Source organism: Nilaparvata lugens, chromosome 1 (genome assembly GCF_014356525.2).
Source record: "Nilaparvata lugens isolate BPH chromosome 1, ASM1435652v1, whole genome shotgun sequence".
NCBI classification, from domain to species: domain Eukaryota; kingdom Metazoa; phylum Arthropoda; class Insecta; order Hemiptera; family Delphacidae; genus Nilaparvata; species Nilaparvata lugens.
The window spans coordinates 66,488,413-66,632,591 of record NC_052504.1 but is presented as its reverse complement, the minus strand read 5'-3'; the positions used below and the strand labels follow the sequence as shown (position 1 = coordinate 66,632,591).

General features: G+C 33.6%; 5 protein-coding genes across 13 annotated transcripts in view; 2 read left to right on the top strand and 3 right to left on the bottom strand.

Annotated features, from left to right (window-relative positions):
- The window catches only part of LOC111046897, a 21,056-nt gene extending 10,869 nt beyond the window's left edge, over window positions 1-10,187 (bottom strand). The window contains exons 1-3 of one of the 3 annotated variants that reach the window (XM_022332543.2): window positions 9,357-9,899; window positions 6,957-8,137; window positions 5,200-5,614 (exon numbers count right to left, since the gene is read on the bottom strand). In XM_022332543.2, coding sequence (XP_022188235.2) covers window positions 5,280-5,614; window positions 6,957-7,785 — 1,164 coding nt within the window. In that variant the 5' untranslated portion in view covers window positions 7,786-8,137; window positions 9,357-9,899 and the 3' untranslated portion in view covers window positions 5,200-5,279. Of the gene's footprint in view, window positions 1-5,199; window positions 5,615-6,956; window positions 8,138-9,356 lie in introns of those variants that run through there. The other 2 variants (XM_022332544.2, XM_039440306.1) reach the window with 2 other exon arrangements.
- Window positions 10,188-13,341: 3,154 nt separating this feature from the next.
- Window positions 13,342-76,042, bottom strand: LOC111058744 (condensin complex subunit 1). Its single transcript, XM_039436722.1, has 33 exons — window positions 75,898-76,042; window positions 74,823-74,980; window positions 73,866-74,003; window positions 73,005-73,198; window positions 72,035-72,192; window positions 71,106-71,256; window positions 70,440-70,694; window positions 68,314-68,475; window positions 67,950-68,120; window positions 64,886-65,051; window positions 64,079-64,250; window positions 56,833-57,073; window positions 56,031-56,303; window positions 55,317-55,433; window positions 54,847-54,935; window positions 54,165-54,317; window positions 53,219-53,339; window positions 52,783-52,915; window positions 50,567-50,699; window positions 49,952-50,045; window positions 43,267-43,403; window positions 42,443-42,602; window positions 36,698-37,522; window positions 30,402-30,552; window positions 29,695-29,833; window positions 28,605-28,869; window positions 28,124-28,247; window positions 19,023-19,088; window positions 16,352-16,426; window positions 15,841-15,912; window positions 14,891-14,962; window positions 13,939-14,010; window positions 13,342-13,440 (listed from the first exon to the last, which is right to left on the bottom strand). Exons 2-33 carry the CDS (start codon window positions 74,932-74,934, stop codon window positions 13,382-13,384), a joined length of 5,250 nt encoding a protein of 1,749 aa, XP_039292656.1. The 5' UTR covers window positions 74,935-74,980; window positions 75,898-76,042; the 3' UTR covers window positions 13,342-13,381.
- On the top strand, window positions 20,021-25,456 carry LOC111043599. Of its 2 annotated transcripts, XM_039440289.1 has the most exons (5): window positions 20,021-20,502; window positions 21,346-21,414; window positions 22,241-23,059; window positions 23,522-24,122; window positions 25,062-25,456. In XM_039440289.1, the coding sequence occupies exons 3-4, from the start codon at window positions 22,538-22,540 to the stop codon at window positions 24,083-24,085; spliced, it is 1,086 nt and encodes a 361-aa protein (XP_039296223.1). In that variant the 5' UTR covers window positions 20,021-20,502; window positions 21,346-21,414; window positions 22,241-22,537; the 3' UTR covers window positions 24,086-24,122; window positions 25,062-25,456. The 2 variants fall into 2 exon arrangements, with proteins under 2 accessions (XP_039296223.1, XP_039296216.1); XM_039440282.1 differs by lacking the exons at window positions 20,021-20,502; window positions 21,346-21,414 and having other exon boundaries at window positions 21,998-23,059.
- A 5,998-nt stretch (window positions 76,043-82,040) lies between the features above and the next one.
- LOC111058748 (UDP-glucosyltransferase 2) lies at window positions 82,041-91,802 on the top strand. 3 transcript variants are annotated; one of them, XM_022346318.2, is made up of 7 exons: window positions 82,041-82,196; window positions 83,896-84,094; window positions 85,000-85,190; window positions 85,568-86,030; window positions 87,064-87,295; window positions 89,352-89,571; window positions 91,483-91,802. In XM_022346318.2, the coding sequence occupies exons 2-7, from the start codon at window positions 83,915-83,917 to the stop codon at window positions 91,760-91,762; spliced, it is 1,566 nt and encodes a 521-aa protein (XP_022202010.1). In that variant the 5' UTR covers window positions 82,041-82,196; window positions 83,896-83,914; the 3' UTR covers window positions 91,763-91,802. The 3 variants fall into 3 exon arrangements, with proteins under 3 accessions (XP_022202010.1, XP_022202011.1, XP_039296204.1); XM_022346319.2 differs by having other exon boundaries at window positions 82,056-82,305; window positions 91,483-91,799; XM_039440270.1 differs by lacking the exon at window positions 83,896-84,094 and having other exon boundaries at window positions 82,056-82,196; window positions 91,483-91,799.
- A 238-nt stretch (window positions 91,803-92,040) lies between these two features.
- On the bottom strand, window positions 92,041-142,580 carry LOC111058745. Of its 4 annotated transcripts, XM_039440227.1 has the most exons (19): window positions 142,300-142,580; window positions 141,296-141,548; window positions 136,729-136,825; window positions 134,492-134,724; window positions 131,536-131,943; window positions 129,780-129,926; window positions 127,737-127,860; window positions 122,779-122,954; window positions 122,025-122,240; window positions 119,842-119,981; window positions 116,913-117,309; window positions 116,455-116,604; window positions 115,468-115,596; window positions 112,477-113,409; window positions 110,593-110,710; window positions 108,012-108,110; window positions 107,298-107,417; window positions 106,618-106,734; window positions 92,041-93,224 (listed from the first exon to the last, which is right to left on the bottom strand). In XM_039440227.1, exons 2-19 carry the CDS (start codon window positions 141,446-141,448, stop codon window positions 92,977-92,979), a joined length of 4,005 nt encoding a protein of 1,334 aa, XP_039296161.1. In that variant the 5' UTR covers window positions 141,449-141,548; window positions 142,300-142,580; the 3' UTR covers window positions 92,041-92,976. The 4 variants fall into 4 exon arrangements, with proteins under 4 accessions (XP_039296161.1, XP_022202002.2, XP_039296179.1 ...); XM_022346310.2 differs by lacking the exon at window positions 116,455-116,604; XM_022346312.2 differs by lacking the exons at window positions 115,468-115,596; window positions 116,455-116,604 and having other exon boundaries at window positions 92,552-93,224.
- Window positions 142,581-144,179: the final 1,599 nt, after the last annotated feature.

Sequence of the window (144,179 nt, the reverse complement as noted above, 5' to 3'; positions counted from 1 at the left end):
ATAACAGAAATAGATTTAGCTTTGAAAAAAGCTCGAAACAAGAAAGCACCAGGTGTTGATAGAATACCGGCTGAGTTTTTTAAAGAAGCGCCAATAGAATTCCGACAGCTACTGTGCATGTTTTATAACCGTATATTTCGTTTTCTTGATGTACCAGAGTCATTCACAAAGTCTATAATATTTCCATTGTATAAGAAAAATGATCCCAATAATCCTGAGAACTACAGAGCGATTTCATTTACTAATGCAATTTACAAAATATTTGTAAGTGTCTTGTTGACAAGATTGGAGAAGTGGATTTATGGTCGAGAAGTCATAAGTGAGAATCAAGCAGGTTTTCGGAAAGGTTACTCCGCAATTGATAACATTTATATTCTTTTCAACGTAATTAAACATTCTCTATCCAAGCGTAAAAGATTATACTGTTTCTTCGTCGATTATAAAGCTGCGTTCGATTCAGTAGAGAGACAAGCACTCTTTTATAGACTGGCTGAGATAGGAGTTTCAAATAAATTTGTTAATTTAATAAGAGCACTATATGGGCCGAATGCAAAATCATCAATATGGTGCAAGGAGGGGCGTCAAACTGAAGACATAAGTATTGAAAGCGGATTAAGGCAGGGCTGTCTGATGTCTCCACTTTTGTTCTCCGCATTTATTTATGATATTTGCGATATTTTGGGAGGGGGAATCAAGGTAGGAGATATGAAATTGAACGCTCTTCTTTATGCAGATGATCTTGTAATCATTTCCGATAATGTTACTGAAATGCAGAGAATGATCGATAGACTACATACTTATTGTAATCGCTGGAATCTTGTTATTAATATGGAGAGATCAAAGATGATGGTTTTTAGAAATGGAGGAAAGCTATGTAAAAGGGAGAAGTGGAAGTATGGGGGTGAACCTGTAGAAATTGAGAAGGAGTATAAGTATTTAGGTTTAGTTTTTACATCAACTCTGTCATTAACGGCTCATTTCAGGCAAAAATTAAGTACAGCAAAATTTGGAATTCAGAGTTTGTGGAATAAACTGATAGCAAATGACGATGTGACTGTCTCAACAAAATGGCAAGTTTTCAATGCAGTTAGTAGATCAACGGTTACTTATGCAGCACAGGTGTGGGGTTATCAGGAAAGAAACGATCTAGAAATATTCCACACATTTTTTTATTAAGCGTCTTTACTGGTTACCTAGAAATACTCCTAATTATATATTGTATTTGGAGACTGATGTAAAAGAAATGTATCTCCAAACTTTAAGAATGAACAGAGATTATGTTTTGAAAACAATAGCGTTATCAGATAACAGGTTTCCCAAAAAAATTACCATTACGATGGCTCAAAATAAGTTTGGATGGTGCGAGGAGTGGAGAAGGCTGTTCGGATTGAATGATATTAATTGGGTGGACCCAGTGACTCAGTCTGATGAATGGAAATTGAAAAGCTCAGATGTAATTAATAAGATTGAAGAAAAGTGGATAAGAGATTTATGGAATAGAGCTGAAAATGCACATTATCACTCAATCTATGCTGAGCTCAGACTGGAAAATAATCAAATGAATAAAAGCTACATGAATGATAAGAATAAGAGACGGTTCATTAGTAATATATTCAAAGCAAGAGGCTCCTTATTGCCATTAAATTTCAGACCGGGTAGAGAGGGGGCTAATATAATATGTTCTTTGTGCAATAGTGGGGAAAGGGAAGATATTTATCATTTTATAGGCCGCTGTAAGGTATTGGGAGAGCAAAGGAAAAATTGGTTACAACACAAATTACTAGGAGACGAAGTAGTGCGGAGATATCTTAACGGGGAGGACTGGGTGCGGTTGGAGGGGTATTTAAGATCAGCGGGAACATATAGAAATTTCCTTATTAATGAATTCAATTTTTGAAATGTGAAATAGTTAGTATTCTTAACCTAGGCTTCTCTGTAATATATTGTTTTTGTTATTGTTGTTTACCTGAATCTTATCTTGTTTTGTAAATGAGAATAAACTTTGTTTTTCAATTATAGTTCGTCTATGTTGAGGAAGGCCTATAACTATTCTTGTATAGAGTACCGGAGTCAATTACTGAAATTTATCAAACGTTTTATCTTGATTAGTTAAGGAAAACTATTATCTTTATCTACCAACTCTGGCTGACGGCTTCGGCCATGCCTAATGAATTTTTGTCAACCATAGAATGAATAATACTGCATGTTACTTCATTGGATAAAATGTAAAGTGTCTATTATTCGATGTAATTGTGTATTGAGAACAATAAAATTCTTTTCTATTCTATTCTATTCTTCTATTCTATTCTGATCTATTCTTTTGGTGCCCTAATCAAAATCAATTTCAATCAACATTAATCGACATAAAGAAAAGCTTCTGCCAACCTTGTGTAATGAATGACAAGATGCGAGTGGAGGTGAAAAATCGATATGTTAACAAAAATAATAGAAGATGATGAATCATCTTTCAATTAATCTTATACGGTAGGGTACTTTGTGGTTAAATACTTAAATGTGAAACACTTTCATGACTTCCTACCTTTTATGCATGCTTACTCTTCCTTAATTTGTATGATTGCATGGCTTTCATCTTTAGAATCTACTGAATTTTCATATTGGACTGTCTAAATAATGTAGATTCAACTAGTAAGAATGGAAGATAAGCTACTTTACAGAGAAAATCATAGAAAGTTTCAACTCAACAAGCCCAATGTATAATTTTTTATGCCTCAGCCATCATATATATTTGGCTCAACTGAAGGTATATTATCAACCTGGCTTGGAGAATATTAACTGTAGAAAACAGCAAACACTGCACGTTATGATTTTTCAGGAAATCGCCACTGTTAACACTATTGTAATCTATGATTTATCTCAGTTTTTGACATTCATAACTTATGATAAATTTTAGCATAAAATTATGATCATACACACATATTTCAAATATGTATTATATTATGTAATAGTATGAATATTTTATCGGTTGCAAACAATATTTTTGTCTGTCATAGAATGCATGATTTAGCACATATGGTAACAACAAAATGATTTTAGAGAATTAAAATGTGAAAAATTAGTTTCATCGCATGTCAAAACAATAGACAAAATTGATTGTTTCGAGCGCCATAGTGTGAATAAGATGCAACTTAGAAAGCAGTAGGCCTACTACTGTATTTTACTGTTTACTATGGTGAAGAGAGTCAGCCACGCCGTACCGCGTCGACTGTTTCCCCTTCCACAGCGTCAAATCGAATCGCAAATAAATAACAATATACATCAATGGTTTCGCAATGAATGTGGCTACATTAATTATTTGTCTAATTTTCTTTAGATTATTTGCTTCGAAGTTAATCGGAGAAAACAAAAATCAAATCTAAAACCCCCTAAATTTTTACATATATATTATTTTATCAAGGAAACTGTTCGATTTATTGAGGAAATGAATTTTTTAGTCCATAATGTAACGAATCGAATGACATATGATAGATTTTTTTCCGATTAATGGTTACAGAGATAATTGATTTCCAGTTTGCTGTTTACTATTGCTAAGAGTCAATATTTTTAAGTCGAAAATATTTTTTCATGAATCGTTTACAGCAGGTGAAAGAAGAAGTTATATTGTACATTTCAAGATCAAGTAATTATTTTTATAATGAGGGGTTACCGAGATACATATAGCTTTGAATATAGAAATTGGCTATTTTTTGTGTATTGGAATATGGGCTTAAGTACACTCAACAATAAATTTTCCACTTTTCGACCGAATTTGACTCATGATGCATGATTTTGGACCGCCTTGACGTGCCGAGAAGAATGAAGTGTAGTACGATGAAATCTGAGCATTGTGTCAGATGTTATAAGTGTTTGAAATTTTGATACTTGAGGTGTCCTTAAGCGCGCCTCTCCACTAGGAAATACTGAAATGAAGTGCATCTAACGGGTGATTCTCATAGAACATAATCTCATGAACGTATATCATTGTGCGAATTATCAATGAGAAGACTATGTAGTTGGTGGTGATGGTTGAAGCTGAAAATTAGGTGTTTTTCACAATACAAGGAGCATTGTTGTCAGGTGTACCTGGAAATCTATATTAGATAGAGCGCTCTATGTGATCTCAGATTGTAGAGCACAAAAATACGCTCAGAGGGATTTTAAATTATTTATTTAAATGGTAACAATCAGAAGATATTGTTGATCGAAAACTAAAATTCATCAAAATTGATTTTTTCTTCAAATTTCACTCATTTTTGAAAAATCATAACTCAGTACACATTGGAGATAGAGAGTTCCGAATGATCTCATTTTATTCAGAATTTCATAATCTAGAAAAAAGGCGAGAGCAAATTTTTCTGTCCGATTACGAGATTTGGCAGAAATAGCTGAAAACTGGAAAATGAGCCGAAAATACGAGGTTCTTGGGCCACTCTGTATCTAGCACAAGGAAATTTTGCATGAAGAAATTGGTTCTGGACTTCTCTTATGTACCCAAATAATATATTAAAAAATCAGAACTACAATATAAATTGCAAGCACACCCCCTTTTTTATGTCTATATTGACTGGACTAAATAGTTTTATGCAATAAAACAAATTATAATTAGTCCCTAAGATAATCTATCTAGTTTTTTTAATTTTTCAACCCCATTATCAATATCATAAATATTTTTATTGAATAGGCCTATGTCAATATATCCTGAAAAAAATTGATCTTAGTTCTGAATACGCAAACAATGGAGTTGAAATTATGTTTATGTATGGAATAGCCTAATTAAATAGAAGTTGACCTCTGAGCAGTCATTACTTGATCGTCTTGGCAAAAATTAATATTGCTTCCCGGATTTCCTCGCTTGAAAATCATCATTCTATATTATGCTCTCTGAATAAAAAAATCAATATTTGTTAGATCGAAGATGTTTCGAGTAGAGTAGAGATTTTCTAGATCAACATACCCTAATTCCATATTTTTTCAATACTTTGGCTACATCTTTGCAGGCAATACGATCAATTAAAAGCAAAGATATTTTCTAATTTTTATAATGATTGATCCTACTTGATTTACAAAAATATAGTTAAAACTCATTCGACATGATTTGAGTATGGCATGATCTGAATTCTGTCATAAATAAAGTTAGTAGCCTACATTGAAAAATCAATAAGAAATCAACAATCAAGTGCTAAGAAATAACTTTGAACCTACTAGGTATTTGAAAAATTTAATAAATGTAAATATATTAATCTAGTTGATCATTGAAACATTTTTATGTATTCTCTTCTGCCTCAAGTTTCGGTATGATGGTGCTGTGGCGGAATAGGAAATACCACCTCTGGCCCTTCGAAATCAAAGAGCTTGTCTGCGATGGATCCTGAAAATTTAGAGAGACACACTGGATATTCAACCTCACAGTCGCTTAATGTTGAAACACATTGACGTTTCAGTATTGGCATCTTCGTGTAATAGTTTCTTTTTCCAAAAATGTCTGCCATTTTATTCGCATCCCAATCAAATTTGGAATGTTTTTCAGATTTTCCATTATAAAATTTAGTTTCTTCAATACAGTTTTCAAATTTATCTTCCAGTCTCACAAATCTGGGATCTGACACATGTTTCTTGCCTGTAATGATTGCATCTCATAATTTATCTTGGATAGTATTAAGGTAACAAATTGCTCACTCAAATAAAGGCTTATTAGATGGTTAAATTAGTACCCTAAGTAGGCTCATATGCTAAACATGCTATAAGATGGGCTACATTACATAACTTTATATTGGACGTTTGACTATAGGATAAGTGGTATAAAAATTTGTGACTTCAGAAACCTTTTAGAATTTTAAAATCCTCAATTAAATGAATGTTGTAGTAAATTTTTTATGTAAAGTTCTTTTCACTCTTCTATGCTAGTTGTCTAGCATAGCATTCTGCAAACTACAATATTTGAAGAAATATTACCTAATAAATTTGATGACTTATGAAAGAAACAATCTGTGGTCATATATTCCTCTATCAAAAGCACTTACAGTAGCTTAGCCCACTGTAATTTTATGGAAATGAGCATGATGTCACATGATAAATAAGTGAAACTAATATTCTAAGAAATAAACGGAGTGTCTGATAAGTCACTCCCTATTTTTATACAGCTGTCATTTCTTTATTTATGAACCAATTTTGTTAGAACTACATTTGTTAGATAGAGCACTCCTTGAGGTTATGTTTAACACCAATTTTCATTTGTTTCAGTTTTAAAATGGCTCCTCTCTTGACTGTGGAAGAAAGAGCCAAAAACGCAGCTTGTTATGAGGTCTGGGGGATCTGTGGTGCAACTACAAAGGTGGTGGAGGGCTGAACGAGGGATCCATGCAACACTGGATGCAAAAAAACTAAGATCGTTCTTAAGAATTGTTGCAACAGAGTAATGTGAAAGACCACTTTCACGAAATCCTTGACGCATTGATTTCTTAGGGCTCCTCATGAACATTTCATGAACTCTGTCAACATTCTCTGCTGTCCTTGACGTTTGATGGTCTTCCTGATCGTCTTGCATCTGCGACACTCACTGTTGTTAGTGATTTTAAATGGCAATTTTTAACATTGTTTGCATCCAGTGTTGCATGGATTCCTCGTTCAGCCCTCCACCACCTTTGTACTCGCACCACAGATCCCCAGACCTCATAACGAGCTGCTATTTTGGCTCTTTCTTCCATAGTTAAGAGAGGGGGCATGTTAAGCTGGAACAAATGAAAATTGTTGTTAAACATAGCCTCAAGGAGTGCTTCATCTAACAAATGTAGTTCTTACAAAATTGATTCATAAATAAAGAAATTATAGCTGTATAAAAATAGGGAGTCACTTATCAGACACCTGTATAACTTCGAATATTTCCAAATTAAAGTCAGAGTATGCACGTATACAGTAACTTATATTGGCAGGAAACTAACAAAGCTATAATTTTATTTTACCTTTACTGGATGACAGGTTGTTGTCCATAACACCACTATCATCCGAACCAATTTCGATCAGCCAATTGGACCAATGCAAGTCGCTAGCCATTTCTCGAACGATCATCATTTTTACGTTAGAATCTGGTAGGAGATGAATGACTATCCTTGGTTGGCGATTAGGACTTTCAAAATGGAACAATACATGTTTTGAAGAGTCCCTCAGATATAATCCAAATCTCTTCTCAATGTCTTCATCTGATATTTCATTTATCCTAACCAGCTCAGTTTCAGTTCCAATTGCAGTGGTATCATCTTGCTTGGGAGTCTGCATTGCTGGTTGATTACCCATTGAGTTTCTCGCCCTTTTTCGCCTTTCACATTCACTGACAATTTCTTCCATCCATTTGGCAAATTTTATTGAAGTTGTTTTGGCAGTATTTGCTGCATCTTCACTGATAAGGCCAGAAGCGTCCAATTTAGAAAGTAGCTGCTTCTCAAATAAATTTGAAATAATTTCACCTTTTTCTGACAATTCTGAGTTGACTTCTTTGGATTGTATTATATCCGATATTTGTTTCAAACTATCTTGTCTCAGATTAGTTTTGTTTGCGCTTGATTGAACACCTCTAGAAGCCAAGTTTTCACTTCCATAAGTGTAGAAAGTGATATAATCATCAATGTCCATTTCGCGAGTTGTTATAACCGGGGGTTCAGCATATGAAGGGGAAGGTGGAGGTGCAGGAGGGGTGACATCATGAAAAGAGCCGTCTTTTTTCGAGACATTAATACTGATTCCCATAGAAGCCATCGTTCTGAAAAACTCACTTAAGGAATTATTGTTATCCATATCTCTGAGGTAACTTTCTTTGTTAAGTATGGCTTCCTGATTATGGATTCCAAATTGTAATTGGATAATTGGTTTCAATTTTTGTTTGACTGGCTCATTTTTCAAATTAATGTGATATCTGATGAATTTATTTTATTCGGTGAATTCGATTGTTTCTTCTTAATTTTTCTATCTTTATGTAAAAGATTTTATTTTATTGTTATTAAAACATTTTTAATTTAATTAGGCTTTTACAGTTGATTCATACATTTAAGTACGATGTATCTTTCTCTGACAAACCTTCAAAAGCTTCTGTAATTACAAATGATGATACAACTCTCTGTTGAACGCTTAACTTCTCCAGTAAGAAACACTGAAATATTTAGAAGAATGTCTGTTAGGCTAGCTTATTCCGATCAATTCAAATACATTATAATTGAAACTTCTAATCGTATTCACTTAATTTTTTATGAGGATTCATTTGTTATTACCAGAAATACCATTATGTTTGTATCAATGTTTTTGATTTATTATTTATGTGGTGTATGGCAAAAATCTGCAGTCAACTGAACGAGGTGTACCTGTCATACAATGATGATACACCTATAAATTAATTCTAGACTCAAATCAAATGCTTGCTGACTGCTGCTGCTACTGTCAATAAATAGGCTTAACTAAACATCAGAAACACGAAGTTTTGGATTTAACATTACATTGAAATGCGTTAACGATTCTTCCGCAGGTTTACCTACGTAAACCTTGTTACTTCCTCTAAATGATCAAATTTGGGCATTTTCCCAACATCGGGAGAGTTAAACCGCGTCCGCGCACTAGTTCTAAGACATTACTAAAACATTCAATCGGCAGTAGGATTAAGATTTATATATTTTCATCATATTTATCCTAGTTTTTGTGATATTTGGGTTACAAATTAGAAATGTTTAGAACGTTGAAAAGCTGTTTCGTTTTTTAAAATAACCTTAGTCAAATAAAAAACGTTTCATAAAAAGGAAAAATCACAAAACCCAAAGTCTTCTAATTTACTTTTCTTAAAATCAAGCCAGTTTTAATTTAACTCAGGGTACGTAGGTATTAAATTTTGGGTAAAATATTTTTGTCTGTGTAAACAAATCATTTTCCTACAAAGTTTTAAAATTATTTACAAACTTTTTCCATTGATTTTCCTAGCAGAATTAACTGAAAATACATTGATAGCACCAATTAAATTACATTCTCATAGTCTTGAGCAACGTTTACATCAGAGTTGTTAAAAAATCTTGCTCACAAATAGTTCATGCAATAAAGACCGTTAAAACCTTAATAAAATTGCCTGTAAAATAATTAAAATTTAAAAAATATGCTGTTTTGTACTGGATGATAAAATAGTCAAATTTTTTCTAAAACAATTAAAATTTTTTATTAAAATACTTTTCCTGTATAGGATATTTTACAAACAAGATATTTCTCATGATCCAAAACAAGATTAGGTTAAAAAATACAAAATAACGCTAGAATCCCTAAATTAATTATAAACAAACATGAAAATAGATACAAATGTGACATAGGAAAACAACAATCATCATTGTACTTACTCGGTGAAATATTTCTTTCAATTACAAGTTGAACTTGATTGAAATACTTTTAATTTTGAAAATGTGAAGTAAAGTAGAATGTTTTGCAATTTACATTTTGATGTCACTAAACGTCTTTTTTCTTCTTTAAAATTAAGTTTTAGAACTCTGGATGAATTACAGATGTGAACTGACAAGCTGTTGAAGGAACTGCGCATGCTTGACTTTCAAACTGATTTGAGCTACATTGCATAAGTGTGGCCGGTTGCAGACGAACCACTGTCGCGTGTGGGATATGGGAGCTACTATTTCCCTTCTGTGGTAACACAAACGCAGCGCATATGCATTGGCCCTGATACTTCCACATGGCGTTGCGCGCTGTGGTAGCGATTATTTTCCTTGCAACTGTGGTATCACTGGTTTAAGCACGACGCTTCCCCTAGCTTCTATACCAAAATCATACTAATGAGCGTTTTCTCAAATGTAGTTTGAAAGACTCTCTGCGTTGTATTGTTCTGTGGTATGTCGGTCCCACATGCCATAGTAGTACATCTGCAACCGGCCTTAATAATCAAGGCCTCCCATATAGATCAGTCATTGTATAATTCTGATACGGTTCTGATACTTGATGATAAAATGTCACGAGTGGATTAGGGTGACGTTAAAACTTTATCATCTAATGATTTCGTATATGAAAAGGTGCTCTCGTATCTACTGAGCTATTCATTCCAGAAGAATATCTAGAACTATTCGATATCTATCTATATAATAAGAGAGAGTAGGGTTATGTTTGTTCGCATCAAAACATGTCAACTTGTGGATTACATACCGGAAAAACGGGAATGATTTGGATCTCCAAATCTTGCACATAGATTCTAAAAATATCAATCTCGTGCACCTGGAAGCCCAAATTTCAATTTTCCTTCTAGATTTTTCAGAATTGATGTTCAAATTTCATCCATGCTACCGTACATGAAGTTCCCTACGGTACGTCATAGGCTACATTGTTGTAGCCCAGAAGTGTGTTTTTTATGAGGAGGTTATAATGCTGTTACAAGACAATCATTTTCGAACGTAGCCGTGTATCGTAACGGTAAAACACTAGCTATCGGAGCAATGGTTTTTCGGTTCGAATCCCGATTCATCCCAATTTTTTTGTTCTTAATTTTTCCCCTCGAAACGTATTATTATCAATTATTTTTTGAAGAAATCTGTTTTCATTACAATTGAACTTGGATTTTATCAAATAATTATTTTTTTATGTAAAATGTTGCCACCAGTACAAATGAAATGGACATAGTCTTCATGCTGTATCATTGAATTTCATAAGAAAAACATGAGCAGATCACAATAAAATAAGTAATAATTTATATTCTTCAGTTATAATGTACTATCAGACACAAATACCCAGTGAAACGAGGTATTTTAGGTACTTTGTTTAGAATTGGGAGAACAAAAGGCTGCCTGATTCAAATTGAGGAGGATCTAATCGATACTAAAATTTATTGATGTATTGAAAAAATCAATATGATTCTGTGAGGTTTTCAAGTATTATGTCTTCTTCAGTTATCTATACTATAATAAAGGAAAGAACTGGCTTTTACACGTAAGGAATAGGGAATTATGTTTGACGCATCATCACGTCTGAACTACTCAACCGATTAATTTGAAATTTTGCATATAGATTCTTAATTAACCGAGGATGAATATATGCCTATTTTCATTACTTCAGGTTTTCAATTTGTCATGCTTCCAGTTGTACAGAAGCAGCTGAACATTTCTTATAAAAGGGACATTAGATGATAGGTATGATTGGGGATCCTATTCGAATAAAAATAACTGATTTTCTGTCGCATCAAAATTTTGTTCCGCCATTTTGAATTCAACTTCATTTTTTTAAATTGGAAGGTAGTCATATGACAAAGTTGGAAGACAGAAAACTAACGTTGGTCATATGATACATGATTTCGATACAGAATTTCAAGAGAAAATGAATGGTGAAAACCGCACCGATTTCTCAAACCGTTCAAAAGTTATTCTTATTCAAAGATACTGATGATAAATCATCCATCTATCCACCATCTTTACTATAATAATGGAAAGAGCTGGCTCATACACGTACGGGAAATAATGTAGGAAAATTATGTTTGACGCATCATCACGTCTGAACTACTGGACTGATTGATTTGAAATTTTGCATTAAGATTTTTTATTAACCGAGGATAGTTATAGACCTATTTTCAAATTTCGAATTTTTTATTACGTCAAGTTTTCAGTTTGCAAAGTTTTAAAATAGACCCATGCGAAGCACGGGTTACCTGCTAGTTATCTATATAAGAGAGAGTTGAGAGAGAGGGTTGTGTTTGTTCGCATCAAAACATATCAACTTGTTGATTGCATACCGGAAAAACGGGAATGATTTAGTTCCCCAACCTTAAAAGTAGATTCTAAAAAAATCAATTTTGTGCACCTCGAAGCCGTATGAGAGAGAGGGTTGAGTTTGTTCGCATCAAAACATATCAACTTGTGGATTGCATACCGGAAAAACGGGAATGATTTAGATTTCCAAATTTTGCACATAGATTCTAAAAATATCAATTTTGTGCACCTCGAAGCCCAAATTTCAATTTTTCTCATAGAATTTTCAGAATTAATGTTCAAATTTAATTCATGAATTTCGTACATGAAGTTCCATACGGCATAGGCTACATTGTTGTAGGCCAGAAGTGTGTTTTTTATGAGGAAGTTATAATGTCGTTACAAGACAATCATTTTCGAACGTAGCCCATGTAGCGTAATGGTAGAGAACTCGCTTTCGGAGCAAGAGTTTTTTTTGTTCTCAATTTTTTCACTCTAAATATATTATTATAAATTATTTTTCGATGGAATTTTAAAAAAAATCAATATTAAAGAAAACTAACGTTGGTCATATGATACATGATTTCGATACAGAATTTCAAGAGAAAATGAATGGTGAAAACCGCACCGATTTCTCAAACCGTTCAAAAGTTATTCTTATTCAAAGATACTGATAAATGGATAAATCATCCATCTACCCATCATAGGTATGATTGGGGATCCTATTCGAATAAAAATAACTGATTTTCTGTCGCATCAAAATTTTGTTCCGCCATTTTGAATTTAACTTCATTTCTTTAAATTGGAAGGCAGTCACATAACACCTTCAGGTAGGCGGTTTTCAGGTAGTAAAACATGATTTCGATACAGAATTTTAAGAGAAAATGAATGGTGAAAACCGCACCAATTTCTCAAACCGTTCAAAAGTTTTTCTCATTCAAAGATACTGATAAATCATCCATCTATCCATCATCTATACTATAACAATGGAAAGAGCTGGCTCATACACGTAATTATGTAGGAAAATCATGCTTGGCGCATCATCACGTCTGAACTACTGGACTGATTGATTTGAAATTTTGCATAAAGATTCTTTATTAATCGAGGATGGTTTTAGGACTATTTTCAAATTTCGATTATTTTATTACGTCAAGTTTTCAGTTGTAAAGTTTTAAAATAGACCCTTGCGGAGCACGGGTTACCTGCTAGTCAAAATATAGGCATGACAACGTCTGCCAGATTGAAATATTATTTATATAAGAAAGTGAGGCAAAGAAAATTGTCAAGAATATTTGAAAATGGTACCAATAAATTTATTGTAAATAGATCACATTTAAAAAACACAAAATTATTATTAAATATAAAAATATTTTAATTTACAGTTGATTCTCTCTAAAACATGGATTTAAATATGAAAGATTGAAAATGTACATAATACGACTCTACGGAAATGTTAACATAGACGCTAGTTTATTGCAGGATTTTATTATCTTCATCAGGATTAAACAAGTATTTTGTTTATGGAATGATGTAATGGACATTTAACGAGAAGTGCCACATTAAGATGTTGAGCCTCAAAAATATGACACGATTAAAAAATAAAAAAGCGAATTAGTTGTGCTGATTAACAACTTAATAATTTCATGAAAGTTGAAACAAGGTTCATAATAATAAAAAGAATAAATTTACTATAAGGCAATTTTCTTTCTGCAATTTCTTGTGGACACTGGAGCTACAAAAACATCATCTGAAAAAGAAACAAGAAAATATAATTGAGTTAAACTCAATAAAGATATCAAGAAATAAATGTTACACTCTATGAATGATCACACAGATTTGTTTAGAAATGTAATACTCTATCTCAATGCTTCTTGATTTGAAATGAGTAAATTCTCAAGTTCTCATTCTATTGTGGTATTTCATGATTTAGCTAAGTTGATAGCTAAACTGGTAGCTAAGTTGATATTTTACTACTGCGACCTCAAGTTCATAAATGAATATCATTAATTTGCTTCAATTCTCTAAATTTATAACTTCAAATTATTAGATTGTCTGAGAATTGATTTACAAAAGTTCACCATATTAAATGAAGGATGTACATAATTTTCTGTTTTAATGGATTTCAAGAGAACGAAAAATGACAGTGCTGATAATCAAAGTAGAATGAGTAGAACAGAATATTTAGATGTGTTAATTAGATTTAATTGTTCAATTTTTATGAGTGAATATATTTGCAATTGAATACCTGCACTTTCGTCATCACTGTCAGGTATAACGGTTTTTCTTGCAGTCCTTTTTGTCCTGGTTTTCGGTTCACCTATAAAATTCATCATTGCACAATTAAATACATTTGAATGATCTTCATCTTCCTCTAGAATAAATCTAATCAATATTCAGCACTCAAGAGTTATATTTCAATAAATTGACAGCGAGTTTGAAGTATAATAGATTAATGAATAGTCACTAAACCTCTCTCATTATTCATCCAAATATTCAAGGAATATCTCTTGAACGATTAGTCCTGAAAGTTTAGTTTCTAACCAAATAAATAACATTTTTCGTTGAGTTGAATGGTCAAAGGTAAGTAGATTCCTTGGGTTATTTTAAAATTCCCATAATACCATGATATTAATAAAAACATAATTAATTCAATATCTCTCTTATAGAAGAAATTTACTGTATAGTACTACTGTACATTATGCAGATCAAATTGCATTGTAATTTATAATTCATGAATTTTAATCATAAAAATACTTCACAGCCTTGATCACCCTTTGCTTGAAATAAGTTGTTTTATGACGAAAAGATGAATTTTGCAGCTTAAAGTGTATCAAAATATGGGGAATACTCAGTAATACAACCTTAGAACTTGTGGTGAACCTTCTCCACCAACAAATCCCACATGATAGAATAATAATCACTTGTTCTCCATAATATAAGATTGTTTCCTTCACTTTGACATAAATGTAGAATGGTAGTGAGTTATACAATATATCAGCTACTCATTTACATCATTTTCAGCTTGTGAGTTTGGTTGAAGTGGGCAACTTTCATTGCCCACACCTCAACTTTGCCCATATATTAACAAAATTATGGCATTCATCTATTCTACCAATCCCAAATGCTGAGAAAAAAATTGAAAAAGGCATAATTTAATAAATGCTTATGCATTTTATTCAATTTGAAAATATAATTACCTTCATTTTCATCATCACTGTCAAGAGACGATATTTTCTTAGCAGTCCTTTTTGTCCTGGTTTTCGGTTCACCTATAAAATTCATCATTGCACAATTAAATACATTTGAATGATCTTAATCTTCCTCTAGAATAAATCTAATCAATATTCAGCACTCAAGAGTTATATTTCAATAAATTGACAGCGAGTTTGAAGTATAATAGATTAATGAATAGTCACTAAACCTCTCTCATTATTCATCCAAATATTCAAGGAATATCTCTTGAACGATTAGTCCTGAAAGTTTAGTTTCTAACCAAATAAATAACATTTTTCGTTGAGTTGAATGGTCAAAGGTAAGTAGATTCCTTGGGCTATTTTAAAATTCCCATAATACCATGATATTAATAAAAACATAATTAATTCAATATCTCTCTTATAGAAGAAATTTACTGTATAGTACTACTGTACATTATGCAGATCAAATTGCATTGTAATTTATAATTCATGAATTTTAATCATAAAAATACTTCACAGCCTTGATCACCCTTTGCTTGAAATAAGTTGTTTTATGACGAAAAGATGAATTTTGCAGCTTAAAGTGTATCAAAATATGGGGAATACTCAGTAATACAACCTTAGAACTTGTGGTGAACCTTCTCCACCAACAAATCCCACATGATAGAATAATAATCACTTGTTCTCCATAATATAGGATTGTTTCCTTCACTTTGACATATGTAGAATGGTAGTGAGTTATACAATATATCAGCTATTCATTTACATCATTTTCAGCTTGTGAGTTTGGTTGAAGTGGGCAACTTTCATTGCCCACACCTCAACTTTGCCCATATATTAACAAAATTATGGCATTCATCTATTCTACCAATCCCAAATGCTGAGAAAAAAATTGAAAAAGGCATAATTTAATAAATGCTTATGCATTTTATTCAATTTGAAAATATAATTACCTTCATTTTCATCATCACTGTCAAGAGACGATATTTTCTTAGCAGTCCTTTTTGTCTTAGTTTTTGGTTCACCTGTGGAATTTATCATAAATTTATATCTTCTATGATGATACATTTATTTAGCAAGGCTTTAATGAATTGAGAAAAGATTTGAATTTTCTTGACCAATTCACTAAATTATCTAAATACCTATAGAACATATTAACATCAAATTGTTTTTTCAACACAGTAAAATAACTGATGAGACGTGATCAGAATAAAATGAAATAAAAATGAATTCTATCTAATGAAACAACAATGAATGGATTGTATCCTTTATCGTTTACAATTATGGAAAAATCACAATATTGATTCTAATTCAACAAATTTTATCATTCAAAATGAGTCTAATATTAGTGGGTGTCGTGATTCACAAACTTGTAAGAATAAATTTGCAAAGGTAGTAGTAGTATTGTATGAAACTAAGAAATTCTTCAGTGTAAGACATTCATTAATGCTCAATTTACTTTACCTTCACTCTCATCAGAGCTTTCGTACTTGATTGCTTTCTTAGTAGTGGTTCTCTTGGAACGTGTTTTGGGAACACCTATAACAAATAGGAAAACATGAATGAATGATCACAGGAATCAAAATAATAACACTGGAGACATAGAAAGGGAATGAAGTAATCTGCTTTTTTAATGGTAAATTATAATTAAGAATGATACTCCACTAATGAGTTTGAAAATTGCTTCTCGGTGGTTCGGAACCCACCTAAAGCTGTATTCACTAATCTCGCATCATTATCGGTTTCATTACCTCACACAAGCCTGTGCATCACCCTCAGCAAAAAAAAAAAAAAATATATATATATATATATAGAGAGAGATTTAGTAGGACTAGAACACCTTTTCCGACTATGGGCAACAAGCCCCCTGTGGGTTGGGGGAGCTTTTAGTCAAACATCGTATTCAAGAATGTGTTGAAAACCAGAATTCACCCACAGTATCCCTGCTTGTCGTAGGAGGCGACTAAAAGGGACCCCAAGGCAACTCCAGAAGATGCCTTGCATTCAAACTCACGGGATCTGCCCCATCAGGGCAGTTTCGAAGGGGCAAAAAGAAAAACCCAAGAGACCAGAGATGGGTGAAACTCTAGGCACAAATGTAGGTCAAGAGGCTCAGTCCAGGGTGACCAGGTGCCCTAGAGGCAATTTGGCGACCCCTCCTTCAACGGAAGGACCTACAAAAAAGCCAGGAGTGGAATTCACGTAGGTCACGAGTTTGTGGGTGGAAAGGCCAAAACTCACCACTGCTCAAAGGAGGGCGGCCATTCAGGCAAAACGTCTTAGGAGAGGTGAGGCTTTTTGACCCTGCAGAGTTTCGGAGGGGCAAAAAGAAAAACCCATGAGACCAGAGATGGGTGTAACTCTAGGCACAAATGTAGGTCAAGAGGCTGAGTCGAGGGTGGCCGAGCGCCCTAGAGGCAGTTTGGCGTCCCCTCTTTCAGCGGAAGGACCTACAAAAAGGCATAGGTCACGAGTTTGTGGGTGGAGAGACCAAATCTCACCACTGCTCAAAGGGCGACCATTTAGGCAAAACTTTGGGAGTGGTGTGCCTTTTGACCCTGCGAAGTTTCGGAGGGGCAAAAAGGAGAAACCCAAGAGACCAGAGATTGGTGGAATTCCAGGCACAAGAGTGGGTCAAGAGGCTGAGTCAAGGGTGGCCAGGCGCCCTAGAGGCAACTTGGCCACCTTCTTCCTCACCAGAAAGACCAGGAGTGGAACTCACGTAGGTCACAAGGACTAATCAGTCTGAAGAGACTGTCAAGCATATCACACTGGATTGCGACAAGCAACCAGGTGATGAATGGGATGTTAGCATAGGGAAAACCTCCTGGTTCTTGTAAAGGACACAGGTATTGGTTTACCTAACTAGCATACTACTTGGGAACACAATAAGCTTCGGTTGACGTGTGGGGTTCTTTGAACGTTTGGATCCTTGAATCCGTCCCTTCAAAATAATAATAATAATTGGAGACTCATACTATCAAGGAGTAAGGGAGGTCGTGGGCTCATTGACATCAGATGGTCGTTTATGAAGCAGATCAGAAGCATGAAACAATACTTTTTGACTAAGGATGGGGATTTGTACAATGCGGTGAGGAGAGCTGATCTAGGATATACCCCACTTAATCTCTCTGTACAGCTCAATGACGATCCAAAAACAGATAGGCTGCATGAGAATGAGATCCTTCAGCAATGGAGGGCAAAACAGCTGCATGGGATGCATGCTTACATTTTGGGACAGCCTGAGGTGGATGAAGATGCCTCAAATGCGTGGCTCAGACACAGAGATCTGTTTATAGAGACAGAAGGCTCTATGATGGCTATTCAAGACCAAGTAATAGCTACTAAGAACTACAAGAAGCATATATTAAAGCTGCCTATAAATGGTGACTTGTGTAGAAGATGTGGTATGGCTCCCGAAACATTGCAACACATTATGTCAGATAGTGAGTTGATGGCAGCTACAGACTACTTAAGGCGCCACAACTCTGTTGCTGGGATCCTACACCAGGATCTTGCCCAGAAGTTTGGTCTAGTGGATCAAAAACTGCCTTACTATTTATACAAGCCACTTTCTGTACTTGAGAATGATACACACAAGATGTATTGGGATCGCTCAGTGCTGACTGACAGGACAGTTGTGCACAACCGGCCAGACATTATCCTCATGGACAAGACAGCCAGGGAGACTATTTTGATTGATGTTGGCATACCATGTTGCCTTGCCACAACTTGGAACAATATTACAATGAGAAAATATCCAAGTATCTCCCCCTGGCTGCTGAGATCAGGGATGTCTGGAAGCAGGAAAAAGTTACAACTGTCCCTATTATTATATCTACTGTTGGAGTGATCAGGCAGAAGGTTTCAGCGAACATCAGTTGCCTTGGTGTTTCAGAGAGTGCAAAATATGGAATTCAAAAGGACTGTCTCAATGATTAAATCCTTTTTAAATATGACAGAATAGAGATGTACCAAAGTCTTGCCAATGGCCGACTTAGGTTGCAATAAAAAATGCTCACTTTGTAAGTGATGAAATGATTAAATATAATAATAATAATGGGCCACAAACGTTGATATTCACGTAATCAAATAATAAATTAAATGTTGATTAGGGACTGGTAATATTTCTTACCACTATCACTGTTACTGTCGCTGTCTGAGAAGTCCATCTTTTTCTTGCAGCTTCGACCTCTGGCGGCTGGAAAATGTGGAAAAGAGTTATTATAAATCAGTCATTTGAAAAGAGTATTATGGGCTATTCGAAATTCTGATCAAAAGTTTGTGGTTTATTAGAAATAAATAAAGTTTTTGGGTTATTTAGAAATAATAATAGTGGGCCCAACAATAATGCTTTCATAATTTAACAAATTATACAACATAAACACTACTACTTGTATCCAACAATATTAATTATATGAACAATTCTCGACCATGAAGCTACTACTTTTTTTGAAATTCTATCAATTATGTTTTTCAATTATATACTTTTATAATGTTTACTAATCATCTTGAGATTCATCACTGGTAATTCTGAAAATTGTGACCAATAAATTTATGGAAATAAATTTCTTCATTAAGATTCTACTTCACATGCACTAAGCAAGCTGAAAACAAGCATTTTTCCTGTTCTTTGCTCACTAAAATCTCAAGAATGGAAGCATATATTGTCTTGAAAATTTGCATGGTTCATCATTATAGTTTTTCCAAATGTACAATTTTCAATAATTTGTTTTTTCTTTTAGTTTTTCTTATTTTGGGAATTTAGTGTGATGATGTCATCTTTGAAGAGAAGCATCAACCAGCATAATTAAAAATTCCAGCATATCCAGATTAACAACATGAATTCAAATCAGTTGGAGTTTTATTTAAATTCCTTATAGTTTTTGTACAAATTGTGAAGAGAAATAATTGTGTGATATCACAGAATTTGAGCTCAATAACGGCGGTTTCATTTGAAAATTAGTTGAACTGGTCTCTCCCCAGAATGCGCTACAGTTTCATTACCTTCACCGCGGTAACTGCGTAGCCACCACCTGTGGTGATGAACACGCCTTCCACCTACTACGTCGTCCGTAATGAGTTGCCTTTGAAATAGAATGGGAATTGTTTTATTTGTTATAAATAGGATAACCTACAGCAAAGGCCTGTAACTTATCCATGTTCCAATATTCGAGTGCTCTTGGCATGTTTGTTTCTGCTTCTGCTATCATAGACAAAAAATATAGTATATAGTTAAATATAGTACCTATATTAATGCTGATAATCCTGATAAAAGTTTAACGTAAAAGGTAAAATCCTGAAAATATAGTTTCAATATAGTATAAGACTCTGTGATTTCTTTATTACATGGTACTGTCATTTATGCTATGTAAAACAAGCACAGCCTTCCTATATGAAGAAGTTTTATTGTTTCCAAGATTAGATGATAATTAATTTTTCTTCATCTTCGGTTTTTGTTATGAATGTTGCTTATTCTACTGTGATTTGTAAAAAATGTAAGAAACATCACGAAGCAAACGTCGCTATTCAACCAAAGGAAGGAAATTGCTTCTCTGTGCAAAACCGCTCAAACGAAGAGGAACAGCATTGAAACAATATTGGGATTTAAAAAGGTAATCTAATACTTTACAATATTTGCTTCAATTTTCCTTGGTAAAGTAATTAGTTATCTATAGTATGCAATGAAATAGAGTTAAATTGTGCCACCTTTCCATTTCAAACACTGTAGGCCTATAATGTAACCTTCATTATCAAGAGAAAATTTGGTGAACAAAATAGTCAAGAGTTGTATAGGTCATGTTCAACTCGTGGCGGTTGATTCAACAATAATCTTTTGGTTGACATTATTTGATAATTAGTTTACATTCTTAGGCTTGGAAAATTTGGAAATGTGACAGTTACAACATTGAATGGATTCTCTATTTCATACACTGTAATGTGGCCTAATCTGAGTACCAACTTGAAAAAATTCCACGAATACTGTATAGGTCTATCTTAGTCAATGATAATGTACAAAGCCTAGGCTGATGGCTTTAGGTACCTTACTGTAATAAGTCTTGTAATATGTAATTTACTGTAATAAGTTCTAATACTAATTGAACGAGCGTTATAAAGTTCTTACTTCTGACTTACTGAAGGCCAAAGTCGTTGTCCATCTGTTTGTATGTTCTACAATTACTAGAAAGAATTGATCAATCAGCTTCAAATTTTGAACACGTATTCTTGGAACCTTTTTATGGGTCAAAAGGAAATATTTAACTGTCTCCATAATATTTTCACTAACTCTGTATAATTAAATGTTGCGGGTCTCAAAGATTACAATACAACAGTTCTTGAGCGAGTTCTTTAACCCAGGGGGTCACTAGTACTAGAATAAGCCTATTAAAATTAACCATTGTCTATCTGTGAAGTATATATACTAGTAGTTATATTGATCTTTGTTTCTATTATTCCAGGACCAAATTACAGAATGTCCAAGCACAGACTGAAGCCAATGATGATTCCAACAATCGCACAACAATAATGTGAGTGAACTAATTATTAATTAATTATATCCAATATAAATTGATGAAAACATGACAAAATCATTATAATATGTAACATTGATTACAGAATATATTTTTCTTACTAATTTGGAAGCATAAGAACCTTTTTTACATAGAACATTTCTACAGACTGAAAAAAATTAATAATTTTGTATCTATACTATAGCATTCCTAAACCTTATTGCATCCTATACAGTACTAAATTGAATTTTATAAATGATAACAGGGTGGTCTTTATAGACATTGTTCAAAATGTTATTGATACTTGTCGAACATTCCATAAACATCATTATTTACATAATGTACAATGCCTTGTCTACTTTCTAGGCCCACGGAATTTGTCGAGGAAGAGCATACAGAAAGCAATGTCATTTTCAGCACCACTTCACACATCATGCAAGTAGGCTATACTAATAACATTTTCTCAGCGATTTTCTCAGTAACCGCTCTAACAATTTTGATGTTTCTCATATCCCAAATAGACATATATTGTTGGCAGTTGATAGGCTCTATCAACTGCCCCAAGTCACATATCAATAAACCGAACAGGGGCTCCACCCCATCCATGCAAAAGTTGATTTTCAATTCCCAATTATCAGGCTAACAACACAAGAATTTTCTATGCTAACTACTCTGAACATATGAAACTGTAGTGAACTTAACTTTAGATTAATAATCAGAAATTCTAAAAAAATTCTATGCTGAATTGTAAATATAATAAAGGCAAGGAAAGTTATATATGAGTGTACCGTACCAGATTTTTACAAAATCATCTTCAACATACATTTTTTGTTATGTCTTTCAGTGCAGAAGAAAGGAATACACCACAGTCATCTCAAAAAACTATCACCAAATTATCTCCTGTTTACAAAACTTGGATCCGGTTATTGCTTCTACTTCTAAAAGTATTCCATTGCATCGAACAACTTGCATACCTCCTAAACCTTCAGAACCAGTTGCTTCTACTTCTGAAGGCATATCATCACATCCACCAACTAGCACAACTCCTAAAACTTCAGTGCCAGTAGCTTCTACTCGTAATGGAATCGCACTGCCTCAAGCAACTAGCACATCTCCTATTCCTGTGACATCATCTTCATTGATGTTAGAAGGTAGACGAATAGTGGACGTACATTCATTCATTGCTCAAATTCAGAAAATTGATGACCACTTACCATTTCATTGCAGTTTCAAGGATATGACTGTAATAAAAGAATGTAGAAAAGGTTTGAACTCTTGTATCACGCTCAAGTGTAAGATGTGTAATATAGAAAAATCTCTTTGGACAAATGTCTCAAACGAGAAAACTATGGATGTGAATACATCAGCAGTTTCTGGTACAATGAGCACAGGAGGAGGTCATTCCCAGCTGGAAGAGGTTTTGTCATGCTTATACATTCCTTGCATGTCTTACAATACATTTCGCAAGTATCATGACCGAGTAGCTGATGCCTGGAAGGAAACAGCCGAAAGATCAATGGAGATGGCAGCTGAAGAAAAAAAACATGAGGCAATCAAAAGGGGAGACGTTGATGCTGATGGTGTACCTCTATTGATGGTTGTTGCTGATGGCTGTTGGGCAAAGCGCTCCTATCGTACCAACTATAATTCCCTCTCTGGTGTGGTAAGAATAATTTATTATTACTGCTAAACAATAATTATTTTTTATTATTATAAGCTATCTTCAGAGTTGCTTGTCTACACGTTTCATCCAATGAAAGTTCTGGTTTGACGATCAGATATTAAAGTTAAACTTGAAAAATTGTGGTCTTTAGTATAATGTATTGTGGCCATTATCTCGATAATCATTGTACATGAGATTCAACCATTTGCATACCCGGATGAATAAAACGACAAAAAATTTGATAGAACAAAATGGTGAATTACAAGAGAACTAAGGGGAAATCGACATTTTTTCTCTATATCACTAATAAATGATAAATTTATGGTTACTTATGACTTCAGTAAATTATTATTTCTATCAGTGCCAATTATTATCATTTCTAGTTGTGCTGCTTTATAAAATATGCAATTAATTGAGTGAATGAGAATAATATTTTTTCAATCGATTTATTATGTATTACAGGCTGCCATAGTTGGATACCACACCAAGAAAGTTCTTTATGTTGGTGTGAAGAACAAATACTGCACAATTTGTGTAAGGGCTGAACGGTTGGGTAAGCAGGCAAGGGAGCACACATGCTTCAAAAACTGGGGTACTCAGCAAAGTTCTACCAGTATGGAGGCTGCGCTTATTGCAGAGGGATTCTCATCAAGTGAGAAAATGTATGGAGTGCGCTACAATAGACTGATTGCAGATGGTGATAGCAGTGTATATAAAACATTACTTGATCGCAGGCCATACAAAAATACCAGTGTACTGAAGATTGAGTGTCGTAATCACCTTATGCGAAATTATTGCAATAAAATTAGGGAAATTGCACAAACTAGCAATAGAGGACGTAACCCCATTATGTTGCGTAAGAAGATTGGTGACAGGCTAGTCAGGCTGAGATACGCGGTTACCAAAGCAGTGATCCACAAGGAAAATGTTGACAAACTGAAGAGTGTGGAGATGTTAAAAGAGGACATTTTGAATGGACCAAACCATGTTTTTGGGGACCATTCCAAATGTAAAGATTATTTTTAAGGTAGTGACCTTCGGAATCTTCCAAATATAGTTCCAGATTATTTAGCTCTTTGCCAATTTTCAGAAAATGGGGATTTCTACCACTAAGGTATCTGTATTTCTTCAAAGTATTGTCAATTTTCTTTTTTAGAAGTGGGCAAGTGAACGTTGCTAACCGCGAATATTATCTCCGATCCGCAAGTAATTTAACCAGGCCAAGACCACACAAAGAAATCTTTAAACGTTTTTATTTATTTATAGCCCCAAAAGTATACAATGAAATTCCAATTAGCATAAGGCAGCAAAAAAATCCGAGAAGTTTCAAGTTTTTTCTGAAGAATTGGTTATTGGAAAAGCAGGATGTTGAAGTGTGGTTTAGAGATCTCAGATAAAAACTTAATAATATTGCAATAGAAATATAGTTACAGGTCATTTAAAGAAATCTATTCAATGTGTGAAATATTCAAATCTAAGCTTGGTAGGTATTTGTTTCTGTTTGTGATGTAAATAGATATTATTATTCAAGGTAAAACAACCCAAGTTGGAGAGTGTAGATATAAGTGATTAAGTGCCCTAAGATTGCTCTAGAATAGATAGATGGCAAGGGATACGTTAAGTTGAATTTTTCACCTTATGATGAATGGATATAAGTGGAAGAGTAATTATATTGTTTGTTTTTAAATAGAGAAGACAAGTTTTGTTGATTCTAGTACCTAACAGTTTTCTTCGCGACAGGGATGTAGTAATTATTATTTATAGGTTTATAATTTTTCTAAATGACTAAAACTATTTGCTGGTAACTCCCATAAAGGAATCCTCGGGAGTACCTAATTTCTCTGATAAGAAAGCAATTGTATGATTATTTTGTTATATAATTTCATTGAAAATTGAAATGTTTCTTCATACTGTTATGTTATATGTTTTCATTTGAAATTGTAATTGTGATTTTTCTTTTTTACGAGAAATAAATTATTATTATTATTATTATTATTATTAGATTTGGAAGCTGTTGGACTTTCTCAGCGACTGAAAGATGCAGCTCGTTTTCTGAGCTTGCATGCTTCTAGTTTGTTAGAGGATGTTGACAGCAATTATGCTGAACATTATAATCACGCCGTGGCTAAATTTGTTGGTGGAAAAAGAATAAATTTCACAGCTCGTGGATGCTACCAGGCAAGGTGTCAGGGTGCTGTTGTACAACACAACACCGGAATGGCGCTCTACAACCTTCACAAAACTATGTTAAAATCGAGTCCTGGAACTTTCTGCAAATCCATGCAGATGAAACGTAAACGGAAGATTGAACAGGACAGGGAAAGACGGAAGAAGAATAATCTAAAAACACGCAAATCACTTTTCCCCTGCCAGAAAACAACAGATATAGATTATGGTCCCAACGCTTAACATCCTGATCTAAATGAAGAAGAATTCACCATAGAAAAAATAAATTCTTGGAATCGCTGAAGCGATCTGAAGAGAGCCGTCATCAGTTGGAAAGGAGGACTATTTTGTAACATCTCTCTGCTGAATGGATTGAAGAGAGGCGTAAAAGGATAACAGCATCAAATTTTGGAAGAATAAGTAAGAGGAGGCCACACACCAGTTGCACAAATCTTGTTCGTGAGCTTTTGTATGGGGGTGGTAAAAGCTCGTCAGCCATGCAATATGGGAAAATGAATGAGGAGGCTGCTCTCAAAAACGTAGCTGAAATAACTTGGAAGAAAATAATGAAATGTGGTCTGTTCATTGATGCAAATTCTCCATTTCTTGCTGCATCTCCGGATGGAATTTTAGAAGATGGACAAGGAATTGTGGAAGTTAAATGTCCTCAGACCATAAGTCAACAGCACCCTAGAGAAGCAGCAGAGGGTAACATTCTAAAATTCTGCAAAATGAACGGTTCTGAAATAGAAATGAATACAAGCCATAACTATTATTATCAAGTACAGGGGCAACTTCACATCACAAAATGTCACTACTGCTTATTTTGCATATGGTCTCCAAAGGGCACAGCAATTTTAACCGTGTACAGAGATGAACAGTTCTGGAATACAAAGGTATACCCACAAGTGACAAAGTTCTACATGGATTGCCTGTTGCCAGAACTTGTGGATCCTCGGCATACACGTTCTATGCCAATTAGAAATCCAGATTGGATAATTGAGGCACAAACAACACATGGAAAGAATCATTGAATAGGTACAATAATGTTTTATTTTGTTTCAATTTGTATTATTTTTATTTCATTTTTTTGTATTATCAATCATGAGCCTTATAACATGTATAAAAGTGTTATTTTGTTTTAGTTCTCTTCAATTATCTATTGTTATATATCCAATGATACAGTATTTATTCTATATGATAGTAGTATACTACAGTATCAATTATAAGCCTTATTACATGATGTTCTATTTTGTTTTAGTTTTTTAAGTAGGGGCCTATTATGTAGCAATGAATCTTCTTCCAAATAATTATTCTCAGAATAATTATTACTCTCAATATAAATACTTCTTCCAAAATACAATGATAATTATATAATGCATTATTATCAATCATCAGCTTTATACATTTAGGCTACAATAATTTTCTTATAATTTATTTGTTTTGCTTTTAGTTTTTACTTGAAGGATTAGGTATAAAATTATCAAAAATATCCATCAGTACATTATTAATTATAAACCTAATTACAACTATATAATGTTATATTTAGACTTTATTTGTCTTTGATATCTGTTTATTTTTCTACCAACAGTTTCATGAGATAATTTGTTTTGCAAAATAATTATATACGTAGTATTGTTATGATTGTCATTACTTCAATAATATTTCTCTATTACCAAACAAACTCTACTTGTGAAGAAATGTATTTAATTCAATTGTGTCTGAAAAGTGTGGTAATAGGTAGACCCTATATTCTTATTGCTGCTTCTTCAAATGATTATTGTAAAAAGGATTTTCAATCATATCATATCATAACAAGGGTAAAAAATAAATGCAAGGGCTGCAGGCCATGGGCCAAGTTGATGTAAATTGAGCAATTTATGCAAACTTCTTTTTTCAAAGAATGGATTTTTTAGACATTTTTTCTGTTAGAATCAACAGCAGTTCCCATATTTTTATCACTTTTTACATCTCTTTTTGTCCCACTTTTTTCTTGGAGATCATAAAGTTTGTTATGTATTTTCTTTGGGATTACTGAGAAATGATTCTCAATTTGGGTTCTGAAAAATATGTATCCAAATAATACGGCTGGAGCTAATAGTTGAATAATATTACACTAAATTCAATAAAATATATTTACATTATTCCTAGTCCCAAATGCATTTGTTGAGTTATTCTAGTAGTAATAATAAAAATAACCTAAGTACAGTTTTAAAAATTTCTCAACAATAATACGGTACTATAATTATCTTACTTATAAACTTCAATTTTGCGTGATTATTTTCAAATAAAACTATGAAAATACTCAAATTATTTTTTTATTTACATTTCTTTAAACATAAATTTAAACTAAGTAACAAAATAATTTCAAACAAGTGTTTGGTACGGTACTGCACGACTGCAGAGCAGAAGGAATACTTTGAAAGCCAGTTAGCAGGGAAGACAGACAGCAGTAGTCATGCTTGCGAATTCAATATTTTTGCCCATTCTTTCACAATGTGGCAACAGAGTTGTTTACACATTCTCTATGCCTGAATTGGCACGCATGCAGCGAGCACGTGAGCGTGTGTGTGAGTTTCTACAGAGTGTGTGCGCGCGTGTTTACTCCCTGAGGGCGTGAGCAAGCGAGTTGGGAGAACGGTGGTGGGAGGACCGTTGCTGAATGAAGAGAGCCGTTGCTGAACTTGTTCCCCTCTTCGTTCAGCTATATCGGAACTGAAATACGAATTCCGCCGCATGTGAAGTAGAATCTTAAAGAATAAAGCTCCCCTTGCCCTAGATATGCATAGCATGGCATGCCATATAATAAGTTTTTATATATTTATAGCTTATGAGCAGTTTTCCCTTCATTGAAAGGTTTTCGAATCAGATCTAAGAAGTGAAATGATGTGAACAAACCTCTTTTGGTAGTCGATGGTCGGACTCTAGGTCCATTGGCGTTCCGAGGGGTCGCTTGCACCCAATTCTCCCCGCCTGTGTCTAAAACCTCTTTAATAACTTCATTTAGTTCAGCAGCTGCTTCCTACAATGATCACACAATTGAAATAATGAGTGTTTCAGAAACAATAACTATTATAACCATTTTACAGTATTACTAGAATTTTATCAAGTTTATAATGAAATAAAGGTAGTGAGATAAAATTTGTTTATTAGCAATGAATGAGAGTGGATAAGAGAAACAAAACTGAAAAACATTGACATCTAAAATAGGGTCAAGAATGATGAAAGTCAATCTGAAGATAAGAACCTGAATAATTTATGAAAAGAGAAAACTAACCATAAGAAATACAAAACATCATTTCAGATACCGTACAGTACATCAAATGCAGAAGAGAAATAATTCAAGTTGTATCTGTATGCTCAATATTGTTGACAATACCTTCAAGCCAGGCTTTGTAGACTTATTAGCGTTGGAAATAATTCCAGTGAGGCAACTGTAGACTGGAGGATGATTGAGCTTGTCTTTGAAGCAGATGAAATTATCGACTAGTTTTCGCACACTTCTATCTGAGTAGGATAGAAGAGACAAGCAAAAGGCTAGATCACTCCATTGTCTTTCCGATTGCGACTCACGAAGACGAATGCTCAGCTTTTCAACCAAATGCTCCATTTGCTTCTCTTTTTGTACAAGATCCATCAGGAACCTGTAAAAGTAGACATTATTACTGCAAAAACAAGCAGGAAAAAAATAGACAGGAAGAAGTTCAAGAGAAAATGAATGGCGAAAACCGCACATCGATATCTCAAACCGTTTCAAAGATAGTCATATTTGAAGATACTAATAAACCATACAAAAATTAAAAAATGAGTACCTACATTAAAAATCGGACAAATCAAACTTTACTGTTCAATGTGTAAAATATGTGAGTTCATGTTACTATAAGTGTTTACTGACACTTAAAAAAGTTAAATTTTGATAGTTTCAATTTCAATGTATTTATGTAGCCTATCTCATTTTTGTTTAATTTATCAGTATCTTTGAATGTGAATAACTTCGACACGGTTTGAGATACCAATGTTTCTCTTGAAATGCTGTATCAAAATAATGTATCATATGGCCACCTTCCCATTTTAAAGAAAATGAAATTGATTTGGATCCAAATCGGCGGACAAAAAATTAGAAAAGTACTTTTTCAATTCGAATAGGATCCCTAACTGAACCTACTGTCAAATTATTTTTGTGAAAGAAATATTAAGCTGTTTCCATAATTTTCACCAATCCAGTATATTCTTGGAAGCATGTGTTTATAACAATATTATGACAAACAAGCATGAATCTTTTAAACTCTATGGATTGAAGTTTATGCTATTATCAAGATGAAAATTTGTTCTAAGTTATGGTTTTAAAAGCATATATACCAAAGAATTAGGATGTTCGGAGTTACATTTAAAATAAGGAACTTACGAGGATTACTGGGAAAGAAATTGAAAGATTCACAAGACATGAAGTTAAAATGATAAATTCTCACCTGAGTATTGTTTTAAAACTCTCTTCGTCAAGTGGTTTTTCAGCATTTGGATTTGAAAGTGTTGATATGATATCAGTAATAAGATTATAAAGAGTATTTCCTTTTGTTGAAAGTTCTTGAAACAGTCGTTGAGCAGCATCTGTAATCAAGATCATTGTAATAAGATTCAGACTGGAATAACTTTTTCAAACCTGGAAAGAGGTAGCTTTATTTATGACAATAAAACATGTCTAAAAATCTGAAAAAATTAACATCTCTACAAATCTATTGCTTTGAGATTTTGAATTTAGAATTTCATTGAAAATAACAAAAATCTACAAAATAGTATGAAATTCAAAAAATCGTGCTATGAACCAACTTGTTTCCATTCAGCATGGAACCCGGTAAAGTACATTGAAAAATAAGGAATCACTAATACGTATGAAAATTCCGATTACATATCTCGCACTTATCACAGTTATTATCATAATGCACCTTAATGCTTAGGTTTCATAATCTACTTAATTACATAATGCATAATCTCATCACAATCTAGGCTGAGGGATTACATAATCTGCATTTTATGGGTGTATTTATCCTTCAAGTACAGCAACTTCGAAAACGATGCACTAACTCCTCAATAAAGTGTAGATTTTAAAGGCCAATAAATATTATAGATAGAAAAAAGTATCCTTTACAACTAACGTATACAACTGGAGGGAGATTACCTCTGATCGTTTCTTCTTCGTCGACAATGCAAAGAGCGACATCTGATATCTGACTTTTAATTTTGACCAATTCATTTGTTATCAGGTGCGAAAGAACATACAAAGTATTGAGACGCACATCTTTGCATTCGTCTCTCAACCTGTGAAAAATAGAGATGAAAATCATTGTATGAAACACAGAACATGCATTTTTATGTAGATTATATTATATTTTCACCCATATAAATTTTTCGAGTGGATGTATCCTACATTATGCATTTTTTATGAAAGTACTCTAGTATAAAATTACTGGTTCAAATAAATTCCATTTTCTAATAATTTTTAAAAATATTTCATGAAAGTGTAATCTAACCTCACCATATTTTCTCTATTTGAATATAAATTCATTTCATTGGCAAATGACATGCATTAGTAATACACTTTTGATGCACAATACACATTTATAGGAAAGTATGATTTAGGTATTGAAAAATATTTTTCCTACAGTTACCTTGAAAAGTGACGATTCCTGCACTGATTACAGAACGCAAAGATTCACTTTTCCGCTCTAGTGCGGGAAAAATCTTTTCTGCACTCCAGATTTGCAACATGGCAACACAAAATAGTTGGTGGGTTAAATGGAGGATTAGTGCACGAAAACAAAAATTGAGTTGGTAAAAATGACTGTGGTTAGATTTAGATGAGAATAATCATTTCAATGGCTACCCTACATTTATGATAAAATCCCAATCTAGAAATCCAAAACAAAAATAATGTTCATCTAAATCATAATTAAATAATCATCATTTACGAATTCTCATCATTTAATAATAAATAATAGTTCTTTTCTATTGATAATAATTATTATTATTTCAACTGCAAGAAATGAGAAGAGTAGCAAATATATATTATAAAATTCGAATTTTGAGGTTAAATGATTACCGTTCGATATTCATATAAATAGAAATAATAAAAAACATAACAATACTACAATAAATATTCTCTGTTGTCTATGTTATTTTTATAAATATTTCTCAGTTTACATTGAGAATTTTTCTCGGTAATTTGAGCAAAAGTCTAAATTTCTGAATCGTGTTTCAGTAATTTTTAGCTGGATGAAACAAACTTAGGTACGATTCTTCCCGCTAGGTCGCGCGCTTGTAGGTTCAGCCATCTTGTTGTGTTCAGCCATTATGCAGCTTGGTTCAGCCAACAAGCTGCTGGCGTGTATGTTGAATGTGAATATATTGTGCTGATGTATATTTAAGAATGAGTATGTAGGAATATGTATGTAGGAATAAGTATACTTAATACCTTGATTGATTAAAAGAATAAATAAAGAAGAAAAAACAATATTTTTTTGAAGACCGCAGTGGCAGGGATTCCAGAAATTCTCAGAAGAGAGAATGAAAAAAAAGCATAAACCAGAAAGGCAAAACAGTCAAATCGGTTATATCAATGATAAAATAAATACCAATCAATTGTCTGGAAACCTTGAAGTCGTGTTGGTCACCAAGCATAACAAGATTGGAGTAGTTCTTCTGAAGCTTCCCAACCAATCTGGTACAGCCACCTGTCCACCCTCTTCCTTAACACTACCAAACTAAATGCCTCTGCTTCCCTAATCACCCCTGGCACATTTCTGTACAAGATATGGGCCAGATATAAAGGATTTGTCAATTCAGAGCCGTGAGTCAGCTAAGGTATCTCAAAGCTGTAATTGGATCTGTGGCGAGTTGAGTAGCTATGGTTAACTGTTTCTCCCAGAAGTTCAGTTTTGTATTTTTGATGTGGATCAACAAGGATTTAATAAAAAGTTGTCTAACATTCAGTACGGGAAATTCGATAAACAATTGTATTGTTGGGTATCAAAAGTCTCTCTTTAAAATTGTTTTTATAATTGATCTTTGGGTGACTGCAAGAGGCTCAATGACTGAGGAGGAAGCCCCTCCCCAAGCTAGAATCCCATATAGTATTATAGATTGGACATAGGCAAAGTACACTACTTTGCACTGATCCACACTCAGAACATTACTAAGCTCTGAAAATGCGTGAAGCAGCTTTCTGAGCCTATTCTTAGTACACTGGACATGTTGTACCCAACTCATCTTGGAATCCAAGACAACGCCCAGGTATTTGTAATGATCAACGCGCTCAATCACACTACAATTACATCCAGCAGACCTTGGATTGTTACAAGAATGCATCGTTAGTATTAGTGAGCCTGGATCAGCTTGATTTCTTGTAACTATTGGCATAAACTTCGTTTTTCCACATTTACTGTAAGGCTATTGTGATCAAACCAGTTCTTTATTTTTGACAAATCAATTGAAGCACTCATGTAGGCCTCCTCCCAAGTGCTCCCAGTAGACACTAGTGCTGTGTCATCAGCAAACAGATACAACTCACCTTCAACTACTAATTTTGACAGATTGTTGATATAGATTAGGAATAGCAGTGGCCCAAGGGTGCTTCCCTGGACTACCCCATACTCAACATTCTCTTTATCACTATTTTCACCATTTATGCAAACTGATTGCTGTCGATTGTGAAAGTAACTCTTAAACCATCGGAGAGAGATATTTTTTATCCCCAATGATTCAAGTTTTTTTATTAAAATTCTCCTGTCAACTGTATCAAAGGCTTTTGCCAAGTCCAAAAAGGTTATCAGTACTTTTCTTCTTGATTTAATACTACTTGAGATAGCCCTAGACATATTGAAAAGAGTATCAGATGTATTTTTGGACTTTTGAAAACCATACTGTGAGTTGGAGATGAGATTGTACTCGTTTAAATACTTAGTCAGTTGTATTTTTATACACTTTTCGATTATTTTAGATAATGTTGCCAACAAAGAAATAGGTCTGTAATTGGAGAATATGCCTTTGGGGCCTGATTTATAAATAGGTATTACTCTGGCTGTTTTGAGAGCGCAAGGAAAGTGTCCAACCAGAATGCTTAAATTGACTATATGTAGGATAGGATGTATTAATATGTCAATATTGTTTTTAATCACTCTAGTAGGGATTCCATCACAACTTGGAGCTGATCGCCCTTTCAAACTCTTCACTACCTCCTCCAATTCCTGCCTTGAGACCGGTTGCAGCTGAAATTCAGAGTCCACAGCATGTTCATCATCTCTCACTACTGGTGCATCCTGGGTTATTATAGAATTTGCTAGGTTTGTCCCAACTGTGGCAAAATATTGATTAAATTGGTTGGCAATTTCTTTAGTTTTTTGAGAGTCGATGACTTCACCAGGGCGGGAGAATGCACTAACGGGGAATGATTTACTATTATCTATACGACCTGAGATTTCGTTTATAATCGACCAAAATTTTCTAGGGTTACCAGTCGCTTCTTCAACCTGTTTTTGTAATAGTTATACTTGGCTCGCTTGATTGCTGAATGTAGCATATTTCTATATTGAGTAAACTCATTTCTAAGGAGATAGTTAAATGGCTGTCTATTGAGTTTTTTTCTGAGTTTATCACGATGTCGAATAGAATTTACTAGTCCAGCACTTATCCATGGTTTGAGTTGAGTATTTCTAGATGAAACTTTTACTTCATGTGATTTTTCGGCAATTATGTTTTGTACCGATTCAATGAAAATATCTGTTGCATTGTCAACGTTGTTTTGTTCAATGACTCTATTCCAATTGTGACTAGAAAGTGTGTTCCTCACCTTTTTCCAGTCTGTTTTAATAATGACTCTATCTGTATTAGGCGGCTTATGAGTTTTTGTCGATAATATATTCAAGCAAATAGCATAGTGATCGGTAACCGAGGACTGCAGAATAACAGAAGATGCATTGAAGAAACGCGGAAGCTTGACAAAAAAGTGGTCAATACAGGTTCCGCTGGCCGGCCGTGTAATCTTGTCAATACAGGGCACAAATCCTGCGTCACTCAAAATATCGATATAATGCTCCTCAACAGAGCCAGGGGCAACATTCAACGTATCGCAATTGAAATCACCTGCCAGAATTCGGACGACACCTGGCGATTGTTCATTGCAATATAAGTTTAACGCGTTTATGAATGTAGTTAGATTAGTGCTGGGGCTGCGGTAGACAGCTAGAATTTCGCATGCCGCCCCCGCCCAGGTAAAGGTGAGGGAGAGACAGGTGGCCAGACCGCCCAGTACCAGTTCATTGCTTCATTGCAAGTGACTGGAAGTCCTTCATCGATGTAGACCACCAACCCATCACTATGGTTCAGACTATTGAATGATCTAAAAGAATGGTAACCTGAAATGTTAATTGGATGGCTGTCGTCGTTAAGCCATGCCTCAGTTAATATTATGCAGTTAAACTTATGCCCTAATCCCTGTAATACTGTTAAAAATTCGTCAAAGTTACGTCTATAACTACGTATGTTCTGATGAATGACCGAGAAGCCCATGCCACTGCCGTTTCCCATAGAATCTATATTACTAAATTTACCATGAAAGTCAAATATATCAGCACACTCTGTGCATCTTATTAGAGATACATCAAGTTCATCAAACGATTCTCTTGTCATCCACCTTCTAGTGCCTTATGATCAGCATCCCAACGTGACAGCCGTTATTTATAGTAATTATTATAGTAAAAATGTAACTATTTCGTTTCACTAATTTAACATGTTAAAGCAGGAGAGGAAGAAAAGCGTTACTACTATTTTCATGTTTTTCTTTTAGATGACAATAACCCATAGATGAAAAGAAAATTATGTTGAACAAAATAGAGTGAAGGCTTGAATAGGTCAGCGGTCTGATAAAATAAAGCCCAAGCCCAGATTGCAAACTTGACTCGGAAGCAATTTCAAGGTGCAATGCAAGATGCATTGCACAACAGAGACTAAGTTCGACTATGTTAATTAGTTTTAAAATATCAAAATTTAAAATTTTTAGTTTAGGCATTAGTTTTGAAGTGTAAATTGGACTTTTTGAAGTGAAAAGTGGAATCTAACCTCCTTTTTGGAGGCTTTTATTTGTAAAAAATTGGGAGAAGACAGTTTTGGGCTATGCCTGTTGTCTTTTCCCAATCATATTTTAATTATGATTGTGATTGTGAATAAAATAATTAAAATTAAATATTTACCTATTCATAACAACGTAAACATAATTTCAGCTATGACCTATGTTAAAATAAACAAATTTACGATGCATAAGTTTAAGACAAGTTTGGTATTATATATGTGTGGCATAGAAAAAAATAAAAAAATATGTATAGCCTATCAGAAACTAATGGCATTACGATATTATTCATGGTTATTAATTCATCCATTTGTGGAATTTGAACCTACAATATTGGTAAAACATAGTAAGCTTAGTAATCTTAATTGAGCTGTGGTAGCACCAGTGAGGATAGAAAGAGAGAGCTACTCTCTGGGTAGCACCAATAAGTGCTTACATTGCTATTCATTCATTCACACAATGATATGATATTTGCATCCTAAGCGTTTTATAATCAAGTTCAAGTCACCAACTATATAACAGCAGTGTGAGAGCGTTCAACTGCAGGCTACATATGAATATATATATAATATATATATATATATATATATATATATATTATATATATATATATATATATATATATATATATATAAGCTGCATATGCTGTATTTGTATTATTGAAGCTAAATTGCCTACTGGGTCAGAATTACTTTGAGTAATTCTACTGTAGGAACTTGGGAAACTATTCATGAGAGATTGATATAAATATTGTATCTGTCTGCCATAGATAGTTGGCGCTACACTTCTTGATGATAGTATAAAGAGGAATATCGACAATAATGCAATTACTATGACCTAGAATTGTGTGAATATTGTTTGAATATTACGAACATTGGAAAATTGAAGGTCCCTTATAAGATCATAATATCGTATATTTTAGTAAATTCAAGTTCGGAAAAACAAACCACGTCTGGTTCCGTATCTTCTCCAATCTACGATTCTCAGATTGCCGCTATTTAGTAGTCGCAACAACTAAGTAGAAACAACTCTCTTCATTCAAAAGTAGCTTTTCTATATTAATGTACTTATAGTGTAGCCTAATAACTGGGCGATTCACTTCTATTTTGTTATAAAAAATGTCATAGAGTTGAAGATATTAAGATGATTATAGATATTAGAATATATATATAATAATTAGACTATCAGATAAAACCAAGATATTTGAGTTCATAACTTGAAGGATGAAAAAAAAAAAACAAATAGAGTTCTTATCTTAGGTGAGAGTTTAACATAATCTAAAGTCCAGTCCCAGTTTAATTGTATAGAAATTATAATTGTTGTACTCATCCTCAGCCCGAGGCGTCGACGCTAACGTTGACCGACTCATCTGTCGTGAAGTTCTCCATCTGCTGAATAGTTTTGATCAGCGTGATTGGTGCTCCGGACTCTGCAGACTTCTTGACGTATATTCTGCAATCCCTTGTCCATGCAGCTGCAAGTTTTTTCTCGCGGACGAGACGTTTCGCGTTTCCCAGGATGAATTTGTTGGTTGGGGAAAGATGCTCGTTGACGTACACAGAGGTTGGGGGCCAGTTGATGGATAGCGAAGCAGCTGTCAGTTTCTTGCGATTGGCCCGTGCAGCTCCTATCCACGAAGACTTGTAGTCTCTAGATATGAACTTGACAATTATAGGTGGATTGGGACGTTCGTTAGTCACGCCTAAGCGGTGCACGGTTGAAATAAAGTTTATGTTGTAGTTGACATCAATAACGGCAGCGATTCTGTCCAACAAACCATATAAATCTTCACCTCGGTTGTACGGAACACCTGTAATTTCTATGTTGTCTTTTCTGCTAAACTGTTCCATATCTTTGATTTTGTCATCAAGAAGATGAACAGTCTTTTTCAGCTTGTCATTTTCTTCCCTAATTTTCAAAAACTCCGACTTATGTGATTCATTATCAGATGCAAGCAGTGCGAGAGTGTCCTGCATTTTGGTGATAGCGCTATTGACACCTACTAGTTCATTCTTAATGTCAGTTACATTAGTGGCCACTCCACCTATCTGCTTTTCCATGTTTGTCCGCATACTGGCTATGGACGCAAGGATTGCGTCTTTAGATTGTGATAACGGCGAATCACTGTGGCTGGAATCAGACGAGTCTTCACCCAAACAAGAGTTGCATTTCCACGTATCCTTATCGAGTTTCGTGAAGTCAACTCTAACACATTTTAAATGGAAAGTTGATTTACAGGTTGAGCACGTAAGCCTATCTTTTTGATTTTGTTTGCACACTTGGAACAAGACCCCATCGTAGAAGTTGTTTGTATATTCTGATAGTCACTGACCACTATACACGCTGTCACACTAGACTTCACGACAGATTTCTTAATAATAATAAAAAATAGATCACGATTCAACTTTTAGTATAAACACTCGTTATATGAGTACATGATAACGTATTACAACGACTGGCACGCCAGGCTGGAGACCTAGGCTAGAGCGAACCGATAACGATGCTCACTCATCGGCGTCTCGATGAGTTCTGAGAACTAATCTCAAGACAATATTGAAAATTTTCACCTAATAGAGTATTCAATGATTGATTGAAGTCTTCACACAACTTGAAAGAATAAAATCGCTCTGCCTGTTGTTACAAGAGTATACTTGCCTATAATTCATGTATGGTAAAATTAGTCGTAAAATGCATGATAAGTTAATACAATTCTATCTAAATTGAATAAATTATATTCATTTCCTATGAGCTTACATTGAAGCAATTGGTTCGTCAGAAAACAACAACATAAAAACATATATAATGAAGGATATTTTGATAGTATCGCATAAAGGGGGTCAGTATCACAAAACGTTCATGTATAAAATTCATTAATAGTAATTTTAGGGATATCGAAAAATTCCTCTATTGAATAAGGAGGGGTTTTCACAAGGAATGTATGGGTACATTTGGTGCATTCCCGTGTTGTGAGAGTCCTTGCTGATTCTGGCAGCCGGTTGAAGAGCCCCATGCTGAGGCTACCAGGGCTATTTTGTATCCTACTCAGCCTTGTGAAGGGCAAGTTAAGCTGGTTTCTGCCTCTTGTATTGTAGTCATGAAAGTCACTCCTCAAACTCAAAAATTCCAGGGTGCCCTTAATTTGTTTGAGAGATATGAATATGTAGAGGAAGATGACAGTCAGTCATGATCGATTCTGCACAAAAAAATTGGCGACAAGGATCAATGATGCCAGAGCCAGTGATGATTCTGATAGCCCTCTTCTGCAGTAGGAAAACTCCATCAACACATCCATACATCATAATTCATTGAAAGAAACATATAGGCAGTCCTCACATAGCTTTTGGTACACACAGCCTGAGTAGATCAGATGCCTGAATAGGTAAAATACTCTGGACAGCTTTGTACATAATGTAGTCGATATGTGGGTTACATGTCAATTTTGAATCCAGATGGAAACCCAGAAGTCCAACACTCCTCACCTGATCTGTGACATTTCTCAAGTCAAATATCATCCTTTGAGTCCTTTCCTCATTCAGTTTGAAATAATTGGACTCAAACTACGCTGAGAAGGTGCACAGAGGTGCACTACAGTCAGATTGTCCAATAATTTGTTCACATCATACAATGTTGTGTCGTTTGCATATGCAACCAACCTGTCACCCAAAAACTGATGGAAAATCATTGATAATGAAAAGAAGAGAGCTCAGTATGGATCCCATGTAGAATAGTTTTTATTTCTGATAACCTCCCATTAACCTGAACTGCCTGGTTACGATTTGACAGATAAGACTGGAAGACCTTCGATGTCACCTCAGTGATTCCATAATAATCCAACTTGGACAGAAGAATTTGGTGGTTGACAGTGTCAAAAGCACGGCTCAGATCACAGCCTTACAAATTCTTCCACATTTTGATCTGTTCAAATTTGTATTACTGTATGAGAAATACTACCTATAACAAACACTACTCTATACTACTGTATAAGAAATACTATAGAGAATAGATGTAGTAGACCTTTTGCTGTAACAAGCTGTGTGAGACAAGGAGATACTTTGTCAGCAGTGTTATTTAATCTGGCGATGAATATGGTTTTCCAAGCTCTAAAGATAAACGGCAACATTAAATTAATATTTGGACCAAGAATATGCCTACGCAGATGATGTACTCATTTCACGGTCAAAACAAAACCTACTGGAGATGTTGGGAGTATTAAAAGAAGAAGGAAAGAAAATATACCTGGATATTAACACAGAAAAATCCAAGTACCTCAAAATGACTGCAGAAGATAGATGCAGACAAATAACAGACATTACAAATCTTGGTCTACAGCTAATAGTCCAGTATTGGTGCTTGCAATTTATATTGTAGTTCTGATTTTTTAATATATTATTTGGATACATGAGAGAAGTCCAGAACCAATTTCTTCATGCAAAATTTCCTTGTACTAGATACTGAGTGGCCCAAAAACCTCGTATTTTTGTTCATTTTCCAGTTTTCAGCCATTTCTGCCAAATCCAGTAATCGTACAAAAAATTTGCTCTTATCTTTTGTTTCAGATTATAAAAATTCTGAATAAAATGAGATCATTCAGAACTCTCTATCTTCAATAAGTACTGAGTTATTATTTTTCAAAAATGAGTAAAATTTGAAGAAAAAATCAATTCTGATGAATTTTAGTTTTTGATCAACAATATCTTCCGATTGTTACCATTTAGTTAGATGTATAATTCAAAATCCCTCTGGGCGTATTTTTGTGTTCTACAATCTGAGATCAGGTAGAGCGCTCTATCTCACATAGATTTCCAACAATGCTCCTTGTGTTGTGAAAAACACCTAATTTTCAGCTTCAACCATCATCACCAAATACAGAGTGAGTCATATTGAACTTTCCGGTTTTGGAAGGGCGTTGCACGAAGAAGGGAAGGATCAGAAGGGTGGGGATGGTGTCATTAGACGCGCCATGACATGCAGTTTTAGTGTGAGCAATGGCTTGGTCGGGGCAACATCGTGCGTTCGTAGTTGGAGAGTTTATTAAAACTATGAGGCTCCGTGATCACAACACAGCGTGCGTTACGTTTACATTTTGCTATTGGTCGACGTGATCCCATTCTCACTGGATCAACAATCAGAAATTGGGTATCAAATTTTAGAGCAACATCATCAGTATTAAAAACAAGACCACAAGGCCGAATTAGGATGTCAACGTCAGCGAAAACGTTGTAGAGTGCGGGCTTCAATTCAACAATCCCCTCGGAGTTCTGTTCGGAAACATGCTGCTTCACTAGGATTATCTTTCAGTAGTGTCCGCAGAATACTGCATAGAGACCTTAAATTTCACCCATACAAGATTCAGGTAGTGCAAGAATTAACCAGTCAGAGACTTAGACACATGAACAAATTTATGTCGCGACATTCAGCAGATCCCCCGCACTGCTGTTTTAGTCTTCTGTGATGAGCACATTTTCACCACGCCGGAACTGTTAACAAACAGAATTTTCGATACTGGGCTGAGAATAACCCACGAAACCTACACGAACGACCACTCCACAGCCCTCGAGTGACAGTGTGGTGCACTATTACAGTTTGGTGTCTGGGGTCCCTATTTTTTTGAAGAAGATGGTCAAGCCGCAAGCTGTGTTGTGATCACGGAGCCGCCACTTTTAATAACCTCTTCAACTACGAACGCAAGATGTTGTCCCGACCAAGCCATTGTTCACACTAAAACTGCATGTCATGGCGCGTCTAATGACACCATCCCCACCCTTCTGATCCTTCCCTTCTTCGTGCAACGCCCTTCCAAAACCGGAAAGTTCAATATGACTCACCCTGTACATTGCCCTCACATTTATATTTCGCACAATGTATAAGTTCAAGAGATTATGTTCTATGAGAATCACCCGTTAGATGCACTTCATTTCAGTATTTCCTAGTGAAAAGGCGCGTATAAGGACAACTCAAGGATCTGAATTTCAAACACTTATAACTTTTGACACAATGCTTAGATTTCATTGTACTACACTTCATTCTTCTCGGTTCGTCGAAGCGGTCCAAAATCATGCATCATGAGTCAAATTCGGTCGAAAATGGAAAATTTATTGCTGAGTGTACTTAAGCCCATATTCCAATATACAAAAAATGACCAATTTCTATATTCAAAGCTATGCATCTCGGTAACCCGTTTTTATAAAAAACATAACTTGATCTTAAAATGTACAATAGAATCCTTTCTATGAACAAAAAATACGAGGTTTTTGGGCCACCTGTATCAGCACAAGGAAATTTTGCATTTTGGTTCTGGACTTCTCCCATGTATCCAAACAATATATTAAAAATCAGATCTACAATATAAATTGCAAGCACACCCTCTCTTATGTCTATATTGACTGGATTATAAATGGTGTGAGGGAATTTAAATTTCTAGGCACTATAATCAATATTGAGAATAGGATACAAGAGGATTTTCATAGCAGAATCTTGGCAGGAAATAGAGCGTATTTCGCCAACTCAAGACTAATGAAGTCCAAGATCCTTTCTCGAAGAACGAAATTGAAAATTTACAAAACCCTTATTAGACTAGTAGTGACCTACGGCGCAGAGGCATGGACATTATATGTTAAAGAAATAAATGCGCTGCCCATCTTCGAAAGGAAGATTATAAGAAGTATGTTGGGACCAGTGAGAACGGCGGAAGGTTGGCGAGCAAGGAGTAACGCGCAGGTGAACGTGTTCCTGTATGAAGAAGGTATTGTGCGTTTCATCAAAACACAAAGAATAAGGTGGCTTGGTCATGTGACAAGAATGGGAATAGACAGGTTACCAACAACTTTATGAACGCACAAATGATGGGGATTAGAAAGCGCGGAAGACCAAGGAAGAGGTGGCTACGGGATGTGGAGGAGGACTTGCATATCATGGGTGTGCGGTCGTGGAGGAGAAAGGCAGAAGACAGAGAAGCATGAAGGCAAATCGTGAGATAGGCCAAGGTCCACACCGGACTGGAGAGCCAGCGAAAGTAGTGAGTATAAGAAATACTACAATGAGAACTTATAACTTCAAACAAAATGATTACATTACAATAATATACAAATTAATCAAATGACTGGAATTACATTGAAGTGATATAAGAAAATACAAACCTGTATATTTTCTCTGCAAAATTTTCTTGAAATCAGCATGAGTTTTCCAAACGCAACTGAGGCGATTGAAACAAGTCTTGAAGAATATTTCGCTTCGTTTTGTAGAGTATATATGGGTAGAGTTCTAGAATAAAATTGAACAAAGTAAGTTTTACCATTATCATTATAAAATGGTCAAAATGCTTCGTTATGAATTATGAAATTTCTAATTTATCTTTCAAGCAATGAAGTTGAAGTCTATAAATAAGTGGCATTTTAACCTTTGATTTGCATTCTCTTTACATTCACACTACAATAACATACCATATTATCACACATATAATTCATTTCAAGAGTTGAGAATTACTCTCAGAATCTGACCTATTGTTCCCCCCAATCATTGTAAGATTTTCAATTATAACTCGTATACATAAGTTACAAATAAATAATACATAATACAATGATATTATGCTGTACAGTGAATAATAATGAATTGTAACTTACAAAGATTGAAATTTTTCAAATGTCTGTTATTAGTTTGAAGTTTCCATATTATCTTTAAAAGATAATCACTTGAAAATGACAATAATGTCCGAAACATGTGATAAAATAATTTAAAAGGGTACTAAGATTTATATTTTATTTATATCTTAAAAAGATTTATGCAGTTGTTTCGGGAATAATATCTAAATTTGATATAGAATAATACATGGAATATGGCAAAGATTGATAACAGAAAAAGTCATTTTTGAATTATATTAAATGTTTTTTCAGAAATATAATTACGAATAATCAATGTAATTACTTACACATTCCTTGCTATTAATCCATCACCATACAGTATTTTGTGTTCGCATAACAACTGGATTTCTTCGGCCAAGGAATCGTCATTTGCAGCGTTCATATCAACCGCCATATTCAGTTCATCGTCTTCGTCATCACTTTTCTATAACAAAGACAAGAAATTTAATGGTTTCAGCAAGCATATAATAAATATTACGCATGCAATAATATTTATATTCATTGTAGCCTGCCAATTCTGGGGATGATATTAGAATGATGTATATTATTTTTTATAGAGAATTAGAAACAGTAGAACTCCAATTATCCGAATTAATGGGGACCGGGCGGGGACCCATTCGGATAATCAAATATTCGGAGTTTTTTTTTAAATTGCCATTGGAGAGAAAAAACTACGTTTTGATATTGCACTATTTTTTATTGAATTAAATGAAAGAAACATGATATTTTCACATGTTTTAGATATAAATAAAATGTACTTATATACAAGGGAAGGAGGTCGGAGTTGAGACACGGTAGAAGGCAGACGTTTCTGCAGTGCTCCGTTATCGGAAAGATAGTATTCGCTTTTAATACTGTGTACTGTGAAAAGTATTGTTTGTTCGTGAAGTTTGTTCTATTCTTTTTGCTAATGAATGTTTTTGATTCTTCGAATAAAAAGCGGCTTAGAGAATCACCGGGTGGAAAAAGTATAGTGAAGAAGTCCAATAGTGAAGCAATGGCAGGGAAGGTAGGGGAAATGTCTTTGGATCAATTAATGGTTTCGTTCAGTGAAATTCTGGATAATAAGTTATCTAACGTGGCAACGAAAGACGATATAAAAATACTTTCGGACAGAGTCAGTGCTTTAGAGGATGAGAATTCACGTCTTAGAGAAAAAATTATGAACTTGGAAAAATTAAGTGAAAAAAGTGAACAAAAACGAATCGATTTAGAAAGTCGCTCTCGCAGAAATAATCTAATTTTCAAGAATATACAGAGTGTACAGGGTGAAAACTGCGTAGCTAAAGTTAAAAAACTTTGTTCTGAGGTATTGGGAATACGTGATGAGATATTAGTGAATCGTGCTCATTTCCTGGGGAAAGACAATAAAACTGTAATTGCGCACCTCCCAAAAGATGAAGACATTAATAAAATTTTTGATAATGTGAAGAAATTAAAAAACACTAATATGGTCGTCCACCGAGACTACGCTCGTGAAGTGAGGTTCAAAAGAGGAAAACTTTTGGCATTGAAAAAAGAACTATCCAAGTTAGTCCCGGACGTTGATATACACCTTGGCTTTGACTTCTTAAAAATTCAGGGAATTCACTTCTATTGGTCATCGGATATGAGGTTGATGGCCGGTAAGGAGGACGGCATGGAGAAGCTGAAAGCAATGCTACATGTTGATTTGAGCAGTTATCTATCGAGTCTTATTGAGGAAGCTGTCAACTAGGGAATTCCCACTACTCGACAGATTATTCACGAAGTGAACGAACGGTCATCGACCGTGAGAGAGAGAGAGATGATCGCCTAAAGTTACTCTACTATAATGTGTGTGGCCTAAAAGGGAAGGTGAGAAATTTTGGTTTTAGAGATTTTTTAAGAAACTATATTATTTTTATTTCTGAAACTCATATTATAGAGGAGGATGCAGAGTGTATAGATGATTATCTAAATGATTTTAAACTGATCTGGTGTTATGCGCAAAAAAGCTCTCAGTATGGTCGTGCTGGTGGGGGTATGTTACTAGGTATTAATAAAACCTCAGATTTCAGAGATAAGTTGAATTTTAAAAATATTGATAATATGAAAGCAATTGTTATAAAATTAGATAATTCTGTTTTCCTAAATGTATTGCCTGTATATATCAACTGTAATAACTGGGAAAGAGATTTTCAAGAGATGAACAATGTATTGCTGCAAAACTCAGATGAGGGATTTCTAGTGATAGGAGATAAAAACGTTCGAATCGGTAAAGAACAGAAGATGTCTAGTTATGTAGGTCGGACTGTGTATAGTGGGTTAAGTAGTGGAAGAAATTCAAAAGATACTATAGTTAACAGTAGGGGGCGTAGATACTTAGATATGTGTACAGAATTGGGATTTATTATATTAAATGGAAGGATGGAGGGCGATCTAGAAGGAGAAATGACGTTTGTTGGAGCAATGGGCAATTCTGTAAATGATATTGCAGCTATTAATTTAGATTATTTAAATTATGTAGCTAATTTTAAAGTAGTTCCTCAGGCTTTTTCTGACCATTTGCCTATCGAAGTTGTATTGAATGTAGGTAAAAAAACAGTTAATAAGTATCAATGTTTACCGTTACTGCCGAAATTGGCTTGGAATAAAGTTATCGGAGAAAAATATAAAGATAAGATAGCTAGTAGAGTTAATAATGTAGTATTAAGTGATGCCGAAATTGGCTTGGAATAAAGTTATCGGAGAAAAATATAAAGATAAGATAGCTAGTAGAGTTAATAATGTAGTATTAAGTGATGATGTCGATCAGGCAAGCCAAACTCTAGGAAACGGTCAAAGTTCAATTAGTTTTGAACGAAAGCAAGCTTGGTTTGATAATGAGTGTTGGAAAGCCAGAAGCAAGGTTTTATCTCATTTGAATTTGTATCGCCGTATCAATAATGATTGCACTAGAAAATTGTACTTATATGAGAGAAATAAATTTAAAAAAATCTGGTGTGGTACACTCACACAACTTTCCTTGCTCATATTTGAAACTACGATCAGACTTCTATATATGTATATATAATTGGTTTCAAAGTACTTTTTCTTTGTGTGAATAATTGTGAAATTCGATGATTTTTTTAGTCGTCATTTTTTTAAAGTCGTCAAAACAGCTGTTCTACAGATGAAATATCTCGACTATGTGTTCTTTTTATGAACTGCGCTACCTACCTACCTCATGCACGAGAAGGAGGTTACTAAGTCCATTTCCCAAGAATGGGGTGGACCCCCCATTGTTTTCCCAGAAAGGAGACTCATGCCAGTTGATAGAGCTGATAAATAACTATACAGGGTATGAATTTTAAAAAAATCGGTCAAGTTATTTTTGAGAAAATCGTGAAAAACATGTTTTTTTAGTAATTATCCGCCATTTTTCTTGAGAATATTACGGAGCTCCTGCAATTTTCCCAGGAAAAAAACTCATGTCATTTGATAGGGCTTATGAATAGCTGCTATCCATGGTATGAATTTGAAGAAAATCGTTAGAGCCGTTTTCGAGAAAACGGTGAAAAACATGGATTTTTAGTCATTATCCGCCATTTTTCTCAAGAATATTACGGAGCTCCTGAAATTTTCCCAGAAATGAGACTCATGCTAGTTGATAGGGCTTATAAATAGCTATCCATGGTATAAATTTGAAGAAAATCGTTAGAGCCGTTTTCGAGAAAAACGTGAAAAACATGGTTTTTTAGTAATTATCCGCCATTTTTTCCGCCATCTTGAATTGGATTTTATTGAATTTCTTATTGTCGGATCCTCATGGTATAAGGACCTTAAGTTTAAAATTTCAAGTCAATCGGTTAATTAGGAATGGAGTTATCGTGTTCACAGGCATACACACATACACACACACACACACACATACACACACAGACCAACACCCAAAAATCATTTTTTTTGGACTCAGGGGACCTTGAAACGTATAGAAAACATGAAATTAGGGTACCTTAATTTTTTTTGGAAAGCAATACTTTCCTTACCTATGGTAATAGGGCAAGGAAAGTAAAAATATGTTACGAGAAACGTAAAAGCTATGAGAAGACTCTAATAAATTCAATTTCTGCCGCACAAACCTCTAAGGACTTTTGGCAAGCTCTGAATAAATTTAAATTAAGGAATAATATTGTAAATAACGCCATAACTCCTCAAGACTGGGTAAACTATTTCCAACACCTCTTGAATCCCGAAATGTTAGCTTTACCTCATTTCTATGCTGAACCTCACATAGTTGACAACAGATTAGATAGAGATTTTAGTAGGGAAGAGCTGAGTAGAGTTTTAAAATTAGTAAAAAATAATAAAGCGCCTGGTAAAGATCAGATCCCATTCGAGTATTATAAAAATGCACCTGATAAGTTTCTAAACAAATTGCTGAATGTCTACAATTCTATATTTACATCAGGTAGAGTCCCACATAGCTTTAAGTCGTCAATAATTTTTCCCCTTTTCAAGAAGGGTGAGTGCGATGTAGTAGCTAATTTCAGAGGCATTAGTTTTTTATCAACATTTTTCAAAATATTTGCAGGGTTAATTCTTAATAGACTCAACTGCTGGGTGGAGGAAGATAAAATCTTGAACGAGTTTCAGGCTGGCTTTCGTAAGGGGTACTCGACCATTGATAATATATTCGCCCTAACATCCATCATTAGTCTGCGGCTGGCTGAAAAAAGGGGTAAACTATTTTGCTTTTTTGTGGATTACTCTGCCGCGTTCGACTCAATTGATAGGAATGCACTATTTTATAAGCTTAGTCTCTTAGGTCTCTCAACAAGGACATTGAATATTTTGAGGGCATTGAATGAAGGCACAACTTCTAGTGTATGGTGTACTGCCAATGGGGGTCTCTCCCAACGTTTTGAAACGAAGTCAGGCTTGAGGCAAGGTTGTTTGTTGAGCCCGTTGCTTTTTTCCCTATTTATGAATGACTTACATGATGAATTAGGGGGAGGATTAATAATAGGTGGTAAGAGGATTAGGGTTTTATTGTATGCCGATGACATAGCTTTGATTTCGGACTCGCCAGTGGGACTCCAGTACATGATAAACAATTTAGAGCGTTACTGTGAAAGGTGGAATTTAAGAGTTAAATTAGATAAGTCAAAAGTAATGGTTTTTAGGAACGGGGGAAAAATGGCTAGGAGCGAGAAATGGACATATAAAAATGAGCAGATAGAGTGTGTCAACAGGTATAAATATCTGGGGGTAGTTCTAACTCCAACCTTGAATTTTGAAGCTCAAGTGAGTGATGAATTAGACAAGGCAAAATTAGCATTGAATGTGGCATGGAAAGGTATTTTAAATAGTAGTAGTGTAGATTTTTCAGCCAAATGTAAGTTGTTCAAAGCTTGTGCAAGGGCGATCTTGTGTTACGGAGCACAGGTGTGGGGTTTTAGACAATATGATAGTGTAGAAAAGTTGCAGCGCCTTTTCATCAAGAAGATTTTTGCACTTCCAATAAATACACCGAATTATATGTTGTTTATTGAAACTCAACTAACACCTCTATTCGAATATTGCCTTAGACTCCATTACAATTATATTCTAAGAGTTATGAAAATGAAAGATGAAAGGCTCCCTAAATTCCTGGCTCAACAAGTTATTCAAAAGAAATGTTTCTGGTTCAAAGAGTGGAAGAAATTAAGTAATCAAATTGGTATAAATTATGAGTACGAAGTTAATTGGGATGACTCATTTAAAAGAATAATCACAGGTTTGAACAAGATGCATAGGGAAATTTTTTTGCGGGATGCTCAAGATGGGCGTTTCCACACATGGTACAAAACTCTCAATTTGGAACTGGGTGACAAAAATTATATAAAAAATTATAATTATGAAATGTGGGTCATGAGGTGGATACTTAAAGCAAGGGGTGAACTGATCCATTTAAACTACAAGCCATGGGTTGCTGATGGGAATTATGTTTGCTCCATGTGTAATCTGAAAGAAATTGAGGATATTTATCATTTCATAGCTCGATGTCCTTGTTTAAGAGAATGGAGAAGAAAATGGTTTGGAATTGGGGAGCTATCAAGGGATGATTTCGTTTCTTTTATGAATGGAAGAGATTGGGTAGGGTTGGCCTCCTACTGTAGAGATGCCTGGCGTTATAGGCGATTACTTACACAGGAGTTTAACTGGTAACTTAGTATAATAAATTGAAACTTATTTATTGAATCTGAGTTGGGTAGAAGTATCGTGTTATAATATAATACAATATAGGTTATTCGAATATTCTCAGGAGGACATCATAGGAAGACGAAATGAAAGGGAATATTAATTCTATGTTATGATTTCCCAACTGCTGACAGTTATTATCATAATATAAAAAGTTTAGCTTTCTTTTTATAAAATTAATGGATTTTGTTTAGAATGTAGGTTACTATTAAAACTAATTTATGGAATATTCACTTTATTGAATTCAACATTATTGATTTATTTTGTTTCTAAGGTTGTTTTTTCTGTTTTTGTTTCACTATTTAAAAGAACATTCTGCATAGCTTTGATTTATGTAATAATAGTATTATTGGGTTTTACCGACTTTCCGGCTGACGATTGTTTAATCAAGCCGTATAAATGTGTGTTTTCTCATTCATTGTATGTTGCAAATTTGAAGATTAAAGCATTATTTCTATTCTATTCTATACAAGGGAAGGACAACAGTGAGCGAACGCGCAAACACTGGCATTGCAGGGGGAAGAATTATAGCGCACTTAGCCTTTTTTTGGACAAATTTTTTTAAGAAAGTGATTCGGATAATCGGCGATTCGGATAGTCGGTGTTCGGATAATTGGAGTTCTACTGTACCAGTAATCCTGAACTAAAATAATCTTAGAAGCTCAAATTGAGATGAAATTCAATCAAGTTCATATCCCTATTTTTTGGATTGTGGAGCTTTAAGTTTATACAACTATGAATAATATATGAATAATAAAAAATGTGAAGTAATTAATAATATAATATTACCTGATTTTTGCCGGATTGAATTTCATCTGTGTATTGCTTTTTCAAACGCTTTTTTCTTTCATCCAGGACATTATTTTCAAAATAATAGCATAACCTAGAATCCAATTCCAAACATGAAAATAGTTAAATCGATAACAATTTAAAACAACAAACAAATAATTTTCATAATTTTATTGTTTTGTGTACAACAATGAACAATAACCGATTGAACTTTTCTTAAATACATTTTAAATATTTTTTAGGACGTTGTTTAAGAAGCACACAAATAAAAATCAGGAAAATAATGACTAGTATTGGAGCCTTTGATATATGAACAAATAAAGCACTAATGAAATTTGTTATTGGTAAGGTCAGGTAACATGATCATTCATTGGTTCCATTGGAATTTTACTTTGTTGAAATTCGGGAAAGAAATCGATTTGAGCCTCAAAGCGTATTCTTATACTATCATTTGAGAATGCATAGATAGAAAAATGAATTATAATGTGTTATGATAAATATGCATTATCCGAGTAATGTATTGCTAGAATTTGAACATCAAATTGAAATAATATTATAAATCTTACATCAATGATAAATGATAAGACATGCAATTTAACTGATATTTCGGCCTACCTCAAAGCAAAGTGTCCAAGAATAAAAATAATCCGAGCAAGAGATTCCTCATGAATTCTTCTATTTCCTTTTTCATTTCTCAAAATGGATACACCACTAATATTTGGATCGGTATTCTCAATATCCAGATTATCTATAAGAACAATTGAATAGTATGAGCTAATAATTATGGGAATCTGTAGGAGAGACAGAAAAGTATGATGTAAACAATTTCTTATGAATAAAGCTGGATTTGTGCACAACAGTGACAGTGAAGAAAATTCCATAAATTCGAATGGTATTATTCATACTCACTCGGCCATGCTTTGTTAAAGCCAGTTACTAAGAAAGCGTTTTTTTGTTGTTCGATGATTTGTCGTCCTTATGAATTCTGTTGAATCAAACATAATGTTATTTAAGAAGTTGTGCTGAACCTGTATAAAGGATTCATAGGAACGGTAAAAAATCAATTTTACGAAAATCGATGTACATGTAACTGGATTTAGAAGATCAATACGATAATGTGTTCTATCACAATTTAATCACAGAAATGTTTAAGTGAAAACGTTGGGCGCAAACCTTTTGCCATGAGGAGACAAATAAATTTATGAAAAGCTTGATAGCTTGAATAGTGATCTGATATTTGTTACACGTTTTTAGTCTAAGACATAATATGTCTTAGACTAATTTTTAATGTTTCTTCAATCGGCAGGAAAACTTTGGTTTTTCAAAGTTATCTTACTCCCTTATTTTGGGGTATTTTCAGAAATCAAGATAAATATCCTACCAAAATTCCTACATGAATACAGTGTAAGTTGTATTATAATAGCTACAGTACTTACGTACTGTATAGTACAGTACCTGTTCGTTTTTACCGTATAATTATATGATAATAGAAAGCTTTATTAAAAACAGCCATAACTTCCTTGTTTTCGGATATTTTCGAAAACGGGACTTACGCTTTAAAAAATTTGGGGTCGCTGAATCCAAATCCGAAATCAGAATCTTTCTATCTTCATTTTCAAGAAAGATAGTTTTTGAGAAAAAGTGGTGACCGGAGAGACGTAGAATCACCATGTGAAAGCGACGATTTGTCCGCTAGTATCTCGATCCAAGCCGGTTTCTGCTTGCCTCGAGGGGAAAAGACGTGACAAAAGGAGGTTCCTACCTAGGAGTCACCATGTGAAAGACACGATTTGACTCAATGTACTTCGACAAAAAAACGTGAACACTGTTCAGTGTTCAAGTTGCACGTCTCCTATCGTGTGAAAGTAGCCTATTGATCAATGCCGGCCAGGACACCCGAGACGACTAAGGCGTTGCACCTGTCTGAAGACTAAGTATGTTAACCTAGCTCCGCAGTGCAGGCTGGATGCTTGTGTGACTCGGACTAGGCGCTGAGACAGCAAATAATAACAGCATTGGTGGGAATGCGAGCGGCCGCAGTAACATCTTCCACCCAGCAATGGTCGGCGTAGTTCCGCCTAGCGGACAGACGAAAGATCAATCCAGTCGGTTATTTGATCCCTCCAGCCAGGCTCAGCCAAGCAGCCGAGACAATAGAACAATGGAGTGACGGTCTTATTCGCGTTCATCAGCAGTTTTCTTTCTCACGATTATTTTGATTTTTGTGTTGCCTATGAACTCCAGTCACCAGTAAAAAGTTTCCAGAAACGTGGGGTACTATCAAATTAATGACTTTTCATGATGATTTTTAATTATTTAAAAACATTGTTGACATTCTGAGCCTTCGGGCTAAACTTGGGTTCGCTGAGAACGAATCTGCAATCAGAATTTCTCTATCACGAAAAATAAAGAAAAAAATCCAGCTGTTGATCTTCCGGCAACCGTTAACAGTCATCCTGCAATGCGGCCGAAACACTTCCAAGCCAGACACCCATCTCGAATGACAACAACGCCAAGCTGTAAGAAACCATCCTGCACTGCGGCGCTAGGTTTAGTGCTACCATAGAGAAACAATAGCGAAAGTTTACGCTATTGTTTCTCTATGGTGCTACCTGGTCGCGGGTTCGAATCCCGCCGATAAGCATGGATGTTTGATCATTTCATCAAATCAGCATCACACTTTCCATTACCCACGCACAAGCAAAACCGCTCATGTAGGCATCATCCGCAATAAAAAAATGTTCATGGGCAAAGTAATTAGAAGAATGTTTCACTCACAAAGGCTACAAATTTATGTTTATAAAATGGTTTCTTCTTTAAAATACACTTACTTGAATTAACAGAGACGGCACTAATGTCACCAGTTGAATCAGCTACATTACTAACATTGTTCTTTGAGCCCAATGCCTTTGTTAATAATACATTACTGATATTTTGACAGAGTGCTCCTGGATTCATCGCTATCTGAAACAGATCAATCAATTGGATAGTTATCAAACGACTGCTAAAGTAATTATTATGACAATCTTCAAAATTAATCACAACCTCATTAATGCAAGGAATAATAGGAGTATTATAGTAAAGTCTTAAACTTGGCTTTATTCACACTTCTTGTCTTCTACTGTTCAGATAAACAAATTATCTCTATAGTCAAGATAAAGATCATTTTGCTTTTGCAAAAATATGTTTGGCTTGTATACACCTAATGAGAATAATTAGTGATAATTAATTACTGGAAATCACAGATTTGATAATAAATTGACCTACTTGGAAGATGAGATCCAACGAGTTCTCAGCCAGTAGAAGGTAGTTATTTTCTCTGAAGTACAGAAAATTTTCTTCTAGCACTTTTGTCAACGTGATGAATATTTTGTGATCATTTCTGAACCTGTAAATACATGAGGAAACTTATTAATAGGAGTTTTTATGTTCCATATTTAATAGAAATTGCTCAAGAAAAATTGGTTTAGAATAAGAGGAGACCCGTTTTCAATGAGTTACGCTTATACCTTATACGCTTATTATGAAAACTCAATATTACTTTATCATCTAAAAACTTATGAAACAACAATCATTGATATATAATCATTTCTAGGATTTTCAATAAGTTATAAATTGATTGAGATGACAATAATAATTTTTCACATGATCCATTTCATTCCATTAAAAGGAAGGAGCCTACCGTTCTGCATATTATGATCTATTGGGACTCTAACTCCATACTAATTTACATGGATCTGCTTCATCATAGATCAGTTATGGTGTAAATCAGCCATAAACATTTGAAGTTGTAACCAAGAAAGTTAATGTTTTTTTTATTGTGGAGAGCCCACATTAGCTCTTCTTTGCTATTAGTTCACGAATGATTCATGAAATGATCGTGGGATTCAACCCCATGAGCAGATGATAAGGCCTACACACTGAAGCACACAGCTCGGACTGCTCGAACAACCTAGCCTAGAATTAATTCAATGGCTTCAATAGCATTTAATCACTACACCATAAACTTTACCCTAAACTCAGAATATTAAGTAGATTTATATAAAAGTAGAATACCTCAACTACAGTAGAATTGAAAAGATTCGTTGAATTGATTAGACCCAACCTTTCCAAAGAGAAAAGGAACACTTTTTTAATTGATTCATTCAAGTCATAATTCGAAAATAAATAATGTGAAGAAATATATCATTGTAAGGAAATGAAAAACTTATACCTTTTGGATGGGTGTGATGAGGTGGCTAACTTGAGAATGTTACAAACACTTGCAACAATCCTTAAATCTTTTGTTTGCGATGACTTAAGACCTCTCTCAAGTCCTTTATCAATGAAATTTTCCAAATTCTCATTAACCAGCTTTGGTTGAACGCTGTGAACAGTAATAATTTATTATTTTCCAATGTTAGTAAGTGTTATTTTCCAATGTTCTTATGCAGTGAATATTATAGAGTACCAAATATTCAAATGTGCAGAGTAAAAAGAAAGCGATTGGGGAGCTGAAACTCATAATAAACTGAGCAGCTCAATAGTTTGTGGAGTTGAACTCCACAGCTATGGCATCAACATCAATCAACAACTATAGCAGAGTGAATACATTTTTGTATATATTATCTATTTTATACAATTGAACCTGAAATTGAGATACAATTGAGCTTTCAAAAAATCAAAAACACTTCACAAATGGTATCATTTGTCAAGTTTAATAGTTGAATGGTAGACAACGGTATTATTAATACAATAGTTGAAAATAGTACGTGACAGGGTGTCTACTTGTCACCTTGGCATTTTGACCACATCGACAACCTGAACAATGTAGCCTACTTTTCATAAGAAAGACAACATTGATAGTTAAAGTTTTCTATACTACTGAATAGAATGGATGTAGTTTTCATGCTCACCTAATGACACAAGAAAGGAGAGTGAGCGCCTGGTAACTCTCATCTGTAGTAACAGCTGCATCCTCCTGCAGAAATACATTGAGCATAGCCTGCAACAAGTTATTTCAGACATGATTGTTATGAGCGTGTTTCTGGTCATAATGATAATTAAACACAACTTTATTATCAACAAATATTCAATTGGATTACCTAGAGTTGATTAATTAAAAACTCATTATAATAATATGAACGGATTATTTTCAAGTTTTTTCATCAACCTGAGGCTAGCTGCTAGGCTTGTTGTTATAATAACGAACCATGCCACTAGAAATCAGACATTTTTTTTACTGTTAAGTCATATGCTGTAATTAATTATTATTGTCAGTTGACTTACACCGCGTTCTACAATAGTCTGCAATACAATATTGGGCTAGCAAAAGAGAATAAACTTGGGCTACCAGATAAACAGTAAACATTTAAAATCAACTTACCGCAACACAATATTCGTTCAGAGAATTAGCTTTTAGCCATTCTGCAACGAGAATTTGTAATAATGCTCTCTGGGAGAATTTCATATTTTTTACCAGAGAGCAAAGATTTTTCACCACCTGGAATTGAAAAAGTATACTATGAATTAGTCACATATTAAAATGACGATTTTATCATTTTATTGTAAATGATTTGTGTAGTATTATAATCTAAATACTTTTTATGTAAAACTTGGTAAATATATAAGTAAATAGAAATATACTTTCAGTTAAAAATATGACTTCTAAGAGTTTTTTCATTTACTTTCACAACTGAAAATTTAGAGTGAAAAAGAGAAGCAAGAAGAAGAGGAGCTGGTGCAGTATATGTGATTGGAGCTTCTGATTGGCGGATCTGATTGGCTATTATTGCTCCAGTTATTCAAGTTCAGTTTGGCTCAACGATATCATTCTTCACTGCTACATTTGAGCGTATAGACACAAGTGGAAAAATTGTTCTGAATAGCTTAATATCCTTAACGATTAAAATACGCTTAAGACACAAGACTGATTATTTACATTGTTCACTAAAATTCTCCACGTTCAAACTCAAAACTACTCAAAATATTCACTAGATTATAAGAATTATTTATTATAAGTGATCTCATTACCCACGCACAAGCTGGAAGGTCATGTGGGTATCACTCTCAAAAAAGAAAGAATTTTTCATGTACATACCTGTTTAGCTACATTCTCCGGATTACCACCCTCTTCCACATGTAGATACAGCACTTCCAATGCTCTGGTGGCTGCAGTTCTTATACTTTCCTCAGGACATTGAATCAGCTTCATCATTTCAATGACTCCCACTTCAGAGCCCGAAACGCCAAACTGTTTCGCCATTTTAATGAACTCCACTGCTTCCACTACTTCAAACACGTTCTTGCTTTTCATCAAGCTAGTAACACGTTCAACAGCTTGCGACAACCTTTTCGCAAATTCAACACAGTTCTGTGCGAAAAAATAAAAAAATCCACGGTTAATATCATAAATAAGCAGTAATATTTGAAATACAGTAAATGATTATTTTGATGGCAGTGGCACACCACTGTGAGCTTCAATTTTCTTAACAATTAATTAGCACACAGATAGTGCTGGAAAATCAAAAACTTAATATAAGACAAGTAAATATAAGACAAAATCAGTATTTTTCACACAACCTACATGAAAAGTTTGGTATTGGAAAATTTATAATTTATTAGTTAATAAAACAGTTAAAAAGACTAAATAACATAAGTGTAAATAACATAAATAGATGGAAATGGAAAACGTTTACTAATGGGCAACTGCTTAGGCCATAGTAGAAATTCTCCTAGTCAACCGGTTTTTGTGGCCCCTTCAGGTTTCCTCACCCTAATATTTAGTTACTCATGAAAAATATGTGAGTAGTATTAAAAGATATTTGTTCAAAGTAAAATTTGGTCTATCTCAAGTATGATTGAGTCCTAATTGAACATGTGGCAGATTTTCGGATCGTTACCGAATAGAATGTGATCCTGGCTTTCTGAGCAGACAGCACAGATGGAGTTTGCTCATCTTGAGGTGCTTCCTCGCTCAATTCGTCAAGTTTGCGAGTTGCGGGTCGCTTGGACGGCGTCAGTGGTGGCTGCTTGATGGGTGTACCGGCTGTTTTCTCCAATGGCAATGCGCTTTGATGTTCCAGAAATATCTTCTTGAAGAAATGCAGATAGAATTCCACATTTCCCAACTGTATGCCCTTCCTACAAAAGAACCAATTCATGTTTCAAAAGATAAAATTGGGGTTTTGTTCAATAACATCCGTTTAGAGTGTACATACTGAAATGGCTTTCGCTGCTCCAAGCAGTCATATTATACATATCACAAGTGTATACATGAATTATTATATATAAATTAATTAGTATTAATGAATCTATGTAGGCCTAAGAGAAAGTATCTTATGTTCACTAAGATCTTTCGCAATCTTCCAGGTGTTGAATGGAAGAGCTTCAGGTTGATTTATTAAAGAAATGAACCAGCATCATGATTATCCCACCCATATTAACGCAGATTGTATTACCAATACTTGCATTGTATTACATTAAGACTCTGCAACAGACTTAAAAAGCTTTTTACTGGTGATATTTTTCAAAGTGTTTTGATTTGTATACTATCAGGACTTCCTATATACCGGACCTGCGCCTACAAAAAAAAATGGCCGCCGTATGTGGTGGCCGGCATTGATATTTTAAACGGGAACTAGACGAACTGAGAATCCGACAAACTGAGACGCTCTCTAACAGCTGATTAGTAATTTTTTCTCAGTAGGAATTTCTATAAGACCACCACATACGGCGGCCATTTTTTTCTAGGCTTAGATCCGGTAGTATATAGAGCTATCAAGATTAAAAGTTTTCTCGGGATTTAATTTATTTCCGATCATTACTTTTCAAGAAATGAGCTCCTAAAGTTTGAATTCTTGAGACAGATCATTTGAAATTCGGTACGAGATAAATTCATGAAATTTTGAGGATAAATTCTTCATAGATTGAATAAACCGAAAATTTCCTAAAAATAACAATTTTTGAGAAAGTTATTCCTTTTACAAAAAAAAAAACCACTTATAACTTATAGTTGTGCTATTTTTGGTCATTTTTTGTAAAAGGAATAACTTTCTCAAAAATTTATATTTTCAGGAAATTTTCGGTTTATTCAATCAGCAATACCATTTATCCTCAAAATTTCATTAATTTATCTCTCACGGAAATTGAATTAATCTGTCCCAAGAATTTAAAATTTAGGCGCACATATCTCAAACAGGTAATGATCGGGAAAAACTTTCCTTAGAAAACTTTTTTATTTTGATAGCTTGATGGTATACAAATAATAATAACAGTATACAAATCGAAAAACTGTGAAAAATATCACCATTATAAAGTTTGTTTTAGCCTGTTGCACAGCCTTGAAATTGAAACGTATTTTGTGATGTATGATTTTTTGCAAAAATATTTGCCAAATGATGTAAAAATGCCTACTCATCTCTTCTCTTCTTCTCTTCTCTTATATACTTATATACTTATAATCTTTCTTATATACTTATAAAAGGCTAAGCCCCGACATACTGAAATCACACCACAGCCCAAACTACTGAGCCTAAAAACTTGAAACTTTGCACGATTGTTTATGGTGGCCTGAAAACATCCACTAAGAAAGGATTTTCAGAAATTTGCCCCCCTGAGGGAGCTGGGGCCCCCCCAAAATTTTGTACTTTTTAACCGCTCATTGCACAGCAAAGTCATGAGGAACTTTTTTGTTCAGCTACGAAAAAAAATTAGATCTATGCAGAAAAATTTCGATCAGGAGCACAGGGGAGTCTAGGAGAGGGCATTTTTCGAAAATTTTGATGTAAAATCACACTACAGCTCAAACTAATTGTCCTACAGACTTGAAACTTTGCACAAATATTCTTCAAACATGCTAGACGCGCACTAAGAACGGATTTTGAGATATTTTGCCTCTAAGGGTTTCAAAGGATGAAAAAGGATCCTATTAAGTAAGGTTATGAACATGGTAAGGTGAGTGCCATATGGAAATGAGATAATTTATTTATTGACATGTGATATTCTAACATATGTTGTAATCATTGGAAATAACAAAATAATATGATAGAAATTCAAAAAACAACATCTGTTCTATTATTGCTTTCTACCTGATTCCACTCAACCTCAATAATATTGTTCTGATAATTGATAAATATGTTTAATAATATTATTATTATTGATATAATAAAAGTATTGTTTTAATAATTAATTATTATCATTAATATAATAATAGTATTGTTTTGGTAATCAATAAATATTTTTATTTTCACATACTCTGTATAATTTATAATGGTGAATGTGAAACAGCTGCAACAAAGAAATTATCTCAAAAACATATGTTTAGGAAAACCATAGTTTTTTGAACTTCGTTTTCCTGATGCAATGTATAAGCCTACACGTGGCATGTATTATTAATTTTTCAGCTAGAACAGTTTTTTGAGACTGCTAAATAAACGTCTACAGTTTTATCAATGCTGTATTGGCAATATGAAAACGCATGCAGTTGATATGTCTTTAAATAAAGGTGTTGATATCTACATGATAATTATTCTCTACCATTTTTATTTAATTAAAATTTCAAAATTATTCAAGCCTTGATAGAATGATTGACTCACTGTACAGTCAGTCGAAAATTTCAATATTGAAATGAGGGGTATTTTGGCAAGCTGAACAAAAAAGTAAGGTCCTATGCACCTTTTTGATATTATTTCTTCAAATGAAAAATGAGTTTTGTGGGTTGTCAAAACTCCCCCTGAAAGAGAGCTATTCATTTAATCCTATCTTTTAGTAAAATAACAATGATTTCTGCATTGAATAACATCTATCTTGCCAACAAGAATCGAACTCTTAGTGAATTTAGATATGACCTACACTTTAGATTTATATAATTCTATTAATAAATTCATGGAAATTGAAGTACTATTTTCAGTTAGTTGATGAAATTGATTATCAATAGAGAAAATGATTATAATTTTATCAATACAGAATTAGTTGAATGAATTGTCGATGTACTGAGTTCTTGGTCAACAATAATTCAATATTGGTATTTATCCAATCGAGGCGAATTGTAATCGAGGGCTCTGATTGGCTGAAAAGTTCAGCGTTCGGAGTGAGGTGAGGCGAGCAGTTAGAACAGAGGCAAGCGGCACGGCGAATGGTTCGGAGTGCGGTACGGCGAATGATTAACAGCTGATTTTCAATATTATGAAACATATGAACATGTTCGTTGAAAGGCAAGATGTTCGAAGGAATGCACGGTTTGCTGCGCGGTTCGAGGTTCGGTTCGGCATGTGTGGACGCACCTTTAGTTGTTACAGGACATTTATACAGATCACAGGCCAAAGCAACATAATAATCTATCTTCTTCTTTTTCTTCTTCTTCTTCTGCTTCTTCTTCTTACTCCTCTTCTCCTTCTTTCTCTTCTTCTTCTTCTTCTTCTCTTCTTCTTCTTCTTCTTCTTCTTCTTTCTTCTTCTTCTTCTTCTTCTTCTTCTTCTTCTTCTTCTTCTTCTTCTTCTTCCTCTTCTACCTACATTTAAAAAGGCTAAGCCCCGACAAACTGAAATCACACCACAGCCCAAACAAACTACTAAGCCTAAAAACTTGAATTTTCGCACAATTGTTTATTGTAGCCTCAAAACATCCACTACAAAAGGATTTTCAGAAATCTGCCCCCCCCCCTGAGGGAGCTGGGCCCCCAAAATTTTCACTTTTTAACCGTTCATTGCACAGCAAAGTCATGAGGAACTTTTTCATTCAGGTACGAAAAAAATCAGATCTATGCAGAAAAATTCCAATCAGGAGCACAGGGGGGTTCAGGAGAGGGCACTTTTCGAAAATGTTGATGTAAAATTACACTACAGCTCAAACTAATTGGCCTACAGACTTAAAACTTCGCACAAATATTCTTCAAACATGCTAGATGCGCACTAAGAACGGATTTTGAGATATTTTGCCTCTAAGGATTTCAAAGGATGAAAAAGGATCCTATTAAGTAAGCTTATGGTAAGGTGAACTTTATATGGAACTGAGATAATTGACACATGATATTCTAACATATGTTGTAATCATTGGAAAGCTTGAAACAATTTCATCAATTACCTGATCTAATTGATTTTCGTTGATTGAGAGCGCGAGCTTACCACGTGTTTTACGTGGTAAACGTTCTACAGATTTATAGTATTCCTGGTGATTGAGCCTGTCTTTTTCAGCGTTGTCTATTAATAATAAAGCTATTTACAACTAGCTTACCCAGCGAACTTCGTACCGCAAATGTATCTCATGTTACACTTGACTTTATTTGGTGAATCATGAAATTTATCTGACAATCAACATGTTCATTTACTCCGAAAACATATTATTCTTCTCAATCAATTGGTAGTAATATCTATCAGTAAAGTTTTCAATTAAAAAAAAAGGTTATATCAGTGTTTCAGAGAAAAATATTCAATGTTTTCATAGCTGTAGATTGTCGATATATTGTCCAGGAAATATGCGATGTACGATGAATCACACAGAATTCCATATTCTTTTCATTTTAGGATAAATATAAGCTAAATTCAAAAAATTGTAAATTATTCTTTCATTCTTCAGTAATTAATGAATGCAATATGAATACTATACAATATATATATATATATATATATATATAATATATATATATATATATATATATATATATATATATATATACTCTATTTCATTAGGTGAATAATTTTTTTCAACATTTTCCAGTTTCTCAATGATAGGGGAGTGATAATTATTAGTATAGGTCTTCTAAGGAACCATTACCAACAGCTGGTACCAATCAACTACACTTCAACTCCAAACTACCGTTTTAATACCAGTACACAATCATTTATCACAGGGGATATGTTTATTACAGCTGGTAACTTCAGATGCTAAATCATATTATCACAATATGATCTTAAATCATGATCATCTTTTCGTTCTTCAGTAGCCGCTCGGCCGAGAATTTCGAAAACATATGTCTGTAAAATGGATTAATAAATAATTATTATTAGCCCCCCTATTAAAATTTTTGTTCATAAACCATCCCCAATATTCACACAACATATTCCCAAAGCTTCATGCCGTTTTGTCAAGTAGTTTTCAAGTCTACAGGGAACAAACAAACATACAAACAAACACACAAACAGACATTCATTTTTTTACTTTCCTTGCCCTATTACCATAGGTAAGGAAAGTATTGCTTTCCGAAAAAAATTAAGGTACCCCAATTTCTAAATTTCTATACGTTTCAAGGTCCCCTGAGTCCAAAAAACTGGTTTTTGGGTATTGGTCTGTATGTGTGTGTGTGTGTGTGTGTGTGTGTGTGTGTGTGTGTGTATATATATGAGTGTATGTGCGTCTGTGTACACGATATCTCATCTCCCAATTAACGGAATGACTTGAAATTTGGAACTTAAGGTCCTTTCACTATAAGGATCCGACACGAACAATTTCGATCAAATGCAATTCAAGATGGCGGCTAAGATAGCGAAAATGTTGTCAAAAACAGGGTTTTTCGTGATTTTCTCGGAAACGGCTCCAACGATTTTGATCAAATTCATACCTAAAATAGTCATCGATAAGCTCTATCAACTGCCACAAGTCCCATATCTGTAAAAATTTCAGGAGCTTCGCCCCATCAATGCAGATAGATTCCCAATTATCAGGCTTCAGATACAATTGAAACAAAAAAAATCAAGTGGAGTAGATTGAGCATGAAAATCTCTACAATTAATGTTCAGTAACATTTTCACCTGAAATTGAAAATAAGCTTTAAATTCGAGAGAATGTGATTATTCAATTGCAAATTATTGTTGATTCTATTAAATCATTCACTATGAAGAGATAGCAGACCTCATGTGTGTCTCCAGCGTTATTGCCCTGTCACCAGCTGGCTCAAATATTTGAATAGTAGACTTGAGATGCGCGGGAACACTAGCGTCAGTGATCAATTTTCATAACGGCAAGGAAAGTTGTGTGAGTGCGCCACACCAGATTTTTATAAATAGATTTCCATTCAAACAAAAGCCTCTCTAAATGAAGTTAGAATGATAAGGATTCAGTTCTGTTGTTTTAACATTTTTTCAAATCACTTTCAAAAAGTTCATGTAGTACCTACTATTGTGTTTGAGACACTCCTGGCGCTATCATAGTTTCACCACTATTCTGTTCCACAGTCCTATCTCTTGCAGTCGTTAACTATTTCTATAATAATTATATAACGTAAAGAGCTGGCTTATGCACGTACGGGATACGAAAATTATGTTTGACGCATCATCATGTCTGAACTACTGGACTAATTAACTTGAAATTTTGCTTATATATTCTTAATTAACCAAGGATGGTTATAGGCCTATTCTCAATTCTTCAAAATTTCATTACGTCAAGTTTTCATGTTGTCAAGATTTAAAATAGATCCTTGCGAAGCACGGGTTCTTGCTAGTGTGGGCATAATCGTCAGCAAAAAACTCAATCCACTGCTAGGCTTAATAGGCTCAATTCACTGCTATTCAATAGCTCTTAGGTTAGCCACTAACGCTAGGACAAGTATGTTGAACATGTGTGTCATCAGCGAGAGGTTCCGAACTAAAAACAGCTGTTTGACAGCAGCTTCTACCATAAATCAACAACCAATAACAATAAATAAACTAGAGAATAACAAATTTAAACGATACAAAAAAAAATTTTACATCAAATAGAGTAAGTAGGGAAGAAAAAATAAACAACATGGAATCGAAGATACAAAATCTTAACCTCAAAAAATTTTGTTCGAAGCCTTTCGCTGTGATGACACAACAATGTATGACGACATGTGTGTACACAGATGTTCAACACACTTATCCTGTCGTTAGTGGCTAACCTCACATGCTACATATTGAACATATTTGATGTCATAATGATGACGGAGAGATAAAGTGATCCCATTGTCATTAATGTTGTGATATTATTAAATCATGGAATAAGTGTTTAAAATCTCAAGATTATTCATTTCCAGTACGGGTATGATAAAAGTTCAAATAATGGAAATACATACTACAAATAATCACCGTCTTTCCTGTTATGTCAATAACAATATGATGCATTTAACAACTATTGAAGCAGATCTCTTTAGCCAACAAAATATTGCTAGAAGAATTTCAAATTGAGTGTTTTAACCTGAGTTCCTTGAGTACAGGCATAGTGTTCTCAGCATGCACAAGTAGTTTGAATGCTTTAGAAAAGTTTTTCTCGGTGATGTATTTGTTGATCGTGGTAAAACGTGTGTTGGCCGATTTCATTGGACTTTCTGCTGATAGCGAATCTTGGCTGGAAAGTTCAGCATTTCCTCCTGAAACAACAATCAACTTGCTGAAAATTCAAAATTATAAAATGCAATTATTCAATTTGGAAAACAAGTAAAAAATGTAAAGTTCGTTAAGATGAAATAATTTGCTTTGCATTATTTTAAAACCAAAGAAGATTGAATTGAAAATTTGAGTGACTAATGGTCAATAACACATTAATTGACGAGAAATGTCATTAAAAATTCAAAATGTAAGAGTTTGCAATTCCAATGATGTATTGTGAAAAAAGCTCTATATCATGTAACAAAACCAATATAGTCTGGAGCAAAACCTACTCATAATTTTATTTGATGGGAAACATACATTCTAATTCACTTCATATCTTCTAATCTATTAGCTTTTTTAATTGGGTGTTGCATTATATTTTGCATCGCGGAATTGAGCCTTTAGGCATCTAGTGCCTAGTTCACATGTTGGCCAATTCGCTGGTCCAGCCAGTGACCAATGAAGACCAGTGCCCAATGAAGGGCAGCGGTAGCCAGTGTTGGCAAACCACCCATCCACACACTGGCGCTGGTCGTCATTGGGCCAACATGTGGATGCGGCCACATTTAGCACAACTATTTGGGAATCGCTGCTGCAATCAAGATTAGTAATAAGAAAACTTGAAAAAAATTACCTTCTTTGAAAAAGTCCTCTAGAAAGATTTTCAATTCTGGTTCAACTTCATTCCACACAGATTCTTCACCTACATTTTTATTCAAGTTGGCTTTATCCTGCTCTGCCAGCTGTGAGTAAGCTAGTTTTTCTTGTTCTAAAGTTTTAATAAGCTCTTGAAGACTAAGCTGGAAATAGAGAAAATTAGATAATAGTTATTTCTTTCGATAACATAATTATTTATAAAACAGGAATTGGTAACCGGGTAGGTAACTAGTATAATTTTTGAATATAATGTAAAACAGAAATTGTTTCAACACAAATTAACGTAATACTAACTAACTTTATTATCACTGATTTTAAAGTGATGACAAATATCAATATAAAATACCACCGATAATTTATCTACTTGAAGTTGCTAAACAATTCCTTCATAATTTATGGATGAATAAATAAATAAGATAAATTTAAGAATATTTATCGGGGCACCGAGCTTCGCTCGTTATTTATTTATTGACTTTTGATAAACCGAACACAATTCTTTAAAATGATTGGGGAAGTACTAACAGGCACAGCCCAAAACTGTTTCTTTCCTGAATTTTGATTTATAAACTATAAATAGTCCAGAAAGTAGGTTATGTTCCATACACTTGAATTCAGGTTCAATTTTCTGTTCAAACATTTGAAAGCAAAAAAATTATAATTTAGATTATATACAAACCAAATTGAATAACAAAATAACACTCACTAATAACTTGAAATTATCAAATAGTGATCAACTTTGAAAATTATTATATACTCTAGTTTAGGAGGATTATCATGTCATGTCAACAAATCAGATTATGTTGATCAAGTCGATTAAATTGTCTGCTAGATAAAATTTCTCGCAGAATGATTATGATTACACAGCTGGAAATAATTTATTCTGTCTCTCTCCCACACAGGTACACGCATCTGAAGCTGTTTTGTACACCCAACTTAGTGCCTATTTTGAGGAAAACTCACTCTTCTCGCCTCATCAGTTTGGATTCCGAAGGGGACGTTTTACCACAGATGCTGTTTGTAGCTTGGTTGAATCCTTACTGGCAGCAATGGAGGATAAACACTCAGTAGCAGTAACCCTGTGTGACCTAACTGTGTTTCTCATTGTATATTGTTAGAGAACTCGAGAGATAAGGCGTCCAGGGTGTGGCCCTTGGGTTGCTGAAGGATTATCTGGCTAATCGTAGACAGGTGGTGTCAATTGGCGGTGCTGTGTCGGATGCTCGTGATGTGTGCTGTGGCGTGCCTCAGGGATCGATCCTGGGACCTCTCCTCTTCTTCATCTACATCAATGACCTCGGGCTGGATGGAAGTGCTCTGCTATTTGCTGATGACACAAACCTAGTTGCCAGGGATGAGGATGTCGACGTGGCGATACACAGGTCTGCCCAACTATTGGAGGTTGCCAGTGATTGGTTCCGGGTTAACAGACTTGCACTGAACGAGAGGAAGACGCAAAATCTACTCTGCACTCTGAGGCGGAACCCTCCAATCTTCGGGGATTGCGGTGTGATGCTGCTTGGATTCATGATGGATGCCACTTTGACATGGGAGCAGCATGTTGACATGATCTGCAATAGACTGTCAAGAGTCTCTTATTTGATGCGTAAGCTGAGGGGTCATGTTTCTTTGGAGTACCTGGTTACGGCATACCATGGCCTCTTCCACAGCCATATCAATTATGGCATAGTGTTTTGGGGTCATGCAGCAGGCTGTAGAAGGATCTTGCTTCTGCAAAAGAAGGTGCTCCGGATCATCACCTCATCTCATCGGCTGGAGCACTGTGCGCCAATCTTTAGGAGGCTGAGGATTATGACGGTCTTTAGTCAGTATCTCTTTAGTTCCCTGTTACTGTTGAGAAGAGAACATCATATCTTTCAGCAGAGAGGACATGTACATAGTCACTTCACAAGGAGGAGGAATGACATCAATTTGCCTCAGGCCAGACTGACTCGTTCTCATAATAGCTTCCCTGTCCATTCACTCAAGATTTACAACAGGATGCCGGTGTATTTCCGTGAACAGGAGGAAAAAATCTTCAGAAGGCACTTCGTGAGAAGCTTGTGAGTCCCTCTACTCCCTGGATGAAGAGTCAATCCAATGTTTTCTGAAATCTATTACTGGCCTCCCATCTTGATCTCAGTCTAATTATCAAGTTTTAAGTTTTATATTTTTTATGACGCAATCTATCCAGCAAGTGCTGGTCATGGATGGAGACTACTGAATTACTGAATCTTCTGTTATCGAGAGACAATTCTCTAAAATGATCGTTTTCATATTTCACAGCTGGTTATATGTCATCTTAAATTTCGGGGATGCGATATTTTGATTTTTCACATACTCACTCGCTCACTCACTTTTTTACTATCCACAGCTGTTTCAGCCAAGGATGAATTATCCTTTTAATGAATGTCATTCAGCGAGTTTTCTCAAGGATGAGACTTAATGCAATCGAATCTTTATATCATAAACCTACTATGTTCCAAATTTCGTGAAAATCGTTAGAGCCGTTTTCGAGATCCATTAAACATAAATAACCAAATATGAAAATAGCCAGATATATAAATAATACAGAAATTGCTCGCTTAATATAATAGGATTTATACATAATTTATGGATTGGAAAATCTTTCCAATCACTTAAATTGGTACTTAAGATTTCAAGAACTTGCAAGCTCCAAGGAAAGAGGATCTGAATTTGAATTACTATAATTATTTTTTTGTTTTAGAATAGAAGATTGTTAAAGAAAAAATACAAAATACTGAGAAATAGCCTACAATAAAAAAAATATATTTTCACTTAAATTACAAGCCCAACAAATATCAAACAAGTAGAATCAAAGTATTTGATCTTACGTAGGCCCAAATGAGAGGTTAATGAATATGATCAGTACCAGTGAGAATACGTTTTAAAAGAAGAGCAAATTCACTCTTATTTCTTAGATTGAAGAATGTAGATATTTAACCAGAATTCAATTGATAAGAAAATTAAATATAAAGCTTGAATTACAGTTCGTTCTCAATAATGTCATAATTACAACTAACCTTAGCAGCAAATGGATTGGATTCCATCATTATTCTGACGAGATGAATAGCTTGTTTAGTGACAATACTTGATTTGTCCATCATAATACCAATGGCTGCTTCCATCAGACGTATCAACCAATCTTTTGGTAATGCACCATAGGAGACAATCTTCTGCCACATCTGTAGATCCTGGAACAAAATAACAGAGAGTTAAGGATAAATATAAAAAAAAATTGTTCATAAATTTAATGCCAAGATAATAATGGATGAAACAAAGTTAATAATGGATCATTAAAGAGAAAATAATGCAGGTTTTAACAGGAGGTGTTTACAAACAGTACCTAGCGTAAGAGTTGCAGAGATTAGAATTGGAAATAATTACCTTCGCCCTAACAAATGCATTGACGTCCTGAATATTCTCTTCCAGTAACTCTAGGCACTTGTCTCTTTTTTCTTCAGCTTCTGTAGTGATGTCCTCTGCGGTCAGGCACCCGAGAAATATGGCCGTCATAACGCTCAAGCCCAGCATACGCAAAGATGGCAGCTGATGAAACATCATTAGAAATAGAAAAAAATATTATTTTGAAAATATGAGTTATTGATAACACCTTTGACAATCACAATTTAAAAGAGAATTCTATAATAATATTCGTATTGATTTTATTGGTGGGGAGTTCCTGACGGAAGATCCAACTCGCCTGAATATATCATTTGAGCCGTCAATGGGCCTTACGACTGTCATACTTCAGCCGGGACCGACAGTTTAACGTGCCCATCCTATAACACGGGAGTGACCTGTTCAAAAAAATTTGGCTCTGAGTGGGTTTGAACCCGGGATCTCTATTAGTTGACAATATAAATCATTGATAACACACATGTGAAAATCACAACTTTACAGAGAATTTAAAAAGGATATAAATGAAGCAAGGGAATAAAAATAATGCTGATGGTTTCAAATCCTGGAGGCTCATCATGAAGATAATAAGCTATGGTAGTTCAACAAATTTTTCACAACTCATTGTTAACTCTTTACTCATTGTTTACTGAAATAAACTAAGACAAAACTTATATTGAAGTTGAAAGATCCTGCTAGATTTCAATTCATGCTAGTTGCTTTAGCATTGAAAAATACATTCGATAGGATTCAATAAAGATTGCATTTCAAATGGCAGTCCGAGTATAGATTTATATCGTTCAGTATTCTGGGTCGAACATAAGACACTACATTCTCCAACAATCTAACTAGCTACACTTATAAGATGATAGAGGCAATCATCGAACGCATGCTAAATGCAAATTGATATATAAAGTCTGATATTTATGTGTCTCAGATAAGATATCTAAGAGTTAGAATAATTTTAACTGCAGATTCCAGTTTTTCTTTTCATTTTCTAAACGACATAATTATTATTGACTGAATATCTATTCTTATTTCAAGTTCACTTATACAATTTTCAATACTTCATTATATTGAAGAATAGATGAAGTAAACATATAATTGAATTTGAATTGAATTTATTTCGCCAAAAAAGCACATTACATCATTAAAATAAAATAAACAAAATGAAAATTTAACTATACAAAAACAGAAACAAAATTATAAATTATACTAAATACTTAGGTACAATAGATTAAGTAAATAACTTAATAAATAAACTTGACATAGTACAGTAGTAGAAGTAAAATAAAATGTTCAGTTAACTTCATTGTAAAAGCAATTTTTCCTTTTTGGCACTGCCAACATAAGTAACACTTGTGTGTTGGCAGTGAGTTGTAGTTCATTCACACTATTTGCTATGCAGTGACAATGATTTCGAAATACGAAAGTACATAAAAGGAGATGTAAAAATAAAAAGAAAAGAGGAAAATTTTGCTGAAAGTCAATGTAGAGAGGCCATCATGATTTTTTTAAAGAATTTATAAAATTGTTGGGTAGGATTAAATCCGGATTGTTTATTATTTATATACCAAATGTTAAATATCTAAAAAATATAATATTAATCTAATTCACAGATCTATAAAGTTAGCTTAAAGAAAATATTTTGGTATATCCAATTATCCATACTGATGTGTAGTGCAAGAGTGATTTTTTTGGTTATAAAATCATTGGGAATTTTGTTTACCATGTAATTGCTAAAGTATGTTAATTGATGCCTGCATGTTGTAAGTTTTATGAGATTGATATTGTATCTATTGTTTGTTAATTAATACAGTAAAGTAAAGTAAATATTCGTATAGCTTTTAGTTGGCGAGGAGTCCCTTGCGGGAAGATCCCATCTCACCTAAAATATATAATTTAAGCTGTTAATGAGCCTTACGACTGTTATACTTCATCCGGAACCGACGAAAAAAACGTGTCTATCCGATTTCACGGGGTTTACACAGTAACAGATTTGCATGTAATTGTTAGTTCAATGAACAATTATTAATCTCACAAGAATAAATTTAGCTTTTCAATTTGTCAAACAAGAAAAATAGCATAGTTCGGTAAACATGAAATCACATTACCTCAGAGTCAAGAAAAGGAAATATGTATTCCAAGAAGGGCTCCATATCACGAGGATTGGCCTCAGTGATCTCAGTTAAGAAGGTGGAAAACGATTTGCCAGCGTGTTGATCACTCGTCGAACTCAGCAAATCTCCAGATGCCTCAACTATCTCTTCCAAGAAATGCTTTATCAGAGATTTACAGCCGAAATGGTTCACGTAACTTGTAACAGCTTCCGCCAATATGCCGCAAACATGCTCGAAACGTTTCATCAACTGAAATTATCAAAGGTTTACATAATTAATTCAAGGTGTGTGGAATTTTGCATTAAAGTAACAAAAGTATTTATAGGTTACAGAAAGCGTTTTTGTGTTAAAAAGCATGTTCTGTTGATAGTTTTTAAAAAATTACAGATTTGTCTGTCAAAAAACAATTTTAAACGTTTTTTGTCTATTAAGATATCACATACTGCAGGTGCCTACAAAGTGATGAATGAAGTCTACAAACTAGTTTCATGATGTAGAAAATATTAAAACATATAAAATATAGATGTACAGATTTTTGAGGAAGTAGCTTGGTAATCTCTATTCAAGAAATTGCTATACAGACTATTTGATGAGGATAATAATGAATCATTTGTTGAAAAACTACAAAGAAAGTTCAAGCGAAAAAAGAAATACACTAACCTGTATACTTTTCACCACAAACGAAAGCCCATGATTGTATTGTTTTATCAGAATACCTAGAATGAGTATGAGGGTAGTTTTAAGCGATCTTGATTTCACATGTGTTATGGATTGTTGCTCAAGAAGTCTGTAACAGCATTCAGCCGCAGTACTGCAAACAAACAAATGTCAAATTCATGATAAATTATTATAGACTAGAATAATGTATTTTTCTATTAAACGTTTTTGTGTTAGGAAAATTTGCCATTGGTTGAAATATTTCATGAAGAAGATAAGATGGTTAATATCATGAAATTGTTGAATATCAAAATAGATGTATATACATTATATAGATTATTGGATTCATATACATTATATATATCATTCAGAGTTTACAAGTTTAAATTTCAAGATAGCCCTAACAAAAATATAACTATTTGGAAATGTGGATTAAATTTGGAGAAGTGGGGACAAAGTCTTAAGACTGTTGATTCAAAATATTTTGTCGCACTGTGAATAAATTATTGATAACAGACGAATACTTTGATTAAATGGACTTTGATTATATAGATTTTTTCATAATTTATTAACAATGTATAGCAGTAGAATTATCTATATTGTAAACTGAAAGACTTTCGCATTACTATTGCAAACATAAACGTCACAGTAAACGTTGTATTGGATTAAATTACATGCGATTTGTACCAAACCAAAGTTTAGCGGTCTATGTGATAGGGGTTCCATTAAAAATACACAAATGAGTTAATTGGGTGAAAAATGTGGAAGTGAAAATTAAAGGTGCTAACAACATCTCGTGTCTACTTGACAGACTTGCTTGGACTAATGTGCTAGATACATTTCCAAATAAGCCGGCGGCAAGGTAAATCTAAACAACTTTATAATGTGAGTTCAGTCTAGTTTGTAAGAAAATATTAATGCAAAGGTCTCACTTAGCAAAGGTTTCTTCGGCAACTGGTGGGTCCCAAAAATTGATTAGTGGTAGCTGAAGCACCAGGCTCAGCTTCACCAAGCCATCTCTCTGTTTCTCTTCCCAGTTCCATGAATTCTCCTTCGAGTGGTCTTCCACATCTGTTTTCTTTCTGCGGCCCTAGAAAAGCACCAACAATGAATAAGATAGAGAATATACAGAGTGTCCCAAAAGTAAAGTGCCAAACTTCGGATATAGGTTCTATGGGTCAAAACGAGAAAATGTAAAATAATTATTTTTTCCTAAAACGCTTCATTTACGAGATATTCACCATTTTGTATTTTTTACAAAAAAATTTATCTTCGAAGTTATCCAACCGATCGCTATAAAAATCGGTAGGTATGTTCAAATAAGAGAGATGAACTGTAGAAAAAATATTCAACTTTGTAAAATTTGAAAATTCAAAATGGCGGCGATTTTAAACTTTCAATTCAAAATTGTGGGAAAACGGTGATAGAGGAATAGAGAAATAGATAGAGAAATTTAACAAGAACAATTTTTTAGGAAATTTTATTTACAATCAGTCAACTCCAAAAAAATAAGAATCGGAAAAAGCATAACAGAGATACAATGAAATGTGTGTTACGAGGCAGCAAAACATCAATTTGTTGTAAATAGCAAGGAAGCCTACCAGTCTGTATTAACATCAAATAATGAATTTTCTTATCCAAGCACAAGAAAATCATAATTTGATGTTAATACAGATTATATAGAAATACAAATAGATATAGATTATAATATAATATAGATTATATAGTTAATAAAAACTATAACAATATGATATGTGATATCATAGAGAAAGGATAGTATTAGAAATATTACGGCAAAATAGAATAACCTGCAAGTCTCTTCACCAACAATAGCTATAATATAAATGAAAAATTTTATTTATTTGAAGAAATAAATAATAAGTTTTGCTTATCGTTTCTTACCTTGACTTTGACAACCGCCACAGTTTCCGTTTTCTGTGAGATTTTATTACCGTATGCCTGGAAGTACTGTGACAGGATGTAAATATTCATTTTCAAAATGTTTAAAGCTTGAATTCTCTCATCATCATTACGAATAGCATTACTCATAAGTTCTTCCAAAGCCCGTTCTGAATGTTCATGTACAGATGACAGACCTGGAAACGAGTTCAAACATTATAGATCATTAAAAACAATCTATTATTTAATTAATTCAGAAATAATGAATACATAAGGTATTTAAACAAGTACCTATCTTAAAGGAGCGAATTGGAAGCTAAAGTTTAGATCATGGTCTTGAACACTCGATTGAACTTTTTTGTGAAAATCACCACACCAATTTCAAGATTGATAAAAGTATTTTAATCATGTTTAAATAGCATTGATTCAAGTACCAGTACAACCATTGGCAATATCTACCAAAGCAAGTGCAAAAAACACTGCAAATTCTCAGAATTAGTGAAATACTATATATCTGGATATGGAAAATTTTCAGTTGAAAAGAAATCTGATCGTTTCGAGTAAGTAGAAACTCCAAACATTCCAATCAGGACTTACAATACGTTAAGTCTTGACTCTTGCTCAATCTTTAAAGTTGAAAAGAGATAAAACAAAAAAGGGCAATGACATATTCAATCGTCCAAGCTTATTTCTCACATTTCGTATTTTTGTCTAATAAATATGGATATGGACATTATTAACGTAGATATAATTATATCACTAAATTTTCAATAATTTATAATCTCATATTCATAATACAGTAAAGTAATCAGTACAAAATGTATAATTTAAGAAGTTTACCACATACAAATCTTTGGAACTCACTTTTCATAATTATTTTATCGTACATAAAATGAACATCTTGCCAATCCAGTTCCAAGAAATGTGAAATGGCCGAATAAAGTATATCGAAATCATCCAATATAAAAGTAGCGCCATTCTTTTTCAATCGCACCGCACATTCTGTAACAGAATAATGGACATTTGATTTACCTCAACTAATTATTAGTACTCAACTAATTATTATTATTAGGAGGAGGGGGAGGAGGAGGGGGAGGAGGAGGAGGAGGAGGAGGAGTGGGAGAAGGATGAGGTTACTCTCTCCTCTGTGCTACAAATATAAACCAACTTTTATCAAAATAATAATTTATTATGCGAAATTCCTAGTTACTCTGAAGACTTCCGCTACTGCGGATGTTGACAACAGAACAGATTAATTGAATAGTTGCAATATCCTATCTCCTTTCATTTTCACTTATTAATTTATTCTTTTACAGTATCATTGTAATGTTATAGTAAATTCAAATAGTGTCTACTCTTGAGTGTGTGTGGGTTTACATTTCCAGCTTCAAAAAAGCCAGAGCAGGGCTGGATTTACATAATAAATTATGGGCTGAATATGCTTTAGCCAAGAGCGGGAGAATTCAGGAGGGTGCAAATTTTGGTAGAATGTGAGAAATAAATAATTATTCTAAATGCTCAAGACTTAATCCCTTTTTCAATAATGTTTGAAAGTTTGGTGTAACTTTTGAGATTTGTGTTGAAGTTGGTGTCGAGTAAACAGAGGTTTGGGTTTGCGCAAACCTGTAGATTTGTGCAAACATTTGCGCAAATATCCTTGTTGCGTAGACCCGGCACAATAAAAATACAGGTTATGAGAGGACCTAAAAATGTAAACGTTATTTTCGAAACAACATAGCCTAATAGTAAATTGCATACCGAGATAGATATAACGCTGGTTTCAATGTAGCCTAGGCCTAGCCTATTGAAATTTATATTTACCTTCCAATTTTTTAGTCAGCAAGTCTGGAGCTATTACATCAGCTACATGATATCGACCTTCACTAGCTTCAAGTAGGTCTTCTCTTTTTAATGGAATAACAAATTCAATCATGATGGATCACAGATCACCAGCAGCAAAAGCAATAATTACCACACATCTGTAACAAGTGGAAGCAATTCATTTTGATTAGAAAAATTCAATGTTTCAGACTAATTTTCAATGGAGATGGATAGGATCAGGAAAAATTGTTGACTATTGTAGTCCAGACTAAAAATGCTAATGAAAGGTGTAGGCTGGAGAGAAAAGTTTGGGTGATGATAATATCAGAAGTCCCCACCCCTTCCCCTTTGTGCTAAGTTGGGGGTGGTTTATAGGCAAGGATAGTATAATTATCGTACAGTAACATAATACTTATATACTTTACTATCCTTGGTTCACAGTGCCATTCTTTTGGTTTTCGAATCTATCTTGAAAACGATTTGTCCAACGGACAAACATTCTACACAAAATTAAAGCTTACAAAATCTCCTACTAGTATTATCTGAAAATCAATTTTGTATATTCTATAAATCCTAGAGTAGGTAATTATGAAAAATAGTGAGGCCAACTAAAAAAAATGTAATTTATTTAGAATTACCGAACAGATGAAATTTATAAAACCGGTAAACCGGCGAACTTTACCAGCATATAATCTAGACTATTTCTAACAAGCTATATGTGATCTGTATAATCACAATTCAAATCCCACAGACAGGATAAGTGAGGTATTATCCATATTACGGTACCGGGTACCTAATCCCAAATTGTACAGGAAACAAAACCCAATAAGCTTACAAAGGTTTAGGTTTTAGTTTAAATACAATGATACAATGAATTTTGGCAATTGAATTATTAAATTTATACCGTAATAAAATATTGCTAGAGAAATGTAAAATGTTATCAACGTAGAGGTAGACTGCAGAATATCTGTAACTTTGCATCAATTTTTAGGAAACAAAACAGATTGAGTTTAATGTATAATAAATTTAATTTTTATTTTAATTTCTTTAGAGTTTAATAATTTCATTTACTTACAACATAAAATATAAATAAGTTTACACTACACAATACACATACACATAACCTCTTCAAAATTCAACACAACAGATGAACAGAAAACAAGCGAATTCAAAATGTCTTCCTTGGTCGGTCGATGATTTCCCGCTTCACATCCACAGTCAAGCCAACTAATCAATTTGATTTTTAAAAACCAAAAAATGATAATTATATGGTATTATATGCTAATAAGCGAAAGTTCTTTATTATCAATTTACTGATAGAGTAATAATTCTATGGCGAGAAGAACAAGTGGATCACATTGTTATATATTTTTTTGAACCGGAGGATCCGGTGCAGATCGGAGCAGGGTTTACACAACTGAAAGCGGGAGCACAAACTACTTTTTCATTTTTTTAGGAACATGAACGTACCTTACATTACCACATAATTTTAATTTACTGTACATGATTTATTCCTTATTCAGTTTTAATACATGAATATTGTTATTCTATTATTTGGTATTATATTATCTATATAATAAGAGAGAGCAGGGTTGTGTTTGTTCGCATCAAAACATGTCAACTTGTGAATTGCATACTGTACCGGAAAAACGGGAATGATTTAGATCTCCAAATTTTGCACATCGATTCTAAAAATATCAATCTCGTGCACCTGGAAGCCCAAATTTTAATTTTCCTTTTAGATTTTTCAGAATTAATGTTTAATAATAATAATAATCGCCTTTATTGATCAAATATACAACAATTTGTTACAAAAATATTTCTATATAAGTATTACATTACTGGCATTCGCCCCATGGATAAGATCCGTCCGGGGGGAGAGTAGAAAGACAATATTTTCCCCTTTTTTAAGTTGCAAAAAGTTAACAATGCTACATTAATTATATTTAAACGATATGGCAGAGAAGTTTTTTTTAATTATTATTATTATTACTACAAAAGACGTTTTAAGAAAGCTTTAAAAATTGAACTCCTGGATCAATGAATACCTGTACTGCCAAGCAGCCCTACAGTAGCGGCTAACATCTCTCCAGTCACTGCCATTCAGGTACCTCTTCAGCTCCTCTCTTGACAGCAAGCCTCTCCTCTTTTTCAGAATTAATGTTTAAATTTCATTAATGGTACATTCGATTTCATTGAAAAATCACCAACTACAACAACTACACTCAACTACACAAAAAATCTGGTGTGGCCCACTCACACAACACTTTCCTTGCTGTTATGAGAATTGATCACCTGACGCTAGTGTTCCCGCGCATCTCAAGTCTACTTACTTATAAACAAAGATCTGAGTCAGCTGGTGACAGGACAATAACGCTGGCGACATACGAGGTCTGCTATCTCTTCATAGTGAATCATTTAATAGAATCAACAGTTTGCAATTGAATAATCAATCACATTTTCTCGAATTTCGAGCTTATTTCAAATTTTAGGTGAAAATGTTACTGAACATTAATTGTAGAGATTTTCATGCTCAATCGTTTGCACTCAATTTTTTTGTTTAAATTGTATCTGAAGCCTGATAATTGGGAATCTAAAATCAAACTTTGCAAAGATGGGGCGGAGCTCCTGAAATTTTTACAGATATGGGACCTGTGGCAGTTCATAGAGCTTATCAATGACTATTTTAAGTATAGATTTTATCAAAATCGTTGGAGCCGTTTTCGAGAAAATCGCGAAAAACCCTGTTTTTGACAACATTTTCTCCATTTTAGTCGCCATCTTGAATTGCATTTGAACGAAATTGTTCGTGTCGAATCCTTATATTTGTAAGAACCTTAAGTTCAAAATTTCAAGTCATTCCGTTAATTGAGAGATGAGATATCGTGTACACAGACGCACATACACACACACACACACACACACACACACACACACACACACACACACACACACACACACACACACACACACACACACACATACACACACACATACAGACCAATACCCAAAAACCACTTTTTTGGACTCAGGGGACCTTGAAACGTAATTGGGGTACCTTAATTTTTTTCGGAAAGCAATACTTTCCTTACCTATGGTAATAGGGCAAGGAAAGTAAAAGGGAAAAATCACCAAATCATATGGTCGAAATTAAAAAAGGAACATCTGTTTCTATTGTTTCTATCTGTTGATATTGCTTTCTACCTGAATAACATAGTTGTAACTTAGTTTTCCTGATGCAATGTTTAGGCCTACACGTGGCATGGATTATTAATTTTTCAGCTAGAACAATTTTTGAGACAAAGTGCTAAATAAACGTCTACGCAGTTTCATCAATGCTGTATCGGCAATATGAAAACGCATGCAGTTAATATGTCTTTGAATGAAGGTGTTGTTATTTACATAAAGAAATTATATTCTTCCATTTTTATTTAGTTAAAATTTCAAAATGTTTCGAGCCCTGATAGAATAATGACTGACTCACTGTACAGTCAGTCGAAAATTTTAATATTGGAATGAGGGGTATTTTGGCAAGCTGAGCAAAAAAATAAGGTCATATGCACCGTGCTTCGCAAAGGTCTTTCTTAAAACTTGACTTAATGAAATCTAGAAGAATTCAAAATTGGCCTATAAGAATCCTCGGTTGATAAGGAATTTATATGCTGCATTTCAAGTAAATTAGTATGACCACCTTTCAATTAAAAAAAGAAGTTGGATTCAAAATGGCGGAAAAAAATTGGGTGTGACGGAAAACCTGTTTTTATCATTTGAAAAGGATCCCCAATCATACCTATCTTTAAATTTCCTCTTAAGAGAAATCTTCTGCTGCTTCCATACAAACTGGAAGCATGACAAATAATTGAAAACTTGATATAATCAAATCTTGAAGAATTTAAAATTGATCTATAACCACCCTCGGTTAAGCAAGAATCTATATGCAAAATTTCAGTTTTTTCCTTTATTCATAGAAGATGATACATGGATGGATGATCATTGTTATTTTACTAAAAGATAGAATAAGTTGAATAGTTTCCCTTTCAGAGGGAGTTTTGACAACCCACAAAACTCATTTTTCATTTGAAGATAAGTTGAATAAACAGAAGTTTCATAAAATTCATAAATATCAAGCATAGGCTTGCTTGGCCTACACATTATACAGAAAGAAAACATTTACCGTATGGCTTCTGATTTTTTTTGGTTTTCATATCAACCATTTATTTGATGGAAAAACATTGAAAAATAATTGGGTACCAATTCCAATTGAGAAAAACAGGAGAATAGTTTGGTCTTCAGTGTAGTGATGTACAGCCAATTAATAAAATCTCATTGTTCTCAAACCAATTATATTTAAAAGAATTCTTCAATTTTCTTTATTAAATCTAAATCAATAACAATAATGATAATACCCAATTGAATTAACCCTCTTTTGAGAGCTCAATTTATTCTTTCACTTTTTATTGAAGACCAACTCGATTGTAATTTTAATGATTTATTGAGTTGTTATAGCAGCAAGAAATACTATATTTAGGTGCATTTAAAATGGGCAGAACGCTAAAGCATAGCAGACTATGAATGTTCATACAAAATTTATTAATAGTAAGTTCCACGTTATAATGGAGAAATTGGAGAAAGATAGGAGAGCAGCGTTGCCGATTCTCTGCCTTGCCAGTGCAAGGTGCAGTATAATAATTGTACTGAATTATTCAGTAATTATTGTATAGAATTATTCTATAGTGAAGTCCAATCACAGTACGGTATTTGATTATCAGTAGAGTGTGTTATTATCCTTGCCTATCATTCGACAAAGCGGATAGTGGTATCCTTTACTAGCTCCGAAACACTTGTCATTAACAAAACGTTTTATCTCAATTAAGAGAATGTATAATTTAATTATGAAATAATAATGATTTTTTTTTCTTGACGAACAAAGTATAGGCCTATAACCTGGTTGATTACTTTGAATAAGAATGAGTAGTCAATATAATATTATCAGATATAATAATATAATAATAGTGACAGCCTCTATAGCAGGCAGCGATAATAAAAATAATATCGAGTGACCTGGCTGGCTCAGGTCTGGTGTCAGAGTTTTCAGGTCGCACCTGAACAATCCCAGGGCCTCTGACATGACCTAACGACAGTAGGCAGTAGCATCGGCAACGCTGATCTCCTATATATCTTTCTAAACTGCGTGACATTATAACGTGGACCTCATTATTATTTAAACCCTACAGTAGGTAGGTAGTCTCTTTAATAACTAAAAATTATGTGACCCACGAAAGGTAAGGCAACAGCTGAAGTTCATAAATATTATACATTAAATTTTCAACAAAAAATGTCCAATTAAATTTTCTCATATCGACCTTATAGTTATCAAGATCTATCGATTTTACGATATTTTAAAAAACATCTATAACTAGAAAACAAAGTCAACTACTCTTATTATTATTATTTTGAAGGGACGGATTCATGGATCCAAAGGTTATTTGAACCCCACATGTCAACCAAAGCTTATTGTGTTCCCAAGTAGTATGTTAGTTAGGCAAACCAATACCTGTGTCCTTTGCAAGAGCCAGGAGTTTTTCCCTATGCTAACATCCCATTCATCACCTATGGTTGCTTGTCGCGATCCAGTGTGATATGCTTGGCAGTCTCTTCAGACTGATTAGTCTTCATGACCTACGTGAGTTCCACTCCTGGCCTTCTTTGAAGGTCCTTCCGCTGAGGAAGAGGCGGCCAAGTTGCCTCTAGGGCGCCTGGCCACCCTTGACTCAGCCTCTTGACCCACATTTGTGCATGAAGTTTCACCCATCTCTGGTCTCTTGAGTTTTTCTTTTTGCTCCTCCGAAACTCTGCAGGGTCAAAAGCCTCACCTCTCTCAAGAAGTTTTGCCTGAATGGCCGCCCTTCTTTGAGCAGTGGCGAGTTTTGGCCTCTCCACCCACAAACTCGTGACCTACGTGAGTTCCACTCCTGGCTTTTTTGTAGGTCCTTCCGCTGAAGGAGGGGTCACCAAATTGCCTCTAACGCACCTGGTCACCCTCGACTCAGCCTCTGGACCTACATTTGTGCCTGGAGTTTCACCCATCTCTGGTCTCTTGGGTTTTTCTTTTTGCCCCTCCGAAACTCTCTGATGGGGCAGATCCAGTGGGTTTTAAGGCAAAGCAACTTCTGGATAATAATAATAACAGTCAATATAAAACATTCTACTTGACATTTCTTGTTGCGAATTTCATGTAGAATCTGTAGGTAGTCTCCGACTGTTACACTTTTCGTGGGATACTTTATGTATATTATTTAGGTGTTCGAAAATTGAAACAACATTTTTATAAAAAATACCGTATTCCTAAATTCCTAAAATGGTCATTATATTCACTCTATATAGTAATAAGTTAAATTGACCTAAATATTAATAAATGGAGATTCAACCCATTCTATCTGATAACTTTAGATATATTTTCGTTCAATCCTATTCGATCTAAGCTTTGATTTTTTGTGATTCTAAATTTTGATTTTTTATGAGAATAGATAGCCTATCCTACTAATGTAATATTATATCATATGAGAGTAACTATCGGCATATTATTTGATGTTATGGATGAATGAAATTTAAAAAATCTAATTCTGATTGGAATAGGTCTATCTAACAAATTTTATTCAATCTTTTAATAATTTAGTTATGATGTAATGCATAACTTCCCAAGCATGGACGAGGTCAACCACAACCAGCAACGTTTTTCAAGTACCCTATTGATTATTATTTTTTTAATAACTTTATGAAAAAATAAATAGATTTTTGCTATAATAAGGGAACTAAATATAAAATCTTATACTAGTATTCACAATCGATTACAAATTATGAACGTTATATTCACTTTCTTGGTACCTAGTAAATGCTGGTCGAATTTACATGAAAATTAAAAATCAAAGTAAAGCTTACCCTTTTTCAACTTTTTCTATTTCTCACAACATGTTTTGACTTATAATGTTATATTCTAGTGAGCAAATAATGGAATGTTGTGAGAAATAAATTGAAATTGAAGTTGAAAAAATAAAGGTAATTAAAAATCGATCATATTTTTGGCAGGGTGTTGGAGGTTGTGACAGTATGATAGAATGTCCATGCATAATATCAGTTCGTATAATAAAGTGAAAATAAAGTAGACTGTGAACCTGTTTTGATAGCCTCTTTATCTGCGTGCTCGGAATATCGATGCGAGATGCGAGGCAATCATAGCAGTGTCTCAATTCAATCAGTGTTGACTCTGATGTTGCTCAGCAACATGTTGTAACTAGCACCAGTTCACGGCCATCTCTGGGAGGAGTCCCTTTTTATCCTACGCTGCACTTTTGTATTTTCCAACATATTGAACGGGTAAAAATATAGTCTACAATCTATTGTTTTTCAGAGCTACCATATCAGATATACATTCATCCTTTACATGTAATAAAGACCTGCACATTTTTAAGTTTGATAATATACGGTAATAGTTAATTAGTTTTACAATAGAGTTAAATTAATAATAATTATAATATTACAGTGATATTGATGATTGTTCTCATGTAGCCTACTGGTACCTTTTACGTTATTATTTTGGAAATCATAAAAACTGGTTTTTATCTTCCGTACTTAGCCTACTTGAAATTATAGACTAATTACCGTACCTAGTTATAAAGATTTTTGATGAATGTTTGAACAAAGTTTGATTTGCTACGATAATATTGACTAGCAATCATTTTAAATAATTACCGGCGCTTAATATAATATAATATGAACATATTCATGATTTGTAATTATATCAACGAATAAATAAATAAGCTGCAATAATCTAAAAGTGCAATTAATTTATCTTAGAATAAGCTGCTTATTCAAATAACAATAATGGATATTGAGAAAATTTAGACCAGAGAGCAAAAAGTTGGTGGAAACCCATTATTAAAGTGAAACAAATATAGTGGAAAAATTATAATATAAGCTATTGAGTTACAGTGAAACATAAATTTGAGAAAAATATACCAGTGCTCTAATATATTAATAACACATAGTTCATGAAACAAGTTAACAAAACTCGTTATCTAAAGCCGTACCGATTCCCTTATACGGTGTGATTTAAATGTGATGATGTAGACTTCATAACTGACGAATGATTCACAAATATTATTCATGTAATATGCAATACATTATTCTGATACCTTCTGGTACCTTATTCTGATAAATTGGATGTATTTTTATTCTAATATTTCAATAAATTATTCTATAATCATTCAATCAAATAAACCTTCTATTAGGACTTGGTCTTCTCGAATAGAATGTTTAATATTCTCCTCATCAGAAAGCTGAAGGAATAGTACAATACAGTACTCAATTTATTATATTGTAATAATGCTAGAAACTGAAAATGTCAAAATGGATTGAATGATCTTAATAACGGTATATGTTTTCGTTTTACTTGTTTTTATTCCATTTAGAGCTTTTTCATTTGATACAGTAATGTAGTGGAAAATCACACATTATCAGTCAATCAAGTCTAATATAACTGTATTTGAACTGTAACCATCAGTATGTCAAAATGAGATAAAAGAACAACACGGACAGAGCAAACAATGAGAAAATATTGCTACTGAGATAAATCATCACCATAATAATAGAACAATACATATACCTAAACTTGGCTCTATATAGGCTAATATTGTTATTGAGTAAATGTAATCTAATCAATATTCATTATGAAAAATTTCCACTAATTTACCAAACGATGAAAAATTTTGCCTCAAGCTTTTGTGTTACCGTTTTAACCTGAATGAAGTGTAGATATTAGTTAACTGAAATCTAGTACCTAATTTAATTATTTGAAGGTACGGCAGGTACCGTAATATATGTTTCACAATAGACATATAAAACGCATTCAAAGTAACATGAATTCATGATAATCAAAACCTGGTAATGTACACCTTAGAGAAAATCAAAGAAAGTGAGAAAAAGGTATATATGATAATACAATAAAGCCATCTACTTTAGCTTATCTTGTGTTATAAGAATAATAATATTTTGTTGAAAATATATATTGTTTCAGAGTTTGATCACTTATAGAAATGATTATTCATCAGCTGGTTGTGATTATTACCGTGGCTTTTCATACGGTAGAATCGGCCAACATTTTGACGATTGTGCCATTTCCTTCCTACAGTCATGAAGCTCCTCTCCTCAATATAGCAGAGCAGCTGGCAAATCGTGGACATAATCTAACTGTTATAACCACACGGCTTCCAAATGTGAGAATTTACAATTACTAAAAGTTATGTACAGGAATAAATTTAAAAAAAACTTTAAATAAATTATCTCTTATAAGATTTCATTTCTGAATAATAATTTCATAAGGTACCGTAGGTACTTCAAAGATGAACCGTAACTTGGAACAGAGTACCGTATAATTATATTCAACTATATTGATTAGATTTAGGCCTACAGTAGTAAGTTTCTTCTGGCAAAATATGTTTTTTCATATTAAAGAATGTAATATCTTCTGCTCTATTATACAAAAAACTCATTAAAGTAATTATGTGTAATTTTCACATGGGTGCAACTTGACTTGAAAACGCCAATCCAGTCAAGTGAGTGAAAAAAACACTCAAGAGGTATCTTACATAAGTTTTTAATATTTTATAATAATAGATCAAGAGGAAATCACATTGTAGTGTGAAATAGTTTTTCTAAAGACATTATTATAGCTTACAACAGTTTCAACGTAAGTTACTATTACTACATTGAACTATACCGTATATACTGGTTTTTCAGAATAACTTTAAACCCCTTCCACTAGATGTTTTTATTTTTGATAAAGCGATTCTCAAAGCCATATCACTTACCTACCTATAAACATTATAATATCGAGTAACCTGGCTGACTCAGGTCTGGTGTCAGAGTTTTCAGGTCGCAACTGATCAATTTCAGGTCCTCTGACATGAACATCGTGTCAGTTCATCGTGTATTACTTAGGCCTACCTACACCGGTATTAAATTCAAAGTGATATATTTCAACCTCTACTGTTTCGTTTTAATTTTCATGTAACATGGTAAGTTAAAATGTAAAATATAATTTATTTGAAAAACAAAACAAAATTACAATGCAAGTATAAATGCTATTAATCTCATACATTGTTCAAAATTTATTTCACAGAAACCAATAAAAAACTACAGGACAGTGGACATTTCAGAAGCTTACAAGCACTTCACCAATCTCTACAATATAATAGGTTTCTCGTTTCAAAAACAGTGGCATCCTATGCAGATGATAAATTTCTTCCCTTATGTGATCTATCATTTGTGCGACTTTGAGCTTGGGCTGCCAAATGTACAGGAATTTATCAGGTACCAAAATCACCAAGTTCAATTATTTCTTATAGTTATTATTACTTCTCAAATCTCACGTACCTTTGATTTTATTCTAGATTCTTGTAGCTCACTTTGAAGAATAGCATACTTCATTTGACAATCGAATTAAGAAATCCAGATTTTCTTCGTTTAGGCTATGAAAATAAAAATCAATGGTTTTACAAAATTCGTTTTTACAAATAGTTCAACATTTTTCATTTTATTAGGTTTTGATTATCACTGCATTGACCCAGAATATGATTTTATTCTTCCCTATACAACACAATTAAGAAGTCTGAATAAAGTAATTCTTAATGGAATCATTCCATTTGAATTGATTGTGATAAAATCCAAGTTAATTTCTCTACTTGCAGAACCGCCAATCAGACATCCTACGATCTGGTAATAATTGAAGATCTGATGTTCGCCAGCTACTATGGACTGGTGCACAAGTTAGGATCTCCACCGGTGGTTGGAGTCACTACTTTTCCGCCCTGGACCCTGGTTAACCGGTACATGGGCATGCCCAGCAATCCGTCCTACATGCCCGAGCTTTTCATCGGCTATTCTGATGAGATGGGATTCACTGAACGATTCTTCAACACTCTTTTCCACTACTACACCGTGTATCTATCACGCCTTGCAATCAGCCCGCTGCAGGAGAGGGTCCTCCGCAAGTATTTTGGTGCGGACACACCATCAGCTGAGGAAATGGAATTCAATAAGAGTCTGGTGATAATGCCGGCTGACTTGAGCATATCTTATGCTGCTCCTGTGCCTCCTAATGTAATCAAGATTGGTCCTCTGCATATAGAGAAGGGGAAACCACTTCCTTCTGTAAGTATAACTACTACGGTACCAACTATATTACCCATCTCATTAGGCTGTAATAGACTACACATTCTAAACACAAGAAATATTGTACGAGAAAGAAGGGAAAATGTATAAATACATTATAGTAATCAAATTATCCGAATCAAATAGGACTGGGCTCCAATTGGTTAATCAATATTCGGATAGTTATTGGAGTCTTCACAGAATAAAACTGGAAATTTAGGAAAAACCTCCATTACATATAATAATAGTATTATTTACATAAATTATAACCAGTTAAATACTTTTCTGTATAAATGGAAATTTGTTAAAAGTGTTAAAGCTTTTTTGAAATATCTGAAATTGCGAAAACTTCGCGCACTTTTTTCTAGAAGCGATTCGGATAATCAGAGTTTGGTATAATATTAGGGTTCTACTGTAAATAATATATCATATTAAATATGAGTGAATATTATATAAAAATATGTACATATCAATAAAGAATGATGGAATCATTTTCAAAGCCTCATGTTCATGAGATTTCAAATTTTAAATGAACAATTATCATACCAGAAAAAAAGAAAACCTGTTCTATTTAAAAAACGTATTCCATTGGAGGAAAGATTATTTGTTTGAATTATTGGCATTTTTTAAAACTGATTCATGAATTTCAATAACTCTATAAAATATGAATATAATTCAGTAAATGTATTATAAGGAGATTATATTATATATAATATGGAAAATGCTTTTCATCATTTTAACCCTTCAACCTAATATACTATTACTTACAAACACAATTTTCTGTAAAAATTACAACGGGTGTGGGTAATATGTTTATTTTTAGGGTTAAATATCAGGTTTTTATTTTCCATCTACGAAATTTATAAATTAAAGATCTTACATCTTGCACACCCAATCGTCATTGCGTACTGTACGTCAAAACATTTCTATCAGATAGGTACCGTACCGTAAAAATACCGTATTGCCGTATAAATCCAAATTTCTTCACTGAGCGCGTTGTTAAATAATTTTAAAGTTATAACCTTTTTTTCAGACAATTCAAAGGTGGATGGATGAATCGGAAGACGGAGTGGTCTACTTTAGTTTAGGCAGTAACATGAAAGGAACTTCTTTGAAAGAAGAAAAGCGTCAAGTTTTCCTGGATGCGTTTGCCAAGTTTCCAAAGATTCGTTTTCTGTGGAAGTTTGAAATGGAAGACGTGACTACAAATAAAGTTCCCAGCAACGTTCTAATTCGGAAATGGATGCCACAGCAGGATATTTTTAGTAAGTATAGAATTCGTACTATTTCTCATGTAATGTAGTGTGCACTCAAAAATCAGGTCAATTGGGTTCAAACCAGCAAAAAAGAAACACTTTGAAGTATTGCGTTTTGATCGATTTTGAGAGCAGATTTATAAAGTTTGGGTAGCTTATATGCTTGAGACTAATCAGTGAAATTTTAACTTATACTGCACAAGTTTCACCAAAGCATGAATGAAGTTTTCAAATGGAAGGAAGGTACGGTAATTGATATCACCCCTTTTGAGGGGTAAAAAAAGGGTTTCAACATACTCCAATTAAAACGTATAACTGCTTTAATAGTATTCCCCAGAAAAATCACAAGACTTGAAAATTTTTCATTCTCTTTTCAAGACAACTTATCATAAATTTGTTAATTTGAAGAAAATAGCACACTCTCATTGGTAATAAGCTTAAAAACATGTTGGAACGGTGAATGATGCTTCAAGCTTGAGAGTGCTGTATTCAATGCATTGTAATTCGATGGAGACGAATAGTGGAGCGGTACCATTTCAATACATGCATTACATTCAAAACTCTTACAGTAGGCCATCTAAGGACCGATTAATGACCATCAATTTATAAATATTCCTGAAAATTTGCTTAGACTAGTAGCTATTTTGATACGTATCCAACAACAACCACCCTTAAATTATTAAAATATAACCACAGTCCAGACAAAATTTGTCTACAAGACCACATTATTATCTGGTTAATCTATGGTGCTACTATGAAAAATATTTTTCAAACCCACGACTAGCATTTGAGGGCAAATTTCCACAAGTTGACAAAGTTTGAGAGATTCCCTTATACTGTATAAGTCACCATTCTCACACAGAGAAAAAAGGAATTCTTTTTATCAAGTACAAGGTGGGGCAGTCAAACAGCACTATTTTAGGTATCAAATTAAAATTCACAGAACATATTTTTGGGTCATATAGGTCAACATATAGGTCATATTGGGTCTATTCCAACAAATCGTAAGAACACAAATGGAAATTTTGGTATAATACAGAAAACGTTTTTTGAATATTACTCAAGTAAGATGGCGATCATAATTTGCACATATTGTTTAAGTCTCACACTGAAATTCTGACTAACATGTAAATAAACCAATTTTTTTACTGGTTGGTCAAAATCCTCAAGAGCTTCGTGAAAGACCACTCCATTCGCCCATATTGACTGTCTGGTGTGCGATGTCTTCGAATGGAATAATTAGCCCATATTTTTGAGGATGACAACGGCCATACAGTTACAGTAACATCAGCAGGCTATGTTCAAATGTTGAACAACTCGCTCATTCCTGAACTTTGACAATCTCATGAGAATGAGAACACTCATTTTCAACAAGATGGAGCAACTAACCACTTTATTCAACATAATATCAATAATTCAACCACTACTTCATTCGGCCAGATTATCAATTTGACCCTATGAGAAATATTTTTACGAACCGCTTGATCAGTAGGAATTGGGGGAGGGATATTGAGTGGTCACCTACATCACTCCATCTAAGCTCCTGTCATTCATTTTTATGGAGATACCTCAAGTCAAAGGTTTTTGAGACTCGTCCAGCAACAATACAGGATTTGAAAATGCGGACAACACAATAGATTCGTCCAATAACAACATAGGTGTTACAGCGTGTTAGTGAGACTATAACCTTGGTGTCCGGTTTCCCAATGTTTTCCCATTAGGGAACTTTGGACTATATATGGCGAGGTGGAACTACCCTTGGATCTCCCCACCATTGAAAGCCATACGCTAATAATAATAATTGTGAGAATTGCAGTGTGAGACTTGAACAATGTGTGCAAAATGATGGTCGCCACCTTACACCTTACCTTACTGGAGTAATATTCGAAAAGTAACAATTTTTTGTAAAGGATTTTATTTCAATACATAAAATAGTGCCGTTTGACTGCCTCACCTTGTATTTGATAATAAATATGGTCATACATTTTTGTGTGATCATTCTTCTATTCCATACTAATCCCACTATCAAGTCTAAACAAAGTGTTATAATTGTTTGTGATTATAGAGCACCCTCAACTGCGGGCATTCATCTACCAAGGAGGCCTGCAGAGCACCGAGGAGGCCATCTACCATGGCATTCCCATGCTGGGTGTTCCACTATTCAGTGACCAGCCGTTCACCACTCTCAAAATAGTGAAGGAGGGTGTCGGTCTGCGCCTTAGGCTTGATGACGTCACTCCTCACACTGTGTTCGAGGCGCTCAATAGGCTGCTCACAGACAAAAGGTAAGCACGCACTATTTGAATCAGGCGGTTTTTATTCAATTTTCAAACGGGTGAAACTAGTTTCATTAAAAATAAGTTACCAACAAAGGGATCATATTGAGATATTATGAAACGGATATTAAACCTAGATTATGAGAAGGAAAGTTCTGAATTGTATCTCTGATTTTTAAGAGAAGTTATTTTATGAAGTGAGGGCCATGATGTTTTTCATGTTATAACTATAGTTTTGCCGATGAAAAGAGCTGATTATACGGTGTCTCACGGGGTAACAGACCATAGATTCTACATGAAATTTGCATCAATAAAATCAGTAAAATTTTCTTATATTGACCTTAGTTTTCGAAATGTCTATATTTTCGATATTTTTGAAAAACGTCAATAACTAGAAAACTATTAGTCCAATTCTATGTTTGGAAAGAGGAAGAAATTTCCAATAAGATTCATATATTAATTTACTCCTTTGTTTTCCGTTTTTGAGCTTTTTATGAACGCTCAAAGTTGAAAAAAGTACATAAGTCAAATTCAAAGCCAAATTTCGAACAGTTTGAAGGTTCATAAAAAGTTCAAAAACGTCAAACAAAGAAACAAATATATGAATATTATAGGAAATTTCTTCTTCTTTCCAATCATATCATTAGAGTTAGATTTTGAATGATAATTTTCTAGATATTGACATATAAAATCATATATCTTGAAAACTAAGGGCGATAAAAGAAAATCTTACTGAACATTTTTTGTTGCAAATTTCATGAAGAATCTATGGTTTTCGGCTGTTACACCTTTCATGAGACACTCAGTATATTAGTAAAATAGCTTGGTACAGGGCGATTTTTTAGCCCTGTTACCCAGTTAATTATTTTTAAAACGGAAAATCAGTACTGTAGTAGTAAAAATATATAGTGGTTATGTACAAAAAAAACGTACGGTATAATATTTTCTTAGTTACTGAAGACTATTGAAGAATATGCTCAAAATGCCCGCCTATTGAAGTTGTAAACGCTTTGACTCTTTTCGCCATAATATTCATGTTCTATACATTCTGTTCATAAGACGACTGGAAGCCACACATAATGTTATACCGCTCAATGATAGTTAACTCGCACTGCCGTGTATACACACTATCGATTGAATAGGGTCAAAACAAAACTAAGTGCGCCAAAATTAGAAATAAATTACCACCTACTTGAAATCGGGTAACAGGTCTAAAAAATCACTATGCAGTAACATAATCAAGATCAAACAGTAGAATGGGATTGATATGCAAGGAACGCACTTTACACATTTGTGAAATAATTTGTAATATGAAATTCCAATTTTGGGCAAAAATGCACACAATTCGGAATTGAAAGTGTTGATCATGCACAATAATAATGTATTTTATAACATAATTATTTATGCCAGGGAAGGTAGTAAAGAAGTGTTAGAAGGGAAGGTTTGCATATTTTAAAGGGGAAAAAAATTCCTTTCGGTCATCTTGAACAGAGAAGAAATCGACATAATTACATTATTATGAAGCGAAAATCCAAATTAATAGCTGATAATTAACTATCAACTACCCAGAAGACTTCCGCTACTTTAAATATTGACTACAAGGAGAATATCAAGAGTTCTCCTTGAACTCTTGATGAGTTCAAGAGTGCAGCTCTAGAAGGAATTTCATTATACAAAAGTATAACGAGCTGCTATAAAAAAGAATCCGCCCGGGAACGGTTGTTTATAATATCAATAATGTTATAACTTTGACGTAGTTTTAACGAGATCAATGAATTCAATAAAAAAATGTTGAAGGTTTGAGTCCGATGACTTATCAGATGTTATTATATTAACAATCATGTAGGTTTCACACAGAACTGATTAGATATTATTATCTATATGAGAAATATGATAACATTTTGTAAATTTATTTTTCAGTTTCAAAGAGAACGCATTGAGGTTGTCGAATCTACAGAGGGATGAAATGGTGACGCCTATGGAATCAGCTATCTGGTGGATTGAATATGTGATCAGACACAAGGGAGCACCACATCTTCGTCCAAAGAGCCTCCACTTGAGTTGGTATCAATATTATCTGTTGGATGTTCATGCGCTCATACTTTCAATCCTATTCGTTGCCATTTTATTGTTTTACAAAATATTCAAAATATGTTTGTCAGTATGTTGCTCAAGTAAGAAAAAAATCAAAACTACATGATAAATATTACAATAAACTCATCAAACAGCATTTTTAATAATGAATGATGCTGTCTATCCTAATCCCCACGAGGAAAAATATGATAATATATGAATCAATCAATAAAAATGATAAAAAATGAATTCTTCCGTTCGGATATGCAAGGATTTAACAGATAGATCTGATCAGAGAGCACCGTTTTGTAAAATAAATAAGAATCATTCATTGAAAAACAAAAACTTATTAGCAAGGTCAAAAAAGGGAAAGAATCTGCCATTCACAGTACTTTAGTAAATTTGAGTTTTATTACTAAATTAATTGAAAAATTATTCCACTAATGGCCGTTTGAACAGTCATAGCTAAAACTAATTCAATCAGCCAGTGGCTTACACAAAATGAACTACATTATAACGAATGAGACTTGATATTGATTTACTAGTGTAAAATTAAATTTAGTTTAAACAGGCACTGTCCAAACGGCTATATGTGTTTTATTACGGTTTCAAACCAACAGTTAATCTACCTCTGTTTAAACCGAGATATTGCATATGGCCTAAGTTGGCAAAGGAAGTTGCAGTATGTTCTTTCCAATAATATAAAACTCACTCACCAATAGGATTCTCTGAATCCCACATCCCTAACCACCTTATTATAATGTTAGACGTTCCGCTGTACTATTCCATCTGAAATCGAGTCATATCTATCCACTTAAAAATAAACTCGGTCAGAACATTATTTTTGTTTAGATTCAAAATCACTCATTCAATTATGAGAATAAGAGGATTTGAATAAACAAAAGGATCCTTCGAGTCAAACATGATGATACTTTTATTTACAAAAATAATTTGTATAAAAATTTACAATGTTCAAATATTTACAAGTTTGGAGCAGGTTTGGTAAGGTCTAAGTAACAATATTATGAAGCTATTGTACACTGATCAGAACTAAATAAATTCAAGTACAAACTGAAAATGAAAATTAAAAATCCCAAATTTGATAGAATGTTTATGAACTATGAAAAATATGAATGAATGAATGAATAAATAAAACAAGTTTCTCATTTCCCATTGTCTCATGTATGACAAATTAGTTAATATCAATGTTTGCGGAAGTAAAAAAAAAGCTTGGGTTGATCTGTGAAAAAATTATCTGTTTGAATTACTATGTCGTTTTCGAGGCATTTGAGTATTAATGCATGGTAACAGACGACAATACAATTAATAGAGAGGATAATATCATAGACTACTATTATTAGGTGAGAATGGTTGAGTGAAGGTGACTGCGACTGGCTCAGGAAGGATTGTATCAACCAAGATCACCAATGCCTTCTCACTATGCTTACTAATCCTCAGGGTAACAGGTAATGATGGGCTACAGAAGAGGCCACAATCCGGCTTCTCTTTCAACAGGAAGTGTGATGACAGCTTATGCACCACTCGAGAGCGCACACCTTCATCATTCATGTACTCTTCTACACTACATCCTGAAAAAATCAATCAGCAATTTTATTCATTTATCTATTACAAAGACTAAGGGCATTAGACCAAATCAGTCTTCACTCCTATTTAAAATCAAATTGCCCATGTCACTAAAATAAAGATGCACTACAGCAATACAGTGCATGCAACCTAAACAAGTTATAAAAATAAGCACAAGTACGGTATAAGAAAAGTATTAATAAGAAGAAATTAATTGAATATATCTATAAAAATAAATAGAGTTGAGTATAAGAACAATATATTCACATATAAAAGACGAAAAAAACTTAATAAAATCCAAGTATTACAGAATCAAGTTAAAATTCAATAGTAAGTAAAGTAATATTAAGTAGATAATACGTAGGTATTGTTAAGTAACTGATTTACAATCAAGATTTCTATGCAAGCTTTAAAGAAGAAAAACAAAGATATAAAAGTAGGTTATAACAAAATAATCAGCTTTTGATAATATTGCTTTGTATAACTATAGAAGCAAAGAAAGTAGAAAAATATATATTTAGAAGAACAAATATTAAAAAAAAATAACAGTTATGGTGAATTTAACTGCAATAAAAATAGCTGAAATTATTTAAATTTTTAACTGCAGTAATAATATATAAAGTTTTAATGCTTTGAAAATAAGGAAATCAGATAATTATTGCATAGTTTAAAATGTTTGGCACTCAAGCCCCATTTATTGAACGCGTCCGACTACTGGCCACTTCAATTTATAACTGGTACCATATTATGCTCAAATACAATATGCGCTTTCTTTAAGAGAAGTAGTCTAAAAAAGTGTAAAAACGGATTCTTAGATTCCTTGTGAATTATGTAGCCGTTTAAGGTTGATCTGAGTAGCCAATAGTATCCACAGTTTAATTTCTAAGAAGCGTGTCAACATATTTTGGATATTCTATAGCTATTCTATAAGGCTGATCTTAAGACCGACATTCATAAATCTTTTATAGTTGGTTAATTGCAAAACTTCAAGTACGAAATTCTACAAGCTATAGACAGTTCTATACTAGATACATAAATAGTTGCACTGAAATATTTGTTTTACAGTTTTTGAAAAATTTGGTAGTGAATTTTGTGGGAATGGGAAAGATCAACTGTATTCGTTGCCTAATATAGTGAGTAGAGGTTCAATTTATTATATATATATATATATATATATATTATATATATATATATATATATATATATATATATATCCAAGAGTACGCACGGAGACTCCTAGAGACTCTGTGGTCACACGACCGTTGGATTCAAAACTGCAGTCTGTGCTCGGTTGAGAAAGGAGACCCAGTCTCCGAAAATTTCCCCCATTTCTAATGTAAGTTCTTGAGTGTTTTCAATCTATTTATATCGTGTCTCCTGTTTTAATTTATATTACAAACTTTAAAGTGTCTTCTGTTATGTGCTACAAGTGAACTAATGATTTTCCTCTTCATTCATGTGTAAACTTCCTACTACCAACTGTCCATTTCCAAGCCCTTCCTCTTCTGTTTTGAACCTTTCTCTTATAATGATAAATACTCTTTGAACTCCTTTCAACTTTCCTAATTCACATAGTCTCAAAAATTTTGTCATAACCTAATATTATACAACTCAACTTAACTTAACCTATAATCTAACTTGACCATATCTCAATATAATTTCATTTGATAACTAGAATCTGTTATAACTTTTTGTTAATTTCTAATTCCTAACTTTACATTAGCTACTCCCCTGTGTTGAAATAACTCAATTAATAATATATTTGCAATAGCCTATAGCCCAATATTATTGACTGACCATGTTATCCCATGTAATCCCAACTCTTATTACCTAACATTGATTACTTCCTCGTTTTATGTAATAATTAATTATTTATAAATAATAATCTTTACATTGATATTCTCCACTCATCAACTTCTATCCTAATAGTAAATTAGCTCTCTCTACGAATTATATTTTGCTTTGTGATTGTTGATCACAATTTGACCCAACTATCCCAACTGACCCAAAATAACCCAATTGACTCAATCTTTCCAACTGACCAAATCTACTTACTTCCTTGCTCCCACTTTACATAGTACTCGATATCCCTTCTCTCATTTCCCTCAACGTTAAACACCATGCTAAAATTTCATCCTAACTTTGCTTGCAATTACTGGTTCCAACAAATTCATTTTTATTCCAAAAAAAACTCTCCAAATACATTAGTCACGTTGAATTCCTCTCCACCTGCAAACTTCTTCAAATACCTCCAAATGGTTTATCAATACAACTCCCACTATCTGGTCTTTCTCCCCAATTCCACCCACCTTTGTTCCAATTCCAACATCAGATTTCACTGCAGTTTCTTGATATTGTTCATGAACAGTACACTCTATCTGTCAACTCCCATCTCGGTCAACTTATGTCTTTTGTCAAACTGATTAATCTTCACAATGATCCTTCCCTATCCAATATTTGTGATGAAATCCTCAAAAAATCAGATTGTGCTCTAGAGAAAAACAGAAACTCTCACCTTGAAAAACTTTCTTCCCTGTACAAATCCCACTTCCAAAATAACCTGCCTCTTTAAATGCACCATTCCAACATTCCCAACCCCCCCCCTCATCAGTGACAAACCCAGCCTTGCCTCACTCTTGAACCTACCACCACCCTGCCATATTCCGCCCTCCTTACCCAAACGTTTGCCCCAACAATCTACATCTCCTTCAATTCATCAAGAAAACGTTGAAAATCCCACTGTCCTCAACCTATCCTCAAGAAACCTTTCACCTACAGATCAATCAGTCCTCAACAAGGGTCTCTCTTTTGCCCCAACTCCCAAACTTGATGCCATAAACCTTCTCTCTGATACTGTTCACTTCACTAGATATCTTAGATGGCAAGTATACTTCAGTGGTAACAACACTTCTGACCCTTCTTGCCCTCCCCCCTCGACTACTTCTGACCAAATCATCAAAAAGTTTGCCCCAAAATCCAATCGTGAACCCAAGTCTCTCCCAGCCAACCACCCTGTTGAAATCTTCTGCAATTTACTCCTGAACAAAGTCAGTTCTAAAAAATTCATTGAATCCCTCACTCCAACCCCCAACCTCACACCCCAAGAGTTCAAATCCATCAAATACCTTCGCTCTGACCCCAGTATTTTCATCACCAAAGCTGACAAAAGCTCAACTGTAGTCTTACTGAACACCACAGATTACATCAATGAAGCCAACCGGCAACTCACATTAAAGGAGTCTCCGTGCGTACTCTGTGGTCACACGACCGTTGGATTCAAAACTGTAGTCTGTGCTCGGTTGAGAAAGGAGACCCAGTCTCCGAAAATTTCCCCCATTTCTAATGTAAGTTCTTGAGTGTTTTCAATCTATTTATATCGTGTCTCCTGTTTTAATTTATATTACAAACTTTAAAGTGTCTTCTGTTATGTGCTATATATATATATATATATATATATATATATAAATTAAAACAGGAGACACGATATAAATAGATTGAGAACACTTAAAAACTTACATTAGAAATGGGGGAATTTTCGGAGACTGTGTCTCCTTTCTCAACCGAGAAGACTGCAGTTTTGAATCCCATTTTGGGATATATATATATATATATATATATATATATATATATATATAGCACATAACAGAAGACACTTTAAAGTTTGTAATATAAATTAAAACAGGAGACACGATATAAATAGATTGAAAACACTCAAGAACTTACATTAGAAATGGGGGAATTTTCGGAGACTGGGTCTCCTTTCTCAACCGAGCATAGACTGCAGTTTTGAATCCAACGGTCGTGTGACCACAGAGTACGCATATATATATATATATATATATATATATATATATTATATATATATATATCCCAAAATGGGATTCAAAACTGCAGTCTTCTCGGTTGAGAAAGGAGACACAGTCTCTGAAATATATATATATATATTATATATATTGTGATGAATCTTTCAAATAGATCTCATGAAAAGAGAGAAAAATTGTGATTACCTTTTAAAATGAAAGAATTTGCTAAAGGAATAGTTAGCGACCGAGCGATAAAGCTTACTTATCAATAACTGTATATTTGATAAGAGTACCGTTCTGTACTGAATATTTTTCTAGGAAAATTATTCAATAAAATTATAATTATTTTGCAAATAAAGCACAAATTATTTATGAATCGCTCACTGATTTTGAGGTTACACTTTGTTTACTATCGATCAGATGTTTTTAAAACAGTTCGAACGCAGCTGACTGATTCAAAGTATTGTCAAATGTCACGCTGGCTTCACGTAAGATATAATACCATCTCTAAAAATTATTAAAACTATCCATAAAGGATCAAGAATTTCAAATAAAAAAATAAAATGTATGTGTTATCGTTGAAATTATTTATTATTTAAGAAATTATATTATATGTCAGGTCTTATTGTAACTAAATAGGTCATAGCATGAAATTATATTATTGATAAAATGGCAGAAATTAATTATAACAATCTCAAACCTAATAAAAATTGTACAAGAGTATTAATTCATTAACGATTTAATTCAACTGAACCACATGGTAATTAAATCTCTTTGGCAGGTCTAAGCCAATCACAGTGCATAGAAATAGCACCAAAAAGGTGATCGTTTGAAAGCAACACATGTTAATCTATTATCAGACACCAACCCTGCCTTATCATTTACGCTAGCACATGTACATTGTATGAGAGGAACTATGTCTATAAGATTAAGCAGTTTTAAGAATTACATGAATTGAATTATTATTGTAATTAAAAGAATTATATTCTACTGCCTGCCATTGACGTCACGTCTACGTCACAAGCGTTCTACCAATGGCAAATTTTTATGCAAATTATTACATCGAGATTCTGAGAAGCAAGGTCTAGCCTAGAAGCTTAGAGAAAAGACAGCACTTCCCTTTTGAAATCCTCACCGTGCAGATCTCTTTTTATAGTTACCAAAGACCTATTTGTGAAAATTTCTTGTTCGATTTTAAATGTTCTATTTGTGAGCCGATATTTTAGGCCAATTTATTTGTTATTCGTAAATTTCTGTTTTCATCAATCGATAAATTTAAAAGTTTAAAGTAAATTATCCCTTAATTAATTGGTGAAGGAAATATTAAATTAAAATTCCCCACGTGCTGAAACCGAAGCCTGGATTGCTGCCGATCAAACGATTTTTGATCTAAAGAAGAAAACCACGACCGCCAAGGAATTTCACGTGAGTTATAAGTTTAAAAGGGGCCCCAATCTACGCTTCGAAAATATTTCAGTGCAGAAACATAAATTTTTTCTTCGTTAAATTATTGGCCACGCCGACAAGCGCTTTAGTTATTAAGAGCCTAGAATTTATCCATATAGAATTTCTAAGAATTTGTAGTTGATTAGCTATCCTCCGCTGCCTGAACCACGACCCCGAGCAATTTTAAAATATTTTATAATTCATTTTTTACTATTTTTTCAAAACTGTTAAATTTTATCAATTGTAAAATTCTGTCGAATCACGCATGGTATCATGCAAGCACAAGAAAATTTTTAACTATTCTGTTAATGCTAAATTATTATCAACCTGTAAATCAAATTCTGAATCTGCACTGTATGATCATATATTTTATTATAATATATTTCAGTTTTGTTAATTCGCTTTCTGAGTTCGATTATTTCTTAAGCCTGTCAATTATTGTGTCTGATACGTTCTATATCATCAAGAACCGATCGAATACGATCATTCGAATAATTGAATTAAGCTGGATATTGGAACAGGTCTAAGTGGATGTAGCGAGTGGGGTCAGATCGAGATATTTATTCTTTATCCTTACCTGCTCATATATCAGCTTTTATCTGTTACCAACCTCGACTTAGGAGCGAACCCATCAATTGTACAGCAGATGCAGCTAGAGATCATATAAATTCCTACAATAGAGCTTAAAACCCGATAAGACTCTGTTCTCGAAGTATATTCTGAACGATATTTGGTCCAAATACCATATTTTAATCCTTCAGAACTTATTAGAGACGCAGTCCCGTAAATTATCTACATCGGGATTTTTGCTCGACCTGTATGATTTTGTATGCTCATTCTTCACAGGTAATAATTTTAAGGTATCCGTATTCAGTGTTTAGCGATCGCTACACTACTTATAAAAATTTCATCATTATACAATCTGTCATTAGAAGAATCAAGGGTGAGCGAGCGTTTAGGCCTCCCGCGATTCCGACAATTGTATTGAATCTTGTAGTGAGTCAATCAGTCTGGTGTTCACTCAGCGTCCACACACGCATTGCAAAATTTATAGCCTCTACACCATTGACTCAGTACAAGATTCACCCTACATGTGTGAAGCCATCAAATACCGCTCCACATGATTTGCCGGCCCAACGTGAGGCATTTAAATACAGCATTACATGATTATACATATGTGAGGCAAGTAAAATCACGCTTTACATGATTTGGCGCCCAACAGTGATAGGCATTGAAGAGGTGGATAATCGACTACGAGGATTATTTAGTTGCTCAGTATACTATAGCGCTGACAACGAGAAAATTTTTGAAAAATTTATGGTTGTGAATTTTTTCGAATTTAATATTGACTGTTCACTGTTATATAAAATAACAAGAAGTACCATACCCAATTTTTGAACAGAAAAGAAATTTATCGATTGATGAATTTTTAGAGAAAAAATCGAACTCAGAATTTTATTATTGTGTTATTCGAAAATTGGTCATACTATAAGTCATAGGTATAAGAGATATCATAAGAAAGGTCATATTATTTGAAGAATATTAGGTCTATATTGAAACAATTTATAAAAATTTACAGAAAAGAGGATTGAAGTTATTTATATTTTTAAATTTTTAAAACATAAAGAGGGAAGTAAAATTAAATCACGGATATATTGCGGAATAATTCAAACAGAACACTGCTGCTTTTATATAAAATTTTGCAAAGAATACTAGCCCTATATATAGAATTGCGGCAAGAAATTATAAAAGTAAAATATTTATAATAATAGTAATAATAAATTATAAGAGGCGTACCTGTATTACCGCATAAGTGTTCACTGTGTATCCTGTATGTTCTTGTCATTTTTATGTTAACGATATTGCTAACTTGACTCATTTTATCACTGAGCACATTGTTAAACCACTTTTTCTGTATTTCACTCACTACGAAGCTATAGCAATTTCTATTGGATTTCTTATTAATTATTTTGTATATCACAACACTTTCACGTTTTTTATTCACCGCACACGTTCGTCGCGTTATTCTCTCACAAACCATGGCAGGAAACGACCAGGTCAATCCAAGTCTGTCGGACAACGAGGACATCTCACCCGATTGTTCGCCGCCATCCGCATCCATCACCGCAGCCGCCGATTTCCATCCCAATGTACTGGATGATTTATCTTCGACGCAGGTGGAGGAGAGTTGCATTCTAGTGGAAGATCCATCGGCCGCCCAAGAGCCGGAGGACGAAACATCGGGAGAGCATACGGACGACGACGCCCCAGAAACAGGAACCCCCATCTCTCGTACTGTCGCTCGGATAAAAAACCAGAAGATAACCGTTCGCCATACACCCGATCCCGCCATGGATATGGACACCCTCCTGAAAGCAATAACCAAGATGAATGAGAAAACAAATGAAGCAATAAACAACTTAAATAAAAAATGCGACCAAACAAAAGAAGAATTAAAGGAAGACAACAAACAAATAAAAGAAGCATCGAAGAAAACAAATGAAGCTATAAACAATCTAAATGAAAGAGCGACCAACAAAGGAAGAATTAAAAAAGGAAGTTCAAGAAGCAAAGAAGGTAAACGAACAGGGTTTAGAGAAGTTGAGTCAACGGATGGATGGAGCATTCCGTGACACAGATAATACCATCAAAAAATTAGCTGAGTGTCTGGATAAATCAATTTTAGAAACAAATAACCGATTGGATAGGATATCTGAAGATATGCATATGGGAAAAATCAGCGTCGAAGTCAGCATTAAGAAACATATACATGTGGAGAAGGATACAATAAAGGTGGTTAAAGTCAAACAAGCAAGCGAACATAACACATGTATGGAAAACCAACCCACCGAGAATGTCAGGACTGAAGTCGCGCCGCACACCGCCGAGAGGGACCAGCCGACATCGCCCGCCAGGCCGAGGACGACATCCATCAGGTAGAGGGACTGCCCGTACCACCGCGCGCTGGACACCAGGAGTCCAAGGACGTTGCCCGCCGCGTAGAAGAGCAGCCCGGACCGCCGACCGCCCGTATCTCTGAGCCACCGAGGACAACACCTGCAACATATGAAACCAATACTCATAAAGATAGCTCGCCAAACAATAGAAATAAAACGGAAACCTACAACAAATCAAAATCACAACTGAAACTTAAAATCCGCATAAAGTCAAGACCACACACAAGCAGCAAAACAATTCAAGAAAGAAAAAAAATATCTGAAAGGATCTATCTACACCGCCGTCATGTTAGGCTAAAATCTTACATCACGATTCCTACCGACATGCAAGGAAAAAGGAAGACGATATCAAGAAGAACTACAACCACCGCAGTCATGTCCGGTTGAAATCAAACAAACTGTACACCGGCATGCAAAAAAGAAAAGGATTATTTGAAAAAACCCACAGACACCACCGGCATGTCAGATTTAAGGATATCAAACTGCATGTTACCGGCCAACAAAGAGGAAACGAGTTTGTAAGAATCGATCTACACCACCGGCACATTCGTTTTAAGCAAAGTTTAGTAAAACGGATAGTTGCAAATTGGAATGGAAACTTGAAACAAATCAGAAATCAAATTTAGATGGGGGCTTAAGGAAGAAATAATTTTCAATCAACTAGAAACTACATTTGTGGAATACACCAATAATCAAACACTTCATAGTCACAGCCTACCCATTGAATCACATCTTTGCAAACTAGCATCTTTCTACTGCAGCCTAATCAACATAACCAAAACATCGCCGCATCTCAGCTAATAAGGAAATATCAACAATCCACATCAAATGAAGAAATTATTATCAACTTTAATAACAGAAGAAAATAAAACTACGAAACAACTTTAAAAAAATTACCAACCTAATCAAGCCATCCGCCTCATGTTACAATCATCACAGAAACAATCGCCTGGTATCATCTGCACAACTGAAAAATAGAAACAAGAGTTATATTATCAACAGAAAATAATTATAAATTAGAAATAACATGAAATTAGTAGTGAATAGGAGGAAAGAAAATAAACAAAGTTTATTTGAAAAAATGTGTAAATCTAACCTCGAAATACAGAATCGATAGAAATTAGAAAAATCTATTCAGAACCAAAGCCTGTTCGATAATTTTCTTCGTCCCACCAACCAATGTGTACGAAATCCTAGAGTCAATGTTAATGGAATCAAAGCAATATCGTTAGTTAATTATTGTAACCTATTATTTAATGTGGAATTATAAGTAAAAAACGCAACCAAAAATATATATTTATGTTAATTTGCACGAAATGCGCATGTTCTATGTCATATAAATGTATTGCTAAAAAACTCCAAAGAAAATGAAATTCTTACCTTCAAATGTGAAATTTATTACTGTTGCATCAAAAGATCATGAATTGAAATTCAAATTGATAAATGTAATCTTGAAGACATAATATTTGTAACCAGCATTGATAAAAATCAAGTAAACCATTTCCAGTGTAACCCTGTTTGCACACAACGTACTAAGCGCAAATAAGGAATTGCTCGAGTCAAACGGTAGACGATTGTCAAGTCACCGAAGTAAAATCACACTCTCACCCAATTTATGTAAAAGCCAAACTAAAGAGTCGAAACCTGTAATAACTACGAAAAAATGATGAAAGTCTATATTTGTTGCAAATACTGTTCGAATCTTAAGAGGATAATATGTGAAATTTTGTATATTTGTTATAGTTATGGGTCTGCTCATAAGCCACCCGTGAATGGAAGTTGTGGAGTTGTTTTAATGAAGGATCCAAGAGACCTCATTAATTATTGTATTCCGATTGTATCCAATGAAAGGAACAATCAATTATTTATTTTCTCGTAGCCAAAAGTGCACGATATATTGTTTTTAGTGTTAAGTGTTGAGTTTTCGTAGAAGTAAGGAGATGAAATAGTGTATTCATCACAATATCGGATTTTTCAATAGTCATTGTTTCGACTCGTCTCCCAATTACCTATTTAAAATATCCTGGGGGCTTTTGTGTGATGAATCTTTCAAATAGATCTCATGAAAAGAGAGAAAAATTGTGATTACCTTTTAAAATGAAAGAATTTGCTAAAGGAATAGTTAGCGACCGAGCGATAAAGCTTACTTATCAATAACTGTATATTTGATAAGAGTACCGTTCTGTACTGAATATTTTTCTAGGAAAATTATTCAATAAAATTATAATTATTTTGCAAATAAAGCACAAATTATTTATGAATCGCTCACTGATTTTGAGGTTACACTTTGTTTACCATCGATCAGATGTTTTTAAAACAGTTCGAACGCAGCTGACTGATTCAAAGTATTGTCAAATGTCACGCTGGCTTCACGTAAGATATAATACCATCTCTAAAAATTATAAAACTATCCATAAAGGATCAAGAATTTCAATAAAAAAATAAAATGTATGTGTTATCGTTGAAATTATTTATTATTTAAGAAATTATATTATATGTCAGGTCTTATTGTAACTAAATAGGTCATAGCATGAAATTATATTATTGATAAAATGGCAGAAATTAATTATAACAATCTCAACCTAATAAAAATTGTACAAGAGTATTAATTCATTAACGATTTAATTCAACTGAACCACATGGTAATTAAATCTCTTTGGCAGGTCTAAGCCAATCACAGTGCATAGAAATAGCACCAAAAAGGTGATCGTTTGAAAGCAACACATGTTAATCTATTATCAGACACCAACCCTGCCTTATCATTTACGCTAGCACATGTACATTGTATGAGAGGAACTATGTCTATAAGATTAAGCAGTTTTAAGAATCACATGAATCGAATTATTATTGTAATTAAAAGAATTATATTCTACTGCCTGCCATTGACGTCACGTCTACGTCACAAGCGTTCTACCAATGGCAAATTTTTATGCAAATTATTACATCGAGATTCTGAGAAGCAAGGTCTAGCCTAGAAGCTTAGAGAAAAGACAGCACTTCCCTTTTGAAATCCTCACCGTGCAGATCTCTTTTTATAGTTACCAAAGACCTATTTGTGAAAGCTTCTTGTTCGATTTTAAATGTTCTATTTGTGAGCCGATATTTTAGGCCAATTTATTTGTTATTCGTAAATTTCTGTTTTCATCAATCGATAAATTTAAAAGTTTAAAAGTAAATTATCCCTTAATTAATTTGGTGAAGGAAATATTAAATTAAAAATCCCCCACGTGCTGAAACCGAAGCCTGGACCCGCTGCCGATCAAACGATTTTTGATCTAAAGAAGAAAACCACGACCGCCAAGGAATTTCACGTGAGTTATAAGTTTAACGGGGCCCCAATCTACGCTTCGAAAAATATTTCAGTGCAGAAACATAAATTTTTTCTTCGTTAAATTATTGGCCACGCCGACAAGCGCTTTTAGTTATTAAGAGCCTAGAATTTATCCATATAGAATTTCTAAGAATTTGTAGTTTGATTAGCTATCCTCCGCTGCCAGAACCACGACCCCGAGCAATTTTAAAATATTTTATAATTCATTTTTTACTATTTTTTCAAAACTGTTAAATTTTATCAATTGTAAAATTCTGTCGAATCACGCATGGTATCATGCAAGCACAAGAAAATTTTTAACTATTCTGTTAATGCTAAATTATTATCAACCTGTAAATCAAATTCTGAATCTGCACTGTATGATCATATATTTTATTATAATATATTTCAGTTTTGTTAATTCGCTTTCTGAGTTCGATTATTTCTTAAGCCTGTCAATTATTGTGTCTGATACGTTCTATACCATCAAGAACCGATCGAATACGATCATTCGAATAATTGAATTAAGCTGGATATTGGAACAGGTCTAAGTGGATGTAGCGAGTGGGGTCAGATCGAGATATTTATTCTTTATCCTTACCTGCTCATATATCAGCTTTTATCTGTTACCAACCTCGACTTAGGAGCGAACCCATCAATTGTACAGCAGATGCAGCTAGAGATCATATAAATTCCTACAATAGAGCTTAAAACCCGATAAGACTCTGTTCTCGAAGTATATTCTGAACGATATTTGGTCCAAATACCATATTTTAATCCTTCAGAACTTATTAGAGACGCAGTCCCGTAAATTATCTACATCGGGATTTTTGCTCGACCTGTATGATTTTGTATGCTCATTCTTCACAGGTAATAATTTTAAGGTATCCGTATTCAGTGTTTAGCGATCGCTACACTACTTATAAAAATTTCATCATTATACAATCTGTCATTAGAAGAATCAAGGGTGAGCGAGCGTTTAGGCCTCCCGCGATTCTGACAATTGTATTGAATCTTGTAGTGAGTCATCAGTCTGGTGTTCACTCAGCGTCCACACACGCATTGCAAAATTTATAGCCTCTACACCATTGACTCAGTACAAGATTCACCCTACATGTGTGAAGCCTTCAAATACCGCTTCACAATATATATATAACTATTCTCACAGAAGAAGAAATGATCAAGTCACAAAGCTCGTCAGCTAGTTTGTATCAATCCTCTTTTTTTGCTATAATCCTCCTCCGAAGATTGATTATGGATTAATTTTGAATTGAGAAATTAGTGTCAGTGCAGTACAATGAACAAAGTTCGTCACTCCTTGCTTTGTAGCAACATTAATCAATCATTAGGCTGGACACAAACGATATGGCAGTCCTGTCTTGTACGATTGTACGAGTACATGCATAAATGTTCAACACCTGACCTGATAGAGCCCACTAATGATACGATAGTTTCATCATTCAAAACTACTTGAAAAGTCACTAACATAAAATAAATCACTAATAACAGCAAAATTAACCACTGAAAAATTACAAATTATAAAGATACAAAAACAAATTGATCTCACGTGGAGCAGCGAAGAAATAAACAACGAAGATTCGAATCGTGGACAGGACAAAAACCTAAACTCAAATCAAACACAGAAAACTTGTGCATGTAAACTTGTAGGCCTATAATAAGCGTGCATGACATGCCTACCGTATCAATAGTGGCAAGCCCAAGACTAATATGAAATTATTTCATTTAATGTAGCGTGTGATGACAGATAATGCCAAGGCTTGTGCGTGGGTAATGGGAGCGATGAGAGATGAATGCGCTTACAGTTTTAGGTGGATTCCATATTCCGTAAAATCTAAATAATTGTAGACATCGAATAGCTTACCTAAGAATCTGGTTGCTTGATTGAAATGAACCACGGCCGCATAACAAATATTTGGATTCCTATGCAGGATCAAATTCAGCTTGAATAAGAATCGTAAGTCCAATTCAACAATTTTACCTGAAAAAAGAGAACACTATAGAAATAACTGAAAATCATAAATTTGAATGGAGTGGAAATATAGCGTTCTAAAAATTCCAATAACTCATTGAACAATAGTCCGTTCTAATGATACCAACGAATCGCCAGAGGTTTACTAGCCAAACTTTTGATGAAGCTGAATTGTGCACAATCCAATAAAATGCATTAGCCATCTGAATATCTCAAGACTTCCGCAGTGCGAATATTAACAGAAGAACTGATAGAATTTCTTGGGAAAAAATTCTGATAGATTATCAATGACTGTATCGACTATTTCATAGATTGTCCGAACCCTAAGATAGTTCAACTAGACTTCATCACTGGCTGACTCGAATTTGAATTATCAGAATGCCACAAAATGCATTTCAATTGGAGTGATTCGGCATAATCAATAAAATAAGACAGCTCTTACACGAATAATTTCAAATGATTAATGAAATGCATGAAGTGCAATACGAATGAATACAATATACAAAGACGAATATTGTGAACAAACAAATCAATATTCTCTGTTTTTGGATGATTTAAAATTATTATATTACCTTGATTGTAGCACTTTGGACAAATTGGTTTGGAATTGGAGTTGAAACTCACTACAGAGTATCTATAGAATGTATCACAACGCTTCTCACATAAACCACTAATAATATCCAATGGTTTACCTGCAATATAAAAATAAATTGATTACAAATAGCGAGGAGTAAGTAGTTTTTTCGGTAAATAATACATAATTTAACTCAGACAGCCTAGGCTGTCTGAGAATAACAGTACAAGATTGCGATATTCACTCATAGAATACAGTGAGTAAGCATTTTCTACTTCAAATTTTCATGAACAGTATATAGTTTTAGGTAAACAATACCTGATACGTGGACTGAGGATATTGTACGATATTACTTACCTCAAAGATTTAATTCTAAAAAATATAATTTTATTAATATTCTTAATTGAACACAAAAAGGGACTAAATTAAAATGTTTATAATTAATTGTGTTATGTTTTGATTATTCATCGTCACAAATAAACGATATATCGTTTCTGAAAATATAACGTCTTATTCTATCAACAACCATAAAAAAGCACATAATAATTATAATATGATGTGAGGACCTCTTATTCAGTCATACAAATAAACAGAAATTAAATCAAAGGTGCTTATCAACTAGATTATATATAGAATTGTTACATATAAAAATAAAAGTAGCTAAGTACAAAAAATTACATTTTGACGAAAAACGAAACGTAAATTAGCGTACCAAAAATGGATGGTTCCGAGTTGATGATTACGGCGTTGTCCGATATAACATCAACTCCTTGATGTAAAGCATCGACATCAAGTCCCGTGTTCATGTATTCTGTAAATAAATCTCACAGTAATGCAATACTCTTAATACTTTCAACAATGAATAAATAAGATTAGTATAGATCAATTAATATTATTCATTATTTCAACGATTATTGTTCAGAAGTCTGTGCGAGCGGTTTCATTGACAGTGGAATTTGCTGTTTTATAAGTAGAGTATTGCTGATTCAAATGAAATTCGGAGTCATCAAAAGTGAGTGCGATTGTGCTTGCGCGAATAGAAATGGAAATCCAATCCATCACGATCCAGTAAATGTGCTGAACATTAATTTTGTCAAAAAGCTGAACAGTGGGAAATCTCTTAAAGTAGTGATTACAATTGAGAAGGACATTGAAGTGAAAAGAGCTTTAGAAGTAGATGGGAAAACGAAAGACGCAGAAACCATTTTCGAGCATTTGGCGCAATATTAAATTTCAGATTATTACAACATTTTAAATATAGATAAACTGTTTAAAAGCATAAACATAACACTAAAGCCAAGAACATAAATGAAGATTAAAATATCTTAGGCGTAGAATGTTATAGCACCGAACAAGAAACATAAAACATTTTGCTTCTAATTTTTAGGATCAAAATTTTTAAAGTAAATCATTATTTTACAGTTTTAAATGATTAGTGAGTGTAATTTTGTTATTTTATTTGGTTTTAAACAATCTAAATCCGAAATTTTTTGTTTTCAAGTGTTTGCACTGAAAATTGGACTCAAATTCAAAAGTGAATGAAAAACAAATAAATCTGAGTCTGAAGAATTAAATTCAACTGGAGATAAAGAATGCAAATGTAGATATATTAAATACTAGCTGGCCCGGCGAACTTCGTACCGCCAAATAATTGATGCATCTCATGACAATCTTTAGCTGGATGCACACCTCAAAATCTATAACCCATACTAACAATCCTCAAATCCAGACCATCCTATTATTTTTTATTGACCAAATAATCAGTTCAGCATACTCTTCCATGTCCGTGTACGACAAAATCATAACTGATAAATTATTTGAAAGACCTGGATTAAATTATATCTTGAGAAATCGATTGGATGTGAATACCCCAAGACCATATTTAACTTTATTCAAAAAATGTTATTCCTTCTTGGCTCCAAAGTTTTATAATTTACTCCCTATTACACTAAAATCATTGAATGATAAACACACTTTTCTTAAAGAAGTGAAGGAGTACCTTATGCAATTAGAGGATACTAATACTTTTTTCATACCCTGATATAACTCAACCTGATGTACTTTGCAATTCAATGTCATTATATCTGCATATGGTCTCTTACACTGAATTATTGGCCGTACACTTTGTATTTGTATCTTTATATTTTTCCCGTGGAATTGCTTCATGTGAAATAATTTCATCAGTCATCATCATACCCCTTATAGAGTTAGAGGTTAATTTCATATGATAAATTTGGTAGTCAGTGTATTTTAAGAATTGTATATCCTATTACAATAACTTATTTATGTGAAGTCCACTTTGTTTCTTCTAATTTATGTCATTCTAGCAGTAAATTTGTAATATTTAGAGACCAGTCGGTCTCATCAAATTGCCCATCTACGTAGTTCTTAGCTCTAGCTCTAAGATTCATGCATACCACCCCACATAGGCTAGGCCTCGGGGCGTTTTTTGTTTTATTCATTCTTATAAAAGAATCTTATCAATTTGTAACATCATTATTACTGTACATTTATGTTTAGATGATAAGAAACAGATTTTCCTGTTATTGTACTAGTTTTTGGATGAATAAATTAATCTTTTTAATTTCATTTCATTTCAATTGATCACGCATATCAGTAATTGACGTGTAGTTTAAGCTACGCTATCTTTTTGCATAAATCACATGTGCTTTATGGGATTTAAAACTCTTATAAAAAAATCAGATACGTGACCTTGGAAAATAGCTGGAAAATTAATTGCTTCACAAACTTTTTAAATCTATAAAAAATAATTTATTGTTTTTCAAAATTAGTGGGAACTGAATGGGAATGAGGACTGTGCCTGATACGCATGCATTGTTGGGAGGAGTGATAACACGACAAAGGACAAGGGAACATTTAATAACACCTAGGCCTTATTGTACTAGGTATAAAAAGAACTTTGTATTTTTAGGATGCAAATATTACAATTTACTCCCTATAGGTATCAAGAGAATTAATTCTTTGTCACAATTTAAAATAAAACTGAAGAAAAGGCTTTTGAGTCTGTCACTTGAAGAAGTGGAAATTTTTAATTAACTGATCTTCATATTATTCATTTCAGTCTATATATTTACAAGTACAGTATTCCATCAATCCATTGTGACCTTGAGAAATTCAGATTCCCCAAATTATTAAAAGTAGCCCTCATACATAAACTTCAAGTATTCACTTCTAAAGAGAGAATGCAGAATCCGTGAAAAGCGTTTCACGTGAAATTTTCTAATCGAATAAATAATGTTTAAAATTAAGATGATGATGATAATAGGGAATACCTCCAGAGTTCTGTGTTTGTTTTAAGTTTAGTGGATTCTGACTTCCATCCAGAGGGTCAGCAACCGCTTCTTCAGGTTCTAAAATTATTTCCGAATTCCTTTCTCGTAACCATTGCTCCTGTAAAACGAAAGATTAATAAAAAAAGTGCCGAAGAATTCAGAAACTTATAATTAATGTACCGAATAGCACCATGTACACAGTGAGCAAGCATGGGTTATTTTGCGAAGAGATCCCAACTTTTATGGACTAACACTATTCATCTTAAAAGTAGAATTTTTCCTCTAAGTTACCTCCTATCTAAAATTGTATTTTTCTCTTTGTAGCATAATATTCATTTATTCAATTACAAAAACACATTAGTCAATGATTGGAACAGGATTTCACCAAAACTTTTTCTTTCCCAAATTTTGATAATCAATAGTCCATATAAGGTTGAGTTTCCAGTACCCATAATTATTACGAAAATTCACAGTCCAAAAATATATATTAAACTAAGAATTTCGAATCAGGGTTATTAAATTTGAAAAGTTAAAAAGTAAATATAGTGGACAATATTCAAGTTATACATTCCCTCCTTAGAGATTTAAGAGGCTACTTCATCAAATCAAAAGACTAAAATAATTTATTAACCTTATTCGATAACATGGGTAGTATTTAGATGAGTCTGCGTCTAACGTTTGAGTGCCTGCCATTGAAGATAGCAAGCCTGGTTATAATTTATATTGGAACAAGCTCATTCAATAAAGAATCCCGATGAAGCAAAAGTTGAATAATACAATGTTCTAAATGTAGGAGAAATGGTGAGCGCATCACAAGACAAATGTGTAATTTTTTCCCTCATGGAGAAACCACTTCAGTCCCTAGATGCACTCACAACAATAATAATTATTGTTGGATCGCATATAATATACGATCATTATTAATATAATAAGTACTAGCAGAATACTAGAAATTATTTCGTAAAACGAAACGAAATCAAGGATATAAATTAAGAACTAAACGTATGATGACAAAGGTTACTTGAAAAATAGTTTTCATTTGCACTAATTTTTGAGTAATCTCAATTTGTAGAATGAAGATATAATGAACATTGATATAATTCAGGCATTTTTGGATAAATTATTTCTGTTGCAATTGAGAATAAAACTATAAAACAATGCTTAAAGACTGTTAAAGACGTGGAAAAGAATAATTCCTAGTTACGAATCTGATTTCTGTTGTATTTTCAGCAACTCACAATATTTCAGCAAATAAAGCTTGTTTATATGATGAGACAGAGAATAGAAGCTGTTGACTATAACGTGATGTAGCAAGAAAGCAAAAAAATAAAAGCATAAAAAAGCAAAATAGAATAATAATGTATAACTTACAAGGCAAAAAGATGTATTTTTACATTCAAATTCTTGTGGAAGGGAACCTGTTCGGTCACTTAGTTTGTTCCTAGTGCACTTTACTCGTTCACCAGTAAAGTTATATATCTCTGTTACTATTGATTCCGGAGATGAAAACTCTGGAGGAGACAGAGCTAAATCAACACATTTAATTTGTTGAGTTATCTTCTTTCTTGTACATATTTCTGGTTCTTCTGGACGAATCAGTATTTTAGTTGTAGCTACAGATTGAGGTGATGGAAGTATCTTCTTTCTTGTAAATATTTCTGATTTTTCTGGACGCAACAGTATTTGAGTTGAGGCTACAGATTGAGATGATGGAAATATCTCGATAGACTTACTTATGTGACGTATGCTCTGCCTAGTGCAATAGATTAGTCCTCTAGTAGGGTAGTATATTTCAGTCTCTACCGAAGGAGATGGGGATAATTGATTTGTTTGTATCAACTCATTGCAAACATAGGTATTTGCATTTGGTGAGTTACTACTTACGGTAGGAGAGAACTGAGTCAGCGATGACGAGCCCCTGCTTTTGACATCCACCTCATTGTCAGTTCGTTGCCTTGTTGTTGAGTCTGGCGAGTTTTCACTGCGTTCACGGCACACATTTTTTACACAACCAGGCGACTTCTCAGGATGAAGAGTATTTTGGTCCTTTTCATCATTTTCTAGGAGTGTTCTATCCGTATCTAACTCTACATTCGCAGAATAATGATTTTGATCTGAAAGATTTTCATATGAAGATGAAGATGTTGGTGCTTTATCACATTCACTTGTCTTATTCGTGTTACTATTTTGTTGAGTTCTATCAGGTAACTTCTTTTTTTTAGGAGAAGAGGAGCTAGATGATGGGGAAGGTTGATTTGCATACTTGTTCAAAATTCCATTTCTATTAGTATAATTTTTCATAGATGACCTAGTTCTGGGGGATTCTGCGTGAAACATATTTCTTGCAGCACTACGAGTTATTGGTTTGACACAATTAGCAACTGTATCTCTATCACTTAATATTTTCTTGTTTTTCTTTGGAGACACGCTTTTTTCCGTGTTAAGAACATTTTCTGATGATTCGTTATTCTCAATTAACGAACACTCTTCTACTGACATAATTTCATGAACTGTGTGGTTCATTTCATCGATACTGGTGGCTTTAGCGATGCAAGGCGATAACGGTTTGCCAGTATTAATGTCTTTACTTGATGGCAAATCTTCTTTTTCAGATTGGCGTGTTTCTTTAGGTTTGCTTGTGCTTGCAGAAGCATCATCAAACAGATCCACGCTTCCTGTTTTTGACACAACACTAGAGGAAGCACCAGGTTTAGAAGTTCGGCCACTTCTTTCAACAGGTATTGATACCGCATCAATAGTTTTCTTGATTGCAATTAGGGTTGAAATTCGTTCGTGATCCTGAGGTTGATGACCGTCCTGGAAAAATCGTAAATGCCATTAGATGGAGGAAAATATTGATGAATAATATGTATAATATAAGAGGGAGAGCTGTTGGCTACAAATTTGCTCCAAATCACACTCTCAAATTAAAATTTTCGTATTCTAAGGCACTACTCACACTATCGCGACTCAAATCATACGACTCCAGTCGCGGATACCAGACTTTCAGACATTTCGATTTGACTTATTCAAAATTGTGTCATTAAAGGCTTATTTTGATAAAAAATTTCTTCAATTGTATAAAATGAGAGGTTTACTACTTTCACAACTAATTTGACAATTTTCTCGTTTATATTCACGCTATTCCACTTTAAATCCTAACCTCACTTTATTGAACACATAGGATACTTAAATCTCACGACTCTTGGCGATCAGTATGTCCAGTCGCCAGGAAACTCTGTCTCGAATATCCAATGAATGGATCTGGAGTGCACGAACGGCTAAAAAATCAAACAGGGATTGTTTTATAATTTGAGGTTAGGATTATGATTATAGTGAGGTCCACGTTATAATGGCAGTGAAGAAAGATAGCAGAACATCGGTGCAAATTCTCTGCCTTGCCACTGCCTTCTATAGAGGATAGCTGCTATCGGTATATCTGATGCAATATTAACGGTTCAATCTTGTTTAAAATAATCAAATATTTTTATAATTGACCGAGCGAAGTGAGGTCTAAGATTCAAGTCGACGGTTTGGCATTTCTCTTAATGTTTAAATGTTTATATGTTTTTATGTTGCGCATTTACGGCGAAACGCGGTAATAAATTTTCATGAAATTTGACAGGTATGTTCCTTTTTAAATTGCGCGTCGACGTATATACAAGGTTTTTGAAAATTTTGCGTTTCAAGGATAATATAAAAGGAAAAAGGAGCCTCCTTCATATGCCAATATTACCGTAAAAATCAGACTATAGAATTATTCATCATAAATCAGCTGTCTAGTGGACTATAATACTACCCGTTCAAAAACATCGAACATCTTGAAAATTGTATCTTTCCATCAACGTTGTAGACAGTTGCAGCCAGACCTGATAACAGTGCTCACACTCACATTCCGGGACGACACGTCACGGTACGATAGGACAGAAAACTCTATATTTATTTAGGATTTTTTCTAGACATTTTAAATTGATAAATTATTTATTAATTTTTGAGAAAACATAACAACAGGTCAATGTAACTTACTGAGCGCGAGGTCTACTGTTCACAGAACTTCTAGTATGTATTTTTAATTTATTTTGTAATATGCTAGTTACATTCAAAAATGATGAATCATTTTTTAATTTCGAATTGGAAATTTGTCATCGTAGTTGACAAAACACTCATTTGCATAAATGTAGTTTTTAGACGTAGTAGTATGAGTGGTACCTAAGAGTGAGAATTTGACAAAATAGTTTGATTCCATTTAAAAATTATTTCCTCATACATATAAAAGAAGGTTATGATGTTCTTCAAATAGCCATCTATGTTGATGAATTATTGGACAACTTATATAACTTTGCTGTGTTTGACAACATCTTAATAATATTGTGAAGAGTTTCAACAATATCAATATCAGTTCTACGTATTTCCTTTATTTATATTCCTTTATAACACAAGATGGAAGGAGAACACTTCATGAATGAGCTTTATAAACTGTGTACTATATAATTAAATGATAATATTACTGGTAGTACTAATAAGAGTACTATAATAGTAATAATAATCGCATATCTGATTATTCGAACTGTGATTCAATGCATTTGAATAGAAAACTGACCATTATAATAAAAATACATTATAAATAATAAAAAAGTCATGAATATGTGAATTATGAATAGATTTCTATTTCGAATTTTATTTTATAAAAATAAAAAAAAAATCCTTCGTGTGGGAAGAATTCGTTGACAATTGCTATGCTGTGAAATATTTCACTTGTCAAATTCAATAAATATATCTATTAGATATTTGATATATTTTAGTAGGGCTATATATCGATACCTAGAAATAAGTTTTATGTTACAATAGCATCGCACATAGTAAATAGAACATTACCATTTTGTTAGTTTTAGGAGTGCATGCTTTGGGAGAAAGTTGAATGAGTTCATCATCCGTTAACTTATGAACAAGTAGGACAGGCAGTTTCATTGACTTTTTGGATGATGACGATTCATCAGAGCTCACCTGAATGAAATTGATACATTTAGAAAGTTGTATAGATGAGTTTAATCCAAGTGAATTTGATTTTTAATGAAAATACGTTTTGTGAACTGTTGACTGTTTTTTTTAATTAACAAACCAAGACCCATGGGACAAACATTTTAAATTTTGCTAGTTGTTTCAAAAGTAAAGACATAAATTGGTTCTGTAGAATGTATTTCATGTATTCGAATAAACTTTTGTAAGATAACCTTATAAAGTACATAAAATCCTCATAACACTGTAATTTAACTGAGGACATATGCAAATATAGCTAAGTTGGCTTACAAATTAGCAAGTCTTATGAACCTCTCATTCATCTTGAAACTTATATATTAAATATATATGTATTATTCCTTCAACTTGTTTGTACAATATTTTAATCATAAGATGACCTTATGAAGTCTATTTCAACCTATCAGAAATGTTTCAAATGAATTATCGAATTCTCAATAGCACAATCAGAAAGTATATTTCGTGTACAATGATGTATTACTTTTCATACCATTTGTTCATCTCAATTACAGAATTCTGTTCCATAATAATAATTATTGTACATTATCAATTTTTTTCAATTATATGTTAATTTACTCTCTAATCTCAGTGATTAGATGAACCTTTTCAACAAGAATAAATTCAATTACAATACCTCAACAGTAAACATCGTTTATGTGAGAAGAATACATCAACAATTGATGAGTTGAACGAATTATGATAAATTTCACATGTCGAATTTAATAAATATATATTTCTCATCATTTTGATATATTTTAATAGGGCTACTATATCGATATATATGAATAAGTTTTATAATTACCATTGAACAAATAAATAAAACATTACCATTTCGTTAGTTTTAGGACGATATGCTTTGGGAGATAGTTCAATGATTTCATCATCAGTTAACTTATGAATTAGTAAGACAGGCAGTTTCTTTGACCCCAATGGTTTGATTTTAGTCTTTTTGGATGATGAAGATTCATTGAAGCTCACCTGCATGGAATTGATACATTTATAAAGTTGCACACACTAGTTTAGCAAAGTGAATTTGATTTTAATAAAAAAGTTTCATAAACTGTTGACAAGTCAAAGGACTAATCGAATGATCTTTTCAACTATACGATTATTTTCTTTCTAATCAGAGGGATTGGATGAACTTTTTCAACACGAATTTAATTCATAGAGAGAAATACGTTCATTTATAAATATTGCATAAATCATTATTATTAAATTGCATGTGATGCAGCAATGTTTTGTTATGAATTAATTGAGCATTTGAGATGGCTTTATAGATGAATTACCTTTTGCGGTGTAGATTTCGGTCTGCTTACATATCTTGATTTCGAATTTTCTGTTTCTCTCATGTCTGAGTTTTGATTACTAGTTTTGACAAGTTCATGACCAGCAACATCCTGCACTGGCGAATTTCCATCATTTTCAAGAACATTGGCATTTTCTGTTGGGATATCTTTTTGAGATATTTTGGCGCTCCCGCTTATTGGGACTAGTTTTCGTCTTTTCTTCTTCTTCTTTTGGGAAACAGGCGCAAGTAGTTTGTCTGTCGTCGGCGTCACGGGCTCGACCCTGCACTCTGCCATTAATCCATTGTATTCCGATAGTCCGACAGCATCACTGCAGGTCTGCGTTTCTTCTTCTTCGTCTTCTTCTCCGTCATCTTCTTCAACTTCATCTTGGCTTCTGAAAACAATTAAGTGAAAGTGTTGGATAGAATTTATTATTTAGAGCAAATCTCTTCTTTTATAAAGTTTGTGTTTATCTTATCTCTTATCATGCCACTCCCGTGTTTTGGATGGAAACGTTAATTCGTCGGTCCCAGCTGCCTAAAAAGCAGTCTTTAGGTCATGTCAAAGAGCCAGCCAGGTCACTCGATATTATTATCATGTTTGTAAGAAAAGTATGAAGAAAATAAGCTGACAATGGGGAAAATATCGTATTAAAAATGTTAATATTCTAAGAAAACAATAAAATTCGAAACATCAGACAAGCAGAAAGGAGATGAGTCACAGAAACATAGAAAACATAAAATTACACTAATCATGGAAATAAAGTCTTTGGACTAAGGGGATCTTGAAACGTACAGGAAACTTGTAATTGGGGTACTTAATTGGGTTTATCATCAAGTATATTTAGAGTATATTTATATTCACAAAGTGATCATCCTCACAACTTGCTTTATCGATAGCTTATCAGCGTGACTATGGAACCAATCGCTTGTTCGCTTCCCAACATTTATTTATACGTATATTCATTGACTTATTTCTTGGACAACCTATTTTGAGGCTCGTGTACAGATTTTTTAGAAGATTTTACAGATTTTGCCATTGCAAGGCACACACACAAACAGAGCCTCGAGCATCGAGGGCCAAGAGAACACATAGAGTACTCAATACATTACATAATCCTTCCCTCAAAATTGGAAAAATACTGAAAAACATATGAAATAATAAGAATAGAACTAGGTAGCAATACAAAATGAAGATAAAAAAATCCAAGATACAAATGATATAAGAATATAAAAGAAAACATTACATGAATCAATTCAGAGATTCAGTTTTACAACTGGTTGCCTATTTCTTTGTGGATATCGCTTTCCAAGTATTGGTGAGGTAGTTGGTGGAGGGGATTGAGGGATTGGGTGAGGTACAGTTGAGGTAGTACCTTCAGATACAGTGTTGGGTACAGGTATTTGATTAGGGATAGGTACAGGGGTAGGTACAGCAGGTGTTACTTGAACAGGAGGAGCATGTGACAATTGGGGTACATGTTGTGAAATTTGATCAATATGACGTTTCCAAATCATGTTGGAATTATTCAATTTGATGAGGTATGTTACAGGGTCTAGATGTTTGAAAATGGTCCCCTCAACCCATCTTGGGTGAGTTGATCGGTAGTCTCGGCACAGAACAGGCTGATCAATGGACAACTCTCTGGGTTGAGAACCATGAGAGTGACTAATTTGCTTGGATTGATTAGCATTAACCACGCTCCGCAGGTCAGGGCGTAATAAGTCGAAACGTGTCCTACAGGGCCGATTGAACATCAATTTTGCTGGAGTTTCCCCTGTACTAGCATGTATTGAAGTACGGTATGAGAACAAAAGCCGAGATAGAGCAATGTCAAAATTTTCATTTTCAAGTGAAGCACATTTCAATTTATTTTTAATGAGCTTAACAGAATTTTCAGCTAACCCATTGGTTTGTGGATGATATGGTGCAATAAGAGAGTGTCTGATACCATTCATGCTCAAGAAGTGCTTGAAATCTGAAGAGGTGAAAGGTGGACCATTGTCAGAGACTAAGAGCTTAGGCAAGCCAAATCTGGCAAATAATTGACGCAAATGATTGATAGTTTGACTGGCAGAGGTGGAGCTGACCTCTAAGGCTTCAAGCCATTTGGTATAAGCATCAATGACAATTAGATACATTTTGGACTTGAATGGACCAAGGAAATCAACATGGATACGAGACCAAGGACATTCTGGATAGTTCCAAACATGGAGAATAGTTTTGGAAGGGTTTTGTTTTTCAAGAAGGCAGGAGGAACATGAGTTAGCTAAGTTCTCAATATCATTATTGATAGCAGGCCACCAGATATATGACCTAGCTAATTGTTTCATTTTAACAATGCCAAGAAGACCAGAATGAAGCTCATCTAATAACCTCTTGCGAAATTTGTCAGGTACAATTACTCTATAACCCCAAAGTAAAACACCATTTTCAACTGAAATTTCATCTTTACATTGGAAATATGGTCTTAAGAGTTCATCAGGACATTTTTCAATCCAACCATACATTACATAATTACAAATTTTACTCAAGACAGAATCTGTACTAATTTCTTTTTTAACATCTTCAAAATTCAATGGAATTTCATTGCTTCATTCAAGCAATGCAAATAGGTACCATGATAATCATTAACAGTATTGTCATCATTGTTATTTACAGTACTTGATAAGTTCAAGGGCAATCGTGAAAGAGCATCTGCATTACCATGTAAATGTGATTTCACATAACATATATCAAAGTCATAACCAGAAAGATACAAAGCATAACGTTGAAGTCTGCTTGCAGCAAAGGCCTTACGTTGAAGATTACCAGTAGAATGATTTTCATTTCAGCGCACATTTCTAGTAGAATATAGGAGTTGATATTAAGGAAACATAAAACTGAAGTATTTGATTTGACAAAGTAAATGAGAAACACTACTCACTCTGAAAGTGGAGTTGGGTCCACTTGTGCGATCTGGGATATGTTGGATTTTTGCATATTAGCTATGAACATTAGTCCATGCTTATTCTCTGAAATCATTTTCCTAGTTTCTATTTCAATAATGTCAACGTGGACACCTGCCTGAAAAAATCAGTGGATAAAATAATAATCCTTCCAGCAATCAAACATAATCAGAAAATTTCAATGCAGAAAACTCAAGGCTGAATTTAACTTTCTTGTATGCTAATTTTATAGTCCTGTTTTGAGCAAATTGGTGTAGGATGTTCAAGGATTTAATTCTGATGTGGGGTGAGAAAGATCGTTATTAAAATATTTGGTATATCTCCTAATATCTTCGACTCATTCTCGGAGAAACTGATAATTTATTCAACGAAATAAAAGAAAAATTCTTGGTAGATGACAAGTTACTTAGTACGAGTATCTATAGTATATTTAATCCACTGTGCAAAAGTGAAAATAGACTCGATAACATTTTTTTGGTGACTATAATGGAATTTCCAATTTGCAAATCATTCTCTATTACTTTTCTTTTGTACTAGTTTTATGATGAATCAATTATTTGAAACGATTTTTATGATTATCTGTACGATTATTCACAATAGGATTTCAGAGCTATGCTATCAATTACTAGTTCCAACCTTCTTAAATGTTTTCTATTCAATATCTCTTATTCAGTACTTTTTATTCGTTATGATGAGTGGGAAAAAGTAATATAGAATCTAATTACTGTGCTACGGAGCACTCAGTAGAGAGGCTGATGGTAAGATTTCAGATCATTGAAGAGTCCTCACATAGATGTGAAAATGATAAGTATCACTAAAATTTATAAATTAAAGTGTGACATGGGTAGTATTTGATTACTTATTTATTGATTGATTTTTTTTCGTGTTTTAGATTTAAGATTTTTTCAGGAGAAAAGACTCTGATATTAGAATAATAATTTCGTAGTTGGACTTTAGTGAGAAAATATATAATTTAGTGAGTAAGTAGTATTTTTGCAGCGACAATAAGATTCTGCTAACTTATGTCTAAACGACTCTGGGAACCAGCAAATTCAGGAATATTTGCTAGTTCTCACGGATGAGGCGGCTCCACGAGGCAAGGACAAGGCGGATGTTTGGTAGCCTGTAGATATTTTCACAGAGGAATACTGCAGACCTGGCAAGTACCCGCTTGCCGAATCTCGTGAGAACCGACTCTTCCAATAGCAGCAGTTAGGCCTTCTGGCACACTGACGTGGAGAGGGGGAAGTTTTCCGGACGGAAAGCTTCCAGTCGTTAAACAACCGAGGTATCGAGCGGATCAAAAACCAAACCGTATTGCAAAAAGTTAAGTTATTTTTCCGGCATTATGATATACGTGAGTGTCCTGTGTTTGGGATTACGGTGGGAGTGATAGCTGTGGGCCAAAAGTGCCAAAATTTCTAGCTCCTTATAAAACATTTTCACCCGGCCGAGACCCTAATTAATAAAATCATTGTTGTAGTAAATTTCTAGTTAGCAGAATCTTATTGGAAGGTAGTTTTTGAAGGAATAATATTTGGATAAAATGTACTGCATATTTCATTCTTTAAATTTCAAGTAATTGACATAGCCTAATAAATGAGAAATTCTTTAGGTAATACAATGTTGTTGTCTATCCAGTTCCCATGACTCCCTTGAAGTAGTAATAAGATATCCTGCCCATCAAGGGCGGTTACAAAAGTTTAGTAAGTAAGTGATGTGGAAGTGAAGTGAAGTGAAGTTAATAAAAATGGTTTTATTAATAGCCAGCCAGATTCGACACGTCATGTTTAAATGGTCACAATATAACAAACGTTCAAGCTTTATATTACAAAGATTTCAATATTAAATTGTAGAGCATTATTATTACCTATGACCACTTGTTTCTTATATATAAAAGGATACTGGTGGAAAGTCCCTCCAAATGCACTCCGGTATACTACAAGTTCTCCATTTTCATAAAAATCCATCCAATGAATTCAAAGCACTTGTAAGCACAGATTCCAATTAATATGCAAGACAAATTCAATACAATTAATATGTACAAGTCTCAGCCTCATGATCAATACAAAAAAGTAGGCTTTTCTTAGTTATCGACACTGTATTTAATATATTTTTTTCTTGCTATAAATTTATACTTGATTTATAACAAAACTCTTACCTGCATCAATAAATTCACAACATTGGAATCACAGGAATGAGTCAACAAAATGTCAATTGTTGAAGATTCTGGGCAATACACTTCATCATTTTGAATAACGGCAGGCCATGATGTTGCATTTCTTGGAAATTTATATGTGCGAGGATGGCACACTGTACTATCCTCAACTGTCAAGAATGCCATTTCCACTTCAAGAAAAATCCTGAAACTCACAACCTAAGGGAAACAAATTTATCAAGTGAAAAAGATCTTAAGGAAATTTTATTAGTCATTAGTCAATTGAAACTATTTCTTTAGAAATATACGTTTATAGGAATTTTACAGTAAAATAGGGACAGTCCCTCAAGGAACATTCCGAAATGTTGATCGAACTAAACAATTGGATTTATTTCGATTTGCACATATATTGAATCTAATTGCAAGTTTGCAACAGCAATATATTTATTTGGCGTCAAATGCGACGTAAGAATGAATTATGCATAAATATATAATGAATCAATGAATAAACATTGATCTAAAGAACCAATGAGAATATTATTTGAAAATAAATAATTTGATAATTATTTCTATTAACGGATGAAAAAGCACTCAGTATTAGTTTTTCATTTTTAATTTAAATAAAATTATGACATTATTCATATTGTTTTTATTGTTCCTCAACCTCATAATTTATTATTCCATTTATTAGGACTGAACAAAAATTGAGCAAACCATTTCCATTTACAAAATAAAAATTGCCAAGCAAGCTACATACCTTGCACTTTAATGAGAAAAACGAAATATTTTCTGTTATATCTTCCAGTTTCAAGTGCGGCGAATATGATGCATTTGGTTTATTTGCATAGTAAGAGTTTGGAAGAGTCAGGATATTCCAACTTTTATGGTTAGCCAAAAATGACTTCAGACTCTTAACAGCTTGTCGATCTTCATCTGCAAAATGGAACAGATACTGTAGTTGGCATTTTATAAGAGTAAATACAAAGGAAATATTAAATTTGTTAAAGCGGAATTACTTAGGATTGTAAGACTCTGAAGGAACGGAAAAGAGAACACTGGAAATGGAATATGTGGTAACAAATTTGCAAACTAATTGTAGGTTTGCCAACTAAATGGGTCTGCGATCCACCAGAAACTGAATGTTGAATGGAAGCAGCTCCTTCTTCAATGTACGTCCGGGTGGTCCTTTAGCTTTGCCTATCGGCGGAGGGCCACTAGACTTACAATAGCCTACCACCCAAACAAAAACATCCAACATTTTTGAAAACTTTGTAGGGTTGCTCCAAAAAGACGTAATTCTATAAAATTAGTGATTACGCATCTTTGTTATCATTTGAACTTTGAATCTAAATCTACTCATTCAGAAGATGAATAATTTAATAAGAATCAGACTTGATTTTTAAATATAGTTCCCTTTCTGTTTCCAACTCAGTTAATCTCAAACTAATAATCAGAAATTGATAAATCTTTGGTAATATCAGAATTATTTGAGGATGCCAATTATATCAATAAAATTGAAAATTAGTCAACGATCTCTTGTAAACGAGGCACTTAAGTCCAGAAATCTACATCTTGGAATTTTCATGACACGAAAAAAGTCGTCGGTCGAGAAAATTTTTTGTTTTTGATAATTCGTATATACATATTGCGTATGAAATGTAGAGAATTAACTATTGAATTTATTTTTAAAGAAAAAAATCATTGGACAAGGTTTTTTCGGTGAAATTCTGTAGAGCGTTAAACATAGACACGCATCGACCATGCTAAGCTGTTGCATATGCGCTTGCTAGCCAACAATAGACCGCCAACTGATCTGTGTTTTCTGTTGCATCTGTACAGCAGGCGTATCACTTTTCAACAAGAAGGATCTCTCTGTGTAGGGAGCTTCCTCCATCTAGGGATCTAGGTACTCTGGAGCGTAATGTTTTTGTAAAAGAATGAATATTACCCCGCGAACCATACCTTGCCTATATTTATGCTGTTTCAAAGTCACAGAGGCACAGCTACGGGACACGTAATGTATATGAGGGATACAATGACGGTAGTACAGTAATACTACCAACTATACAATAAAAATAAAATTAAGATCCTTCTTCTAGGGATCTAGGTACTCTGGAGCCTAAGAAAGTTTTGAAGAAGATTTTCTAAAAAAATGATTTCAAACCAAAATAACAACTTCTGTATACAATCAAGAAATGGTTGCACTGTAGATTATAACACTCATAGATTTCTATTGGAGTACAATTATTACAATCCGATTAGTTAAGAAGATGATATGGAGCTATTGTCTCCCAAACATAATTTCTCTGGATAAGGGTGATATCAAACTCGGATAATGCAGAATTGGTGCCTACAGTATAAATTTATAAATTATGTTTTGATACTTCGACTAAGTATTTTTTAAAAGTGTAAAATGAAGAATTATTAATATCCTATTATATTAAGCGAACAATTTCTGTATATCTGTTTATATTTTTATATCTGGTTATTTATGTTCAACGGATCTCGAAAACGGCTCTAACGATTTTCACGAAATTTGGAACATATTCCAAAGTAGGTTTATGATATAAAAATTCGATTGCACTAGGTCTCATCCTTGGGAAAACTCGCTGAACGACATTAAAAGGATAATTCATCCTTGGCTGAAACAGCTGAGACTTTCGTCGTTTGTGGATAGTAAAAAGTGAGCGAGTGATTCTGTGGAAAATCAAAATATCGCATCCCCGAAATTCATAAGCTGACGTATAGCCAGCTGTAAAATATAAAAACGATCATTTTATAGAATTGTGTTCTGTCATAGCCTACTATAGATAGATAGTAATTAGATAATAGATTATCTAAAGTAAGCCATGGTTCTGTTTATCAATAAATAAAAATAACGAGCGAAGCTTGGTGCCCCGATATTTTACATGAAGAGAGATATTCTTAATTTAGTAGATTAGCAAGCAAAACGTGAAATATTATTATTTTCAAGAATAAATATCTAATCATTAATAATAGAATAATAATGTTTAGACTACAATTTACCAGGAATATCATATTGTTTTTTTCGAGTAGTGATAAATTTGGGCATTCCTTTTTCAATCGGAAAACAGATGAGACAGCTAGGCGAAAATATCCTTCCATTCGTCTCTCCTTTGAATGATTCGATCTAGAAATGAATAAAAGGAACACTAGATTAAATTTGCGTATGTTATGAAAACATATAAATAATAATTTGTAATATAATAATAATAATAATAATATATATACATAGAAAACAAAACACACATAAAGTAGAAATACTTATAAAATTACATTTTTAACTAGAGATATTTCGTCAGCTCAGCTGTCGAAAATGTTTCTACTCTATATTTGTGTTTTGTTTTCTCTGTATATTACATAACACTTTCAAGTGTCTATCATGTCCTACATGAACTACAAATAATAATTTGTATATACAGAACATACTAGTATGCATTTGTAAGAATAGTTAAATTTCAAGAGTTCCTACAAATGTTAATCTAGCCTACTTGACAAGCTGAACTGGTTTGAACCAGATCTTGGAGACTAATTTGGATATTGATACAAATTACAGCCATGCCCAGACTAAGACCAATTGTTCAATATATGAGGGCAATTCGACAAAAATGGCGTTGCTAGGTAAAATATGGCCTTACCATGAATAAGTAAGACATTTTTCAAGATTTTTGTTTGAATACGGAGGCTACTTGTTTTGTTTATGGTGACTTGACAATCATGTGTCAGCTGAGAAATAGAAGTAGCAAAAAAAAAAAACGCTCGTGCACAATTATTTGTTCCTGATCAACTTGCTACCACTTTTAGCAATGAAGTATCTCACAGGACCGACCACTTTCAATCGCTGGTTTGATGAATTCCATATTATAGTCATAGTTCGCACAACAATGGGCCTTGAGAAAGTCGTCCAAAATCAGCCTACACAAATCATTAATCCTGTGAGAGAATCGATAACGTGTGACATATTCCATCAATAAGTGTTCAAACGAATCGCATACAATCGATATTGCATGACAAATTTAAAAGAAGAAAATCATGTTAGATTCCACACACACTCTGACAATAGTTTGAAAAATCAATCGATTGAATTTGTGTTAAGAAATGATGAAATTCAATCAAGGCACGTTAAATGCTGTAAATTTGTATAAATGACACCATTCAGGTATATATACTTATTAGCTGGATACAAAACAACAGTCAACTGAGATGGTATTTCAGAATGAAACAACCAAAGTATTCTATGATCGAACCACTTTGAAACAAATGCAAATAGTTGCCTGTTCAATCGAAAAGAAACTAGTCATGCGGGATCAGTACCTTTGCAGAAACCTGAAACGGTCATTCTAAGAGGTACACAGCCAAAAGTCTTTATTTGTCAAAAGTCGTCTAGAAATAAGAAAAAGACCCAAAATGATCATAAATCATTCTCGACCATGCTAAGCTGTTGCATATGCGCTTGCTAGCCAACAATAGACCGCCAACTGATCTGTGTTTTCTGTTGCATCTGTACAGCAGGCGTATCACTTTTCAACAAGAAGGATCTCTCTGTGTAGGGAGCTTCCTCCATCTAGGGATCTAGGTACTCTGGAGCGTAATGTTTTGTAAAAGAATGAATATTACCCCGCGAACCATACCTTGCCTATATTTATGCTGTTTCAAAGTCACAGAGGCACAGCCACGGGACACGTAATGTATATGAGGGATACAATGACGGTAGTACAGTAATACTACCAACTATACAATAAAAATAAAATTAAGATCCTTCTTCTAGGGATCTAGGTACTCTGAAGCCTAAGAAAGTTTGAAGAAGATTTTCTGAAAAAATGATTTCAAACCAAAATAACAACTTCTGTATACAATCAAGAAATGGTTGCACTGTAGATTATAACACTCATAGATTTCTATTGGAGTACAATTATTACAATCCGATTAGTTAAGAAGATGATATGGAGCTATTGTCTCCCAAACATAATTTCTCTGGATAAGGGTGATATCAAACTCGGATAATGCAGAATTGGTGCCTACAGTATAAATTTATAAATTATGTTTTGATACTTCGACTAAGTATTTTTAAAAGTGTAAAATGAAGAATTATTAATATCCTATTATATTAAGCGAACAATTTCTGTATATCTGTTTATATTTTTATATCTGGTTATTTATGTTCAACGGATCTCGAAAACGGCTCTAACGATTTTTACGAAATTTGGAACATATTCCAAAGTAGGTTTATGATATAAAAATTCGATTGCACTAGGTCTCATCCTTGGGAAAACTCGCTGAACGACATTAAAAGGATAATTCATCCTTGGCTGAAACAGCTGAGACTTTCGTCGTTTGTGGATAGTAAAAAGTGAGCGAGTGATTCTGTGGAAAATCAAAATATCGCATCCCCGAAATTCATAAGCTGACGTATAGCCAGCTGTAAAATATAAAAACGATCATTTTATAGAATTGTGTTCTGTCATAGCCTACTATAGATAGATAGTAATTAGATAATAGATTATCTAAAGTAAGCCATGGTTCTGTTTATCAATAAATAAAAATAACGAGCGAAGCTTGGTGCCCCGATATTTTACATGAAGAGAGATATTCTTAATTTAGTGGATTAGCAAGCAAAACGTGAAATATTATTATTTTCAAGAATAAATATCTAATCATTAATAATAGAATAATAATGTTTAGACTACAATTTACCAGGAATATCATATTGTTTTTTTCGAGTAGTGATAAATTTGGGCATTCCTTTTTCAATCGGAAAACAGATGAGACAGCTAGGCGAAAATATCCTTCCATTCGTCTCTCCTTTGAATGATTCGATCTAGAAATGAATAAAAGGAACACTAGATTAAATTTGCGTATGTTATGAAAACATATAAATAATAATTTGTAATATAATAATAATAATAATAATATATATATACATAGAAAACAAAACACACATAAAGTAGAAATACTTATAAAATTACATTTTTAACTAGAGATATTTCGTCAGCTCAGCTGTCGAAAATGTTCTACTCTATATTTGTGTTTTGTTTTCTCTGTATATTACATAACACTTTCAAGTGTCTATCATGTCCTACATGAACTACAAATAATAATTTGTATATACAGAACATACTAGTATGCATTTGTAAGAATAGTTAAATTTCAAGAGTTCCTACAAATGTTAATCTAGCCTACTTGACAAGCTGAACTGGTTTGAACCAGATCTTGGAGACTAATTTGGATATTGATACAAATTACAGCCATGCCCAGACTAAGACCAATTGTTCAATATATGAGGGCAATTCGACAAAAATGGCGTTGCTAGGTAAAATATGGCCTTACCATGAATAAGTAAGACATTTTTCAAGATTTTTGTTTGAATACGGAGGCTACTTGTTTTGTTTATGGTGACTTGACAATCATGTGTCAGCTGAGAAATAGAAGTAGCAAAAAAAAAAAAACGCTCGTGCACAATTATTTGTTCCTGATCAACTTGCTACCACTTTTAGCAATGAAGTATCTCACAGGACCGACCACTTTCAATCGCTGGTTTGATGAATTCCATATTATAGTCATAGTTCGCACAACAATGGGCCTTGAGAAAGTCGTCCAAAATCAGCCTACACAAATCATTAATCCTGTGAGAGAATCGATAACGTGTGACATATTCCATCAATAAGTGTTCAAACGAATCGCATACAATCGATATTGCATGACAAATTTAAAAGAAGAAAATCATGTTAGATTCCACACACACTCTGACAATAGTTTGAAAAATCAATCGATTGAATTTGTGTTAAGAAATGATGAAATTCAATCAAGGCACGTTAAATGCTGTAAATTTGTATAAATGACACCATTCAGGTATATATACTTATTAGCTGGATACAAAACAACAGTCAACTGAGATGGTATTTCAGAATGAAACAACCAAAGTATTCTATGATCGAACCACTTTGAAACAAATGCAAATAGTTGCCTGTTCAATCGAAAAGAAACTAGTCATGCGGGATCAGTACCTTTGCAGAAACCTGAAACGGTCATTCTAAGAGGTACACAGCCAAAAGTCTTTATTTGTCAAAAGTCGTCTAGAAATAAGAAAAAGACCCAAAATGATCATAAATCATTCTCCACCATGATAATGCAAGCTCTTACGCATCGGCTCAAAAAAACCGCCTATTTGACCAATAAGAACATTGTATTAACCGTAAAGCTCTAATTTGGCACCCAATAACTTTTTTTTGTTCCCAAACATGAAAAATAGACTGTGTAGCCTTTAATGCCAGAAGAAGCGGTAGATGTGTTTGAAACACATGTTTTGGAGGTACCAAGTTTAGAGTGACATGAATACTTAAATATATGGTTTTTGCAAATCGCAATCGTAAAGTATATAGATCATAGAAAACATTTTTAAAATCAATTTTCAACGACAAGTTACTGTGTTTGTCGAGTGGTCGAAAACTTTCGGAGCAGCATTCATATTGTGCTTCCTATGTAAAATGATCTCATAACCTGTCTTCAAGCTTTAAAGTTGAAAAGGCAAAAATCAACTATTCAAGCTTTAAATTTGAAAAGGCAAAAATCAACTATCAACTAACATAAATTAAATGCAATTTCAATTTACACAAATTATTTAATCATAATTACAATTAATCAACCATTGATTACTTTATTCAATTAAACGGATGACTACACCTAATCAAAAAATGAGAGCAAGCCAACACCTAAGATAATTGAGATAAAAAATATTACCTTTACATTCTTCAAACGGGCAATCCAACGTTTGCATATTTTTGGCTTCTCATCGTCATAGAACACAAATATTTCGAAAGCTTTATGTAGAGGTATACTTTGATCAATGATCTTCAATCGCATCCACTTCTTCTTGTTTCCATTCTCCTGAACAGAAGTAGCATGATATCAGTACAGTTTACAGTAGATGTATAAGAGCCTCAGTATATAGTATACTATAGGTGCACCACCAACATTTAAAATGAGATTGATCAACTGGTCGTTTAAATCCGGAATGTAACCCATTATAATGAATGCGACCATAACTTCTATTAAACCTAGATTAGTGTTAGTGTTATAATATAGAGTATAAATCTAACTAAGAGCAAGTTATATTTATCTTTCATTTTAGACTCATGCATAATCTTTATAAACCGTATTTGAAGGTGTAGAGCGCAATTATTGAGCCCATGCCATTTTGTATTTTCTTTCTTGCCTATAATGCAATAACAGTTTTTGATTAATAATGTGATTATTGAACATTAACACTACTTCAGTGAATCTTGAAGGATCCCAGCGATGTTAATAATCTTCCCACTTTCCAAGCTCAGCTCTAGATATAGATGATCCGTATAGTTTATTTATTGAAAAATAACATAGTAGAGATCACCAACATTGGATATGGAAACTGGTATTCATTTAGTTAAAATATTCTATAAATAAGGGGCGATTGCTGAGATCGGGTCTGGCTAACCCTGGCTTAACGTTGGTCTAGCGCAACTTTTGGCTAAAAAATCGGTTTTCTCACAATCTCTTACAATTACAACATTTTTAATACAGTTCTCCTTCATTACTGTTGTAGGTGCAGTTCCATATTATGTTCAAACCAATTATAGAATGATAGCATTGATACTATCGTAGCCTAGATTCGTAGAAGGTAATCGAATTTTCGTGAGAGGTATAGAATTTTCTTGTTGTTTGAAGGTGTTTTCATTTTCACTTTCTTATGTTATAATATTTCAAACATAAGTGGAAAAACATTTTAAATACCGTATGACTTTGTGGGTAATGAAATTGTTCAGAATTCAAAGACGAACCCCAATTTGACATTGTTTTTTAATAAAATCAAAAGAATAACGAGTTAATAGCTTAATCCCGAACTCAAACCTGCCTCCTAGCAGGTCTAAGTTGGAGTCTAAAATCATCATTTTTGCTCCTGAGATTATCACATTTTAGCCTGATCCCGATCTCAGCAATCCACCGAGATTATCTTTTAAAGTTGATCTACGCTTGAACTCAGCAATCCACTGAGATTAATTTTTAGCCTAGACTGGATCTCAGCAAACCGATTTTTAGACCGCCGGTTTTTCCCTGCGATAATTGCCGGTCGACCAACTTTTGCGCCAGAGCGTGGCTAATCCCGAACTCAGAAAACCGATTTTTGACCCGCGGCTCAAAAACCGGTTTTTAGCCGAGCGTAAGAGATAATCCCGATCTCAGCAATCGCCCCTAAGCCCCATATAAACTTCAAGTACATGCTACACGATTGCATAATTATTGAAAAAAATATTGAATAATATGGAGGCTCTTTTAATATTGTAAAAACATTAAAATTCGTTCATCTTACATTTTTCAATTGTTCGGAGCTTCCCACAATAAAACTTGTTCAGTGAATTTGTAAAAATACTTAGAATCAAGAGAAAAATGTAACTTATTAATTAGTATATGTGAATTATTAAAATAATCCATGTTAAAATTTAGTATGGTGACCACCCACCTGTGTTTGCAGAACATCAATGATTATTCCAAAAATATTAACTTTCTTATTGATCATAGTTTCATTAATGTCTTTAAGATTAATAAACTTGTTTTTTTGATAAACTTTTGCTGGATTCGAAGTGGCATCAGTTGGAGAATTTTCATCTTCTTCCAAAGCAAGATGTAGAAGAGGTTTTGTAGGAGATTTTGTTTTCAATTTCTTGGTTTTCTGAGGTGTCTTGGTGGAATGGACGGGTGATGCAGGAGAGGAAGGAGGAGAATCGATAAATGTTCTCTTCTTGTTTGAAGACAAGCCGGAAGGTTGGGGTGTTGGAGAATCATGCTCTTCGACTTCGGCTCTAGCATCATCTTGTAACAAGTTTTCATCTTGACGGTCTGGAGTATCACATCTCTGCTCAACGGCAACCTGTCATATAATGTAACAAACTAATTATTTCCAATTCAATTGATTCATTTTTAATTGGCTTATAGAAAGGGAACGTGCAACGCTAATAGCTGACAGATCTTTTTCATTACGACACTTTCCATTGAGACAGATGTTTGGTGAATGGATATAGACGTAATTAAAGCATTGGTCGTCAGTAACTCTCCATCTCTACTCTCCCTATAAGCAGATTTATTTATGTTTTGCAAGACATTTGAGGTGTTCGAGTTCAAGAGTGAATTCAAAAGCCCGTTAAGTAATTTATATATCAGAGTTATGTTCAAGTAATTACTACCCAGTTATTTCATGGAAAATCGGAACGATTACACTTGCAGTGTATGATTCGATTATTTTTTTGCACTTTCACTAATCGTTTGAAGAAGCGGAAATCAAAGCACAATATTGGAGAAGTGGGGTCAATATTGGATTGATGAGTATAATTAGACTCTTGCAATATTGATCTAAAAAAATGAATGAAGAGCCAACGATAAAAACAGTAAATATTTTCAAACAAAATATTTATAAAAAACATGTAGCATGTAGCAACATTTCGTAAGAAAATACGAGTGTTGATAGGCTAGCATTTTTCTCAATAGTTGACAAAAGAAATATTTTTATTTTGAGAAAATATGTAATGATTCAAGAATTTCAATTTTAACCATTATTCCATAATTCTTCATCAACCCAACCTAATGGAAAACAGGCAAAAAACCAACAATTGCAATAAAAAATTTAATGATTCCATTTCAGTGACTTCTTGTCAGTATGAAATAGCTAGGTAGTTTCTACATTCTATGAAAATAAATAACATGTGCACAAAATACTGATTATGGGACAGTCTGCCAATTGATCTTACTATAAGTCATTGCAAGCGCCATCAGCAATTACTCAAGGTATGGGAAGAATAATTCGAAACATCATTAGTCCAGCATCAACCTCATATCATTTACAACATCCTTTCACAACGTGTTTTGCTATACGATTGGTAAGGTTCGGTTCAATAACGCATTCTAACAACTTGTAACAATTCAAACACCCCGCTCGAATAAGTTAATAATATTATTAGAATAGCGGAAATTCTAATTATTAGAATATCACTGAGGCCACTAAATTGGACTTTTGAACCGGTGAGCTGAGAGAGTGATGACCGTGCGTAGAGGCAAAACTGGGGGAGAATGTTCCGAGGCGCGCTAGAGGAAGGTTGTGCGTGAGATAGTGACATTTCGTTTTTTAGTAATGCGATTGAGTATAGATGTTATGGGATTTGTCAATAGAGTATTTATAATAGTAGTGTTTTGGAGGATTTGCGTATTTATTTAATAATAATCCTATGAAAGTAGCAAGGCCCACGAGCCTACTGCCACCTGGTAGTGGCAGCGCTACTGGAAAGAGCACTTTCATGCTCGCCACGCACGCCACAAACGATTTATCTTATTTATTTTTCACTAGAAGTTCTAGTGATAAAAATGTGTCCGACCAAGCAGATTGAAACGGGACCATTCATTTAGAAGAAGACCCATCTCTGCAAAACGATAAAAATGCGTTAGCTTCTATCATGGGAGTCACCAGAACACTTTTCAAGGAAGGAGGCCTACTATTATATAGGTTATACAGTATACACTATATAGTTCATTATCTTGGTTATTAATGATTTGAGGGGAAAGTTGATGACTCGTGAGTCTAAAATATTACTTTTCATTGCTAGAATCATTGGAATGTAAGATGTATCGGAAAATGTTATTGAAAGCAGTTAAAAACCTGAATTACCATGTTTTAGAAACATTGGGTCATTCTGACTACATGATTTTAATAGAATAATATCACTTTATGCTTTATGTTCAAGTTCATCAGTAATCTATTTGTTAAATTCCGATTTGTTAATATCTTATAAAATTTAGCTACGAATAGGAAATTCTTCACTGGCTACGAATAGCAGCAGCAGCTTTAAGTTATTAGATACGGTACGGTATTTCGAAAATTATTACAATGCCCTATTTTGTTTTTTGTCTGCTATACACCCAACACATATAGCAAAAAACGTTGTAAACACAGATTCGCTTCACTTTCACGACAATTTATAGCACGTTTCTGTTATAAATCTCATCCACACCTTCAAGGCTTCAAAAAAATTATAATGCCCTCGCCAAAATCTAATAAGAAGTGAAATATATAATTGTATTTTTAAATGAAAAGCAATGTTCCATGCCAACTCCTTGATCAGAGTGGGGGAAGAGTTTGGTCAGTTTGCTCTCGCAAGCCGGTGCCATCACTTCCAACAATTTTAACAATGGCCGTTTGAATGAGAGAAGACATTCCCACCCCTACATCCCTACCACGCCAGCCACTCTTTCACCGTTTGAGGGGTTGAGGTTCATGTTATAACTCACAGCCTATAGTAAAATTTCGAAAATTTAATCTGTTGATTCAATTATCTGTTTTGGAGATAGATTTTAATAACTCACATCAATATAGTACAATATTGTACAATATTCTGAAAGATATTTTATCAATCCAAGTTTGTGTAGCTTACCTTCTTTCCAATGATAACAGTTGTTTTAGAAATATCCAAAGCAAATGGAGTAAGGGGACTTAGTCTTGCATCTTGGCAGTATTCTGTGTTTTTTTCAATACCAGTTATATTTTTCAAGGCAATTCGATCTCCAACTACTACATCAGATTCCAGAATTTGTTCAGCAATCGAACCAAGAAATTTTACTTTGTACAAATAGCCATAGTTTGAAGTTCCATCCGACGCAACTACGACTGAAACAAAATGAAAAAATGTTTAAAGGTTGATTTCCAGGAATAAAAAACATTGAAAAAGCCCTAACTATCGATTTCAATTGAAATATAAAAATGTTTAATGGACTACAAATAAATTTTTGAAATCACGAAATTCCATGTGGTAAGCTTCAACCGTGTGGTAAGCTTTAATTATGCATGCAATATAAAAATTATGCACAATAATAAATTTCCTTTACATAGTTTTGAATAATCAACTGCAGAAGTTTACAAAACTTTGCAAGATAAGAGGCCAAAAAGCCTGGTTTTCATTATTAGAGCAACTATCTTGTAAACTCTCCAAATGAGAATGTTCATGGTAGATTACTAGATTTTAGTAGAGTAGAGTGGGATAGCACCGAGGAATAGTACTCTACCACTTGCCTTCCCCCACCACCGCTTCTCACTCTACTCAACCACTACTATGCTAATGAAAACAGTCTCGAGCTAGTAGAGTAGAGTCGTGCCGTAGGCTATCACGTTTAAGAAGTATTTTTATTTATTAAAGAGTATTAATTTATTGAATTTTATTAAAGTGTTGATAAGTGTTAATTTATTAAAAAGTATTGGCATTTTAAGGTTAGTTCTGTTCACTAGACAACACACTTTACCTATTATTCTCAATTTATTGTAGTGAAAACAGTTACTCGACCAAGTAAGTAGAGTAGAGTTAGCTCGGTAGTGTTAGTGTGCCAGTTACTCGACTACTAACTCTACTAGTGAAAACCAGGCTTAATAGTTATAATAAGGATAGTAGTAAAAAACTGAACTCTAATTAAAAGAAATAACAGTGAATGTTTAATAAGAGTGGCAGAGGGGTGCCTTGCTGAATTAGATTCATGGTTTGTTCGGAATAGTCTGAGTTTAAACTACAAGACAACTAAAATAATCCCTTTCAGTAGAGAGTAAAAACGTTTTGGAATAGACCTGAATACTCAGAGTTGAAACTTTAAATTCCACAGCATTCTTGGGTCTGATAATAATAATTCATTTATTTGATACATAGATTCATATACATGAATATAAAATCTTGTCAAACATAAATTTACACAGAAATTGTCAAGTACAGAGAAAAGATTGAATAAATATAAAAATACATCGATTAAAATCTATTTAGGCAGGCACTATATAAACTAGAATGTTATTTCACAGTTGAAATTCAAGAATTCTTCTATAGTGTAATAGGGGGCCTTTCCACTAAATAATTTGAATGATGGTGGAGAGTGATTTGAAATGGAAGCTACATATTTCTCATGTCACTAGTAAGTTTAAAAGAGCCTTGTTTGCATTGAGAGTATTGGCTAGAGTGAAGTGAAAAAATTGTTATTTTGGTCTATCATGCCTATTTTATGTAAGTCATGAGATATGGAGTCATATTTTGGGGGAAGACCATTGAGAATAATTTATAAAATCAATGCAAGGTGTTCTTGCAGGCCTTATTTTGAAGAAAATAAATTGCTGACTGCTACAGCTATTTATATATTTGATGTAGCAAGCTCCGTATTCAAGATGAAAACCAGGTGAATCATTCCCTTAATATACTGCAGGAGCGTTGCTTCATTGTTGCAGTTTCATGACATTTACGGAAAGTGAATATAGGTAAAATCTATGAAATGCATATGAAGTTTTTTGCAATAGGGAACTTTTTACCTACGATATGAACAAATCGTACAGCAATAAAAATATACATTTATTATACAAGTGAAAAAATAAAAAATATAGTGAAAATAGAATTGCCTACAAACTTTAATAATGAATTTCGCACTGACAGAAGAGAGCCAGAGAGAGAAGAGAGAGTTCATTGGCTCCAGAAAGTCAATTTCAGCCAAATTGCATGCAACTAGATTTTTTTTCAACAATAGAATCACAATTAAATCTATAGGCCTAATAACGGTTCATGAATATTAATTTAATCTTGAAATAATGATAAGCTTCAGAATAAATATTTAATAAAATTTCTCAAAAATATTTCTTCAGTTAGCTCACCTTCTCTAATTACTAAGAATGTGCCCGGAACAACTTTTTTTATAATATCTTCACGTTTTTCATTACCAATTTTTGGTGGCAGCATTACCACTTTACCCTGAAAAAAAATCATTCATCTAGCTTAATCGATGGACAAGTATCACATAATAATTTGTTCCTGTTCAAAAACAGTTCAACATAATAAAAATTAATTATGTAATATTTTTCTACATATTTCAATATATTCAACACAGTGTAGTGGTCTATATCAAAGTGATTGATAAAGTTGATTAGTACCAAGTCGGTTAATGTATATATCTTCAACTTGACAAAAAATATTTCTAAACTTTTTTCTATCATTGATACAACATTTTGTACCATCTTCAATAATATAGAATTTGTAAACAATCTATATTTATTTGAAACAGTATTAGTATTAGTTCTTGGGTTGGCAGCCCAATGAAAAGTAACTAGTGGTATGAAACCCGTTCAAATATAAAAATTACAGTAATTTTTATAGTGTGGTGTTTTGTGAGAGTTATTGGAACTTTAAGTCTTGGATGGTTAGCAGTATAGTGTAATCCTGTAGACTTCTCTACTTGTGTTGAAAGAGGATTGAAACTGGTGAGGATAGTTTTTAAGGTTAGAAGCATTTGATCTGGATGACTAAGGCTCAACTCACACTACCTCGACTCAAATCGTACGACTCCAGACGAGGATACACTAGTCTCTCGACCTTACGACTATCTTGCTTATTGTCACCACTTCAGTTCCATGCTACTCCATTTCTAACCTCACTTTATTAAAAAGAATTCTAGGAAAAAACGAATCTAGGGTTAATTACGTACTAAAAAGAATAAAATAAAAATATCTGATAACTCTAACTCTAGAAAAAAACGAATCTAGGGTTAATTGCGTACTAAAAAGAATAAAATAAAAATATCTGATAACTCTAAACAAAAAACATAGTTTGAGAAAGGATAAAATGATTTTTGTTAGTCTCTGTAATTATTGAATTGTTAAATAAATTCTGTAACAGATTTTATAATAATTATAATGCATATATTGTCTTATCAATTTTGTTTATTCTGTTGAAAATGATGAAACAAAATAGGAAAGAAGCAACAAGAAATAAATTGTATCTACTCTGTGCTTTAACCATGAAGATGAATCTTCAAGTAAAAAGAAAATTTCAAAAATGAGGTTTTTTATAATAAAAATAAGCAAATAAGACTATCAGAACTAATGAAAGAGAATTTGTCAGACAATAAGAAGAGGAACTGAAAGAGGTATCTCAGCAAACAAAACAATCGAAGAGATGTATGAAGGAATTGTGAGATCTATTGGAGAGGCAGAGAAGAAAGTAAACAGTTTAAATCAACAGCTACAAAGAAGGGCTGCAAGTAACAAGTTATCAGAAGAAGCAAAGAGATGATTGAGGAAAGAGAGAGATTAAACAAAATTTTGAACAAAACTGAAGAGGAAAAGAGAAAACATAAAGACCTCTGAAAGGAAGTGAGGAAACGGAAAATAAATTAGGGAGTATAAGGAGATTGTTATTAACAGTGTAATGAATTCTTCTGAATAAAAAAAAAAACATTTTTTAACCAATAAGCAGCGTGAAAAAAGATGGATACTGAAACTAGAAACAGGAGAAGAAGGAATTACAGCAACGAATACAGAGAAAATAATAGAGCATGTCACAGCATTCTATGAGGAATTGTATAAAAAGCGGAATGGAGAGGGGCGGACGGAGTCTACTGAATTTTGAGAGCAGTTTATAGTCAAATAAGCTCCAGAAATACTTGAAAATAAAATTGGGCAAGCTATCAAGCGTCTAAAGAAGATTAAAGCGCCAGGCGACAAGTGAATCACCAATGAGTTCTAAAAGAGAGAAGGGTTCAGATATTAAAAACTACAGGCCCATAACTTTGACTTCAAATATGTATTAAGATTTTTGCCACTGTAATAGTAACAAGAGTAATAACAACATTATTTAAGAGAATCATCCCGCAGAACAGCCTGGTTTTGGACCAGTAATTTCTACAGCTGATCAACTTCAAACGGCCAATCAACTTGCTTGGAATATAGGATTCCTGTTTACCTGGAATTTATTTCCATAAAGCTTTTGACAGAGTTAATCACTACGAAATATGGAAAGCCTTGGAAGTGTTGAGAGTAACTACATAAAGTACTGAGAAAATTATAACAGAATAATGAAGTCTCCATTGAATTGGGAAGAAGAGGTCGGAATATAAGAGTTGGCAGAGGTCTAAAGCAGGGATAACCACTATCCCCGATTATCTTCTATTGTTGTTTGGAGTATGCATTTCGACAACCAAAATCGGATCATAGAGGTATATGCATAAAATGTATCAACTGTCAAATCTACGGTTTGCTGATCACGCTCTTTTGATTATATGAAAATCATGCTCGATGAGCTTATAGAGAGTTGTGCAGAGGAAACGCATGTTTTTCGAACAACCAATACTCGTCAACGGGAGAGGGTATTGCCCTGGAACGAATGTTGGCAGACGACCCATACTATACCATTTCAGTTGCTATGAGCGTTGGAACGTTCCAAGGATGGTATATAGCAGGTTGCCTCGATCGCGTTCATGTACGCGCATGAGATGGCATGAGCCTTCGTCAGACCGACCTCTTGGCCGGCAAATGCAGGCTTTCCATATGAATTACATACAAAACACCGCGTCAAATATCAATTCCTCACATGAAAACCGCTGTATTGATAGAAATTATTGATATGCGATTCAATTCAGAAAGAAACTAGCTTTACATCAATATGTCATTTGAGAACATTGATTAATTTCCAAAAGTATAGAAAATACTTGAATCTATCACTATATTATTCAATTGGACAACCCAACCCATTTGTAAAAAGGCTAGTAACTTATTTGTTTTGGACTTATTTTGAACAATAATACGACAAAATAAAGAAAACAAATATAATTTTACGCTGGTCATCCAATTATATTTAGAAATGATTGTTTTTTTTATTTGACAATCGTTCGTGAAAGTTGATAGTATCAGCGTCCGAAATGCTGGGTAGTCACAAGCATTATTCTGTATAATTATGACTATTTGTTTAGGACTATACTCATTGACAAATACCTTGAAGCTTGAATCAATTTAGCGAATTCATGGAACTGATCACCATGGTTACAAGATATTTTTAGATCTTAAAACTGTCTGGTTACAAAAAACTCATTTGAAATTGTATGTATTGAATCGAATCATGTACTCAAACGATTTGTTTTAGACTCGCCAGTAACATTTATAGGATTTTTATTAAAAATTTGTTTTGATATTGTTTCAAAGAGGATAAGATGCTGAACTAAGATGCTGAAATGTTGATGTCATTCACTTCTATGTAGTGTTGATGGTTAATTTGCTATAAGGGCTCTTTAAGTTAGGCATTTTTACGTTTGAATGCATGTCAAGCCCGGCCGAGAGGTCGCAGCATGAAGTCACACCATAGCCGGCTGTGTTCTCCACGCGTCTTATGGGATCAAGGCAACCTTCTATACACTATTCTTGGGAACGTACAACATCGTGTGTTCAGTGTTGAGCAGTTTTTTTTTAGAAACAATGAATCTGTAGTCACAGTGCAACGCTTTTTCGTCAATATTTTAGAGTTGGGCGTCGAGGTGCAATGCCCGATCGAAATACTGTACACCGATGGACTGCAGCGTTTAGGAGTACTAGTTCTGTGATGAAAAAGAAACCACCTGGTCTTCCCCGTTCCCCGGAAAGTGTAGACCGAGTCAGTGTCGTCGAGTCGATCGTCTAGGACTAGTAACAGTTCTGACTCGGCGCCCAACTCTAAAATATTGACGAAAAAGCGTTGCACTGTGACTACAGATTCATTGTATCTAAAAAAAACTGCTCAACAGTGAACACACGATGTTGTAGGTTCCAACGCTCTTAGCAACTGAAATGGCATAGTATGGTTCGTCTGCCAACATTCGTTCCAGGGCAATACCCTCTCCCGTTGACGAGTACTAGCTGTTCGAAAAACATGCGTTTCCTCTGCACAACCCTGTAGAATTTGGTAACTAAAAAATAGGTATCAGTCTAAATCCAAGCAAGACAAGGCTGATGACAAATTCAAGTAAAGATGAAATTAAATTAGCTTGTGGAGAGATAGACTATGTGGAGGAGGCTTATCGATGGAGGGAAGAGATGGTAATTTTTCCAACTATTATTTTAAGCTACCTCGTATGAGAGGCTTCTGTAAATAAAGCTCATTTATTATTTATTTACTATTAGTTCTTGAAGTAATTTGTGTTCTGAAGTAAGTTTAAGCCACCTGAGATACACAATAGGCCAATGAATTATTATGTTTCAATCTGAGATAGAAGGTAAATTTATAGTGACGTTCTTATTACTAATCGAATTTCAATTCCAGGTAAAAGGACGAATATTCATGAAGGTCAAAATGATTTTTTAAAAGAGATCTACTTGCTTATGTTATTAAATTCAATCTCCAGTTATCTCATACAGTATACATAAAGCATTAAAATTGATAATGAAAGAATCTATGAAGAGTATAGAATTAAAAACTTACCACTATAATAAAGTCTTTTTCTTTTTTCGAATTGAATGCTTCTCTTACAGACAAAATATTTTCTTTATGACCGCTATCTATTTTTTTGTAGAACTCGAGGCATGTCAATTTGTCAGTAGTATAAAAAATAGCTCTTCTATTCTGTTGTTCCATAATTGTAAATGAAATATCATTCAATAATAACTAGCACACTCATTGAAAAGATTGATCAGCGCGTTCTCAATTATTGTGTACTTAATCATGAAGCCTGAGCCTGAAAATTGACAAAGTAAACATTTAAAAAAGAACCATTAAGACCTAAGTTATATTGGGGAAAATGAAATATATTTTTATGATAATAGGCTGTTTTAGCCTATGTTAATATAAATATAAGAAGAACAGTCATGTAAACATTGTAATTAACAAGACAAAAGTTTTGGAGAATAATTTAACATTACGATAGAGTTATATTAGGCTACATAGCAAAACCATTACGGTGTAATTTTAATTGACATCATTTTTCCAATATTTTCTTCCCATTTAAGATTGAATAATTACTAAAAGATGTCTCAGTATAAAAAATTTTAATTATCTTTAGGGAATAACTGGTTCATTTTTTAAACACTGTATCAACTTATTGGAATACAATAACCTAACCTTATAAGTTAATAACATTTAACCGTAAGTTATAGTGCGGTAGGTACTTTTTTAAAAATTAAATATAAGGACTACAAAAAAATTGAATTGATATGTTATTTTATTAATATACAATAATTAATATTTTGGAGGGAAAATATTATTATTTGTTAGAAAGGTATTTGAAATATGTTTCCTGAAAATGATTCAAAGATAAAAATAAGGTTATGTTTACAATGTAGTGACAACACCATAGGCTAATAAAAACAATATTAATATTGTTACAAAATACCTACTAAACATTTATAAATTTGAAAAGATAAATCCAAATTCATCTTGAAGAAATTTGTGTAAAAAAAGTAATTAGAAGTCACAGCACAAAACTTTACCTGTAAAGTGGAGGGATACAGTCATACAGTAAATATGCCACAATAATAAACTTTTCCTAGGAGCTAGGATTGAAAGGAATGAAGCTCTTTATACTTTAGACTTGAGATTTGACTGGATTTAACAAAAAATTGTAATAAATTTTGTAAAACAGTATTAAAAAGACTTATTAAGTCTCAAAAACACTTCTGTCAGACATTTTCTGTCATAATTTGCCAGTTTCCAGCGTTTTCGTTATTTTTTGACTGACTTCTTCAAGACAATTAGACAAGATGGCGGGTTGTGGGCAGTGAACTCTAAACTAACTGGAATGGGCTGTCCAATGCTTAGCTACAATCAAAAGTGTGTAAGGCGGAGTGAGTGAGACAGGCATACCGTGTGGGATTCCCTTCTCTCTCGTACTCATACATTCAAGCAGGCTGTTGCAGCTCTTGAGTACGATTTTTCATTTTTAAAGTTTAAAAACGGATTTGAATAAGTATTAAGGCTATTAGTATTAGATCACAACCTTTTCTCTTAAATATTGTGATGTATTTGTCGTGAAATGCGTAGAGTTGAATAAAAATACGACCGAAAAATGGTGATGTATTGTGATGCATTTGGATGCAAGAATGGGCATGTTAAAGGAAATGGAATACCATTTCACAGGTAAGTCAAACATTTATATTCTGTTAATTAATTTGAAGAAATCTTTTTGTTTTACATACATTTCCAATACTTCTTTTTATATTGATCAGTTTATTTGACCAAAAATAAAACAACAAATTTGGTTATATTCCTAGTAAGTTATACCGTACTGTGATAGTTTCTATGTTTATTGAAAATTTCGGCCTACTTTATAGATAGCATCTAGAATAAGAAACATAGTTGAAGAACAAATTAATCCTTATTCAAAAAAGAATAAATAATATCTTATGCAGAAATTGTGAATGTTTCCCTACAAAGACTATCATTCATTCTATCACACATTCTATGTATGATGTAATTTATGGATATAAATTTGGTGTTAAGCATCAGCATATAATAAGTATAGTATATTTATCATAATTTGTATACGGTATATTATGTAGGTAGGCGTATCATACGTTTTATGTATAATGTATAATATAAATTTAGTGTAAGTAGCAGCATATAATACTAATAGAATCTAATAGAATAATACTATAATCTAATAGAATCTATAAGTACGAAAAAATAAACATTTAATGAATTTTGTGTAAACACAGCTTTACAATATTGATTAATAATTCTGTGTTATCATCATGAGATGACATAATTTATTTTAGGTACCTACTTTTATTTTGAAAAATATGATATTGCTATCAGCTGAATTGTAATTGATTTTTGAAATCTTCCCATTTCAAATAAATTTAATAATCGTTCAATTTACAATTATAAAATAATTTTATGTGTATAATTATATGTGTATTATTGTTTATATAATTTATAATTATAAAATAATTATTATTTAGCATATTTTACTGTTTGCTTATCATATGGTCATAATTATAATACAATAATTGATATAATGTTTCTTCATAGATTTCTTTGCATCATTTCTGAAACTCCCACACTGATTTGAAATGTTATCAGAATACCTAGTATATTGCTATCATTACATAATTTAATAATCCTGAGTTATTGAATCATCAAAATTTATTTTATTTACCTACTTTTATTGTGAAAAATATGAGATTGGACTATGAGCCTGTTTTTTCATTCCCAATCAGTTCATGACAGTTTATATTTGTCCTTGTTAAATAAATAAAAATGAAAAAATAACATGCTTCTCTTAAATCTGGCCCAAAGTTATTCCCATGCTTGTGAAAAGTTGACAAAACTAAAACTACTGCAGTCACAAATAAAAAAATTCTTTTCTTTA

What these genes read in the sequence shown, in the direction of transcription:
- LOC111043599 (XM_039440282.1), top strand. Translation starts at nt 22,175, where the DNA reads ATGAGTGTACCGTACCAGATTTTTACAAAATCATCTTCAACATACATT. An exon ending in ATAATTCCCTCTCTGGTGTG is followed by an intron (nt 23,060 to 23,521) that starts GTAAGAATAATT and finishes TATGTATTACAG; the next exon opens with GCTGCCATAGTTGGATACCA.
- LOC111058744 (XM_039436722.1), bottom strand. Translation starts at nt 74,934, where the DNA reads ATGATTGAATTTGTTATTCCATTAAAAAGAGAAGACCTACTTGAAGCT. An exon ending in ATGCATTTGTTAGGGCGAAG is followed by an intron (nt 68,121 to 68,313) that starts GTAATTATTTCC and finishes ATTTTGTTCCAG; the next exon opens with GATCTACAGATGTGGCAGAA. An exon ending in CCAATCCATTTGCTGCTAAG is followed by an intron (nt 65,052 to 67,949) that starts GTTAGTTGTAAT and finishes CTCTATTTCCAG; the next exon opens with CTTAGTCTTCAAGAGCTTAT.
- LOC111058748 (XM_022346318.2), top strand. Translation starts at nt 83,915, where the DNA reads ATGATTATTCATCAGCTGGTTGTGATTATTACCGTGGCTTTTCATACG. An exon ending in TAACCACACGGCTTCCAAAT is followed by an intron (nt 84,095 to 84,999) that starts GTGAGAATTTAC and finishes TTTATTTCACAG; the next exon opens with AAACCAATAAAAAACTACAG. An exon ending in AGGGGAAACCACTTCCTTCT is followed by an intron (nt 86,031 to 87,063) that starts GTAAGTATAACT and finishes CCTTTTTTTCAG; the next exon opens with ACAATTCAAAGGTGGATGGA.
- LOC111058745 (XM_039440227.1), bottom strand. Translation starts at nt 141,448, where the DNA reads ATGGAACAACAGAATAGAAGAGCTATTTTTTATACTACTGACAAATTG. An exon ending in CTGTTATCATTGGAAAGAAG is followed by an intron (nt 131,944 to 134,491) that starts GTAAGCTACACA and finishes ATTATATGACAG; the next exon opens with GTTGCCGTTGAGCAGAGATG. An exon ending in CGAAATCTACACCGCAAAAG is followed by an intron (nt 116,605 to 116,912) that starts GTAATTCATCTA and finishes AATTCCATGCAG; the next exon opens with GTGAGCTTCAATGAATCTTC.